The sequence below is a fragment of the Vidua macroura genome, chromosome 4 (genome assembly GCF_024509145.1).
Source record: "Vidua macroura isolate BioBank_ID:100142 chromosome 4, ASM2450914v1, whole genome shotgun sequence".
NCBI lineage: Eukaryota > Metazoa > Chordata > Aves > Passeriformes > Viduidae > Vidua > Vidua macroura.
This window is the reverse complement of record NC_071574.1, coordinates 71,526,305-71,661,328: the sequence shown is the minus strand read 5'-3', so window position 1 is coordinate 71,661,328 and position 135,024 is coordinate 71,526,305. Positions and strand designations below refer to the sequence as shown.

Genomic DNA, 135,024 nt, shown 5'->3' with positions numbered 1-135,024 from the left:
GGGTTTAAAGAAGGAGAAATTCCTTCCTGGGAGGGTGGTGAGGTCCTGGCACAGGGTGCCCAGAGCAGCTGTGGCTGCCCCTGGATCCCTGGCAGTGCCCAAGGTCAGGCTGGATGGGGCTTGGAGCAGCCTGGGACAGTGAAGGTGTCCCTGCCCATGTGTCGTGGTTTGACATGGAAGTGAATTTTTTCCAGGAAGTTGGGTCAAACCAATCAGTGGTCAGGTTTGGATATTGGCACCTGGAGTGACCACTGAAAGTATGGACACGCCTCTGAGAACACAGGGGGTTAAAAGCAAGAACTCCCAGGGGAACTGTCTTTTTGGGTTCCGGTCCTCAGAGAGTGCAGGCTCTCCCCCTGCCCAGCCTTAGGCTGGGTGGGGGAGGGGAAGCCACGCGGCCTTGTCCAGGTAGGCCGAGGGGGGCTGAGGGTCTGGAACCGAGCCAGCTCCTGTGGACGGAAGGGTGGAGAGAAGCGGAGATGCCTTTGCCCCCCCCCCCACCAAGAGGGAAAGAGACAGAGAGCCTGGCGGCACCTGGAAATCTGCCGGCAGAGGAGAAGGAGAAGGGGGGGGAATGCCCAGCGTGGGAAGTGGAACACTGGACTGAGATATCAGCCGTCCAGGGAGTCTGAACTTTTAACCCTTTCCAGGAAATGAGGGCTTTTTAAAAGTATTACCCCTCCTTGATTTGTAGTGGAAGAGAGATAGTCCGGGAACTGAGATGTTAGAAGAAGAAATATTTAGGTGGGAAGAGATGATGAAGTAGCTTTGGCTGGACTTTTCTTGTTAGCCATGGACTGAACCAAACTCTCCTGCAATAGAGACTGCATTTTAGGGGGATGCAGTGGTGACCCAAGGAGACCTGTTTCAGCTTCGAGCAGCACAAGAATGGCGAGAAACGAAGAAAGCTGAAGAGGGAATGGTGATACCCTCTGTCTTCGGGAAGAAGATGAGTCCTGTTTTTGGACCCCTCGGCCCCAGGGGAAAATGGGGGGGACTGTAGTCCCAGGATGAGAAACTGAACTGTTATATCTTTGGGTCCGTGGCAAAGCATCCTTAAAGGAGCCCTATGAGCAGTCTGTCCATGCACGGTGGTGAGAGCACTGTGACATGGAATGGAGAGTGTCACACTGGCAGATTTTTTCCGGGCGGTTGCCATGTGTGACAGGGAAACACAGGGGGGCAGCTGTGTTTCCTGGGGGTCTGTGGTACAAGAGAGACTTCTCTCTCCCTTGATAGTTTGAGTATAGATTACCTGAAGGGTGGTGATTTGATCAAGAATCCCGGGTGATGTTTCATGGCTGGGTGTTTTTGGAATTGGGAGGAGGAGGGGTGGTTTAAAAGGTCTTCATCCTGGATTTAGTTTATGTGTTTTCTGTATTAGTAGTAGTTTAATAAAGTTTTTTTTCCTTTGTTATTAAGCTTGGGCCTGCTCTGCTCTGTTCCTGATAACATCTCACAGCATTTATTTAGAAAAGGTGCATTTTCATGGGGATGCTGGCATTGCGCCAGTGTCCAACCATGACACCATGGATGGGGTGGAACTGGGTGGGATTTGAGATCTCTTCCACCCCAAACCATTCCCTGATTCTCTGACGTGTGCACACGTGTTCGTGCTTCCCTGCCCAAGTGATTTCATGATCCCTGATCTGACAGGGGGAAACTGACAGGGCTCCCCTGACAGGGGGAAACCCTCCTGGAGCAGTTCTTTGTCAGGAAAAGCAGCACAGGACTTTTTCGGTCTTTGGGTTCTTGTTTTATTGTTATCTTATCAAAACTTCAGCACACTGCCTGCACCCAGACCTTGCATGCAGGAAAACAGCACAAAAATGGCAGCGACCTCGTGTCGCAAGGTCTTTTTAAGGCTAATCAAAAACTAAACTACCCAATTAAGATGTGACACCTAAATTATTTCTCTTTCTAACCCAGTAACTGACCCCTAAAGACCCGCAATGCGGATTTTTCTGCCCAATTACAAGTTATCACCCAAACCCATGAAGAAGAAGGAAGAAGAAGAAAGAAGAAAGTAACTCAAGTCAACACCCTGTATCCTCCATCTTGTACCCATCTACAAGATGCAAAAACTCCTAAATTTCTCACCCATGTGATCTACTAAACTACTCTCTACAATCCCTACAATCTATTTCACACTTTTGTGGTCTCTAGTTTACTTGGTGACACAGTTTGTGTCACTTTTGTGTTCAGCCACAGCTAATTCACCTTTACAGCTTGATTTCCCCCTCATTTTTGTGCCTGGCTAACGCAGAACAGCTCTGATCCCATTAACTTCATGCTCCACATAGCTGGAGAAGATAATGAAATTACACCACGGGATTTAACCTGCCCAGCACTAAACACTGGGAACTGCAGCTCTTCCTGTTAGAGGAAGCAGGAAATGAACAAGAAAACAAACAGGGAAATAAAGGTATTAAGGAGGCAGCACATTCCTGATTCCGATGTAACCCATGGAACCTGGCTTAAGGGTCACCCTGTGTCACTATTGGACACGAAATGAGTACACAGAAGCTTGGTAAGTTCAAAGGAGGAAAAGACCCAATTTTATTTCTGACCTCACAATATAAAGAATTCCAAAAGTGACAGCGGACTGGAGGATGGAATTGCCACCTCTCCAACCACAATGGTCAAACCAACAGTCCATCAATTCTCCCCTCCCACAAAGAAGAATGCAAAACAATCATTATTTACATGAACAGTGCGTGAGAACTCCAGTAGAAATACGTAAACATCAGAAGGCATAGAAAACTTTTAAAAGAACTTTAAAACTTTCAAAGGAACTGTAAAAGAAAACTTAACTCTTTTAAAAATCAGGGCAACGACCCTGTGGATCAATATAGCTCCCCTATGCCAGATCAGTGTTTGTGCAAATAAAACACATATTCCCTTTTCCACTGGAATGTCAACATCCAGGCTTGTCCTGGGCTGAGCCTGGTGCCCAAGCTGTGCCTTCCAAAGGGTGACACTCATGGATGTCTTTGGAGAAACAATGACTTCTTTTCTGCCTCCCCTACACAGACTTCCAGGTGAGAGCAGAATCCCGAAAAGACCAGGATGAGTTTTGTTCAGTGCTGGGCTCCTCTGAGACGAGGACTTTGCACATCCCAGGAATTTACAATTTGCCGTGGAGAGAAGCTCTGGCTCTCCTCCCACAGGAGGAGCCCGGCAGTTCCTGGGCAGTGATTTGTACAGCCTCTGACCCTAATGAGGATGGAGATTCATGGGGTGATGTGAGGCCCCTGATTTACTGAGCAGCTGTCTGGGAGCTCCTTACAGACCCTGCTGCTCGGGGCTGGATGGATGGATGGATGATGGATGGATGGATGGATGGATGGATGGATGGATGGATGATGGATGGATGGATGGATGGATGGATGGATGGATGGATGATGGATGATGGATGGATGGATGGATGGATGGATGATGGATGGATGGATGGATGGATGGATGATGGATGGATGATGGATGGATGGATGGATGGATGATGGATGGATGATGGATGGATGGATGATGGATGGATGATGGATGGATGATGGATGGATGGATGATAGATGATGGATGGATGGATGATGGAGGATGGATGGATGATGGATGGATGATGGATGGATGGATGATGGATGGATGGAAGATGGATGGATGGATGGATGATAGATGATGGATGGATGGATGATGGAGGATGGATGGATGGATGGATGGATGGATGGATGGATGATGGATGGATGATGGATGATGGATGGATGGATGGATGGATGGATGGATGGATGATGGATGGATGATGGATGGATGGATGATGGATGGATGGATGGATGATGGATGGATGATGGATGGATGGATGATGGATGATGGATGATGGATGGATGGATGGATGGATGGATGATGGATGGATGGATGGATGGATGGATGGATGGATGGATGATGGATGGATGGATGATGGATGATGGATGGATGATGGATGATGGATGATGGATGGATGGATGATGGATGATGGATGGATGGATGGATGATGGATGATGGATGATAGATGATGGATGGATGGATGGATGGATCATGGATGGATGATGGATGGATGGATGGATGATGGATGGATGATGGATGGATGGATGGATGGATGATGGATGGATGGATGGATGGATGGATGATGGATGGATGATGGATGGATGGATGGATGGATGGATGGATGGATGATAGATGGATGGATGATGGATGGATGGATGATGGATGGATGGATGGATGATGGATGGATGGATGATAGATGATGGATGGATGGATGGATGGATGGATGATGGATGGATGGATGATGGATGGATGGATGATGGATGATGGATGGATGGATGATGGATGAAGGATGGATGGATGGATGGATGGATGGATGGATGGATGGATGGATGGATTCATGGATTCATGGATTCATGGATTCACTCACTGAATCCTCCCTTTTTTTGTGTTTATCCCATATTCATGCCTTTAAGAGCAATGCTCATAAAATAACAAATGCTGTCTCCACGTGGATGTAATTAAAATCCAAGCATGAACACACAATTATGTGAAACTCCTTTCTTCAGCTTCCAAGCCCCATGAAGCCAGCCTTCGGGTCTGAGTTTCGATGCTGATTCACTGTGTCTTGAGTGCCTGGCAGGTTGTTATTAATTTTAATGACTTCTGTTTTCCTGCAGGAGGCTGCACTGCTGTTGGCAGCGGTGAGCACGGCCTGCAGCAGTCTGGGTGTAATTGCTGTGCAGATCCTGGCAGCAGAGGAGGAGGGAAATGCATGTTCAGATGACAAAAACCAAGCAGAAAAACTGATTGAGCCTGAAGGAGGAATCAGCTCTGTGAATCCTTTCTCTGTGAGTCCAAACCTCCCTTCCCAGATCGCTCCAAGCCCCATCCAACCCAAGCCTTGAGTGCTTCCAGGGGCACCCCTGTGCACATTTCAGAGAAGGGACCTGAGCGAGGGCCTCCAGCAGGTAAAATAACCCCTCAGGTTGATTCTTTTGGGTCATCAGTGTTGGTTTTTATCCCTTCCTGTTTGTCCTGGCAGCTGGCAGTGCCTCCTTGTCACCACACACTGCACTTAAAGCTTCTCCTGCAGCTTCGTGGCTCCCCATTTTGGTCAGAAATGCCATTTCTCCTGCAGTTTTCAAGCAGCTGGGGATGACTCCCGTCACAAATGCCGTGGTCACTCCCAGAGATCCTGGGATAATACCTGGACCTGGAATTCCGGGAATTCCTGTTGCAGGCATGGAACATCCCTGTGGGGCCCTTCCAGGACAGAGAGCCTCTTTTGCTCAGGTCTCAGGGCTCCTTTCTGCCTCTGGCTGCATCTCCTGCTGCAGCTGAAAGCAAATTCCAGGTTTTGCCTGGATGTAGAGGAAAGGAACAGCGGGAGCAGCAAAGCTCAGCAGACCCAGAGGAAGAACCTGCTGCAATTAAAACCAGGAGCATTTGTTACTTTCCCAGCTCAGCAACAGCCACTGGAGGCAAAGCAACAGCCAGGATGTATTTTTAATTTTTTTTTTCTTTGGCTTTGCACCTTTTTTGTGGTTTTGTTGCCTCCTGGTGCCAGTGGAGCTTTAAATACAGGAATATCTATTTATTTTATGTATATCTATCTCATGTTTTGCTTTCATTTCGTATGGAGCTTCCAGGGATAAGAATTCACATGTGCTAATCATTGTTTATTTAAAAATTTGCTTTAACTGATTACTGATATAAGCAAGTTATTGGAAATAGCAAAATAATATTATGAGACTATGAAAGTACTTGGTAACCTGTTTGGTAATTAAAAAAAATATGATATTTAAAAAAAATTAAGAACATGACTTCTCCTGGTGCCAGTGGATCAAGGAGCTGGAGCAGCACAGTTCTGACAACAAAGGCATGAGAGATGGAAACCTCAGCTCATGACAGAACATGCATCCAGCCTCAAATATTTTCATGTTATTTGATAGCAAATTCATGACACCAATGCTTTTAGAAACTTGCCCACCTCTGCACAGACAGGTGCACCTGAAGAGAAAGGATTTTTTAAAAAATTCAGAGAGTGGGAGGTAAAAACCTTCCTGAGGCAGAGAGTTTTGTGTAGAGCAGAGTTTTCTCAGGTGTGTAAATATTTCTGAGTGTCATTTAAGTTAATAATGATGTGATATATTTAATCATGGAATATCCTGAGCTGGAAGGGGCCCACCATGATCATTTAAGGAGAAAACAGACCCAGCACAAGTGAAGGTTTTGCACATGCAGTGGGCACTCAAATCTCTCCCTGCTGACTTCTCATCTGCCTTTTCCTGTGCTTTGGCTCTTCAGATCATAACCATGGTCAAGAAGTGACTGATCACCAGCTCTAAACCTCCTGATTTAAAAGGTGCATCCCCCAATGGTGTGGGGTTTTTGCTTGATATTTTTGTCTATTTTCGGACATAATTTTTCCTGGTTGATTTTTTTTGGGAGGGGAGGGGGGAATTTTTTTTGTTTGGTTGGTTTTTTTTTTGGGGAGGGGTGTGTGGTTTTTTTTTTGTTTTGTTTTGGTTTTTTTTTTTTTTGTTTGTTTGTTTGTTTTTTAAGTCCAATGACAGTTTTCTAACTGCTTTTGAGTTCTTCCAGAGTGGCGCTCTTTGTGCCTGATTGCAGGAAGATTTACATTGCGATTACAGCTCTACCAACGTGCTCTTGGACAGTTTTGACTCATCTGCATCAACATCTTAAACAGGGCTGATGGGTCTTTCTTGCATTTTATGATGGGATAAGCAAAATGAGATGTCAGGAGTGAAACCCAAACCTCTCCACCTCACTCCTCTGCCTGAGTTCCCTGCCTGCAAGATCTTCCAACAGGGAACTAGAAAGAGCAGATCTATAGAAGAAATATTTTATGATGAGAGTGGTGAAGCCCTGGGACGGGTATTCCCAAAGAAGCTGTGGCTGCCACATCCCTGGAAGTGTCCAAGGCCAGGTTGGATGGGGCTTGGAGCAACCTGGGCTACTGGAAGTTGTCCCTACCCATGGCAAGAGGTTGAATTTTTTTTTTTTTATTATTATTTTTAAATTCTCTCCTCTTCAAACCATTCCACGATTCCATGATTCTGATTGTGAAAACACCCCTTCTGACCAAAGAAAAATAGGATGTTTCCCGTATTTCCTTTCCAAGGATTCGCATCCTTCCCTTTAGGAGCAGCTGAGCGCCGGGAGCCGGCGGGCCGCGCCTGGGGAGCGCTCGCTAATGAGATCAGTGGTTTGTTTTCATTTAATGGTGTAAAACCCCGGCCCCTTTGTTTCAGCTGTAAATTGCCATTTAACTCGACAGCTCCGCTCCTATTGTTGGCCGTGTAAAGACGGAGCAAGGTAAAGGACGAGATGAAAAGCTGGGGGTGACACAAGGGAGAAAGGCAGACGGGGTCAAAGTCAAGGTCAGAGACGGGAGATTCCCCACGCCCTTCTCTTGACAATAGGGCAATTTATTTTTGTTCCCTCACTGGAAGACGCCTTTATATCCTAATTTTAGCTTCCTTTCAGCTGGTAAACGGGGAATATTATCGCGCTGGCAAGAATAGGAATCGCATTCGCACAACCCCCGCTTGCAGATAGTTTCAATCCGATGTTCAGCCCTTCTTCCTCACGTTATTATTTTACAGTTAGCAAAAACCCAGCAGCAATCAAATCTCATTTTGTAGCCCCAGCCCTTCCCTTGTTTTATTGTGTTGCCAGCACAACACAGAGGAGCAGGAAAAAAATGAAGAGAGCATCAACACCAGGGGCTTTGTGGACGTTCCTGCAGATGCTCTCCCAGCGATTATCCCGGGCGGCTTCACCCCTCCTCCTTTTTTTAGCTCCTGTGTCGCTTTTTCACAGTGCCCTCCTCTGCACAAAGCCCTTCTCGACTCCAAACCTCTCCCAGCTGGTCGGGAGAGAAGAGTTTGTCATCATTGTCCCCAGCTCCGTCGGCGTCGCGGCCGTGCCAGGCGAGCACCGCGCTCCTCCTTCCCCTCGCCCAGCGCTCTTCAGACAACAGAGAATATTTCACAGATATTTTTCAGACAGCAATTTGGCCATTTTCCTGGCTCTGGCGCAAGACTGGATCATTTCTAATTATCCGGGATTGTGACTTAAGTGTCCATTTTTTGCGCAGGGAGACGGCAGATTCCCCTGTTTGTTTATTTATTTAGTTTAATCTTGGAAAATAGCTTTTCCTTTGTCTCCCACAGAACAAAGAAACGTGAACGCACGATTTAAACAGCGAGGGCTGTGATGGGCTGAGCCCATCCCCAGGGTGAAGGCGCTGCCTTTAATGGAGTTACACGCAGCAGAAATAAATTTGGCCGGGAGTCTGTAATCGCTGCCTGAATTAATGGAAAAAAGGGGGTTCTTTGGAGCAGGCTGAATAGCCCAGCTGCAGCAATTATCTCCTCACTCATCAGAATGACGACGAAATTAGTTCCAGATATAAAACCGGGCAGCGGAGGCGAGACACCCACCGGGGATTTATTTCCCAGTTAAGGACACTGGAATTTCCCTTTTCCATCCGTGTCTCCCACTCGGGATTTATTTCCCAGTTAAGGACACTGGAAGTTCCTTTTCCATCCGTGTCTCCCACCCGGGATTTCTTTCCCAGTTAAGGTACTGGAGGTTGCCTTTCCACCCATGCTGGTGCCACACGCTCATGGCTCGCCGGGTGTTCACGAGAGACAGGGACCTGCACATCAGTTTGTTCAATTTCATTCCTTTTTTCCCAGGGATTTGGCAAAGTTTTGTCCCAAATCATCTCCCTGTTCCCCAGTTCATGCCTTTAAAACTTTCCTGTGTGGCTGAGCCTTGTCGTGGTCGTAGCTGGGGATGCAGGGAGCAGCATCCTCACACCTACAGTGATTTACAAAGATATTTATCCATCTGTTGGATAAATTATTTTTTTTTAAATTTAAAAATAATAAAAAAAAAAAAACTAAAATTGAAGATTTTAGAGGGAACTCCCATCTCTCTTGGGGCTTCTAGGTGGGTGATTTGGTTCTTGGGAAAGCCAAATATGAGACTTTTTGGCTGGACATGCCCCAGCCATGCTGAGCTTCAGAATCCCCCCCTATGCTGAGCTGATCCCCCAGCGTGGGCAGCAGGGGAAGGGGGGATTCTGCCCCTCTGCCCTGCTCAGGTGAGACCTCACCTGCAGAGCTGCCTCTGGTCCAACATCAGGAGGACCTGGAGCTGCTGGAGCCAGGCCAGAGGAGGCCACGGAGCTGCTCCCAGGGCTGGAGCCCCTCTGCTCTGGAGCCAGGCTGGGAGAGCTGGGAATGCTCACCTGGAGAAGGGAAAAATCCAGGGAAAGCTCAGAGTCCCTAAAGGGTCTCCAGGGGAGCTGGAGAGGGACTGGGGACAAGGGATGGAGGGACAGGACACAGGGAATGGCTTCCACTGCCAGAGGGATGGGATGTTGCCCTGATTTTAAAAGTGTTAAGTTTTCTTTTATAGTTCTTTTGAAAGTCTTAAAGTTCTCATAAAACTTCTTTAGCCTTCTGATAATGTTTACACATTTGAGAGTCAGAGTTCCCACATAATTTCATGTAGAAATAGAATAGTTTACATATTTCTCTGTAGGTAGAGAAACATGATTGATCTTTGGACCAGTGTGGTTGGAGAAGCAGTAATTCCATCCTCCAATCCACGGTCACCTTTGGAATTCTATAAATACCAGATGTTCAAATAAAACTGGGTCTTTTTTTCTTTTGAGCTTACCAAAATTCTGGGTACTCATTTTGTGTCCAATAACAGCACAGGGATAGATTGATAGTAGGGAGAAATTTTTCTCTGTGGGGGTGGTGAGGCCCTGGCACACTGGAATATCTCATTCCACCCCCTGCCATGGACAGGGACACCTTCCACCATCCCAGGCTGCTCCAAGCCACATCCAGCCTGGCCTTGGCCACTTCCAGGGATCCAGGGGTAGCCACAGCTTCTCTGTTCAGCCTGACCCTCTGACACCACAAATCTCCCTGCCATGTTCACTACAAGCAAAGGCAGCTCCAAGCCTAAAGTGTGCTTTCCCAGATATCCCAGGGATATCTTTGAGGTTTGGGGTACCAGGGAGGGTCCCAGGGACCTTTCAGTGTCTCCATCCTTGGATGGTTTCAGGAGCAAACTGCAGACAGCCCAGAGCAACCTGGGCTGACCTCCTGGGTGACCCTGCTCTGAGCAGGAGGTTGGAGTAGAGACATCCCGAGGTCCCTTCCAACCTGAATTTCCCTCTGCTCCTACCCCAGTATTCCCAAACTGTTCCTTCTTTTGAAGAACCTTTCCAGAGCATCCAGGGTGTCAGGGAAGAGACACCAGCACACCCCTCCAGACAGCAATTTCCTGATTTTTTGCAGACCAAATGCCACGCTGGTAAACCTGACATGGCCAAACAAGATGGTCTTCAAGTCCCTTCCAGCCCAAGTTATTCCATGATCCTGCATCACCTGGAGATATCCCAAAACACGTTGAAATTAAGAACTTAATAAATGCTGCATTCCCTATTTTGGGGGACTTCAGCTGGTGCACACATGCTGGCAATTTGCACATCAGATACAGCTGCATTGGATGGTGGGCAAAAAGAGGCTGGCACGTTAATTTTGTGTTTTCATTTTAAATATCTGCAGGAAGGACATTTTTCTGGAAAAATTATAATAGCACCAGTTGACTCCGTGCACTCTCCCATTGAAGGAGGTTCAGAAGACGCTGGGAAGAAAAGCCTGTGATTTATTTAAAGAGGGCTTTTTTTCCCCCCCTCCTCCTGGTACTCAGAGGCACGCAGAGCTTTGACTGAAATGAAAGCCGTGCTTGCAGTTTGGCTTGTGTGCCCTGCACCCCTCTGTGAGCAGCTACCAGGCACCACTTTGTGCATTGTGCTCCGTGTAAATAACCCAGCTGCTGCCACCGGTGTCACACAGGACTTCAGCAAAGGGCTCCTCCCCGAGGAAAGCTGGCAAGTGTGAGCCTCAGCGGTGGGAAAACCTCTTGGGAAGAGTTTGCCCAGCTGGCACCAGCGCCGAGTTTCTCAGGGAACAGGAAAACCGGCTGCCTCCATCCCACACTGCCCGGCACTGTCACAGCGAGTGACAGCAGGTGACAGCCACAAGCCTGTGGCTCTGTGGGATTTCAGGAGGTGGATGCTGTCTTTGGGGTGAAATAGAAAAAGTCAGCACTTCCTGTCGAGTCTTAACTTCTTTTTTGCCGGGGTCGGGATTAAATGTGTGAGATGGTATTTCTTGTTTGGACTCAGATGTTTATCAGTTCTTATCTCTGTCACAGTCTCACAAACCCTGAGTTCTACAGCACTTCACTCTTACAAACTAAAAATGGAGCCCTGTCTCTCTGTCTACAAGGCCTTTTAAGGATAAGCTGTCCAATTAAGAAATTACATGTAAATTATTTTTTAACATGTAAATTTATTCTTTACATGTAAATTATACTTATTTTTTACATGTAAATTATACTTTTAACCCAATAACCAACCAGCCGTGGTCCACAATGTGGAGTTTTTTATCCAATTACACAAAACCACCCAAACCCATGGAGAAGAAGGTGAAGAAGAAGGACCAGCCTCTGCCCTAAAACCTCCATCTTGCTTTATATCTATTACTATATTCTACAACCTTAAACTTTAAGTTTTCCACCACGTGATATTACATACTTCTATTCAAACTCCCAGTAATCCCAATTCTATAATTCAATTTTGGAAGCCTTCTCCACGGCCTCAGGTCAAATGCAGTGTTCTCCTGGGGGTCAGTGCCTGTCAGCACAGAAAATCTAAAATCTCAGTCACCATGGTTGCAACAACTTCCCTGCAAGTCCCCTCAGCCTTTTCCCAGCTGGCAGAGCTCTGCGAAGCTCACTGTGCCTGTGCAGAGAATATTTTAATCTCCGCTGCTGTTATTAGTATTATCACTGCTAATGGTAATCGATAAATTAAGGGCAATGGGATTCCCCGCTGAGATATTGCTCTGCTGAGTTTTTAGCGCTTTGCAAACACCCGCTGGGAGAGCCATTCCTGCTGGAATCGCTCTGGAGCCGGCTGGGATAGCCCTGGGGGAGATAGAGAGTTGTAAATCACCGTCTTGTAGAGGCTGGTGTTGGTTTAGTGCGAAGGATAAAGAGCCCACAAAGGCTTTTGTGCTGCGGGTTAGAGTGCCACAATTCCTGCCCATTCCCGAGGGATGAGAAATCGGGGATGCTGTCCTTGTCAAATCAGGATTTTTTTCTTGTGAAGAGCCCAAGATCTTTGAATTTGGCCCATAGCGTGTGCCACAACATGGTGGGGTTGGCAAAGGTGAAATAATCTGAAATTTTCCAGGTGACAAGGGACAGGATAAGAGGAAACAGCCTCAGGTTGCTCCAGGGTGGGTTAGATTGGATATTAGGGAAAGTTTCTTCATGGAAAGGGTTGTCCAGCCCTGGCACAGGCTGCCCAGGGGTGGAATCACCATTCTTGGAGGGACTTAAAAGCCATAGGAATGTGGCATTTGAGGACATGATTTAGTGGTGAGCTAATTCTTGGACTTGGTGATTTTAGAGGTCTTTTCCAGCTTCAGTGATTCTATGATTTGATTCTCTGAAATCATCCCCTGCCCAGGTGCTTCCTGCTTGTCCCACAGCACAGACCAGTGCTGCTTCCTGCAGTAATTTGGGGACAAAACTGATGGGAGCCACCAAAAGGGGCTGGGATGAGGCAAGATTTGAAGTTTCTTGAGTCATGGAGAAGCAGCTCCAGCAAAGCCCGACCCCTCCAACACTCAGCACTCAGTCCCACAGCAGAGAGCAGACAAAAAGCAGATTTTAGGCTTTCATTTCCTAAGATTTGGAGCCAAAACAGAGCTCACAGGAGCCTCTGCAGTTGTCCATGCCCCTGCTGTGGCTTCCCAGGAAGCTTTTCACAGTGGGGTCTTACTGCTACATCTCCCTTAAGTTCTCTGAAGATTTTTTAGCTCATGAAACACAGCAAAGGCTGCTGGCCAATGCTGGGATGGAGTTCTCTTGGATCCTCTCTTTTTCAGTGGTGATTTCTTCAGCATGTTAAGCAACAGGTTGGAACATTTCCCTTTCCAGCTGTCCTAGACGGGGAGAAAGATTTTATTACTAACCCCAGATCTGTGGCTCGTGTGCTTTCCCAAGCTGTGCATTTCACAAGAATAATTGGGAAGGGGGAAGCTCTCCACAGCTTTCCTTCCCAAAGCTTCATTAAATGAGCTGCTCCCTTTTCCTTGCCTGCAGCTGCGAAAACGCCGCGCGCCGAGAAGCAGAGAATTGACCAAACGCGACGTTTTCCAACGTGCATTCCCTCCCAAATCTCTGTAACTGCATGTTGGATCTGCAGAGGATCCTTTTGTGGTGGCCTCCAGGCTGACCTGCTCGGAGCAAGCCATAAAATGAGCCGTGTTCCTCTAATTTGTCTTGGTAGCGGAGGGATGCGGCGGCTCGCGAGCCCGGAATGCTGCCACGCGGAGAGGCCTCGCTGAGAACATCCCAGTCTGCCTCTGGTAGAGCTGCAGGATCCATGCTGAGCATCAAATCCATGATTAAATGGCTCCGGGGGACACAATGTGCTCGTTCCCATCCATCACTGAACAAAACCTGGGAGCTGAGCCCGGCACGGTGCTCTGGCTGCTGGCTTTGTCCCAGTTTTGTCCCTGCTGGTTCCCACAGCCCCTCCATCAAGCTGTGAGCTCAGCCTTCCTCCCTCTGGAGCGAGGCAGGATGGAAGAGGAGGATGGAGTGCTGCTGGTTGTAATTATCATCACCTTTGTTTTCATGGATGAGCGAAAATGAGTTTAATTTCAGTTTCCGCACAGGGTGAAGGGAATCTCTGCTCATCGTTTCTTGACCGCACTCCTGGATTTCCACTGGGCAAGCCAAATCTGAAGAAAAAAAAAAAAAAAACATCTTTCCAAGTGATCTCATTGTTGTTTCCTTCCCCTGGAGCCAACAAACAGAGTGCACAGAGAAGTGGTCAGTGAGGTACTGCTCCATCGGATATCCGGGAAACGCTGCAGGGAACCTGCTCAGGAGCTGCATTTTGCCATGAACGAGGCTCAAAAGGAGATTGAGAGGCCGTGGTGACTCTGCAGGGTGGAAATCAGTGATGGAGCCTGAGGCCATAAATGTTCTTTGGAGAAAAAGGAGGGATTCAGAGGATTTAGGTCTCTGATCCCACTGCAGTGCTGGTGGTTCCCTCCCCTTGCAAAGGATGTGGGAAGCACTGGAATGAACATGGAGATGGGTGGGAAGCACTTGGAGATGAATCAGCAGCATGAAAATCCTACTTAAATGAAATGCTGACAAAAGGAGATGAAAAGCTTAGATGGATTTTCCCTTCCTGAGATCCCCGGCATTCTCTGCTCACATTTCTGAGACAGAAACCATTGCAAGCTGAAAACGGGGAGTCCAGGAAAGCAAAATTCCTGCTAAGGAGAAATTCTGGCTGATTTCTGGGAAAAATGTTGAGTGAAAGATGAAGAGAAATCCTCTTAGACAGAAAGAGCTTCTGTGGGCCTGTTTGGAAAAGGAAAACCAGGAGAAATTTCCATGGCTCGTTCATGACAAGGGCCTGGAGTGCCAGGACAACGGGAATGGCAGAGGGGACATTTAGATGGAATATTGGGAAAAAATTCTTTGCTGTAAGGGTGGTGAGGCCCTGGCACAGGCTGCCTGGCTCTGCCCAGAGCAGGAAGGTGGAACAAGATCATCTTTAAGGCATCTTCCAACCCAAACCATTCTGGAATTCTATGATCCATATCTTCATAGAAACCCTAACAATTTCACAGCATGATGCAACGGAGTTACAGCGAACAGAAGCATCCTGGCCAATTTACTTTCTTAATCATCTCCTGTGGATGCCTTAGGAGGAGCCCAGAGCTCTCCAGGACCACCAGCTGAGGAGCTCTGCCCAACGTGGAGAAGCTTGGAGATGCTCTTCCCTTGCACATCCAGCCTTTGAAGATGCTGCAGTGCCTGAAGTCGCAGCCTCTCCCCAGGCCAACAGGCAGAGACTTGAGAGCGAGCTGGGGAGCTGCAAAATCAGGAGGTGCTGCCTTAAATCAGGTTTTAAGCAGTGTATCCTCAGGCAGTGTTGAGAGGAGGCTCCTGGAAGGGTGAAGCACAATGAAGGGAGGGATTTGAGCTCCGGAGGAAGCGGGATGGGAGAGGTGGGAAGTTGTTCCTGGAGATAACGAGATGCAGGGGAGGCCACACAGCAAATGCTGTGGGGTTTGGCTTCCTCTGTTCATCTGAGGCTCAAAAACTGGGAAAAAAAGATGAGCTTAGGGCTGGTTGGCTCCAGGGGGTGGTGGCCACACACCTGGAATGCTGAGGGTGGCTATGGGGAGGCTGTGGGGCGAGCAGTGGGAGAGGAGCAGATCCCAGGGATATCTTTGAGGTTTGGGGTACCAGGGAGGGTCCCAGGGACGTTTCAGTGTCTCCATCCTTGGATGGTTTCAGAAGCAAACTGCAGACAGCCCAGAGCAACCTGGGCTGACCTCCTGGGTGACCCTGCTCTGAGCAGGAGGTTGGAGTAGAGACATCCCGAGGTCCCTTCCAACCTGAATTTCCCTCTGCTCCTACCCCAGTATTCCCAAACTGTTCCTTCTTTTGAAGAACCTTTCCAGAGCATCCAGGGTGTCAGGGAAGAGACACCAGCACACCCCTCCAGACAGCAATTTCCTGATTTTTTGCAGACCAAATGCCACGCTGGTAAACCTGACATGGCCAAACAAGATGGTCTTCAAGTCCCTTCCAGCCCAAGTTATTCCATGATCCTGCATCACCTGGAGATATCCCAAAACACGTTGAAATGAAGAAGCCATGACATTAAATTACTCTCAGGGACAGTGGTTTGTTCCCCCCATCTGGCATCAAACATCTTTTTGCTCCATCCACTCTTGGAAAAGCCAAAAGGAACTTCAGCAGTGACCACCACCAGCACCAAATTCCCTCCTTGCACGGAGCCATTGTGCAAACAGAACATCCAAAAAATCCTTTCCATTTCCTGGTCACCCCTCTATATCGTAGCCAAACTCTTCATTTACAAAGAGCAGTGGCTATAACAAAACAAGTCTGGGTAACTCGGGGTCAGCACTGCTATTTTTTTGAGTAGTTTCCTGTTCTTGCAGGATCTTGGTGTGTTGTGTCTCCATCACCTCCTGCATCTCCACCCTGTGTTTGATGGGTGGGTGGTGCCAGATTCAGGGTGGTATAAACAAGCAGATCTCAGCTTGTTGAAGTAACTCACCCTTTTGTTTTCTTTGACCTGGGGGCTGCTTTTTTTTTTTTTTGTGGTAAGAATAAAACAATCATTTCAGGGCAGGGGAAATTTTAATATCTCTCCTCCCAAAATAGCACTAGAGAAGAATGAGGATCTTCTAGCCTGAAGAACTTGGATAGATGGAGTAGGAGGCTTTTTATAGCCATCATTATTTATTACTTAATTTTCCCTGCCCAGGTAAAAGTGGGAAACTTTCCAAACAGTCTCGTTTTATCCCTTTCTCATGCTATTCATAAATTTTTCAGTAAGAGCTCTGTAGGCAGCAAGTCCATTCTCTGAATGAACATCCATTGCCTGGAGGGTGGAGTCCTCTGAAGCATTCATGGGATCCCATAAATACAACAGGACCCCATAAATCTGAGCAAAAAGGAAGAAAAACAGTTCTTACGAAGCACAGCAAGGGACTACCTTGTTTGTTTACCACGCAAGCACAGCACAATTCATGTTTTCTCTCCAAGAAATCCGAATTATTTCCTTAAAGGTGCTGTTACAGTAGGAAAATAGCTCCTTGATGCTACAGAGGGATAAGGAAAAAGCAAATTGAAAACCCTAAAGGATGGATCCTTGGCTCTTAGAATGCTGAAAATGGGATTTGTGAGTCATAAAGCTTTTCTGTTTGGTTTTATTTGGAGCTGCTGACTCTGGGTTTATTTCTGGGCTTGCCTTTGCCCATCAGGGATGGAGACAGGTCTTCCTGGGGTTCCACCATCCTGGGAAGTCCTGCAGGACGGCTCATGGATGGTTCCTTAGCGTGCACCAGGACACCAAAGCCATCCCACGGCCCACATTCCCAGCAGCCAATGTTTTCCGTGGGGAAGGGTTGTGCAGGTCCCGGTAGCTTGGGACGTACCAATTAATTTTTACATAAAATTCAACCTCCAGCCTCACTGTGCAATCATCAGCCCAGGGTGGGAAGTTTAGGCATTCCTCATGGGTGGAGGAATAAAGAACCTCTCCAGGTGCACATCTCAGGGTGAACAGCTAATTCTGGCCTCCCTGTGTGTACAGCATTGTTTTCTCCAGCAGGGATTTGCTAAAAATAAACAGGTATCCAGGGAAGAGGGTGTGAAGGCAGCTGTTTCCATGAGCAGAGGCCAACACTGAGGTACCCAAGCTGAAAACACAGCGAGGATCAGCCCTCGTCCGGGTCACACGAGCAGACTCAACCCAGATCTGGTGTTTACTTTTGGACAAGATCTAGGTCAGGAGGACCCACCAAGAAACACCAGCAGCAGCTTTCCCCCTCTTTGCAAACCGCTCTGCTCCCCTCTTCCTCTCTTTGGGAATTGTTGTGGATTTCATTCAGCTTTTGCAGCCCTCAAAACGTGCAACAATAGTGGGATAGCGAAGCTGAGGAAGCTGGAGAGCAGGAACAATAGCTGATGTCACGTTCTTTCCCCTTCCACCTCACCTCACTCCTTCTCCAGGAATCCTGACCTCTCTGTCAGGTGTTTTCCAGGTTGTTGACCTGATTTTTCATCCCAAGGGAAATACGAGACTGCAGGCCACAGCAGTGGTGTGAAATGCCTCCCCTTGTTGGCTGAAAGAGTCTTGGGGGCAAAATGTCCTTAAATCCCATGCTGGGAATATCCCTTTTCCCTCTCCTCTCCTCTCCCACCATAGCTTTGCTGTGTTCCTGGGGCTTTGGAGTGCCTGGGCAGGCTCATGGAGATGAAGAGGAGATGGAAGGAGCCAACACAGCAGCCAGATGTTGCAGGGAAAGGTTGCGCTGTCAGTCTCCTTCCTCTTGTGAGTGTTGGATGTAGAGGGGGCTTGGGAAAGCCTCTGGAAGCTGCTGGTTCATGGACTGGCATGGGACGACCAGCAGGAGCTCTGCAGGAGACTGTCCCACTCAGCAAAAGACAAGAGAAGCAGGAGGGATGCATTTTAGGATCCTTCCAGAGGGAAGCTAAGGGGTTTTTAGCAATCCTATCCACTTTTCCTTCAGCTCCTGTTGCTGGTGGTACCTTAGCAAGCTCAAAGTGTATCCAGGGGCTCAAAAACCAGGGAGAGCTTGGGATTGGGATGGTGCCAGCTCCTTGTCAGCACAACCTGTGCCGTGGGGACTTGTCCATACATGGAACCATCAGAACTTTATCAGGGCCAGCTAAAACGCTTCCAGGTGGCTGCAGGGCAGCTGGGCCACAGCCCAGCATATTTATTTATCTTGTCTTTGCTCTGTGGCAGCGGGCAAAGTCCGTTTTGGTTTGTGGGGAAAAAAGGAAAGAACGCTTTGGAACGTGTTCTCACCTGCACCAGGTTAAAAGCCAGGTGGGAGTGAGTGTTCCCCACTGGATTGGGGTCCTTTGGGAAGGGAAAGGGAGCTTGCTCCAGGCAGCCCCATGTTTCCATCACACCCCAAAGCTGCAGATTCTGGGCTTTACGCTGCTGCTGGCAAATGCTGGTGTAATTAAAATAAGATGCAGACGAAGGGTCTTATCCCACTCTCCGCCAGGGACGAGGAGCTGGGGTGATTAACGGGATGGACACGGTGCAGGGAGCTCCTCACAGATTAGCACTGGGGGATGGGGATTAACGTCCTGGGGGGGGGGGAATGAGAGCCTCCACAGCAAGTTCAGTCCTTCTTAATGCTTACTCAGCCTCTAGTCACGCCATGGGGCAGCTCTTCCTTCCCCCGGGGGTGGGTGGTTGTCGGAACCCAAGGTGTCCCTCAGACACTCTTGGATGTTCTGGGTCCAGATCAGGAGCCTCTGAGACCCTGGCAGGCAGCTGGAAACCCCTGTGGTTTTGAATTTGACCCATGGAACAATTTACCAACCTTGCAGGAAGAACAAGAAATCACAAAAGTTTAGATATTATAATAGAAGTAGTCACAAAGTGAAAGGATTTTTGAGTGCTGTACAGGGGGGTTTTAGGCCTTGCACAGAGGGGTCTGAGTTTTGTACATGGGGGTCAGAAGTTCTAAGATGGAGGGATTTGGGCGTGCCCTGTCCTCCTTCTTTCTCCTTCCTATCCTCCACGTTCTTGGTGATGTTGGCACTCACAGATTGGTTTAGAGTAGAAAGTCACTGTTCAATATAGGTGATAGGCATTGGGGAAAAACTATAAACATTTAATAGGTAATGTGTGATATAAAAGATGGCACCAGCCCCTTGGGCGGGGGAGACGGAGAGAGACGCAGAGGGAGAAGGAGTCAGAGAGAATGCCAGGGAGTGTGTGTGCCTTAAGATAACATGCAATAAACTGCCTTGAGACCAGACAACTGAAGACTACTGAGTCTTTCTTTGAAGGCACGGGTTGGAGGAGAGACTTTACCACCACCCGGGGTCACCCCAATCTGGGGGTGATTCCGACAGGTGGTGAAGCAGGAGGATGCAGGAGGAGCAGGATGTGCTCCCCTCAGCTGAGGGATGTGTGATTAATGGGTTTCCAGCCATGTGCCCCCCTCACGGTCCATTAAAGCCTGGCTCCAGATCCTTCCCTGTGTTGTGATGACCTCAGTCCTTTATAGATCCTTGGAGGGTTTCTGTGCAGGACCTAAAATCCCTGCTCCTGCTCCCTGGAAGCTGGGGGTGCTGCTGGCTCAGTGCTTTGGCAGTGGTGACACATCAGTAAAATAGGAGAAGACTGGGAAGATTGGGGAAAGGGTGTCAGAGGCCAGGCGAGGCTGGGATCTCTGGGCAGAGCAGGATAAGGCAGAGGAGGCAAAACTCCCTGAATTTCACGTGTGACGAGAATAAAGGGTGTCTGTAAGGATGGTTGTGCTGGCACTAGGACACAGCCAGCACAGAGGGGTGCTGGTTGTGAAGTGGGGTTATTTTTGGGGGATAACAAGAAAAGAACTATGTGGGGTGCTGGTGACAGAGGGGTGCCCAGATGGGGCTGTGGTGCTTTTGGGGCAAGTGGGGTAGGGCAGGGGTCCCATGGGGGGACACGGGCAGCCAGGGCATGTCTGTGTGCTGTAGGGTGTTTGGGGGGGCAACACTTTGGGGAGACCAGGGTACATCACTCCCTGGAGCTCCAGGACACATCATCATCCCTCGGGGCTCTGCGGGATATCTCCGTGTCCCCCTGCTCCTCGGGGCTCTGTGTCACCCCTCCCCGGAGGGTTTTGTGTCACCCATTCTCGGGGGGCACTCCGTGACACCCCTCCCTAAGGGCTTCAGGGGGTTCCAGGGGAATCCGTGTCACCCCTGCACGGAGGTCCCAGGAGTTTTCAGGGGGTCCCTTGTTCCCCCTCCTCGGGGTTTCAGGGGTCCCTTGTCCCCCTTCCCCGGGGTCTCAGGGGTCCCTTGTCCCCTCTCTCCCCGGGGTCTCAGGGGTCCCTTGTCCCCCCCATCCCCTCCAGGGGGTCTCAGGGGTCCCTTGTCCTCCCTTCCCCAGGGTCTCAGGGGGTCCCTTGTCCTCTCTCCCCGGGGTCTCAGGGGTCCCTTGTCCCCCCTCCCAGGGTCTCAGGGGTATCTTGTCCCCCTCATCCCCTCCCGGGGGGTCTCAGGGGTCCCTTGTCCCCCTCGCCCCCCCCCCCCCCCGGGTCTCCCTGGCATCGGACGAGCCCACGCCCCGTCGTGGGGGGGGACATCAGCCGTGGTGGGGGCTGGACGCGCCCAAGAGCGAGCGGGGGGGAGGGGGGCGTGTGGGGTGTGTGAGCAGGGGGCTGGACTTGGACGAGCCCATTCCTGCCGGAGGGGTGACCAACCTCATCCCCGCTATGTTTGCTCCCAGCTAGGGCCGCTATCCAAGAATTCCCAACCGCATTTCCTGCGAGAGGAGAAAAAACACTCGGGATAAATCCTGCGCGGACGGACAAGCTGGGAGAAGAGGGAGCGGTGCGGGTGTGCCGTATCCTTTCCCCCCCCGGGCCGAGTGGTGCGCGCGGCGCGGGGCGGGGCGCGGGGCCGCAGTGGCGGAGCCGCCCCGTCCCTCAGGCGCATCGCGGTCGCCATGGCGCTGTGCGGCCGCTCCGCGCTCCTCCCGCCGCCCCCGCGACACCGGCCCCGGCCCCGAGCCCCGGGGCCCTTCGTCAGGTACCGGAGGGGCAGCGGGGAAGGCGAGGAGAGGGGTGACAGCCAGCGGCAGGGCTGCGCTGAAGGGGCTGTGGCGTAGGGAAGGGGTGTGCGGGGTCTATTGGAGGGGCGCTGAAGGGGGGATGTGGAGGGTTTGGATGAACTGAGGAGGGATTTGGTGTGCGAGAAGCCGGGTTTTTCACAGCTCGTGGAGGAAATCGGGTTAAACGCCTGTTTGGGGGCGTTGGGGAGCGAGGGATGCGGGGCGCAGCGCTTTGGAGGTGCTGAAGTGCGCTGGAATAGAGGGGTTGGGGAGAGGTTTCAAGCGGTAGGATGGGGCCTTAAGGGGTTTGATGTGGGAGAAGGTGGGGTGTTCGCAGAGCTGAGGGTGCTGATTTGGGGTAAAATAGGGTTTAACACCGGATTGAAGGCGTTGGGGGTGGGAAGGATGGGGTGCACGGCTTTGGGGGTGGGACAGAAGCGATGGGGCGTTAAGGAGAGTGCCTTGGCACTGAGCTGTGCGGGGGGTGTTGCTGTCGGATTTGGGATCATTAAGGGTCTTTTGGGGGGGGCTGGAGCAGCATGTGAGAGGCTGGGAACGAGAGGGAAAGGATTGGCCACGATGGGGACAGGTAGATTTGGCAGGTGGCTACCGGGAGGGAGGTGTTGGTGGCCCTGCCAGGGTGGCAGACAGGGGCCTGACGTGACCTTGTGGATGGAGGGATTGTCAAAGGCTGAATCCTGCTGCAGGAGGGTGTGTGGGAGGCTGCGGAGGATGAGGAGCAGCAGGACATCACGGGGGGCTCGGAGCAGGGCTGGTGTGCAGAGAGTGAGTTTGGGGTTGTGTTTCTCTAGGGGATAAACCTGGCACTGATTTGGGAGGGGTTGGGCACGGGCTGTCTTGGCAATAAGGGAAAAAAAAAAAAAAAGGCTTGTGAAAGGCAGGAAAAGTGAATTAGGATAGGGACAGCTGAGGTTTGGGATTATGGAGAGAAAGAAGAGGCTGTATTTGTGTGGGCACCTGCTGGGGGGGAGGGGTTTGTGGATACAAAGGTAATAAAATTTCCTGAGTTCTGAAAATATGTTGGGTTGGGCTTGACAGGAGCTGGGGTGTGGGGACATGTGAGATGGTGGCATTGGCTCTGTGGGAGCTCAGGTGTCAGCTCAGGTATCCTTAGGTCGCCAGAGCTCTTTTTCCTTTTGGAAACACTTAAGGTGCACCCATGTGTATGAGGCTGCAGCCCATTATCTGAAGGGTTTGAATAGAGCAAACAGCCTCAAGTTGTGCCAGGAGAGGTTTAGGTTGGGTGTTAAGAAACATTTCTCTGCTGGGAGGATTGTCCAGCACTGGAACAGGCTGCCCAGGGCAGTGGTAGAGTCTCCAGGTATTTAAAAGGCAGTTAAAAAACGTTTTTGTGGTGCTTAGTGAGGAGGTTTAATGGTGGCTTTGGCAGTGCTGGGCTAACAGTTGGACTTGATGGTCTTGGAGAGCTTTTCCAACCGAAATGATTCCATGATTCTGTTTTTTGGTACCACAAAGGACAGCCCAGGAACTGAAGTGCTTGATGCTTTCAATAGTTCCAGCACAATACATGGAAGTATTCAGCAGTGGGAAGCCAGATAATCAGGGAATGGAGACCTTGCACGTGAATCGCAGACAAACACTTGGCCAAGCTACCTGGGTCTGTGCTTGCTGTAGATTTTCAATTAAAAAACAAACAAACACCAAAACCAAACAGCTCTTTATCTTAAGTACAAGGAGGGAACAAAAGCATTTTCACTTTTTGGATAATTTGCCAGTGAAATGAGGAATTCTGCAGTGAGAGAGGGAGAAATGGAGGTTGTTCTGCTGCCTTGAAATGCATGAACAAGGCTGGTTATGTTCCCTCTCTCCATTTCTGAATTCAAAATAAGACAGAATGAAAAATGACCTTTTCAAAATTTTTTTTTTTCACAGAATAAATTAATCTTAATTATTTAGAAAGAGCTTAGAATTTCTTTAAAGCTATAAAGAAATTCATGTTGGGTAATGAAATGCCAAGATGGTAAGAAAAAAAAAATGCTGAGAGAGAAAATGGTTTCCACTCAAGCCTTCCTCTTCCTGAGTGATTTTTGTAATCTGAGACCCTGTTTTAGTGTTGTCATGAGAACATTTCGACTCTCTGAACATCTGCAAGCTTTTGAGCTCCACTGGGGGATGCATCCAGCAACTGTAATTTGGTGCATTTGTAGGAGCCATGTCATCTGTTAATTTTTTTTCCTCCTTAACGTTCATTCTTGTGCAGTTCTTTTTAAAAAAATTTTTATTGTCAGGCCAGATGGAGGCCAGTGTTTGCAATAAATTTCCCAGGCAGTCAGCAGATAGCAGGCAGTTAATAAAAATAACTTAAAACAAAACAATCTGTTACCCTCCTCCCCCTGCCCCCAAGTTCCTAAACAGGAATGGAAAAATTCTTCAGACTATATAAAGACTAGAGAAAGAGCCAGAGATAATTCTTGGAGTTCTTCCACATACTTGAGAGTTTTGGTCTGCCATGTGGCACTTTGGGAGCTGGCGACCCTCGGCATTGTAACAAGTAAAGAATGGGTTTGGAAATAGAAAGAAAAAAATCCCTTAAGTAAGAGAGAAGTGCTGCCCAAAAAAGGGGAAGTCTTTTTGGGAGGTGATGTCATCTTTCATGTGCCTGTGTTTAGTGGTGAATGAGTGTTTTCCTTGTGAACACAGACGTTTCTGAACAGAATTCCTGTCAGGTTTGTTTGTTTTAAATATCTGCATCAGAAAATCAATGCAGATTTCTTCTATTTTAGAGCACTCTGTACCCACCCAATCTGAATTAACATTTATGTAAAACAGAGTAGAGCAAATCCTCATTATCCATTATCCATGGTGGTAACATAATACAGATGAGTTCTAACCATGTGTCCATGTGGGGAAATGCAAAATAAGTCCTTGGGTTAATTTTTCTGTTGTCTCTTCCTCTGTGCTTCTCCTGCTCTAAACTGTTCTGTTGTTAATCACATCCTGGTTAAATATGTAGCTTTTTTTTTTTTTTTTTTCCCATGAATGGGGTATTTGGGAGCACAGGACCAAAGAGTTGTTGTGGTTTCCCAACCAATTTTTGTAGGGGACTTTTCTGTGATGAAAGATTAACAAATTTTTCTTTGCCTGTGTTGTGTTCCTTATGTAATTATGCCGAGGTTCAGGATTTTGTAAGAGCACAGTTGCATTGGAATTTTTATTTTTTTTTTTTTAAGGAATGTGCTGTATTTTAGCAATGCAAAGAGAGAGCTGATTTAACTTGAAGTACAGGAGGGAAAAAAAAAAAGAAACAACCCCCATTCCTTGAATATGAATGGTTTTCTGCCACCTTAGGGAAATGAGAATGCTTAGGATCTTCTACAGTGAAAATTGAGGGGTGTGGAACCATTTGATTGATGGGAGTAGAGAGGTAGAAGGGAAATTTGCCACGGGGAGGAGCAGAGCTATGGTGTGGACCTTTCAGCTGGAATTCTCCCTTTGTGATCATCTCACCATCTGATTTGGAGCTTTGTGGCCACGTGGCTGCAGAGGTTCTGGCCCAGGAATGAGCCCTGAAGGTGAATTTAGTCTTGAGGCACAGAAAATGAACTTTGATTTCTGCCCAAGTGCCTGGCAGTGCCCTGTTTTTTAATCACAGAGTGAGTGATAGCAGAATAATCACCCTCCATCTGATCTTTGTCACTTTTTCAATCATTGTCATTTTCTCAGCTGATAATATTTTTGGAAGGGAATAGTTGATGCTCTCCATAATGCGCTGCAACATAAGAAAATGAAAATACAGACATGGTTTTTGTACATCAGCCTGTTAAAGAGAGAGAACATCAAGGCTGAGGGTCTGACTGGTGTGTAAGTGATGGGCAACCCATCATTTAGTAAAGATCCTCAAAAAGTTTGTGCTTGTGCAGAACGACATCAGGCAGTTCCAGATGTTTAGTAAGGAGAGATTCAGGCTTGTTCCTGTGTGCTTTGAGGTCTCTGGATTACAGAATTGAATATTCCTGTCCACTTAAAGTCAAGATTTGGCCCTGAAAATGCACATAAAGTTAAAAATTTATTTATCTGTGTCCATTTTTTTCTCGCTGTTCCTAAAAAATTACTTGCCCTCCTATTTATAGTCAACATCCCTATGCTCACTGTAGCGAAATTTACAAATCAGCTGGGAAATAGACGTATATTTTAAGGTGGGTGAATGTTGTCTTTTATGAGTGCCAAGTGAAGAAGTTATTTTGAAATCAATGGAATTCTGAGAGTCTTTAGCTCAATCTGACTTCTGGTGTCTGTTTTCACAGCTACAGTAAGGTGGGGATAATGTCAGACTGTGAGAAATCCAGGAAAATCCTGGATTCTTAACACAAGCAGGCAACATTTCTGATAGAAATCATGCAGTCGACAAAAGACCCAAGAAATATAAACTTGATTTTTCAGGGACTAAAATAAAATGGAAACAGATGTTCACAACAGCGAGTTAACAAGGAGACTTGGGGGGAAAAAGCCCTGTGATTTATCATTCTGTTTAATTTATTTATTTATGCTAAATCAGGCTGTTATTGGTAAAACCATTGATTTTGATACGCAGCATGAATCTATTCAAGGCGAGGATTTCTTCTGATGTGGGGATTCTCCTTGGTTTGCCAGGGATATCTCTGATTTTTCCCTGCCATCCATCCAACCCCGGCCACGTGCGGGTTTTTAGGGCTGCCAAGCCTTTGTGGGGGAGGAGTGAAACACCTGCCAAGATGAAACACACGGAAGGCAGCGAAATCCCAGCCTTTGTCAGCTGAATTGGGCACAATTAAACACAGCTGCCAGGCTGTTAAAGTCCACTGGGAACTGGGAATCCACTGGGAACTGGGAATCCACTGGGAATCCACTGGGAACTGGGAATCCACTGGGAATCCACTGGGAATCAGGCAGGGATCTGCTGGTTCTCACCTTCTTTTTTCTGCCTGTGTCGAGGTCGGGATTGAAGGCACTTGAGATGACATTTTGCATTCAGGCTTAGATGTTAATTATTTCTTTTTTATATTACAACTCGTGAGTTCTACAGCATTCTACTAACAAGGCACAAAATATCTTTTGTTACAAGGTCTTTTAAGGCTAAACTATCCAATTAAGAAATGACACCTAAATTATTTTCACTTCTAACCCAATAACTGATAACTTATGTCCCACAATGTGAAAAATGCCAGTCACTTTTGTCAAAATTTTAGGAGTTTAATAGTAATGGAAATAGTGATGGAAATTAGGACAATAAGAGACAATAAAAAGCGAAGAATTACGGATGTCTGGGTGCCTTGCACTCTGCCAAAAAGCACCCCTTGCTAACAAAAGATTACCCTTTAAAAGCAATAGCCTTTTGCATATTCATATATCTCATACATGATTCAAACATTTATTTTAAACCTGGGTGTTATTACTTAATTTTGGCTTCCCCCCCATCTTGTAAATCAGCTTTCTTGGTTCCTCGAAGTCTGAGCTTTCTTGATAAGGAGACAGTAATTCTTCTCTTGGAATTTTGTGTCTGTTGCTGTTATCTCGATCTAGACAGAATAATGTGAAGATTTTTTTCATTATCTTTTCTATTCCTTGAGCTAGTTACAGTTTAAAAACTAGTTATAGTTTAAAAACTATAGCTTAAAAACTATATTTACTGGACTACTTAAAAGAGATTAATACAGCATAACTTTCTAACATAACACATATAGTATTCATTTTAATATTTGTGAAAAGCCAATATTATAATATGTATTTATAACACGCAAGGTGGACTTTTCTGTCCACAAAATACCACCCAAACTCATGAAGAAGGTGAGGAAGAACAACCAGCCACTGCCCTAAAATCTCCATCTTGCCCCATATATATTGGTATATTCTAAAACCTTAAACTCTGAGTTTTCCACCCTGTGATGTTACACACTTCTAATCAAACTACACCCCCATAATTACAGTGCTATCAATAAATTTTGGAAGCTTCTCCACGGCCTCAGGTCAAATATAATATTTTCTTGTGGGTCTGTGTGCTTCAGCACAGAAAGTTTAAAATTCTCAGCATCCAGGATTCCAAGAGGGATCAGTGCTGATGTCGGTGCTGCCTCAGTTCTGGATTACCACGTCAAGAAAAGGCAGCTTGAACACAGGTTAAATCCAGCCAGCAGCCAGGGGAAAAAGCACTGTGGGAGAAGAAACAAGATGGAATGGAAATTCAAGCACCTCGTGGCTTTCTTGAGGAAATGGATTTGTTCTTTGTGATGGAGAAAGGCACAGTTGTTAATATTCCCTTTATTTGCCAACAGACGTGCCTTGCAGCGCCGTGTCTGTTACCGAGCTGTGACAGGCTGCCTGTTGTAAAGCGAGGTACTTTGCATAATTACTGTGAAGACGTGAACAGATGAGCGCTAATTCTTAGAAGTTAATGATTGTCAATTATCTCCTCTTTTTTTTTTTTTTTCTGGATCCAGTCCAAGATTAGCGGAATATCAAGTACCTCAAGGTACAGTTCCTTAATTGGCCCAAGCACACTTTATTGCCAGATGTCACCCCAAAGCGTGGCTTTGCCTTTTGACCTGCCTTCATCAGCAGTCAGGTCAGCTTGCTGCTGTTTGAAAGCGTTGTTTTCTTTTTAATTCCTGGGCTGGAGGTTGTTTGGATCCATAAGCTGATCCGACCTGACACATGGCTTGGAGATCGTTAGTGCACACAGAAAGGCAGCGAGAAGGGTGAGACCGTCCCTTGCAGCACCAGGAGATTTTATCCTGCCTTAAACCGACAGAGAAATCCCAGCTCCTGCTCAAAAGTGGTGCAAAAATTCCCACTTCACCTATTTCAACTTCTTACCTGCTCCAGAAGTTGTCTCATAGGTAGATAAATAGCTTCCAGCTCTTGTCTTGCCCAAATCTTGTTGAAATCCAGCATTTTGGAGCTTCCTTAGTTTCCAAACACACCTATTTTCTTGTTTTTTTTCAGCAGCAGGTTACTGTAGGTTTAACTGTGGTTATGTAGATGGTGGATCCAGAGCCACAACGTCCAGGGGAGCATCCCAAGGCCCACAGGTTTGTGTGGAAGTTGTTGTTTCCATATGAATTTGTGCTGCTGGAGCAAAATGAAAAGGAGTGCTTGTTTTGGAGATGGGAAAAGTCATGGATTTGTGTTCCCAGGACAGTCTTTTTGTTTTTGTCAGATGACTGTTTAATGTGAAATCCAAGAAAATGCCTTTATTTCCCCCCCCTCTGACTTTATACACAGTTTAGCCTGTATTGTTTAAAAGCATGTTGTAAGAATTCTAATTATTCTCTTTTTATTTCTGAATGGCATCTTTCTTCAGGCACACAAGTCTTGTGTGTTTAGTGTCAGCCCTTGAATGTAATGATTTATCCACACTTGAAATGACGTTGAAAATTTTTTCTGTGAAGAAGCTTTTTCAAAGAATTCTCTCATTCTCTCACTTCTTAAATAAGGCTAGGAAAAATATTCTGCAAGATGTCTGTTTAATATTAAGAATGAAATAAATACCTTTATTGGACATAACATCTTATTGTGAAATAATGAATGTATAATTTGCTCTGTGCTTTCACATTTTGTGTCAGGACACACAGCGCTGACATCAAGATTTACCTGGCAGAAATGTTTTAGCAGCTTAATCTGAGATCTTTAGATATTTTTAAGGGCTGCACCAAAGATATAATTTATTTGAAAAATAATGAAAATAATTCAAGGAGAATAAAATTTCTAACCTGAAAACATAAAAAAGGAAATAAATGCTCAACCTGTGAGGATTCTCTTCCCCCAGTTCTTCTTCCCTTTTTCTACCCAGCACTTGAACTGATCAGAAAATACTTTCCCAGAACTCAAGAAAACAAAAACCCCATTTATTTTGCTTTTCTCTGCTCTGGTCTTCTGGCACAGGCTCATAACACTACTTCTTTTAAATGATAAATGTGATTTATTGGGTCACTCTTTAGAAGCTTTTGAAATTAAAATTTAAATATCGTAGGAACCGCTTACCTTGTTTCATAGGTAATATTTTTTAATAAAATGGAAGAAGTCTTTCCCCATGAGTTTCCGTAGTTGTTCTTTGTCAAATTGAGTTCTAACCACTTTTCTGTAAGTGATCAGTACAGGGAGGGAAAAAAATGGTAGCAAAATCAAAATGTGTATTGCTGCTCTGTTTAGAATGCTTAAGAAGTTCTAAAAATGTTACAGGTCTTTAAAAACCTGTTTTTGTCTGGAGAATTAAATTTGCCTTCAGAGTTGACAACAGCAGAAGAATTATTGCATCTTGTTTTTGAGGAGCTGAAGGGAAATGTCCTTCTTGTGCCCTCAGCATTTTTCCTGTTGACTGTTTCTTTCCTCACTTTGAGCAGGAACAGGAAAATGCACCCTCTGATATGGAAAATGCTTTATTAAAAGTCACTCTGGGTGCTGCTTGCTGTGTCAGTGCAGAAGTGCTTGGACATGGTTTTTCTCCCAGTCCTTCCAATTTGTCCTTCAGATCCTCTCAGAAATCATGGAAACAATTCCTCTGCAGGCAGGTCAAGAAGCATTTTGAGAAGGATTTCACTCATGGGCAGCTTTGTACAAAAAGTTGCTTTCATATTCTTGTTTTCTTTTTTTTCTTTTTTTTTTTTTTTTCACAGAGGCTTCAGCAATCCTGCAGCTGCTCCTAAATAACTGTGGGCTTGTGCAACTTGTGTTGCTGTTTCCATACCAACAAATGAAATAAGTCCAATTTGTGCCCACAGTGAAGAGGCTGGGGATTTTTTTTCTGCTCTCTTATCTCCTGATATGGGAAGTATAAAAAGATGAGCTCTGAATAGCTTGTAGTGAATCATCTGTCAGCCAGCTGGTCTGGGCTTCTGTTGAATGATGGGATGAAAATTTTCCAGAATAAGATACAAACCTTAATTTTGTACAGCTGTGAGAGTCAGGTTGAGGTGAGGTTTGAAAGAATGAATAATTAGTAGTTGCTTAAATGTGCAGCATTAAGTTCAGTGTGGTTTTTGTGGATTTCCTGGCATCACCCATGTGAGCAAACATCTGATAGTACCTGATGAAGTCTTTGCTGTCATCAGTGGCTTTAATTTCTATTTCTGTGTCTAAGAGTGGATCAAAATATCCATCCATCCATCCATCCATCCATCCATCCATCCATCCATCCATGTAAATAATATAAATTGAAATATTCCAGGTAAAAAGCACAATTGAGGGATTCAGAACTGAAACATTTGACCTAAAAAGGGATAAAATTAATGCTGGAGACCGCAGTGACTTTGTGCTTCCCGTGAAAGTATCTCCAAATGAAGTGTTGTGTGTCCTTTATCACTGATGTTTGAATTTCACTTAGATTTGCCATAATGGAAACCTTTCATGTACATTCTTTCTTTCAGGAAAAGTAGAGCATAGTAATTGTAGTATTGCTGAAAAGACCTATTTGCTTTTTTTACTTGGCTAAAGTAATGCTGAAAATAGAAATATTTGACCTTGCTTTATTGTTTGTTTGAACTGCTCATAAATTTAGCTCTATTTGAGTGGTTCTGTGAGAGACATTTGTTTCCTGGAGCTGAGCAGCTCATAGTTCTATAAACAAGAAATCCCATTCACTAATACCAACAGTGAAATTTCTTGTCTTTTATCTTTATTTAAACAAACTCACAGAATGTTGCCTGGAAGCACAAATTGTGTTGCTCTCTGTGTGGCTGTTGTAGCTGAAAGATGCATATTGGGCAACTGAATTAAAATGTATATAATGAACTATTCACTTTGATTATAAAAAATATCTGTCTGGCTGTTGCAGATGGAATTTTTGCCTGGTTTAAAGAGAAATATTGGACAGCTGAATTAAAATTTATATAATAAACTATTCATTTTTATGGTAAAAAATCTCAGCAATATTTGGCATTGTTTCCTTTCTCTTTCATGTTTGAATTGATGATCTGGGTGGTCTTTTCCAACCTTAATGATTCTCCTGATGGTGCTGGAGGTGCCAGAACTCTTTCCCAAACTCTTGTTGGGATGTAGGTGCACCTGTGGCCCCTTCTGATGTTACTTTGCTTTTTGCTTCTCTGGTAGAAAAGGGAATTTCTGCTGGCCAGGTGAGAGCAAACTGAGCAGCAATTTTTGCCACGTTGGAGAGTAACAGAGCTCATGGGTTGAAGGATTAGTTATAAATTCCTGTCTTCTCTCAGTGCTGTGGACTTCATCTTTTAGTGGGCAAAAATAATCAGGAATGGTTTGATTTAAGGTCCATGTCTCAAGAAAAAATCCCCCAGTTGAAGTGTGTCCATTTACTTTCTGTAATAAAGAAAACAAAGCTGGGTCAGCTCTTCAGCCTCCCAGTTTGACATTTCTCAACAGTGACCTTGAGGATAAATTTTCTTTCTTTTGCAGCTGTAGCCGCCTCCGAAATATTCAGACTATCCTGACACAGAGCAGCAAATCTCAGCCTGATGGAATCCTCTGCATTTTAGGTTAGTGTTACATTTTTTGTTCTCATTATGCTGATAAAGATACCACGAGTTTCAGAAAGAAGAAAATCATCTTGCTGCTCCAAGCCCCAGCCTGGTTTCTCAGGGCATGAACAGCTGATATTACACTCTCTCCTCCCTAAATAATTCTTCAACCTATTTACTAATTTTGGACAAAGAATTATAAAGAGTGGCCTAAGAAACCTATGAAGCAGTTAGGAGTTAAATGTTGGTATGTGAAATTAATGTGGTTTCAGTGCTTTATTTCTTCTGGGACAGCAGGAAATAAAGGTGCACGTGTGCAAGCGTGCTGTAGGAAAATAACAGGGGTTTTGTATTGCTTTAATACCATTTCATTGGCTCTTGTTTTATATTATATAATCAGTGTCAAGATCTTAAAGGAAAAATGCAGACATTACCATTGAAAACTTGAGTCCTTAGAGAAAAGGACTGAGGAGTAATTGTTTAAATAATATATTGTAGTTAAAGAGAAGAAATCTGTTGTATCTATAAAGAAGCTCTGTGTAGGAAGTGATACCACAGTCTGTTTTTTTTTTTTTTTTTTTTGTTTTATTCTGTTTTTTAATGATGTAGCAAGAGAACTTAAAGCTCATTTACTGGACCACAGAAATAAAATTTATAAATATATATAACCTCATTCTCTTCCAGTCAGTGTTAACTGTACATGACCCTTCCTACCCTGCATTCTCTGGGGTAAGAGGTTAAGTCTCTGACTAAGTAGTAACTGTACAGCCAGAAGCTCTGTGAGGTCACTGTGTCAGTGAAACTTAATCATACAGGATAAACTCCTTGGGTTTTGCCTTTGCTGCTAATTTAATTCCATAAAACACGTTACACTGCAGTATTTCTTAATTATTGTGAGCTCTGAGACTGCAGAAAGTCCCAGGTAAAGAACAGCCATTGAAAACGTGGCCCAGCTTTAAGGAAAACAAAGGAATTGCTTTGTGTAATCCTCAGTGTCGTGTGGAGGATTTAATTCTATTCATAAGAACATACCTCTTCATAAATAAGCACTTGAGGTATGGAAATATAGGAGGTATGTTTTGTTGGGAGATTTGTGCTTTGCCCTGATCTCTCAGCACCCACAATGGGACTCTTGTCTGCTCTGGCCTGGCTCCTGTAGCCTGCAGAATTTCTGGCATAACTTCCATGAAACAGGCATGTCACTGTTATAAATGCATTAAATCTGTCATCAAATACAAGCTTCTGATGACAAAACCCATGTAGTTTTACATCCTCTTGACTTGTGTGGAAAGTGAATACTCACAACTATGTTTTTTTACAGTCAGTGCATGTTCTGTTTCACTTGGCTGCTTTTAATGGCCTGGAGTTAATGCAGTTCCCTCACCTCAACTTCAGTTTCATACTGGGCTGTGAGATAAAACCTGTGTGAACTTCCACAGCTTTACTTCAAGTTCATTAACATTTGTACTGAAATTAAACCCAGCACTGTGAGATCCCAGAGAGAGATGAGAACTGACCCACTGTTGATACAAGTATTTAAATGCAGTTACAGCTGATTTTTAAAAGGAATCCTCTAATCTGATTTTGAAGGGGTTGCATGGTAACATTCCTGCATTCTTTGCTGGGGAGAAAAGGCCTCACAACTGACATGAAAAAGGAATTTGGAGGTTGGCATGTCAAATGCCTTTAAAAAGCACTGATGTCTCAGCTGAGTGTGTTGCTGTTCAAAGTGATCTACTTAAATCATACTGTGAACTATTTTTTATGATAGTGGTGTTTCTTGGCCTCTTACCTTTCAGCAGAGATTTTCAGCTCGTGGTTCAGTTGCTGTGATTCCTGAGGAAGAGCATTTGCTGTGAGCAGGGTGTGTTTGTAACTCACTGGAGTTGTAGCAGCTCTGATTGTGGATTAAATTGTTTCACCATTCAGCACAGTGGAGATGAATTTTTGCAAATATTGATATTTATTTTTTATTCTCCTTGAAGAGTGTGGGGATACTATCAAGGCTGTTCCAGTAAATATTTATTTTACTTTGGTTCTGTTCACATATTGCTTTTTTAGATGATAAATAATCTAGATTATTTATTTAGATGATGCATTTTAGATACTATATAACTATATATAATATATATGATATGATATTATAATTTTATATATGATAGATTATATAATTAGATTAATATAATAATATATAATAGAATAAAATGAAGTAATAGATTTCATACATAAATATATAATAAATATTATTATAATTATATACTTAGATTAATATAATAATATATAATAGAATAAAATGAAGTAATATATTTCATATATAAATGTATAATAAATACTATTATAATTTTATATATTATAGACTGTATATTGAGATGTATCATATATATCATAACTATATATAAAATAATATATATTAATATATAATAAAATATATAATCTAAATAAATAATCTAGATTATTTATCATCTAGAAAGCAATATGTGAACAGAACCAAGATAATGTTCACATAATCTTTTTTCAATTATTTTTTCTCCATTATATCCATCCCACCCGGAGCTCTCCCTGCTGGGGTTTCTCCCACATTCTGAGAACCTTTAGTCCATTGCTCTGATTGTTCATCCCATTCCCTTTCCAAACAGAGAGTGTTTTAAGGATTATTTAGGGATTATTCTGCCAGCAGTTCCAGAGCTGTGTGTGGGTTTTGGGCCAGTATCTAAAGGTGATGTGTCCATTCCCTCCTGCTCCTCCTGCTGTCCCCACGTGCATTTCACATCCCTGCCGGTGCCCTTGGGTATCCTGCACCCACTTGCAGACAGATTTCCCCCCCGGATTTGGCCAGAATGTTTTCTGCCAATTTAACAAACGGAATGGGCTCGCTGAGGGGCGGCTGAGCAGGAACCTGGGGGCTCAGGCTGACTCACTGCGTGCCCACACCCGGCCATGGCTTGGGAGCAGGCGGGGGAGTTCCAAACTCCCAGCCCAGCTGGAGACAGGCGTCGGGGTTTCCTAATTAATGGCCTTGCCCATTGTTCTGGGGAGGACTCCTGATATGCTCTCGGGTGTATCTTATCTTGGTCATTGTTTCATTTCCTGTTTGTTTTCTGCTAACTATATCTGTTCCTTTCACTCCATATGTTTCTGTAGAATAGCACTAAAGCCTCAGTGTGAAGGCTCCTGTCTGGACAGGATACTTGAGAGACCCAAGTAAACCACAAATGGCAAATATTCTGCAGAATTCATGGGTTTATGTTAAACAAATGCCTTCCCTGCATGGCTGTCAGTGCTCTGTAAGCAATAAATTCACCCATGTCCTCTATTATATGAGTTAAATTTGTCAGCTGTCCCCCTTTAAGATCTTTTGTTTTCTCTTCCCCTCCTTCTGTCATTAACTGAAAAAGCAGGGGTTTGGGGTTTGGCTTGGAAGATCTTCCCTGCTCTAAGCTGCTGCACCCAGATAAAATCTCAAACTCTTTGCTTTTGCCTTTGCTGCTAATTTCATTCCATAAAACATGTTAACTGATGACACTGCAGTATTTCTTAATTATTGTGAACTCTGAGACTGCAGAAAGTCCCAGGTAAAGAACAGTCACTGAAAACATGGCCCAGCTTTAAGGAAAACAGAAATTCCAGAAATTAGAATTACAGGATCATAGAATGGTTTAGGTTGGAGAGACCTTAAATATTCCATAATTCCAACTCAGTGCCGTGGGCAGGGACACTTTCCACTGTCCCAGGTTACTCCAAGCCCTGTCCTGGTCTTGGACACTTCCAGGGATCCAGGGGCAGCCACAGCTTCTCTGGGCACCCTGTGCCAGAGCCTCAGCACCCTCCCAGGGAACAATTCCTTCCCAATATCCCATCCAACCCTGCCCTCTGATACTGGGGAACCATTCTCCCTTGTCCTGTCCCTCCATCCCGTGTCCCCAGTCCCTCTCCAGCTCTCCTGGAGCCCCTTTAGCACTGGGAGGGGTCTTTCCGGAGCCTTCTCTTTTCTGGGCTGGACATTCCCAGCTCTTTCAGTCTGTCTGTGCCAGATTATTGCTCCTCTGAGCCTTCAGAAGGTGCCTCAGTTAGGCAGGTAATCAGTGGAACAGATTATCCTCAGGAGATCCTGTGTGCTCACTTGCCAAGGCTGCAGATGATTCCAAGGAGATTGATTACATTTAAATGGGGTTCCCTAAAACAATGGGACAGTTTCTTCCTGAAAGGAGTCTCCACTTGTTTGTAACTAAAATCCCACCTAGACACGAGGGCTTTGGCAGCAATATTTGTATGTTGAGTCCCATTGAATTCCAGATTACATTGGTGTGCCTGCTTTCATGGGGCTGAAAATGTAAATAAAATAGAGGGATGCCTATGAATGAAAGGTCAGAAGCAGCAGGAGAATGAGGAGATTATGGCTGGAAAAAAAAACTTTGAGGGCTGAGAAAGCTGGGACAGATGTGAAGCAGCTTTCCACCAAATATCAGATACCTTGGATTATATGTGAGCTACCCAAAGTTACTGAACAAAGAGTTTATTAAGATGTGGGATTCATTAGCTGGATGCAGACACATCATCTGGTTAGCTCTCTAAAGCTGAAGCATAACATGAACAAGGAGCATAAACAGGAGACCCTAAGGTTTGTTCCAAGTTTTGACTCTTGACTGGTTTGGTTTCCAATTCAAATGCTGACACTCAGATGTTCAGGCCATGTTATTACATTATCCATGTCCTGATCTCTCCTTTAGCAGTGGTAACAAATCCTAATTTGTTGGCAGCCATTCCACTGTATCCTAATGTAACAAATCCGAATTTGTTGGCAAGCATTCCACTGAATTCTAATATAACTTGGTAGGAAAACTTGCCATTAGAGGAATTTTTGGCAGTCAAGTCTGGTGACCTCTGTGAAATGTGGATAGTAAGGATGCTGCTTTATGTGCAGTTTTACTTGTTTGAAAAAACTGGGTTTATTACAGTAGAATTATGACTGTGACTGTCGTCCTGAGAGATGAAGATGGATGAAAATAATTTCTAAATCTGTGGTTTCATTCCTTTCCTCTTGTATTCATCTTCTGTCTCTTCATGCTGCAGATCTTCAGCTGTTTTCATTTAATTTTCCCAAGGACCAGGAAAGGTTCCCTTGAAAGCTCTTTGTGCCCCATATTTTTTGTCAGAACATCTTTTCACAATTTGTCAGAAGTCTGCAGTGGCTCTCTGGTGACTCAGGGGTTGCTCTATAACACTGATAAGATAATGTTTAATCATGTATTCTAAAGCAGGAGATTTGGGTCACGGGATTAGTTTGTTAGGAAGCTTCAATCAAGAACATATTAATTAGAATGCATCCTGCATCCAGACAGATGTTTGAATTACTAGAAAAAAACCAGAATTTTGGATGCAAAGCACTGCAGAAAACAAGACATTTAAAATTTTTAAGGAATGCTTGTGGATTTAGGTTGAAAGGGGGATGTCAGTGTGTGGCAGTGATCTTGCAAAAACTCATTTTTCCCTACTGTTCTCTCAGTGGGTTTAGTTGAGAACACTGAAGTTGAGTTCATACTCCTGCTTTAAAATGTAACAAATTGGGGAAGACAATAAATTTTTTAAGTGCAGTGTTAGGACACACAACAATTCTCCTGTGGTTTTGCTTTTGCAGGGATAGACAGTCGATACAATGAAGGGTGCAGGGAGCTGGCAAATTATCTGCTCTTTGGTTTGTACAACCAGAACAACAACGACTTTGAAAGGACAGGTTTTCCTGAGGAAGTTCTGGATGGTGAGTAATGTTCTCAACATTTTTACCTGTTCTGGACAGATGATGAGCAGAAAAAGGGACATAGGAAAAAAAAAAAAAAGGTCATTAAGTCTCAAGTTGTCTGTATATGCCTGAAAATATCTTCTTATAAACACTGCTGAAGGACTCATTTTTAAACATAAAAAGATATATTTCATATGTTTTATGCTCCACAATTTATCTCAAATGTTGTAAACTTACACAATTACAGTCCATTAGTTCATGTTGTTAATATTGTGTGATCACACCTCTGCATTTCTAAAGTACTTGAGCTCTTTTTTACTTCACCACATTAACTCACCTTTGTCATACTTGGAATGTGGCCAATCCCTGTCATCACAGTTTATTATTCTCTTATTTGTATGAAACTTCTGGATGTCTCCCCCATAGGCTGTGGTGTTGATGGTTTTTAGCTGAAGCAGCTCTGTTGTAACATCAGGCAAGAGCAGCTGGAGTTCAGAGTTCTGGAAGTGCTCTGGGAAGACTCATCCTGACCCTCTTGGCTGCACAAAGGACAGGCTGATGCAAGTTCTGTGCAAGACTTGGGAATTACCCCCCAGTTGTCTGGAACAGTAACAAGTGCTCTTGTACTTGGAACTGTCTGTGGCTGCCAACTGCTCCTTCTGCTTGTTTAAAAGAAATCAGGAATTGCACTGCATTCAGATAGCTGAACAATTTTCTTTCTTTAATGAGGTGGCATAATAGAAAAAAATGTTTTCTGTTCAGTTTCTCTTGTGTGTGGAGTTCTAATGCTGGAATATTTGCTCTGCTTGTTGCAGATATAATCATATTAATAAAACCTGACAGTGTTCATCTGTACTGCAACCCTGTGAATTACAATCATCTTTTACCCTATGTGGCACACTGGAGAAACTTGCATTTCCACTGTCTGACTGAAAATGAGGTAAGTGAAAAAGGAATGCAGACAAGATTTGCTAATGAACTTGATAATGAACTGATCCTTAAAGTGAAACTTTAAAAAACATTCTTTCCAGAAGCTTTTTTTCTCTTTTCCTTCTCAGCAGAGGTGTGATATGTGTGTATATCTGGGTATTAATAATTTGCTAAAGTGTGCAAGAAGAATATGTTGTCAATACTTTTATTTGTTGGAGTGTGAGGACAAATTGCTCCTCTCTCCCACTAATTGCTGTTGTTTGGATCTAAGTCAGTGATAATTTTAATGAGGAAAAAAGAAGTGGGTTGTGAAAAATGCAAAATGTGAATCAAGTATCACAGTCAATGCTGAGATTTCCCACATCAGCCTTGTTTGCTGCCAAAGCAATGTTTGCATTGGCTGCCAGTAGTTTGAGAATATTAGAAAAGATGGGTTTAGTAAGTCCTTTAAAATCAAGAGATTTCATTATGTATTTTCATTTTAACTTTAAATCTTTCTGTCAAGAACTGTTAACCTCACTTCCACTACATCCCATGACTGATGTGAGTTTCATCTTGAACTTAAAAGTCAAAGTATTCTAGAAAAAGTCCATTTATTGTTGTGAAGTATTTTTAGAGGAGTAAAAAATGAAAATACTCTTTGTCTGGGTGTAGAATAAGGACCTTTTCATTCCAGTGGAGACTGGAAATGCTTCTTCCTACATGAAGTTCTGTGTAGTTCCTCTTCTAAGTTAGAATTGTACTGAATTCTGCAGGGAGTGGGTTTGGAGCCTGTGATGGTGAGTGAAGCCAGTGGAAAAAGGAATGGGAAAGTCAGGGAGAGAAACCTTTTGTTCCCTTGAGTTTCCAGCTTGGAAGTGATGGGACTTACAATAGACTGATTGTGTTTTTATGTGTCTGGTTGATAGCTTAGATCACAGAATTAGGAAATAATTCAGATTGCAAGGGGCCTCTGGAGATCATCTTGTCCAACCTCCTGCTTCAGTGGTGAGATCAGATCAGGTTACTCAAGGTTTTTTTGCAGCTGGGTGTTGAAAGCATCCAAGGATGACTGCAGAACCTCTGCTGGCTCTGTGCTGCATTTTCCCACTGTCCTCCTAATGAAAAAGTGTTTCCTTTTGTCAAACCCAAACCTGGCTTGTTTTAAATCTCATGACCACTGTGGAGAGAGCCTGACTTCACCATCTCAGTAATATTTTGGTGGGTTTGAGGTGCAGATATTGAGCAAGCCTGGATCTCTCCTTCTGGGACAAGTGCTGCAGCCCACTGATTGTGGTGGCCCTCCACTGATCTTGCTCCAGTTTATAAATACCTTGTCCATGGATCCCAAAACTTGTGGATACAATTCCAGGAGTGCAGCAGAGAGGGATAATTCTTGTTAGGATAGAAACAGCTGAGCTCCAGGTTCAAACATGCCACAGCAAAACCTAAAGCCTGGCTTCACAAGGCTTTTTTGTTGCCAAAATCCTTGCTGAAAGGGCAAATCTGATGGTGGGAGAACACGTGCACTTTGGAATCAGGAACAGAGAAGTTCTTACCACACAGTTGCCAGTGCAGCTGCAATCTCAGCGATTGAATTTTAAGCTTCATCTGCTTATAGGCTTTGATATGATTTATCATGGTAAGCAGGAGCCTTAATCACACAGTGTTGGCTTGAAAAAAATGATGTAACTGGCAAGGTGAACCATGTGCCTTGTTCTTTGTGGAAATGAGGGGAAAGGTTTGGTTTTGGGAGCTGAAAATACAGTTCTACTTCACTGCTGTTTGGTGTGAGTGAACTGAGCACTTGCAGTCACATTTCCAATGTATAAGAATTGCCAGTTTCCTAGAGTACTGCTGAAAGACAAACAAAACCTTGCTGTGTCAGGCTTTAAGTGCATCCTGTTTACAGGAGAATTGCCTGCAGTGGCTTTTAAGTACTTACTTCAGTGATAGAAATAACTTCATAAAAATGAAACTGAAAAAGCACAGGAATTTTAGGAATAAATAAAGCAATGCTGTACCTGGCTCTGGCAAAACACAGAGCTTCTGCTTCCTTTTTTTCCTTCCTACTTGCTTTAACTAGCCCACAGGAATTTAAGAGAATATCCTAGTTATTGGGGAAAAAAAAAATCCCATGTTACTAAAAAAAATGCCCATGTTCAAAGTGGCCAAATAGGATAAAATGCAGAAATTTGCTCTAGTAAATTTTGGGATGTCACAGTTGAACAGCAGATTGTGAGCAAGCCGTTAGCACCCTGCCAAAACCCAAGTTCTTACTCCAATGACATTTTTAAGTCTTGAGAAACTGGCAGTTGTTTGGGGCTTGGCTTTGAACTGCAACTTTGATCTGGCTTCCTGGGATTGAAGAAGGAACACACCACGGAGGAGCTGAGGCTGCACCTTAAATTCAGGCTTGGCTTAAAAGAACTTGTTCTCAAAATAAATGTGTTGGGTGTACCCTGAAGCTCACAAAAAGTTCATAATCATGTCATTTGCCTTGATAAGAAGCTCAGAGCACTGCACATAAAAATAAAATAAAACAACATAGGCAAAACACCTCTGCCTTCTGATCTTGCTCCAGAAAACAAGTGGCTCTTGAAAAAGCCAGCAGGGCTAAACCTGTTGGTTCCAGACTTGCTGCTAAACTGCTTTTCAGGTCAAAGTCAGTGTGTTTTCAGGTTTGTGTTCTGTTATAAAAATGACTTCAGTGTGATTTGTCTCTTCAGTCTGGTTTTTATGCTTTTCTGAGTTAGGATATTTGCTCTTGTCTGCTGAAGTCTTCAGTTCAGACAGTGTTGCATGGGGGTTTCTCCTCTTCTTGCCTCCTCCTTTTCCTGCAGTTCACCTCTCTCTCAGACCAAAACTGGTTCTCATTGTCCAGTCTGTGACCTGGGGCTATTCTGTCATTGATTTTCCTTGCTCAGTGTTGTTTAGCTGGTAACACAGCATCTTATTTTAATTTTTTTTCCCTCAGTGGCACGTTTTTCATGGCACATCAGCTGGTAGCCTCAAAATGACTTCTATCTTTCAAATCTAGATGTTGAAAGACTTCACTGAAAGCTGAAAACAAAGTCTATAATTATGCCTTCATATGTCATGATTAAAAACCTTACTTTGAAGTTTGATTTTTTGTTCAATTCCCATTGGCTTGACACCCCTGCCATGATGGGATTTCCAAAATCCCAAAGCACCTCCCAGAAAGGGGTGCTTGAACTCCTGGAGACTCTAGGTGATATTTTAGTGCTTTACATGCTGCATCTTCTCTTTCCTACCAATCAAATTAGGGCATGCCTAATCCAAATTGATTTTAAATGGCTTCTTTCAGTACGAAGATGAAGAAGCTGCAGAGGAATTCAAGATTTCCAGCTTTGTGGACATGGTCCGGGATTGCAGCCGCATTGGGATCCCCTACAGCTGCCAAGGTAGGGTGGGTTTTGGTTTTTTTTTTATTTATTTGTTTTTGTTAAAGTTGAGATTGAAGGTACTTGAGCTGGTATTTCAAGTTCAGACTTAGATTTTTTAAAAAAAATTATTTTACAGTTTCATAAGTAGTGAGTTTAAGGTATAAAATGGCTAACTACCTTTCTTTACAAGGTATTTTCAGGTTAAACTATCTAATTAAGAAATGATATTTAAATTATTTTTATTTTTAACTCAATAACTGATCTTTTGTGGCCTGCAATGTGGACTTTTTTTATCTAATTACAAAATATGACTTAAACTCATGAAGAAGAAGGTGAGGAAGAACAACTAACCATTACTTTAAAACTTCTATCTTAACCTTTATATATATAAATATGTATATATATGTAATTATATATACATATAATATATACTGTAATATATAATATGTAACATATAACATATAGCATACAATATACAATATACAGGATACAATATATAATATATAATAGAGAACTTTAAACTCCAAGTTTCCTACTTTGTGATATTCCTTACTTTGTGATATTCAAATTACACACTTGTAATCTTAGTGCTGTCAATCAATTTTGGAAGCCTTCTCAGCAGCCTTAGGTTAAATATAATATTCTCCTGTGGGTCTGTGCTTTTCAGCACAGAAAGTTTAAAATTCTCAGCATTTAGAGTTCAACACAGAGTGGAAGTATTTTTGCACCCTGCAGCTGCAGGGAATGAAGATTCCCTTGCTTTGGGAGAGAAATAAGGATTAGTAAGTTATTAGTTTCCTTTTAGCATCTTTTCCCTTAAGAGTTGAATTTCTTTCTGAGAGCTGGAAGCCTTCAGAGTTCATTTGGGGAGCGAATGCCCCCAGCGTGAGGCAGAGAAATAATTTGCATTCAGGGCAGTGTCTTGAGCTGCTACAGAAGTTCTCTGTTCCCATGGGAGCTCCAGATAAATCCTTCTTTATGGAAGGGGAGAATAAACATTTCTTTATGCAAGTTGCCTTTTTTAGCACTGAAAAAAACTGCCCTGCACGGCTTCCTGTTGGGATCTGGAGCCAGCCTTGAGCCTCAGCAGTGTAATCTTGCATTCTTTTTTTGTTCCTAATTCTTTATTGCTTCCCTTAGGGAAGGCTGATATGCTCTGACTGCCTGAAAAGTCATTAGTGGAAGTGCCAGGAGGAAGTTTTAATCTCCCTCGACTTAAAATTCTGCTTAAATGGGGATGATGGAAGAAATTCCTCCCTGTGAGGGTAGGGAGGGCCTGGCACAGGCTGTCCAGAGAAGCTGTGGCTACCCCTGGATCACTGGAATTATCCCAGGCCAGGTTGGACAGGTCTGGGATAGTGGAAGGTGTCCCTGCCCATGGCAGGGGAGGAAGGGGGTGAACTTTAAGGTCCTTTCCCATCCAAACCATTCTGGGATTCTGTAGGGTTGACAGTATTTACTTATGGCCAAGTATTTGAGGAACTGGAGTGAGCAAAGCTCCCTGTTTATTGTCTTGAATTTTAATGGTTAATCAGCATGTAATGAAGTTTGCAAGGAGATGTAGAATATCCTGAGAAAAAGGGACAAAATTTAGGGCATAGAGGAGCTTCTAAAATTGCCATCGGCGTGGAAAATACTTTTCGCTTCAAGATTTTCAGTTGTGCAAAAATGGGATTTTTGTACAACTGAATCTGTGAATCCCAAGGGCTGAAATGCCAGGATTTGTGAGGATTTGTTGCTGTGCTTGCTTTGCAGGCCACCTGCAGATATTTGACATGTTCATCGTGGAGAAGTGGCCAATTGTCCAGGCCTTCGCGCTCGAGGGGATCGGGGGCGACGGCTTCTTCACCATGAAATACGAAGTGAGTGCTTCCCTTGGTCATTTCCTTTCTGCAGCAGAACTTACTCATGGAGTTACTTTGTTTGGAAAGCACTTTTTGAGATGATCTAGTCCTGACTCACTGCTCAAGTGAGCTGCTAAATTGGATGAAGTTTTTTTTGGGATCTTGTAAAACTGTGGCAGGATGGAAACCCTGTGGTGTTGCTGAGATTCTGTTCTGGGCAACACAGCACTTTTTCCTGGATAAACCATTATTTGAACATTCTCCCCAGGCCTCTGCTGTGATTTAGAACTTTTTTCCTTTCCTTTTTTCCTTTCCTTTTTTCCTTTCCTTTTTTCCTTTCCTTTTTTCCTTTCCTTTTTTCCTTTCCTTTCTTCCTTTCCTTTCTTCCTTTCCTTTCTTCCTTTCCTTTCTTCCTTTCCTTTCTTCCTTTCCTTTCTTCCTTTCCTTTCTTCCTTTCCTTTCTTCCTTTCCTTTCTTCCTTTCCCTTTCTTCCTTTCCCTTTCTTCCTTTCCCTTTCTTCCTTTCCCTTTCTTCCTTTCCTTTCTTCCTTTCCCTTTTTTCCATTCCTTTCTTCCTTTCCCTTTTTTCCATTCCTTTCTTCCTTGCCTTTTTTCCTTGCCTTTTTCCTTTCTGTTCCATTCCTTCTAAAGCCATCTCTACCAATAACCAGGTTTTTTACCCCTAATTTTTTAGATGGGTTCTAGATCTTCAAGAGCAGAGCAGGAGGAGCTGGTTAGTGATGGACACCTTGAGATGAGTTCAGAAAATGAGAAAAGACTATTCTTGGGTCACTGGTTTTGACTGAAGAGATGCATCTCCTCTCACTGACATTGTATATTCATGGGTCATACCCTGCTGAATAGGGCAACAGTCAGGATTTAATTGCTCCTATATTTAATAATGATTTGCTGTTCCACTCTGAGCAAATTATGTCATTGATTTGCCCATTTATTAATTATGCTCTGAACAGCAGTTTCAGATGACAGCTTTGCATTTTTGTGCTTGTTTAAAGCTTCTTTGATTTCATTTTTTGAATCTCTGCCACAGCAATGCAGATGTTCCATTTTTCTTATCACTTCTCCATTTTTACAGCCACAATGGGCTTTTCTCTGACTCCTGATAGCTGGAAAACCTCCAGAGAATGAATAGTGCCATTTTTAAAGTCTCATCATATCTATAATTGTACATGCTTGCTCAGGAATATGCTCTGTAAGTTCCTGTGCCTTTCTGAGCACTGGAAAAAAATTTTAAGCTTTCTTCAGAGTTTTTGTTTTTTTTTTTTTTTTCCAGGGTTTTTGTCATTCCATCAGTGGTACTGTAACACCTTGTGGTGTGAACCTGCCCAATCCATTAAACCCAGAGTGCAAACAGATGAGCATCTTTGGAGAGGGCAGTCAATGGCCCTTCTCCATGTCTGAAATAAATAAATGAAAATTTCACTGGCAATTTTTAGCTCAGACTTTCCCTCTGAGATTTTTCCCTGTGCTGTTTGGGCCTTTAATTGCCCTTTAATTACCCCAGTTCATTTCACAATCCTCTAGAGGCTCTGAAAAAAATGTTCAGACACAGTGGCACAGAGAGAACCTCTCCTGTGTGATCCAGGGAGCTGATGCTGTCCCCAAGCACTCCTGGAATGCTTCAAAAGGAGCAGGGGAAGTTCTTGCATTCCTTTTTTAAGAGCAATCATGTTGGCTCTGGCAGTCCAGCCAGCTCCAGCTGGAGTTCTTGCTTGCTTCCTCCTTGAAATCATGAGGGGATTTCAAATGGGAAGTGACATTCTTAACTTTTTATGTGTTTGTGTGGTTCTGTGTTGCTAATGGGGGAGGAAACCAGGATGGAAGTGCATTTGGGATCACTGTAAATCATCTATGAATTAATTCTTCTGCCATTATTAAAAGGGGAGGTTTTTTGGTGCATTTTTAGCTCAGATTTTCCCCTGTGCTGTGTGTTCTTTTAGATTTGAATGTAATTAAAGGATGATAATTCAGCATTTTTCCCAGTCTTTTAAAGGCAGTTGCTCTTTTACTGGATAAATCAGAGCTGCTCAAGATGCTTTAATTTAGAAAATTTACTGTATTTATAGGAATGGAATGGAGGTGAGGTCTGGGAAATCATTATTACATGAGTACCTGGAATAAATGTAAAGCAGTGGGTTAAGATAATTCCAGCCAATGTTGCATTTTTAACTAAATGGGTGATGGGGAACCCTGTAAATGCAGAATCATTCAGATACAAGTGTCCCTTAAGAATATATTTTTAAATATTATTCTCCATATGCATCATCCTGCTACTTGGAAGAAAGTATTGCAAAGTTGAACTGTCTTAGCCTAAATTTACATCAGCTTGGGGCAAATATTGGCTGATGCTGAGGATGACTAACCCTGGAATTGGCTCTTGGCTGTCTTAACTCAGAAAACTCATCTTGCCCTTTTGCCTGCACCAGCTCATGCAGTTCTTTGCTATTAAATTGAAAAATTACTGTGAAATGATTTGTTTGGAGGATGCAGAGAAAGCTTTGCACAGAGTTCAGACCCTCACTGGTCAGGTCTTTTGTAACAGAGTAAAAATATTTGTGAGATCAGAGTGGAACTATTTGTGAAATCAGAGTTAAGGAGCAGTGTTCCTGTCTCAGCTTGAGCCTGCATCTGTGGCTTTCTTCGTGGTGTTTTTCACAGAAATGTGTTTAAAATCTCTTTCAGTTAATGGATGTCAGTGCTGACTTGTGGAAGACCTACAGCAAAATGGATCCCGTGTCCTTGGAGGATTTGCTTTTTGAGGTAATGCAGGTGAAATGTTCTGCCTCAGCTCCTGCTCGGTGTAACCACAGAGTAAAAATGTTGTCATTTTGTTTGGTTTTAATTAAGTTCATGGCCTTAATCCACAGACTCTGCCTGCTATTGCTTGCAGGGTCTCCTCCCATTCCTTCCATCTACCACAAACCCTGCAAAACGCTAAAAGAACTTGTCTTGGTTTCCATGAATTTATTACTTTGTCTGAAAATCTCCTAAAAATTTTCCTTCATGACATTAAACCATGTACAAAATACATGAAGTTGCTGTGGTTTAATCCTCCTTTTGCAGCAAGGAGGGCTAAAAAAACCCCCTTGAGCACACAGCCATTCTTTCAGGAGAAATAAAGCATTTTTCAGATGTTTTGTAGCTCTTTTAAGTGGGGAACAGTGACACTCAGTGGCTGCCCTGATGCTTTGGGAAATACAAACACTGGGAAGGGATTCTCACATTATTGCCATGCCCTGATCTCAGTTCTAGAGGAGAAAGCATTGTAGAAATATTAGTATTTATAATTAAAATTTATATTTATAATTTATTAGCATTTATATTTTAATAGTATATATATTTCTATAATTATTGGTACATAATTACTTTTATATATTATGATTATGTATAATAATATATTATGTATAATAATTCTAACAATCATTTGTCTATTATAATATTTTATTAATATTTATATTTAATAGTACATCTATTTTATAATTATCGACATATAATAAAATTAATTAAAACATATTAATTTTTAATCTGTTTCTAGCTTGATAGCAATTTAATATGTACAAAATTCAGCAGTAATTGTCTTTTATTAATAAAATACTGGTAGTTCACACCAATTTGGTTGTTTAATCAACTGCTATAATGAAAATTAAATTACCATAGAGTTTTTACAAGATTCTCAGTCTAAACAATCACTCCCTGATATTTCACTTCCCCTCTCTGTCTGGAAGGGAGATTCATGTTTGGGACTTGTCCTATGCTCTGAGCAGACCTATTTATTATAATTTGAAGCTTTCAATCTGGAAGTTGTTGTTAAATTGACTTAAATTTTCTGAAAACAATAAGCATAAAACCACACACCCATAAAAAATAAAATCCAGCAGAATATCCTTATCTTCTAAAATATATTTATATTATTTTCTTATATATAATATTATTATATATTGCATATTATATATTTATTTTCCTGAGCTTTTTGTTTCATTGGGCAGTCTGTATTCCAGTGAAATGTCACCTTTGCCTTCATTTCTCTTGCCTTGGGATGTAATGTCAAATATTTTCCTTCTAGGATTTAATGATATTTGAACACCAGTGGACCAACTTTTTTGCTAATTTTGACACTGAAATCCCCTTCATTCTGGAACTCTCAGAATCTCAGGCTGGGGAGGTAGGCCTGCTTCAGCAATCCTCGAGTATCCATGCAGAAGGAATAATTATTCAGCATTAATTTGGGTTTTTTTTTCCCCCTATCCCATCTCACTTTTCATGTTTGAGGGGTAAAAACACAAGCTTTAGATTTTTTAAAGTCACCACCCTCCTTAAAAAATCCATGGTATGATGGCTGAGGACTGCAGGGGTAATTCAGTCGAGTGTTTGCTCACTGATAATTCAATTTATACCTGCACAGGAGGTATTTGTAGGTAGATTAACTTGCATTTGGATGGAATCTGGTATGTGCAGGGCTTGACAAGTTGAATTTGCACATCACAAACCTCAAACATAACTTGGGGGGGTAGCACAGAGCATGGGAGAAAACAGCACAGCATTTCTGGGGGTTTTCAAGCATTTTGTTGCTTTTTTTGATGCATTTTGTTGGTTTTTTGGATGCATTTTGAAGCCTTTTGATGCTTTTTTGAAGCATTTTGTTGCTTCCTCTGGGATGGTGGAAGGTGGAAGGGCTTTGGAACTAAATGGGCTTTAAGGTCCCTCTCAACCTAAATCATTTAATGATTTAATGATATGAGAGACTTAGTGGTGTTTGGGTTTGTTTGTGGAGGTTGGAAGTATTTTCTGAGGGTTCAGGAGTTTTCTCTGAGAAGGATAATTCAGGTTTAATTAATGAGAGGATATTTCACACTTCTGTTCATGTGCTTCTTAATAATTTTTGTTTTCAATTCTTCACAGCCCTTCAGAAGTTATTTCAGCCATGGCATGATCTCAAGCCATATAACAGATAACAGGTAATTATTACTCATCATTATTATTACTCATTATTCCTTCTGGTGTCATTACTACCTCAATATTTTATTTCCATATCCCTGATGCCATAATGTTTAACATTTTTTTTTTTTTTGTATCACCTCAGTATATCAAATCTCCTACTGAAAAACAAACCTGTGCAAAATTCTTTCCCATCCTGGAAGGACAAGCTGAATTTTCCCAGGGTTTAATGCTGTAGTTCTTACATATACCATGAAATTTTGTGCATTATGATCTGTTCCTTCCTTGTTCCATCCCTGGAAAAGGTTGGATGGGGATTGGAACAACCTGGGGTAGTGGAAGGTGTTCCCTGCCCATGGCAGGGGTTGGAATGAGATGATCTTTAAGGTTCCCTCCAACCCAAACCATCCTGTGACTCTGTGGGAAAGTTTTAACCAAAAGTTGTTGTTTAGCTGAAGGTTCTGTTGCAAAATCCACGTTCTGCTGTTGTGAGCTAATCAAGGTTTGTTTGGCTAAATCAATCTCTCTGCACATTCTCCTGTATTTGGAGTAAACCAGTGGAGTTCAATGCTCTTTATTGCTGGCAGCATCCTCTGCTGTTTGCATTGCATTAAAGAAAAGAAAATCCTCGACCTCTCCAGCTGAGTCTTGGGCCCAAAGCCAGAACTAAACCCAAAATAGTTTTGTTTGTTTCCAACACGGTCATTTCAGGGCTTTTCAAGGTGGTGAATTTTAAACTAAGCAGCTTTTCAAGACAGTTTAAGATAAAAGAATCTTCTAAGAGCATTTGGGAGCAACCTTGAGATAAGTTCATTGTATTTGAAAGAAATTATCATTTTATAAATGCAAGAAGATTTTTTTCTTTAGAACTTGCTCGTTTCACTGTGAAGCTTTGTGCAGCTTTAGTAATTTTTTTTTTTTTCTTAGTGTGAGAAATTCAGCAGTTGGTCTATCACACTTGAAAGCTTTATTTTCATTTGTTGGTTGTAAACTTCCTGCAAGTATTTTGGTGGTGATTCCCTCTCTCCTCCTCAGCCCGAGCCGTCAGCCCTTTGTCCTCTTTGGCAGCCACTCCACAAAGGAAAACTTGAACACTGGGAACTTTAATTTTCCATCTGAAGGACATCTGGTCCGAAACACTGGCCTTGGTGGAAGCACTGCCAAGCATATGGTAAGGCTTTAGAGAAGTTATCTGAGATTTTGAAGTATATTCTCTTTCTCTTTGTATATTTTTTGTGCTTGTCTTCCATGAGTTAAAAATTGAATTCTTCTTAACATAAAGCACCATAGCAAGCCATCAGTTTAAGGAACAAATGTGATTTTTCTTGCTCTTTCCAAGTGAAACTGTAGTGGATTCTTAATCAGGGACTGCTGAATGAGTTAAAATAATTTATTCTCTGGAAAAAGACAACTTTTGCTGTAAGTGGGTGGGAGAGAGGGAAATGCTGTTTGTGTCCTGGCCACAAAGTGAAAACCTTCTGTGATACACTTACCGGTGACACACAGATTCCATTTTAATCACATTTATTTAGTAATTTCTTAAGAAAAAAAAACCAAAAAGCCACTTTTTTTTTTTTTTTGATAACACCTTTGTGAATAGACCTAGGATATACCACCATATACCCAAATTCCAGTGTTTGCTTCAACAACTATTGACCAAACTCTGAAAAACCTTTCATAAAGTTCCAGGACTGTTCTGATGAAGTTGCAAAGATTAACTTGCTTCCATTTCCAAGTAAAAAAGCTGGGTTGTTAAACATGATTAACTTGTTTCCATATCCAAGTTAAAACTGTGTTGTTAAACATGATTAACTTGTTTCCATTTCCAAGTAAAAAAGCTGGGTTGTTAAACATGATTAACTCGTTTCCATATCCAAGTTAAAGCTGGGTTGTTAAACATGATTAACTTGTTTCCATATCCAAGTTAAAGCTGGGTTGTTAAACATGATTAACTTATTTTTATATCCAAGTTAAAACTGGGTTGTTAAACATGATTAACTTGTTTCCATTTCCAAGTAAAAGCTGGGTTGTTAAACATGATTAACTTATTTCCATTTCCAAGTAAAAGCTGGGTTGTCGTGCCTGGGCAGGCGACCCCAGGGAATTGGGATCCTCTGGCTGGAGGGCCTGGGTGGCTCCAGAAGGCAACTTGGCAGCGAAGGAGGAGAGAGGTAGAGTGTGGAGAGAGCTCCCTGCTGCCTCCTGGGGCTCTGGGAGTGGTGTGAGCCCTGAGCAGGTGGATGTGGCTGAGCACAGGCCATGCTGGAGTGAGAGCATGAGTGAGGCCATGAGTTGATGAGCTTGTCAGCATTTCATGTGCAGCTGCCTCAGGGATGGATGGACGTGGGGTTTCTGGGCACGAATCGCGTGTGCAGAGCCTGAGGAAAGAGTGGTTTTGCATCTTGGTGAAATCTCATCCTCCATTTGCTGCTCTTAACACTATTTCTGTAAAAACACTTGCAAGTCTGTCTTTCCTTCCCTTGTTAACGATAAGATGCCATTTGATACCTTTGAAAATGCAAGTACTGTGTTATTCTGATGTACTTGCTCCCTCTGTTGTCCTCAGATTCTGATGCTGTTCTTAAAAAGGTGGTTTATTTACAGGTACAGGTGATACTGTTTTAATAGGGTGTCATGAAAATAGTAAATAAGACCAAGTGCCAGCGTAGTTATGGGAACCTGACACACTTTCCTCTTCATGAAAAGAGCAGTTGACATAGGAAATTGAAAACACAAGTCAGAGCTCATCTCCTTTCCAAAGTCTTTCAACCATTCAGGTCAAGTCAAAAGTGAAATAGACCTTTGAAAACGTAAGTTGCTTTTTCACAATCCAGTTCCGTCTGTGTTGTAAACTTCTGTAGTCTGTCAGTGCTTAGAAGACTTAAGGGGAACGTAGTTAATTGTTAATTATTGCACCAATTTGTTTTACTGATGTCTTTTGTATCTCATTAATACTGACTGCTAGGTAGTGCAGTGTGTATCTCCAAAGGGACCTCTGGCTTGTTCAAGGACCTATTTTTTTGGAGCCACTCACATTCCTTTCCTGGGTAAGTGCATTAAATACACCAAGGCAGTTATTACCTCTGATTCCATTAAAAATTTGTAGCAATTAAAGGCTTTGCTTCCTTTATAACTGATAGATTCTGTAGCCAGTGCATGAAATCATAGCAGATTTTGTGGGTAAAATCTGTCAGATCTGAGTGTTAAACAGAAAATCTGTCAGATCTCAGTGTTCAGATGCTTTTTAAAGTATTAAACAAATATTTAAGTCCATGTTCCATATGGATTTATAAAAAACCAGTCTCCAAAATATAGTAATTCAAACTGAGAGTTGTCAAGTAACTGAGGATTTTATTTATTTTATCTGTCTTTTATCCTCAGTATAATGAGTTACAGTAGCTGTATTTCCAAATAAAAACAAGCCATGTAAAAATTTTAAAAACCATTTTCTTATGTATTTTAAATGGCTGGAAGAGTTCATGGATGAAGGGTTGTCTTGAAAATAATGATGATAATAATGATAATAATAATGATGATAATAATAATAATAATAATCCCCACATTATATATATATATATATATATATATATATATATATATATATAAATAATATAGATACTGGTCTCAGAACAGCTGAAGAGAGGGTGGTTGGAGGATTGGAATTACAGCCTGTATTTGCCCTAGTAGTATAAAATCCTGGATAAATTCCATGTAAAATGTGCAGCAAAAATGTTCTCAGAGTGCTTAAACCAAACATTTTTTAATTATTATTTTTGTTTTAATGCAGGAAATGACAATGAGATGCCCAAGCAAGCTGAGCAAGTGTAAGCTGACAATTTTTTTTATTATTCCTTAACTCTTCTTTCTTTCTTTCTACCTCGTGGCAGTAGGTGAAACTTGCTTTTAGTGGCTGTTGGCATTTGCAGAGACATTTTTTAATTCAGAATAATGTGCATAGGACGGGGTTGCAAAGGCAAAATGCTTGTGGAGAGTTTCAGTGCCTGCATGAGGAACTGTTAGGAAAGGAAATATTAGTAAATTTTGCTCAAATTGTAGTAAAAAAATAATCTTAACAGTCACTTGAATAATTTTTAAAGACACTTCATGTAAACCAAAGGAGAAAAGTCTCTCACACTGTAGCATCTTGCACAGATGAAATAAATAATTTTTTGACCAGTTTAATTAACAATGTGTAAGATTTCTGACGCTTAGTGAAAATGCCACCAGGGAACACTCAAACTTGGGAAGAAATTCACTGTGTTCAAGTTAGATCTAAGTTAATTTTCCCCAAAAGTTGGGAAGCTGCAAAGCTTCTGCACATTTTAACCTTCTCAAAAATCACACTTTGTTTATCCGTGTTGATGTCCACTTCCTCTGCATGTTGTAGATCCTTGTCCAGCTTGGAGAACACAATAGATAATCTGCTTTGCTCCTGCTCTCTCTCTTGATAAACCAGACTTTTCCTTAGAGATTTTGTCCTCCTTATTAATTGGGATCATTTTAGGAGCTTGTTTTTGCTTCTGCAAAGCTGCGTGACCTGTAGCAAGATATTAAAGATGTGTCAGTGCTGTTACATGAAATACTATTGACTCCTGGTAAATAAAAATGGAATTATTGCACTGAGCAGCAGATTTTCCTTTTTTTTAGAGAAAACTGAACTCCAACAGATATTTTTTCTTGCATTGCTCAAACATTTTTTGTCCTCCTTCAAAAATCCTTTGTACTAAATACATTTCAATCAAGAGAAGCTCTAAACAAAGCAGGAGTTGATAAAGGCAGTAATTTAAAAATAATGTGTTTTTCTTGGGAGCATCTCTGTATTGGTTCAAATAACCTAATTTCAACAACAGTAATATAATTGGCTTTTTTTTTGACAAACCTGAACTCCTGATTTTCAGCGTAGTTTGCAGTTGTGTCCTACTTCTTACAGTCGTCAAAAAGTGAAATAAAAAGTATTTTATGAACACTAGTCATTCCAAATTTAGCTGTACTGATTGCCTGGAATGCATAAATTAACTTTGAAAATTGAAGAGTAAACTAGGATAAATTTTTTGGTTTTATTTTTATTTTAAGAAAATGCTTCAAAAGCAACACAAAAGAAATCCTGTGCTGGTTTTTTTGATTTTTTTTTTTTTTTTTCTCACTGCTAGCTTTAAAATGTTAAAATGGGATCTCACTGAGGTGTTTTCTTGCAAATATATATGTGAATTTGAGGGAAAATAGGAATGGTTACAAAGTCTGGAAGAATTACAATATAAAGGAATTACATTGCTTTCCCGGGTGCAGTGAAAACATGCTAAGTGCATATGAAAGCACAGGAAATTACAATCCAGAAACATGAAAAAACAGTGAGAAAGCTCAATTTAAAAATCACTTGCTGCTGTTGGGGATGATGAAAGACAAGCTTTGGTGCATTTTGAGGTTCCTCCATGTTTGGGGTCTTCAGATGCTTTTTTTTTCCCATCCTTCAGGAATGCTTTGCATTTGGCTTAAATGCTGTATCCTTCTCTTTCCTCCCCCCTCTTCCCTCCCTCAGTATTGGCAGTGGAGTAATGAGAAAACTTAAAAATTTGGGGACTGATTCTCTTGGTCTGCTCATCTTTTTTTTTTTATATAATTTAGCAGGAAAACAGAGGCTGATTTTCCTTGGCTGGGCACATGTGGGTTTTTTTTTTTTCCCCCAGTGGTTCTGGAGCTGTAAATGTGTCAATAGCTAAAAGTCACTCCTGACTTTGGTTTATTTCTGTACAATTCTTTCAGTCCCCTTTTAAGAAGGGAATTGGACTAAGCTGGGATGGAGATTTCATGGAATTGTGGAATGGTTTGGGTTGGAAGAGATCTTTAAAGATCATCTCATTCCAATATTCTGCCAGGAGAGGGGAGGATAGCAGGGACATCTTCCACTATCCCAGGTGGCTCCAAGACTTGTCCAGCCTGGCCTTGGACACTTCCAGGGATCCAGGAGCATCCACAGCTTCTCTGGGAATTCCATTCCAGGGCCTCCCCACCCTCACAGGGAACAATTCCCTCCCAGAATCCCATCTATCCCTCCCCTCTGTCACCCCAGGCCCTACATTTAGGATGTGATTCTTAAACCCAACTGCAGCAAAAGGCAACAGTAAAACAGATTTTTTTATTCCTGACTACCAAAAGCACCAGATACATTTATATCAAGAGTTATTTCCCTAAAATATCCTGTAATTTGAGCAATTTCCTCGCTCTAAATTAATTTTCTTAAACAGAAAATTAAAAGCTTAAAGCTTAACTATAAAACTACTTCTCCACTTATTCCAGCAAAGACCCCTTCCTTATTATTAAGGGAGTTGTGCAATGAGAGGAAAAACTGCTCCTTTAAAGAGAGGAGGAAGAAAACTCTGCCTGTCCAGTAAATGTTGTGTTTGTATTTCTCTTCAGTACGCTGTTGTCGCAAATATATTCTGCTGTTGTAGAGGCTGTGCTTGCTGGCATTGAGTGCTATGCTAAAACTTCCACTGAATCCAAGGTAAATGAAGTTGATAAATGAAATTTAATTGTTCCTCTCTCTGTGATTGTTGGTTTGGATTGCTTGCAGTATGAGATTTACGTGCAAACCAAAAAGAAAACCGAAAGAATTCCCGTGTTCCGCTCAATGGAATAACACAAAGGTCACACCCTGGCCTCCAACCAGGCTCTGAATTCTGTTTAAAAATAAAAAAATAAAAGAGAGATTTCAGAGTGTGTCTCATTTTACCCATCTCCAGCTGGTTTTCCATCTTCTCATGGATTTTCCTGACCTCATAGTAAGGAAAATGAGCAATGTGAATTTTAGCCTGGTGCATCAGTGTGTTACTGTTTAGTGTCTCCTGTTGGTCTTAGGGGTGCTCCTGCAGCTGCTGGGATTTGGAAGGATGGGAAAGGATGTTTTAATCTTTTATTTCCTTTTTTCAGGCAAAGGAGGTGGCAGAGCAGGTGCTGCTGTCTGTGTTAGACACCCTTGGCTTAGCACAGCTGAAATCTGCTTTACGGTGTGTATTTCCAGAGTTACTCCTTGCTCATTTGGCTTCTTTGGGGGGAAAATATCAGTTATAAAACTGAAAAATACTAGTTTTAAACTGAGCTTGTCTGACTGCCAAATTTCAAGACTTCATAATGCATTCAATCTTTAAAAATCATTATAATTATTCAATTTTCCAGTTTTCTTAATCATTCCTTCGCTTTAAGTCTATTCCTGCTTATTTTTTTTTCCATTTAAAAAAGATAAACCACACATTTCACCTGTACAATTTCTATTCTACAGCTCCAAAATTGCTTTTCAAATTCAGGCTGTGAACAACCATGGCAGGTTTGTATCATTGTCTTACAACTTCTTGTTATTAATTAGTGCTTTTCATACACTAATAAATAAATTTTTCTCCTCGTGGAACTCCTGCAAAAGCCCTTGTGTTTGATTATTTCATACAAGATGTGCTAAATGCTTTTGTGTATGAGGTAGTTCAGTGATTTCATATCTGTAATCCTGTGGAATCTTAAAAACATTCAAAGGAATAAAAAGCAGTTGGGAAGACTAATTTTTATTAACTGTTAATGAGTAGAAGCAGCATGAGCTCATTAAGAATTTCCTTTTAAAAATGCTTTTAACTTAGTTGATATCACAAACTTGTGCTTATTTAATCTCCACACTAATTGACTGAAATGACCTGCACAAATAAATGTTTATTTTAAAATAAAACAGCTTTTTTGGCTGCTGTGGAGTCACAGAAAGATGATCTAATTTTAAATAATTAATTGTCATTGTTGTTCTAGAATTACTCCATTAGATAACGAGGACAGCCTGAGTTTGATCAAAACGGTAAGAAATAATAATATTTATTTATTTAATTAGAAAATAAAGCTCAAGTGTCTGTTTTTGTGGGGCATACTGAGATTTTTATGTGAATATAAGTGTAAGAGGAGAGATGAGAGAGATTTCAGATGCTGGTCCAGGTTTAACAAGAAGTCAGAATTCAGAATAAAACATTAACACAGAATTATGACCTCAGGCCTTAACCACAATATAGAAATAGGGGTTTAGGATGTTTGAAAAATACAAATTTTGTTTTTTTCAATTGAAATATTTTAATTTCTGCTTTCTCTTCCCTCCAACTGCAGGCATCCATGATGGTGTTTGACATTCCAGACCTGCTTACAGGAAGGGGATGCTTGGGATCTGTTGTGTTTTCAGAGTCCTTCCTGACATCACAAATACAGGTCAAAGAAAAAGGTGAGTGCTTTAAATTCGAAAAATCAACACCACTCTTGTCCTTCTGTTGGCTTTGCTGTGATGGGAAAGCCAAAGGAATTCCATTGGATGTTTTTGCTGTTACTCTGATGGGTTTGGAACACTAAGAGCAAAGGAAAAAGCCATGGAAAGATCAGAATAAATCAGGATTTCTTTGGAATTCTGTAGCAGCTCTGTGTATGAGAGGACTGAGAGTTACTCTGCTGTGAAAGCTTTGTTTAAACACCCAGAAATCCTTAAAATAATAAGATTTTAATATTTACTAAAGAAATTTCAAGTCTTAAAAGTAACGTACTGGGCATTCTGAAGTATATGGGTGATTTTAGTTTAGTGGCCATGGTGATATTAGGTCAAAGGATGAATTTGGTGATCTTGGAGGATTTTCCGACCTTAATAATTCCCTGATTCCACTGCTTTGCTTCCCGTGGCTTCCCTGCAGATGGCAGCATCCATCCAGACTCCAGGCACGTTATCCTGACCGCAGCTATCCCGAGATTCGCATCCTGGCTGGTGAGTGAGAGCACACAGCCTCAGCTCAGCTCATCCACAAGGCAAAACTTGTGAATCCCAGACCTAAACTTGGTCTGGGAGTGGGCATGTCTGAGTGAAAATCTGGAACTGGAGCATTGAAACAGAATGTTGTGATATTAACATACCCTGATTTTTTAGATTTGGGTGATAAGTGGAAACAAGCTGATGGTTCCATGCATAGCAGGAGGTTTAAATTATTTCATTTTCATCTTGTCAGGTTTTTATCTTTTTAAAGGTCTGGTTGTGTTTGAAGTGCACATTTAAAACTCCTGTGACTTTTGAAAATTCTCTTTGTTGTGGGGTATTTTAGATCAGCCCAAAAGAAAGCAAAGTCTGATTCAAGACTTCTGATGCACTGCACTGTGTGAGAGGTAGAATTCCAAAGAATATGACAGTGCTGGGCATTGCCCTTTGGCAGTGCATGCTTGAAGAGTAATAAAAAATAAAACTGCATGCTTTCTATCTATATAATATTTTAGTCTATAAAACAATTTAATGGGGAGAATGTAGTGCAATAAATTATTTTGGTCCCATGGTAATACAGTATTAACAGCACAAAATTGTTTTTGAAACACTCTGGGCTCAGGGTTTCTTCTGTCTGTGGTACCTGAGGTTCTTGTTGGCCTCAAAACTTCTTTAATGCTTTTTATTTAGTGTTAGACTTGCTTTATTTATATAAATCACAATTCAAATGGAAGCTGTTTCTGGCTGCAGGTTGAAGACAGTGATGTGAAACTCTCTGAAAAGGCACAGCAAGTATTGAAGGTAAAATTAAATATTTTTATTAAACTAAAGAAGTTACACTTTGATGAACCAGTATTTGCAAAACCTGAGCTACTACCAGACTCTCTTTTTATTATGTGTGTTACTTCTCTTCTACAAGACTTGCCTGTTCTGCCCTGTCTTTTTCAAACTTTGACATGCAAAATAATATATTGTGTGTAAAAGTTTGAGGGTTTCTTTATTTCAAAGAATCATAAAACCCAAGAGCAAAAAGAGTCCTAATAAAACTATGATTTCATGGAAGTCTCACTGAACATTACTCATGGAGCTCATGTGTTTCCAAAAGCCCCTAAAACCTGATGCAACTTTCTTTTAACTTAATTAGCATGCTAATGTCTAAAGGAAAACACTCTAAGCACTAGGAAAAAAAAAAAAAAGAGTTTGGAATCTGGAAACATCTTAAATCACATGAGTTTCACATTTGTGGTGCAATTTGTGGTTCCCAGGAATGTTCATTATAAATAGATTTATTTTCATGTAATATACTTTTAGCTCACTAGATTGACAAACTAAAAACAAAAAGCTCAGCCTTGTGGTTGTGACAATAACTTGTAACTTCATAGCTGCTGGCAAAACCAAAATGGGGAGAAGGCTTTTAAAAATTATCCTCTTGCCTTGCTCTCTTTCCCTGGTCCTTCTGCATCCATGCAGGAGAAAACTCTTTTAAAGAAGTTCTTGACTGATGCTGTTTGAAAAGAAAAGATTTTCTCTTGGAGCAAAAGCAGGAGAAAATGTTCCTGCCTGGATTGGTCCTTGATCCAGTCTGTGATGTTGCTGTTTGTTTTTTCCTCTTTAGGAAGACAAATCTTTCCTGGGCACTTTACTCACTGGGGGTGATGGAGTTTATATCTGTTCCAGCAATCCACAGGCCATGCCTGCAGAAGGTGAGATGTGGTTGGGGTTTTTTTGGCTTCTTTTTTTTTTTCTTGTTTTGGTGCTTTTTGTTTTGTTTTTAAACATGAGAGAGAGGTTTTGGGATTCACACTCTGGTGAGCCAAGCTGTGCCATCACCTTAAACTTTCAATTTGCCTTTCCAAGTCTCTTGTGTTTAATTTCATGTCTGGTTTTTTTGTCCCCACCCTCTGCCTGGAAGTCCTGGAAGGAGAATTCCTGCTGAGCTTTGGGCAGACCTGGCAGGTGGGAGGTGGCTTTTCCCCATAGCTCACCTTCACAACATGCAAATCTGGCTCCTCCTGTCCTTGAGAGATGAGCTGCCAGATGTTTTCTGCCTTTTCTGCCTCTTATAAACACGAGGTTGGAAAGACTGGTCATTGCAGAAGTGCTGTGGGCTCCCAGCTCAGGAGGAGAAGGCAAATATTCCTCTCAAAGCCTCCTCCTGGAGCTGACGTGTTCCAGGTTTCTGCCACTGTCATTTTCTCTCAGGAATTCAGAGTTTGTCAGCTCTGCTGCTCACTGTGGTACAGAAAAATGCCTGATTTTGGTCCTTCTCAGATCCAATCCAGTTACAGCTTTCTGACACAAGATCCCTGGCAGCAGCCTTGGATTATTCCTCTTTTTTTTGGTGCCTTTTCCTTCAAGAACTTACACGGCATGAATATCCCAGGAACAAGACTGAAAACAATTTGATAGGACTGTTAGATTTCCCTCCCTGCCTTGAACTAATAGATACTTTTAAAAGCACAATACTTTTATATTCTATATATATATATATTTTATACAGAGAAGGTGTGGCTGTCACGGTGCTGATGTGCAGCAGGAGGTGGTGAATTTCTGACATTAAGTGCTTGGTGCTGACAGTGTTTAGAGGAGAACCTTCAGCTTTATTGTCTTTGCCCTGGAGTGTGGAGGATAAATAATGATGTGCAAGGCAATTAAACAGCAACCCTCACATGAGGGCAGCTGCTTTTGCTCTAATTGATCAGATTTCAAAGAGAAGAGGTTAATGCAGAGTGTGATGTTCAGCTATTTTGCAATGCAGTGCTGTGGGCACTTGTTCACTCAGTAAATAACTGGAGAGCACTGGATTTTATTTGATTTTATTTTGGCATTGTTAAAACTGGCTCTGTGCGCCCCCAAAGAAACAATTTACTTTTTTTTTTCTTTTTTTTTTGAGATTTTTGCAGTTAAGTGTTTTACTAAATCTTGAGTTACAAGTAGGTGCTGTAAGGACCATTATGAAACACTGCAAGGAGTGTGAGATTTTTTTTTTTTAGGCGTCACGTGGCAGTGAAGCTGATTTTGTTCCCCAGTTTGTTCTCAAATTTGGGCTCTGCTGAGGTTGCAGCCCTGTAAAGTGCAAAAGGTGCATAAAATTCATGGAACAGTTTGGGTTGGAAAGGACCTTAAGGAACACTTAGATCCAACCCCTTGCCATGGGCAGTGACACATTCCACTAACCCAGCTTGCTCCAAAAAATGTAATTAATAAGTTAAATTTTAATTTAAAAGGTTAATTTTAAGTTATTTCTTTTAAGTTTAATTTAAATTTAATGTTTTAATTTTCCACTTAAACATTTTTACACTTCAGTTTGTTACAATTGAATTTTCAATTGTTTTGGATGCAATCTTTACTTAAGTTCTTGTATTGTCAATTTTGTATTTCTGGAAATTTGAAATTTGACAGGATGGAACTTTTTTTTTGTTTTTAATTTAAAAAAAAAAGGCCTCAGAATATTTATGGTAAGTGGTTCTGTGGGGTCAGATGAACTCAAGATGAAGTTGTAGTCATGATTCCTGCCCTTGGTAATGAGATCCAGTAAAGGCTGAATGGTTGGAAATATTATCCCAAATAAAATAAATGCTCTTATTTAATAAAAATAAAAAAAAAATTCACTAAATATTATCCCAAATCAAATTTACTGCTTGTTAAATACAACAAAATCCTGCAGGAACGTAGATTTCTTCCTCAGGAAGAAGAGACAGTCATGAGAAGCTGAAATGTTGATTTATACTCATACAATCCTTTTTCCTGCAAATTCTAGGCAAACTGTATTTCTTTTCGGATGGAATTCTGTTCTGTGATCCCCACCACGGCAGCATTTCCATTCCCAAGAACCACATGAGTTCCATTTCTCTCTATGATGGGGTGAGTGTTTTGTCTTTTCTTTCTGTCACAAAGTTTACATCCATTTTTAACAATGATTCTGTTGGGTCCTGGTACAAAGTTGAGATTTCGGCTTCAGTTTGACGTGTCTGTACAGCTGTAATAACTGATGCAAATCACTGCAGTTCTGGTGCTGATTAACTGAAATTAGTGAGTAAGGAGGAGAGAATTTTGTATTGGAGTTAGCAATGTGCTGTTAATAGTGTGAAAACTGCTTTTTGTTAAAAGGAAAATTACATTCATCAAACATCTCACAGTGTGAAGGGATAACTAGAGAAGAGTTCAAGGTGTGGTGAAGTCATAGGGTGTTTTGGAGGGTGAAATGCTGATTTTTATTAAAAATAAATTTGAATCTCTCACTTGGCCACCAGAGCAGCGTTCAGGCTCAGTGGGAATTGAGAGGTTAATGATGGCAACTCAGCTCTGTCCACCTCGAGGCAGAAACACTGGGTTAACCATCACATCTTCAGGCTGGAAAAGAGATTATTTGTGTTGGTTACTGTCTCCTAAACACTGGGGAAAAAAAAAATCAGTTTCCTTTAGTTTCCTTTTTGTTCAGGTACAGTATTCCTTATTTATTCAGTGGCCTCCTGCAGCATTGTGCTGGATGATTTCATCCCACAATACAGGAAAGCAGTAAAATACAGTAAAAATGTGATTCAATTGAGATGAAAACACAGCAGCTCAGAGAGTCTTACCTTAGCTGCCTTTTCTTGGACATCATATTGATTGCCTCTCGTTTAAGAAGCTATTTTAACACTGACCTTCCTTTGATTGTTTGAGTCAAGACACTCACTTTCATAAAAGTTGCTATTTCTGGGACCTGGCCATCATTCTTGAAATGATGCCAGATTTTTGTGTGAAGCTAAGCTTTGACAGGGAGTGTATTATTGTTCTACTGACTTGGCAGAATATGAGGGTGGAGGGTTTTGAAACTGTTAAGGAGTGACAGGAGAAGCAGGGGAATCGTTGGTTGCTCTTTCCAAAAGCTCTTTGCAGCAACGTGGATGGAAAAGAAAAAGGAGAACTTATTGTTCTGATTAAAATAAAAGCAAACTTTGCAGTGATGCAAAATGCAGGTTTTTTTAGAGGGTTTAGCATGATGCCTGTGAGATATTCTTCTTTTTAACTTGAAAATATCTGTACTCCTGCACGTGCTGCAGATTCCTGTGCTGTGAGGAGCTGAGCACTGAACTCCTGAAATCCCAGGGACTCAAGCATGGAGGGCAGGGGAGATTCTGGCTGTTCATCAAGTGAACAAATATTACCAAGCAATATTTAGATTTCACAACGACATTAACATCTTGTAAAACTTGGAGCTGGCTCCTTTCAACCTCATGTCTGTGGGGATTATTGCTGCTGCTGCTGCTTTTCAGATTTTTTCAATTTGTGGAGCCCAAAATGTTTTCCAGGAGCAGATTTTGTTGGACACTTCTCGTGCTGACAGCAGCGTGGATGAGTTGGCCCTGGAGTCACTTCTCAGGAAATCTCTAAGCCATCCTGCAGAATCCAGTATCTGTGGATTCCCTTCCAAAAGCCATTTTCTCTTAAAAGAAATTGTTCTCTTTGAGGAGAATATTTTTGTGTGTTCTTCAGTAACCTCAGTGACTTGGAGAGGATTATTTTTATGATTAATCCCTCAATCAGCAAAGCAGAGAGATTCTGTTTGCAAATGTCTGAGTTGATACCAATTCTTATGTAACAGTTCCCCAACTTGAGCTTTTTCTTCTCAACAATGAGTACAGTGAATTCTTTGCCCATTTCTATTGAAAGTGAAGGGGATGCCACTAAAATTCTGATTTGAGCCTTACATAATTGAATTCCCATTTCCCAGAAATGTTTCATGCTTCTAAATTGTTCTGATTTTCTAAAACTTTGATGTGAAAAGGGTTATAAGTGAGAAGGGCTTGAAACACTTCAGCATCCTGCAGATTTGAATATAAAATCCTGTCCTGGATTCCACAGTCATGGAATGGTTTGGGTTGGAAGGGACCTTAAAAACCAATTTGTCCCACCCCCTGCCTTGGGCAGGGACACCTTCCACTTTCCCAGGTTGCTCCAAGCTCCATCCAGCCTGGCCTTGGACACTTCTAGGGATGGGACATCTCCTACCACTCTGGGGAAAAAAAAAAAAAAAAGCCCCAAAACAAACTAAAAAATAACCCAAGAAAAACAAGTCAGTGTTTTTTTCAGAACAAAAATGGAATTTGAGTTTAGTGCTTCTGAGGGAAACACAACCTGAGGGCTTCAGCCTCTCTTGTCACCTTTTTAGGTGGCATTTAAATAATTTTTCATCTGCTGTCTGTGTTGGACATGTGGATGTAGACAAAGAGTTTGTTGTTTGAAGCAGTAGCAGAGGAAGGGTCTAGATTTTGGTGTAGACAAGAGAAGATATTAAAATGTAAGCTTTGTTTTCAGGACAAAAGTTCAGTGCTTCGCTCAAACTCAGATCCTTTGTTTTAAACTTGTGATACCTCCAGTAGCTGCAGAGTGGAATCTGAGGGGTGCTCCACCCCTCCTGATCCATCCCTGTGCCATGCAAAGTAGAAAATGTTAATTTTAACTTGTCCTGTTTCTTTCTTTTCCAGGATTCCAACAGCATCGTTGCTGCTCTCTTTATAGACTTCAAAAGTTCCCTGCTTCCTCATCTCCCCATTGAATTCCACACCCAGAACAACTTTCTGATGATTGCACTTTTCCCTAAAAGAAAGATTTATAAAGCTTTTTATTCACAGGTAAAGTGAAAAAAAAGTTTGGTTGGGGTGGGGGAGAAGCCATATAATTGCTCTGTGTGTTTAAGATGTGTGAGAAACTCAAATTTCTGCATGAATTTCCAGTGATGGTGCTGCTCGTTGTGTTTAATGCTCCCATGTGCTTTCACTTTGCCTTCTGAAGGCAGCCAGGGCTTTAAAATCTCCTTTTCTGAGCTGCATTTCAGTGTAGCTCTGGTGTCTAATTTGCTGCAGGGATTGTATGGAGTGGCAGAGGTTCCATTGTGTGTTTTTGTGGTCAGACACATTTGGATCGTGATCCATGGGGAAGTGGAGTTAAAAAGTTTTTAAGTCTCCCATATGGCATTGTATTATTCCCTGAGTAGATTGGCTTCGTGCATTGTGCTGCAGAGGCTTTTAATAAACCCAGCTTTATAACAATAGTGCTTTTGAGGAAATGAGCCTGGAGATTTTAGGATGTCACAAGGGTTTTAGGATGTGCTCGTCACACTGGGTTGGAAAAGACCACCTAGCTCAGTGAGTAGTCCCCACTGGTCGTATTAATGGTCCCATAAAATGTCTCCTCCTTTTATCTTAAGTGTTTAAATTCTTCCCACTGTTCCACTCTGTGAATGGTTGGCAATCTGTTGTTTGTTTGTATTTGAATTTTCAGCCTATTTTATTAATTCTACTTCTATATCTGTTTTATTTTTCTTTTCTCTACCAGAACACATCCTCGAGATACTCACAAATCTCAGACCTATTCTTTCTGCTTTATTTGGCCTAATAAAACAAAACCAGATTCTTTTCAATCTATGGCTATAAAAAGTTCTTTTTTCTTCTGATAGTTGTAATGCTTTTCTATTGATCTGGTTTTTGGCTGTAGATATCCAAACTGTTTGTAATATCTGAGATGAGGGTATTTGTTTCTCTGTTGCTTTTTCTCAGGGCTATTTATCCCTGTCCTCCTTTGAATTAATTTTTTTTTTGCTGAGCAGTTCCACACTGAGGTTCGGTTTGGGCAGTTTAAGTTTCTCATTTGGCACCACACCAGTTGCTTTGCTCAAGCAGATAAAACAAATCTTTTGTCTTCAGGATGTTCTCTCATGAACAAAACTCTTCATCAAATTGACTGTACCTGATTGTGTAAACCATGGAAATATATTATTATGTTTTGTCAGTATTTCCCTTCAGGTGTTTATTGATTTCCTCCAAAATTCTTTCTAAAAGTCTGTGTGTGCCTCACAGGTTACAAAGATTCACTAAAATTTAGATGCTGCTTCTATTCTTCTCAATTATCTGCCTTGATGCCTCACTCACTGGAGCTATACTTTGATTATTCCAAGCCTCCTGGAAATAGGGGATTGCAACTGCCCTGTTACCCAAATCTGGGTTGGTTAAAAATGAGATGTTGAGCCCACAGAGGCGAAATCTGCTGTGCAGGATGAGGTGATGCCTTTCCCATCCTCACTCTGAAGGGTACAGGAGGAAAATTTGTTGAGGTTTTGGGATGTGTTGATTTCTCTCATGTTTTTCTTTGATGCCATAGCAGCTCTTTTTTTACTTAAGTTATACAAAAGGACCTGATCTATTTCTTCTGGGCCTTATATATTTCTATATTTCTAACACTTGTTAGCCTGACCTATGTTCTCACTTTATCCCCAACCCTTTGACTCTTTCAGAACACAAATTTCCCTTGACCATTCCTTTTTTCCATCCCTCCCAGGCATTTCTTTGAGTCCCTTCTGTGTGTTTTGAAGTGGTTGTTTCTTTAGTTGTCTGGATCCTTCTGCATGAGCAATATTGCCTTTGTTAATATCAAAAGTATATTTTAGTTTGATGGTTTTTATCTCCTACCCTTTTGTATGGGATGCTGAGTTTTTAATGGAAAGCAGTCGTGTCCCCCCCAGTTGTTTTGTCTTGCAGGCAGTTATTGTGAAAAATGACAATGGCTGTTGCCTTTAGTTCAGAAAAGAAGGGAAATTCCAGACACTGACAGGACTTTGTGATTCATCTGAATCTGATTTCTAGGTTCCCAGTGCCATTCAGATTAATGTGTCTTGGCTGGAGCAATTGGATGTGAGCCAAAACATTCCCTAGAGAAACGAAGGGTTTCCTTTTCTTTGGGGAGGGAACAGAGTTTTTCTTCAATTTCAAGTAATGATTGCTGCAATCTCACCTCATGAAAATTACAGCAGTGCTTCCAAGAGACTCGAATTAATTCAGTTCCTGCTGTAGAGCACTTGGGTTATAAACACCTACATTTTTATCAGGGAAAACAATTCAGTACATTCCTAAAGCACTTCCAGCCTAGCCAAAGAAAAGATTGCAAAATCTGATCTGTGGATTTGAATTCTAAAATTGGAAGGGACCTCAAGGCACATCTCATTCCATGGCAGGGAATCTTCCACTCTCCCAGGTTTCTCCAAGCCCCATCCAACACTTGGGCACTTCCAGGGATGGGGCAGCCACAGCTTCTCTTGTAGCAAAACGTTTATTGTGCAATATTTAATGGCTTGTGAAAATGTGTCTGCTTTTTTTTTAGGTGAGCAAAACCAATTCCTAAACAAATTCACAGCAAATTTGGGAAAATAATGGCACTCATGCATAGATCTGGTTTATTCCAGGTTTTCTCTCCATGGCAAAACCAGACAAACTCAGGATTATCTTTAAGGGTTGTCCCAGAAGAATTCCTGTCTGAGGAACAAAAGAGGCTGTAAGTTCCTGCCAGTGCAGTGCAGTTACACAGAAGCTGCAATCAGAAAAATGTTGCTATTTAATGTTTTTGATAATAATTAATTGTTTAAAATTTAAAAAACGGTGCATTCTTAGTGCAACACTCACATTATTTTTTTATTGTACCACTTAATATGAGCCCATGTGGTTTAAAGAAGAGAATTTTTTAGGTTTCTCCTTTAAGTAATTAATCCATTTCCTTCTTTTAGGCATTCCAGTGTCCAGAAGCTCTTCAATGCCTTGTCTTTTGCTTCTGGGGAAAGATGCAGGGAGCTGAAACTGTCTGCTGCCATTCCAGGGTTGGAGAGGTGAGAAATTACTTTTGTGTTCAAGGGATTCATTCTGTCAGAAATGAGTCAAAAATGTTTTGGTAGATGTGATAGCCATCTAAAAATGTTTCTGAAATAATTCTATCTTTACACTAGATTGTTTTTATTCTGAGATGAATTATTTTCTCTCTAACTTGCCTTTTTCATGCTCTTGTTTTAGTAATTTCCCAGCTATTTATATGGATGAAATCTTTTGCTGTCAATTGTAAGGAAGTAAACCTATTATTTTATTTTATTTTATTTTATTTTTGGAAGGTTTGTGCAACACTTCACAGTCAGCAGCGTCAGTACCAAGCCAGTGATGAGAGCACATCTTCCTGTCCTTCTCCAACAGTCAGAAACCATTTCTGACAGCAAAGCAGAAGGTGATAAGGTAAGGAAACAACTCCACAATAATTTCTAACTCTCATATAGAATATCTGGAATATTCTGTCAGTAGTTCTCTTGTAGTGTAATAAAATACTAATCATGTTCAGCCATGCTCTGCCTCCTCCTCCACTACCACCAGTTTTTTGTCTTTTTTTTTCTGCTTATATACTTAATTATTTTCCATTTAAACAATCTTTTGGAAGTGCAAATGGCCTTTCAACCTGATGAAATAGAGGCAGAAAATGAGGTGTAGATCTTTAAGTGAAGTGTTTTCTCTAATGTCCAGAGAGACTTTGCCCTAAAGCAGCAGCTTGTTTTTATGAATTGCTGAATAATTTAACTGAATTGTTCTCTGGAACATAAAAGTCCTTTAAATAGCATAGGGGTAGCACATGATATTTAACATTTGCTGATATTATCTGTACAACACTCCTTTCTCTATAGGGGCAATAACAATTGTCCAGTTTAAGGTGTGCTTTAAATAGCATTTTCAGAGAAAAGATTTCCTTGGAGCTTCCCAGCTTTTGAAATCTGCTGAAAACAAAGCCAAAACAGCAGGAATATAATCTTTCCTTGCAATATTGCTGGGGTCTGATTCAGAGACTATTCTGAAAATTAATAAACCCTTGGGAACGTTTCAAAATCTGATTTTAAGGTTGGTTTAACTGTGGCTTTTTAAAAAAAGAAAGAAAAATCTCTATGAATCATAGAAAGCAGCCTTTTTGGTGTCTGCACCAGTTTGTTTCTGTGATTATTTTGTGTTTAGACTTTCCTTTGTCCCCTGTTCCTGTGTTGCAGGTGATCATCACCATCATCACTGGGCTGCCAGGCTGCCGTTCCAGCGACCTGTGTTCTTTCCTTGTCACTTTTACCAAGGAGCGTGGGAGGTTGGTGCAGCTCTGCTTACACTGATCACCAAAAAAAAAAACCAGCTTGGCATGAAGGCAAAACAAAAAATTATCACTGTTTTATTTGGTGGTTTTTTAAGCCTCATTTCAGACTGCCAGGTAGATTTGCCCATAAGTGTATACATTTAGGCAGAAAAACAGCACAGGAGATTTCTTTGTTGCCCATTCCATGTGGTGAAGAGCTTCCATTTATTGATTTGTAGTGATTCTAATGTGCTTTTTTTTGTTTTTTTTTGTTTGTTTGTTTGTTTGAGAAAAGACTCTACTAACAGTCCTTGCCACAGCATTGTTTTTAATTTAGCCTGATTTGAGGTACATTCTGGACATCTGTTGTATGGCAATGAGATAAATCTGCTATAGGAATTTGCCACTCTGTGTGTTGATAGAACTACTGGAAAATAAAAAAAAAAATCTTATCCTTTTAATTCTTACAGCCAAACACCTTAGCATTTAGACTTAGCCATGTTCTGCACTATTCTTTTACTTTTAACTCAATGTCTTGATTTTATCAAGTTAATTCAGAACAGTTTTGTGGTTCTGTTATAGGGCAAACACGTCAGGTGACTTTTGGAGGCTTTGTAATAACACATCTCCTCATGTTTTCCTGCAAATGTCATTGTTACTTTCCATTTTTGCAGTGAAATATTTTCATGCCCAGAGTCTTGAATTAGATTTGTCTAATTTTTGTTTACTGCATCACTGCCAGTGATCAGAATTACTCATATGATGTACAGCTTTGAAAAAAAAAGCTGGTGAACATTGTTTTATTGAAAAAAAAAAAACAAAAAACCCCAACAAAAACGACCCACAAATGCCTTGGGCAGCCACATAAAAAAACGTGCATATGCTGGAAATGATAGAAAGCCAAATAAATTCCCCTTCCCCACGTGGCGACGTGGAACGAGACCACCACGAGATGACGAGAGATGTGAAATCTTTGGGCTTGTCAAACTTCATTTTGCTCTGTTGCTTGAAAGCAGGAAGAAACCAGAGCTGTTCTGTGCCAGCACATGAACTGCTTTGCTCGTTGTCTGTGCTTCAGGTGGATTGTTTATCGGCAGACCATGGACAGCCCGGAGTGTTTCAGTGCTTCCCACTTCCAGCGCTTCCTGGCCGGGCTCCTGGAAGCCCAGCAGAACCTCGGGGTCCACGCTGGGAAGAGAAGCAGGCTCCTGGTGGTGCTGCAAGGGTAAGGAATCCAAACTCTTGGAATTGTTGTGTAGAATAAGGCACTTCTGGTTTGCACATGGACCAAACTCAGCTTTTCTGTCCCTCTTGGTTTTGTTGCTCCTGTAAAAAAAGGTGTCCTTAGCCTTCCTTCCATGTTCTGGGTGCACTCACAGCCCAGAACCCCCCTGTGCTGGGCTGGTCCCTCAGTGTGGGCAGCAGGGGAGGGGGAGATTCTGCCCCTGTGCCCTGCAGCTCTTAGGTCCCAACAGCAGAAGGACTTGGAGCTGCTGGAGAGAATCCAGAGGAGGCCACGGAAATGCTCTGAGTGTTGGAGCCCCTCTGCTCTGGAGCCAGGCTTGGAGAGCTGGGAATGCTCACAAAGCTCCAGGGAAAGCTCAGAGCCCCTTTCAGGGCCTAAATGAGCTCCAGGAGAGCTGGAGAGGGACTGGGGACAAGGGATGGAGGGACAGGACACAGGGAATGGCTTCAGATTGAAAAAGGGGAGATTTGGGTGGGATTTGGAAGGAATCCCTGATGGTGAGGGTGGTGAGGCCCTGGCACAGGGTGCCCAGAGCAGCTGTGGCTGCCCCTGGATCCCTGAAGTGCCCAAGGCCAGGTTGGAGCAACCTGGGGTAGTGGAAGATGTCCCTGGTTGTTGCAGGAGGTTGGACTAAGATGACCTTTAGAGATCCCTTCCAGCCCAGTCTGTGATTCTGACTCCAGAACTGCCAGCAGAGATAAAACTGTCAAAAATCTCCTGTTGCCTGATAGAGCAGGTGATAGCAGAGGAGGACTTAGTAATGTGTGTTGGCTAAATGCCATTTTCCTTGTGGGATAAAGGTGAAGACTGAGCCACCTACCTGTGTTTGACATTTCCATCTCCAATGTAGCATTTGAGAACCAGGATCATCTTCTGAGTCATTAGAAGGTGACATAAACCAGTGTGAGGGAGGCACTACCCTGACCTGGCTGCAGTGACTTCCAGTTCATCCTTCTCACTGAGGATGTACAAATGGAGCTCAGCATTTCCATTCTGATCATGCTAAAAACCATCATTTTTTCCATGTTGGAGCCAGACTGATTTATTTTTTTGTGTAATTAGTAGGGATGGTGTTAAGTCCATTGATGGGCAAAATAACTGATACTCTGGTAGCAGCACTGGCTTCAGGAACAGATAATTGGAAGTTTTCCATTCTTTATGGATAGTTGGATGTTAGTATAGACAGCTTTAGAGAAGCTGGAGTTCTCTAAATATCCCATTCAGTTGATAACTGACAGCAGAGAAAAGTTTGTAACTGGCTGAGAAATAAATAACTGAAATTAAAACTCAGGTTCACCTAAGCCTTGATGTCACACAGAGATAAAATACAACAGTGGTTGAAGTCCTGATAAAAAATTGATGCATTAATAGTAGAAACATATTTAAATTGGGGTGCTGATAAGTGAGAGAGGCTGTTATTTTATTCATTTTTTTAACTCAATTTGTGCTTAATTTGCTTGGCATTAGGCATAAAATGTTTGTGTTACATTGTGCTTTTTGCAAGCTGGACCTTCTAGTTGTTCAGTACAAAGTTCATGCTGTTTTTCTCTGGATTGTTAATAATTTAATTTTAATGTAACTTCCAGTCAGCTTGATTTGTCTTGGATTTGCTTAATTTGTCTGGATTTGCCAAGTTCTGAGCTGCTTTCCATCTCTTTTGGTAGCTCTTTTGGAAATCCAGTTTTCCTCCAAGCCATGGATTTCTTCCTGGACAGGGAACTGTTCTGGTTCTCTGAACCCATTTTTCATTTTGGTTTCTTGCAGGTACACTGATGTTATTGATGTTGTGCAAGCTCTGCAGACTCACCCTGACCCAGATGTGAAATCTTCTTTCGTCATTGGAGCAGTCAACACCTGTGTGGAGCCTCTGAGCTGCTACATGGAACACAGGTGTGCTTGGAAAGATTTCTACAAGTTTAAGAACAGATATGTTGATTTTATGGTATCACTTTTATAATAATTAGTGATTTGTGATGGTTAAAAGCCACTGAACTGACTTAAATCCCATAAAACTGTTTAATAATCCATCTTGGAGGAACTTGGAAGTGCTGTTTGGTTTATCAGGATGGCACTTGGTTTCCACTGGATATATAATTATATAGAATTTCAATAGAAGTTCAGCTCCTAGAAGAATAAACAAAGATTGTTTAAACACAAATATCTGGTTTAGGGCTTTGTAACATTTGCACAGTCATTTTTCCTCTGAATAATTCTCTTTTTTGCGATCTTGTAGTAAGACTAAAAATGGAGATGTGCATCCCAGTTTGGGTTATGGATTCTGCCACTCCTTTTGGATATTTAAAAAGACTTTACAGGTTTAAAATATGGCATTTAAGGGAAACAATCCCTGAAATGGGGAAGAGAATGACAAAGCACGGAAGCCAAAGCATTGCAAGTGTTAAAATCTGATATCCTGGGTTACTGCAGAGCCAGGGTGGGGAGGAAATGGTCGCAGAGCCAAGTCGCTGACCTTTTGAAATAGTTTGGTTTCATAGTAAATGTGTGTGCTCCAGACTTCAACAAACATGGAAATCATTTCTCAGACCTACCTGTAAAATTGTAACACTCCAATTTTTTAATTATGCCTTGCAGCTGATTTGATAAAAGTAAGTTCCAGCAGTTAGAGTTTTCGGAGTTGGTAGCACTGCTTCTGTTTGTGATCAAACTGTGCATCACAGCTTAGAGGAGAACTGCCCAAGCAGTTTCTAAAAGTGCATTCCTGACATTTCCTGGCTGTTCTTAAACACTAACCAACGTGCTGCTTGTGCTTTGCAGTAGTCAATAAATAGACCTTACCTTGCTGCTTCTTCTTGTCTCCGTGACAAAGATACCAAACAAATATTAAAGACTACATGAAAAATTGGTGAATTGTTGCTGGAGTGCTGTTTAAACTTGTTCTTTCCATAATTCTAGGAAAGACAAGTTCCATTTCTGTTTTATTTTTAACTTATTAACATGTCACTAGTCGTGGTACTGTGTAGTGTTACAGCAGCAGCAGCCTGCAGTCCTTCAATACTGTTTGTCTCCTGAAGTGCAGAAGCAATGGAAGGAAGAGGCTCAGCCTGTGCTGTAGATTATTTACATTTTGCTTTGGAGTTTGTTCTGATAAGAATTTACCAAGCAGCCACACAGTGCCAATGGCAAACCTCGCAGTTGGGAAGCTTTGGTGATTTCACTGTGAGAATGGAACAGAGTGGATTTCATGTCTGGCTTGAAACTTGCACTCAAGAAAATCAAACCCATTTCCTGCCTCGGAGTTCATCACTGTAGAGATCCAGCTCTTCCTTGAGCATGGGATCAAGCTTTTCCCCATTCTGAATTTGCAGACCAGGCCAGGGGAGAGGGAGTTGAAGGGAACAGGTAAAAATCTCTTCTTGAGGTTTTGTGTCCGTGATAAACATCCTGAAAATAATTGTCACTTGTCACAGCAGCAGAAATTGGCATTCTGTACATCCAGTCTTTCTATGGAAAGTTCCCACTCTTTGTAAGGCACAATTCTTTAGGGCAAACTTTAAATTCCTATTGTTTAAATAAGAATTAAAATAACATCGAAGCGTTTCTGACTCCTTAGAGTACAGAAGAAATTGCATGGTGGGAATTGGCTCTTAAATCTGATGGAGAATTAAAACCATCTACAAAAGTGATTTTTGGGGGAAAAGTCCTGAAAGACATAAGTTGTGAGGATATTGCAGTTACATGGATTGAGGAAAAGAAGCATGAAAATGGTTTGGTTTGTGAGACTCTGTCAGCGTCCAAGTGAATGTAAATGTTTTACTTAAATAATAATATCCATTCTTGATATGTGAACTTTTTGGTTTTTTAGGCTTCTTTTTCCCAAGTTCTTGGACCAGTGTTCACAAGGTATGTGTCACTTTTCCTGACTTTGAGCTCTACAGGACAATAACTGAGCCATGTGGCCAAATAAATACCTGTATTTATTATTTTGTGCTATTAATACACGTAGCCAAAGGGTCATGATAAACTCTTGGAGGTAAGAACAGACAATCTCTGTCAAACCTCATGGGCAGAAAATGAAAAAATTCTGGAGCATGATCCATTTTGAAGTCCTCATCTGCAGGATGGGTTTCCTAAGACCATGAATTAAACTGCTCACATTGAGCTGTTGTAACTGGGAGTGAAATGGATTGGAGTTCCACCCTCCTTTGGGGATGTGTGAGGAAATGGAGCTTTCTTTTCATTTCTGCTCTATTAAAAAGGGAAAAATGAGGGGTGACCTTGTTCCCCAAATGCTCCCCTTGGTGTGGCCTGGAGGGTCCTTGCAGGGCTCATTGCTCACTGCAGCAAAGCAGCTCAGCTGCAGGGCTGCTCCTTACCTGTGTGTTCAGTTTTATATCCTGAAATCAATCACTGCCTGCATTGTCAGGCTTGGGAATTAGAGCAGGAATTGGCATAAATGGGATATGATCCTTCCTCACCTCAAATCCCTGCCCCAAGTGTTCAAGGCCAGGTTGGGTTTATTTTATCTTCATATTTAAATGCAGTTGTTGGAAAATCAGAGTAGGATGTTGTGCTCTTCTTGTGGCTGCTAAAACTCTGATTGCTCTGCTTGGCTGCCAGAGTGGTGCCACCTCTTTTTCATGTGTGAAGAGAACCTTAAAGAATGAAGTTGTGAACAAGCTGGACAGAAAGTAGTAGGTGCTGTTATATAAATCAGTATTTTATTTGGAGAAAAGCATTGGTGTTCCAGATTGGAAAATTATCATGTGTACAGCCACTGGTAAAATTGAAGAGAGCAGGAGAATGTTAAGAATATGAAGAATTATTAATTACTACAGAGAAGTTAAAGGTCCAAATTGTTTTATGAACAAATACCCAAAGCTTTGTTTTTCTTAAAGTGAATTTGTACAGACTGGATTGGGTGAGAATTGGTCATTGTTGAAGGAGAAACTGCAAAATGTCCAGGCCAAGAGTAGCTGATTTTCTTGCAGTCAAAATGCTGTAAGAATTACAAATACTGAAGGTTAGAGGAATGTTCTTGGGGCAGGGAATAATTTCTGCACGTTGCAAAGTGTTGTCATCCAGTTCTGTGATACAGAATGTGACATCAGAGAGGTCCCTTTGCATAAAGAAATTGTTTCACAAAAATAGGGGTAATTTTTGTGTAAAAGGTTCAAGAGGAAAAGTATGCTTTGAAGTGAGATGTGGCACACTTAAACTTTCCAGACAGATGCAGAATTGTGCCACGTGTGCAGTGGAGAATTTACATCTGCACAATTCATAGGAGCACAGACTGGTTTGGGTTTGAAGGGACCTTAAAGAGCATTTAGTGCCACCCCTGCCACTGTCCCAGGCTGCTCCGAGCCCCATCCAGGCTGCCCTTGGACACTGCCAGGGATCCAGGGGCAGCCACAGCTCCTCTGGGCAATTCAGAGACAATTCATTGTGGTTTCACACACCTGAGAATTCATTTTTGGTGCCACAACAGCCTGATTTGATGAGGCATTCACACAGAGAGATTAATTCCTATTTTTGGGATGTCATGCACGCCAATATTGTTTGTTTTGCTGTGTCACCAATTGGCCAAGACTTTGTTGTATTGGTTTTTGGATTTTTTTTTCCCCTTAAAGTTTGGATTGAAGGTACTTGAGATGATACTTTGTGTTTAGATTTAAATGTTTATTTTTTAAATTTGTGTTACAGTTTTATAGGTAGTGAGTTTTGTATTTAGTATCTTACTAATAAGGTGCAAAATTGTTATCTATTTTTTGTTATAAGGTTTTTTAAGGTTAAACTATCTAATTAAGAAATGATACTTAAATTGTTTTTACTTTTAACTTAATAATTAATTACTTGAAGTCCACAATGTGGACTTTTTTGTCTAATTACAAATTACTACTCAAACTTATGAAGAAGGACTAACTTCTGTTTTAAAACTTTTATTTTTTTATATATATATTACTATATTTTAAAACCCTAAACGCAAAGTTTTTTACTTTGTGATATTATATGCTTTTAACTAAACTATACACTTGTAATTTTAGTGTTATTAATTAATTTTGGAAGCTTTCTTTATGGCTTCAGGCCAAATGTAGTGGTTTTTTTGGGAGTTAGAGTCTGTTAATACAGAAAGTCTAAAATTCTCAGTATCTAGAACTCTAACAGTGTTGTACTGGGCTTTGTACAGATCTGAAAACAGAACTTTGTGGGTGTAAGAAAAGCCAAGTGCAGCCATAGGCAAGTAGGAATTAATTAGAATTTGGATCTGTACTTTTTCCTTCTATCTTCCAAATGTGGGGAGTGAGTTGGGTTTGCCTTTTGCTGCCTTTCTCTGTATCACAGAGGTTCCTGGGCATGTTAGCAGTGTGACATTTTCCAAAATTTCAGTTTGGAGAGCCCCAAGACTGGCAGAGGCAGATGGGGATTGGGGAGAACTGACAAAGCCTCGAGCAGAATGACCAACAGGAGTATCCCTTGCATACTTCCTTAAACTTCTCCAAAAATTCCTGCCACTATCTGTGTGCTGTAATTCCCTTTTGTCTCTCTGTGCTTTTTTTTTTTTTTTTTTTTTTCTGGTCTTTCTGTCCTTTCTTTCTTGCACAGAAGCTGTAAGATGATACCTTCCTAGTCTAAGGGCACCCTGGCATCCCTTGTGAAACAATTTCATATAGAACACCAATTAAGACATCACCATTGTTAAATATTCCCATTGTAAGTTTGGGAGCAAAGAGGAGCCATTATTTTCATACAGCATATGTATTTTTAATCCATCCCTCCTGTTCCTTTCCTGCTTCCATTGAACACACTATTCCCCAGGCTGCAAGGGTTCTTTTCTTTAGAGGAGTGTATAAATAAAGATTTAAACAAAACTGGGTGGTCTTCAAAATGCATCTCTTAGAAACAGAGATGGCAGTTTCAATAGAAAAGGTTAAATTTGTTCCTTACTGAAGCTGTGGAGGCACCTTCCAGTTCTCAGGAAGTTGTTTTTCTTTGGATTACACTCCCTGTGCATCAGTCCAGGGTCATGAACTGGTGCCTGTGATCCCAACACCTCCAGGATTTATGGCTGGGTGTGAGCAGAGCCAGAGCTCTGAGCAGGCTTCTCCTGCTTCCAGAATTGTGTGGGAGTTTCCAGTCAGGAGTGACAGGGAGTGCCCTGGGCCAGGCACACACGGAGCAGAGATTGCTGGAGAAGGAGCAGGGGTGCTGAGGAGCAGATGAGCTGATTTGCTAGATTTGATTTCCCCTGAATCTTTTTTTTTTTTTTAATTTAGAGCTTTTCCAGCTTAATCCTTGACAGTTATGGATCCTCTCTCTCCAAGGCACGGTGCTGCCAATTGTCCCATGGACTCAGTGGCAGCTCTGTAGCACAGCCACAGGGTGGTGGTGGGTGATTCAGGAGTCTCAGAATAGTTTGGCTTGGAAGGGATCTCAAAGCTCATCTCATTCCAACCCCCTTCCACCATCCCAGGCGGCTCCAAGCCCCATCCAACCTGGCCTGGAATATTCCAGGGGTAGAATTATTATCTTATTCATATTTTTATCCTAATTTCATGATTAATATCCCCAAGCTTGATATAATTTCAAGCCTGCACTTGGCTTAAATTTCAAAGGGTGCTTGCTGTCTTCCTTTCCTCTTCCCCCTCCTCTAAGAGCAAGTGTGTATTGGAGAAGGCATGGATGTTCCTGAAATTGGAGTGGAAACTTCTGTGCAAGGTTCAAAGAAAAGAGAAATGCAGTGATGGAGATTTGTGCTGTTAATGAAGTTCTGGCTTGGAAGGGTCAGTGATGCAAAGAGTCTGGGAGTCTGTGCTGCAATGCAACTGCCCCAGAAATACTTGGTGCAGGAATTTGTGTGTAAAGCAGCCTTTGCATGGATTAATGTGATTTAAGGCTTGTGTAAAGACCAGGAATTACTGCTGGCAGCAGATCAGGTGTGATCAGTTGTTACATCTTTGCTTTACATAGTTGGAGGCAGAGGAAATGCATCCTGACTCAGTTGTTCGTGGATATTGGAGATTTTCTTTTATTCTTTCCACTCCACTTGTAGTCACAGGAAAGTGTCAGAGCAGGGCTGCACATCTTGAGCAAAGAAATAATAAATATTGTAAAATTACAGAATTGTTTAGGTAGGAGGAGACCTCTAAGATCATCAAATCCAGTCATCAAGCCAGCACCACTGCCCAGTTCCCCATTACCCCTTCAAGAGCCACATCCAGGTGTTCTTTGAACACTTCCAGGGATGGGGACTCCACCACTGCCCTGGGCAGCTCTGCCAGGGCTTCACAACCCTTTCCATGAAGAAATATTTCCAAATATCTCATCTAAATCTCCCCTGGCACAACTTGAGGCCGTTTTTCCTTTCCATTTCCTCTCCATCCCTCACGCACCAAGTGTTGACACTGCAGTTTCTTTGAGGAACTGGCCTGAAAGTCAAATCATGTGTAATTGGTAAGCAGGGATCCTATAACTGAAATTAACTGGATGGTTTTCTCTTATCTTTTTGATGCCTCATGGGTTCAGTCTTGCTGTCTGAATAACTTTTTGGAGTCTTCAAAGACAAAAAATAACCCCAAACCCTTCTCTTGTTTTTGGGAGTGGCAACTGAGTGTCCAAAATACTGATTTTTTGCTGTTTAGTCTCTTACTGCATGTTGAATTTACCAAGAGACTTTACCCCTTAGTGTTCTTTTTTTTTTTTTTTTAAACTAGTCCTGCTCAAATTGATTCTTTTATGGATTTGTTATTTTAATTAATAGATTCTATGGATTGAGTCTAAATTGATTCTGTTAGATGAAAAATTCTCTGCTTGTTTTTTTTTTTTGTTGTAGTGGATTTTTTTGTCTTTAATGAAAGAATGCAGTGAGAGGGAAGGAAAATAAGAGAAGAATGGTTGGAATATCACTGAATGGTTTATTAGTCACTGTTTACGTGCCTGAGCTGTGTAAATTATCCCCATTTCCTTCCACAGGACTGGTGAGTAACGTGGTTTTCACAAGTCATGCCACAGAGCAGAGGCACCCACTCCTCGTGCAGCTGCAGAGCCTGATCCGAGCAGCAAATCCTGGAGTTTCCTTCATCCTGGCAGAAAATGGGATTGTAACGAGGTAACTTTCATCAGGATTTATCACTTCTGGCACATGGGCCACGAGCACTCAGAAACTTCTGTTCTCATGGTTGTACTCTGGTGATTTATAGGAAGGAAATGCAGATTTTTCTTAATTGCTTCTCGTGCAAAAGGGATTTTCCCTTTACGTTTATGGGCATATAAATACAGGGATTAGGAAATGTGTGTTTTGTTTGCAGAGTGTGATTTATGTTGCTGTTACTGCCATACTCAAGGAGAAGTGCTCTTAATTTTACTGTCACTATCACATAATGTTTTATGTAAGTAGATAGTGGCCATTTTATTTAACTCAGAAAATTAAAAATCTTCATTTTTATCTCTTTACAGGAACGAGGATATTGAACTAATTCTCTCAGAAAGCAGTTTTTCAAATCCTCAGATGATGAGAGCTCGATATTTAATGTACCCTGGCTGGCAAGTATCTAGACTGAGAAGTATTAAAACTATTTTTCTAATTAAGTTGAAGATTAAAACGTTTCACTAGCTTCATTTATATTTTTTTTCCCTAAGACTACTCATTTGGAAATGGCAACAGCTTTGTAAATCATCTTTAAGAGAGCTGATGATTATTCTTAGTGGATACAAGATTGCTGCCCTTTTATGGGGGAAAAAGCTCCTTTCTGGGCACCATTTAAATCAATGGCAAGATTACTGTTGCTTTCCAGAAGAATAGGCAAGAACCCTGTGGGAATAAACTGGGAAGGATTGGGATGGGTGAGGTCAATAATGAGTGGAGTAATTTCATCCTGACAGCTACTCAGCATTACTGGAATGAACTTGCTCTGTCAGCCTGGCCATTAGCAGAGCAATTATTCACAAAACCCAGGAACCTCAGTGACAGCCTTGGCACAGCTGAGGCACAAACCCACGTGGCACCAAACTTTCCACTGTGAGCACCGAGGGAGATTTCTCCTGGCTCAGGGCTCTTCACACATCTTGTTGCAATTCTCTCTGCTGCACCTTTTTGGCAGAAATCTGCAGCTGTCAGCCATCATAACTCCTGGCTGACCAGGCTCTGTGCTGGAAACATCATTTATTTATCATACCTTGCAGTCCTCTGTATCTCTTTATTAATAAATGTGGTTCTGAATTGGATGCAAGTAGCCAAGTAAAGCTACTGGAGTGAAGCACAAGGCTTGGGATGAGGATATTGAATTAATATCATCAGAGCTGCTTGTGGATTGCATGGAGCCAAAGAGAGAGAGCAGGAAAAGAAAATATTTCAAACTTTTGGGCAGCTGTTAATCTGTTTCATGACAGTATGCAAGAATTGGATCTGGGTAGTTTGGAAGAAAAAGAAAGAGCAGCAGGAAGAGCATCAAAAGCATCCAGGGAGATCTTACTGCAGCCTTGCAGTACCTAAAGAGGGCTTATAAAAAAGGAGTAGAATGAGTTTTTAGATGGGTAGATGGTGACAGGGCAAGGGAGAAGGGTTTTAAGCTAAAAGAAGAGAGATTTAGATTAGATGTTAGGGAAAATTCTTCCCTGTGAGGGTGCTGAGCCCTGGCACAGGGTGCCCAGAGAAGCTGTGGCTGCCCCTGGATCCCTGGAAGTGCCCAAGGCCAGGTTGGAGCAACAGGGCTTGGAGGAACCTGGACTAGTGGGAGGTGTCCCTGGCCATGGCAGGGGTGGGAATGAGATGATTTTTAAGGTCCATTCTGACTCAAACCATTCCATGACTCCATGAAAAGAACTCCTGAGTGCTTTGACCAACCTAATGCTGTTGGCAGCACATTTTCATGGAGAAGAAATCTCTGTATTTTCCTTCCTCTGAGCAAGGCTCACCCGTGGTGGAAGAACAGATGTTGTCTGCTGGATGAGAAGCAGAAACTCCTGGGATTTCTGTCTGTTGAAGGTGTTTGTTTTTGTCTCCAGGTACGAGGGTAAATACGGGGCTGGGCCCGTGTTCCCTCCCATGGTTCAGATCTGCGTGTGGTTCAGTCGCCCTCTGGAGAAAACACGATTTGTGACCAAATGCAAAGGTACCAATGAACTTTGCCTGACTTGATTGAAATCCAAGTTTGGGATGCTGGGGGATAGAGGGGAAGGAAGGCACTGACGTAACACAGTTATTTAATCACTGCTGAAGTTAACTTTTAATTGAAAACTCAGCTTTCCTTCCTAAAAGTACAGTAAATTCTGTTCCTTAGTGTCTGCTCTGGAAAATTGTCCCATGATTTTTGTTCAGATGAAAATCTAATTGAATTTTTGGTTTCTAGGACGGAGACAACTTCCTGTGTTTGCTTTTTATTTTATGTCTGATTGTATTTGGTAGTGTTGAAATACAATTTTATAAGTGACCATCAGCTTCTACTTTTTATGCCAAATAATTCTTTGTAGCTACTAGAAAAGAGGCTCTGCTCTAGAGTAGATACATTATTAAACTGCTTCTTCTCTCCTTAGCCAAGTAGTGTTAAAGAGGAGGATTTTACCTCCCACACACACTGTGTTCTGCCAAACACACCTTATTTCCCAAACTCCAGGGCAAAAATGAGAAAATAAATGTTACATAGTGGGACTCCAAGGGGACATGGCAGCTTTTCCTTTGGAAGCACTGGGATGTGGATTAGAGATCAGCTGCAGAGGTTTTACCAGAAGCCTCCACCAAGGAAAAGAAAAATAAGTTGAGATAATCTGTTTGTCTTCTGTTTCAAACAGCAATCAAGTCGTTGCTCAAGCCAAGTCCTTTTTCTGGAAACATTTATCACATCATGGGCAAAGTGAAGTTTTCAGGTAAGGGCAAATGACTGCTGAGGTGTTGTGATCACACTACGTGTTATGGGTGTTTAAAAAAGTATTTCTGTCCTGGATTCTGTCTGCACCAGTGTTGATGTTAGATTAGATTAGCAATTATCAGGCTCTTCCTTCTGTCTTCTCCTTGTTAGATGCTGATAAAGTCATTGAAGTCTGTCACAACACAGCAGCAAATTCCCTAAGCCTGGTGCCTGTTCCGGAGGGGTCAACTCCTCCTGATTCCAGAAATGATCCCAGAGACTGCAGCAGCCAACAGGAATATTTCCTTGTGTTCATTGGCTGCTCCCTGAAGGAAGAGGATATCAAAGATTGGCTCAGAGAAACTGCAAAACAGGTTTGTGGGCAGGTTTCCTTTTGTTCAGTGCTTGGCATTTCTTAACAAGCAAAGAAAAAATCCGAGTGTCTCAGTGAAATGTTTGGGTTTCTTAATTAATCTCTTTTTTTTTTTTTTTTTCTTCTACCAAGCTATTGACATTCTAGGGTGCAAATGGATTTCAGGAAGGGGACTAAGAGTTTACAAATGTGTGTTGTAATCTCTGTATTGTTTTAGTGCTTGCTACAGCTTATTCATGGATTGATTTGCTCTTGAATGCTTGAGCAAATGGATTATGTCCAGGATAAACACAAGATGATTTAGCTGAGCTGTGATTGCCAAGGGCTGAAGTGTGCTATGAAATAAATCTTCTTCCAGTACCTGAATGCTGGCAAAGCTGAAAATTTGTTTTGATACACTAAATTAAACCTCCTTGGAAGTAATCCACTGAAATGGAGGGTAGAGTCCTGTTCATTTTGTCATCTTTAATTAGTGTATTTCTGCATGGCTGATGTAGCCGTGCAATAAGGAGTAGGGAGCAGGGAATGTGGCTGTTTGTAGGAAGCTCAGAAGGCAGAGTTTGCACAGAGGCACTGATTGACAGAATCACAGATCCATAAAATCCTGCAATGGTTTGGGTTGGAAGGGACCTTAAATCCCATCCAGTTCCACCTCCCTGCCACGGGCAGGGACACCTTCCACTATCCCAAATTATTCCAAACCCTGCCCAGCCTGGCCTTGGACACTTCCAGGGATCCAGGGGCAGCCACAGCTTCTCTGGGCAACTTTTTGGAACGTTTCTAAATTAAAAAATACTCTATGTTACTTCTATATGGATTAGGATTTGCGCAATGTCTCCCTCCAAAAATTTGTGTAGGAAGGGAAAAGTGTTTCCTGCAGACTGTGGCTGGAGCAGTTGCTAAGGTTCTAAGATTTCTGAGGTTTTTGAGTTTCTGAGATGCTCAGGTTCTCATCTTCTGTTCCCCTGTGTTAATTCAGGGAATTAATCCATTTTCTGTGCTGATTATCTCATGCTCTGTACTTACCACTGGGGTAAAACATGGAGACAAATGCTTTGCCATGTAAGAAAGCTCTTTGTGGAATACTACTTAAATTTTATGAAAACTTGGAACTTAAATGCTTATCTCAAGTGTGAAGTGTTTCCTCTTTGAGCAATTCAAGACTATAAACACTTTTTGTACAGTCATGGCTAATTGAGGGTTTCAGATAGCTCTAAGAGTTACCACATGCTGCAGGAAAGAAAGGGATTACAGAATTTCTCAGCCTCAAAATGAAGTTGTTTTTCTGTTCCTGTGCCAGCTTTCTTACAGGAAAGCTGTATTTAAATTGTCTTGTTTAAAATACTTACAGAATTTTTAATTTCTGCGTGTTTTCTGTAAGATGAGTGAATTTTTACTTTTGTTTTCAGAACTCTTTAGGGCTCTTCACAGTTGTGAATGCCTTCATGGAACTGAATAATTTTAAAAATGAATTTTTTGAAATACATGCTTCTATTTGGTGGTTTGGTTTTGCTTTTTTTTTTTTTTTTTAAATTGATTTTTTTAACCAACTAAGCTGTGATATCACATTGTCATTCTGTAATCACATAACTGGAATCTCCTTCTTCATACAGAAACCTCAGAGGAAAGCCCTGAAAACCAGAGGAATGTTAACCCTTCAGGAAATCAAAAACATCCATGTGAGTAAAAGCAATAATTTACAAACCCTTCTTTTGGCTGATTTCCCTTAAATATCCATCTGGATGACAAAGCACCTGCCACAACAAGTGTGCTGAGCACTAAATTATTGCAGCACTTTTGGAGCTGTCCAGGAGGGATTTGAGATAGAAATCTGACCTCAGAGCTCCAAATTCACTCTGGAAAGCAGGAGGAGGTGTAAAATTGGCCATCTCTGGTTGCTATAATGACCCTTCCATTTTCTTTTTATCTATTTGAGTTTGTAAGGACTGTCCCTACAGGTGTTTAATTTCAGTTCTTTCCTGCTGCAGGTGAAACGCCACTTGGATCCGCTTCCAGCTGGTTATTTTTACAATGGGACTCAATTTGTGAATTTTTTTGGTGACAAAATGGATTATCATCCATGTATCCTTTAAAATTGAGGGTATTGGGGAAGGTTTTAGGATAGGCAATGAACTGTGCAGCTCTGAAATGTTAAGTGCCAAAGCAGATATGGTAAAGAACCAGTTCCTTGCCAGCTAAAGCTTAGTTTTAAAGCCTTTTTTGAAAGATAAGATCTCAGAAACAGAATAGAACCAACAAAACAAATCCCAAACTGCCCATGAGCTCATGCAGGGAATAATTTATGGACCACAGCTTGTCAAAGTAATATTTTTCAAACCAAATAGTGCTGTAATTGCACTGAATGCCTGGGCACGACTGATAAAACTTCCAAATGAATGTAATTTCATGTGTGCACACACTCAAGTGAAAACAATCATATTTTTGTCCTTAGTATTACCCTGGAATTCCTTGCCAAGGTTCCAGTGTATTCCTCTTGTCCTTGGTCACCACCTGGGTCATGGGTCAGTGGTGGCCATGGCAGTGCTGGGTTAACAGCTGCACTTGATGATCTCAGAGGGCTTTTCCAGCCTTAATGGTTCTGTGGTTCTCTCATTTTCATAACTTCTTTTGCTTCTGTCTTTGATCACCAACTTCCAAATCGGTTTTATATTCCCAGTTTACTTTGCACCTTAACTTTTCCAAACTTGGTAAAAATCCAGGGGATGCTGCTTTGGAATAAGAGCAGAGCTATTTTCTGGGGACAACTTTAAAATTTTAAACAAGCAGCTTTCTGTCAGCAGGGCACAAAACCCAACAGCAAACTTGAATTTCAATATTCACTGGGAAATTATTGATGCCCCTGAATCCCTGGAAGTGTTCAAGGCCAGTTTGGATGGGGCTTGGAGCACCCTGGGCCTGTGGGAGGTGTCCCTGCCCATGGCAGGGGTGGAATGAGATGGACTTTAAGCTCCTTCCAGCCCAAACCATTCTGGGGTTCTTCCCCCTTGGTGTTTGGCAGAGAAAGCTGCAGGCCCGGTTAACCCTTTCTGGGGGATTTGAATTTTGGGCAGAGTTTTAGACTTGTGTTTCAGCAGAACAGCTGGAAATGTGTTCAGAGAGTCCCAGAATGGTTTGGGTTGGAAGGGACCTTGAAGCTGATCTTGTTCCAGCCCCTTCCAGAGATGAGTCCAAAACCTCTTTGGGCAACCTGTGCCAGGGCCTCACCACCATCCCAGGGAAGAATTTTTCTCCTACCATCCCATCTAACCCTGCTATGGTTTTACTGCCCTTAGATCCTCCTCCTGTCTGGGAAATATCCCTTGTGCAGCTCCTTTGTTCCCTGGGAACGCTGAGTTGGGGTAGCTCTGACTGTAGAACTTCTAGAAAGTAATATATTGAATTTCTGCTTTCACTGAGTGTCCCAGAACTTCCTTCAAACCTGGATGTTCTTTTCTACTAAATTCCATTTGCACAAATGTTCTTCCTTCACCTTTCCCAACCAGTAATGGACCAGTTCATGAACGATTACTTGGAAGAAGCCAACAGGGAAATCGAGAAGTACAACAGGGAGCTGGAGGAGCAGGAGTACCACGACCTCTTTGAGCAGAAGATTTAAGCACGTGGATCCTGAGTGTTCCTGTCCTTGTGTCAGGAACCAAAAAATGCTGTTTTGTCCTTCTGGCTCATGAGAAATTGAGTGAAATGTCTGTTTTCAGCACTCCTTCCCAAACTAAGGGATTGTTCCCCTGAGGTTGGCATTTAACATGGTAACTGCTTAGCTGTTTGTACTGTCAGGATTGCTTCCACTTCACCTTAATTCCAGACTGTACAAAGCATCACCTGGAATCTCTGGCTTATGGTGGAAACGTGGGAAAAAGAAGAAGAAGGAGGAGAAAAGAAGCAAAACTGGATTTATTTCCTAAAAAGGTCAGAATGTAGTTGTGGAATTGGGCCATGGTGCAGATATCAAACAATGCCTGGGCGTCCCTTGGAAATCGTCGCACAGGAGTGGGGGAATTCAGGATGTGGGATTGGGGTGTTCCCAAAGCGAGAAATGGGGGAACAGACTCAAAGAGTCCCCAATCCCAGAACTGTTTGGGTGTTCCTGAAGCAAAAAATGGGGGAATGATTTAAAAAATTGAGAGAGTCCCTAATCCCACATCTGGGATGTTCCCAAAGCAGGAACAATTGGAAAAACTCAGAACTGAGTCCCTGATCAACAGCTGTTGGGATGTTCCCAAAGCTAGAAATGGGGGAACACTTTCTCAGAGTCTCTAATCCCACAGCTCTTGGTGTGTTCCCAAAGCGAGAAATGGGGGAACAGTGGGGAAAACTTGGAAGAGCTCCTGATCCCAGAGCTGTTGCTGTGTTCCTAAAGCAAGAAATGGGAGAACAATGAGAAAAACTCAGAACTGAGTCCCTAATCCCAGAACTGTCAGATGTTCCCAAAGCAAGAAATGGGGGAACAATGGGAAAAACTCAGAAGAGTCCCTAATTAACAGTTGTTGGGATGTTCCCGAAGCGAGAAATGGGGGAACAGTGGGGAAAACTCAGAACTGGGTCCCTAATCCCACAGCTGCTGGGGCATTCCCAAAGAGAAAGATGTGGAAACAGTGGGGAAAAATCAGAAGAGTCCCTAATCCCAGAGCTGTTAGATGTTCCCAAAGTGAGAAATAGGGGAACACTTCCTCAGAGTCCCTAATCCCACAGTTGTTGATGTATTGCCAAAGTGAGAAATGGGGGAACCGAGGGAAAAGCTCTAATCTAATCCCACAGCTCCTGGGATGTTCCTAAAGCGAGAAACGGGGGAACAGTGGGGAAAACTGAAGAACCCCTAATCCCAGAGCTGTCAGGATGTCCCCAAAGCAAGAAATGGGGGAACAATGGGAAAAACTCAGAACTGAGTCCCTAATCCCACAGCTGTTGGTGTGTTCCCAAAGCGAGAAATGGGGGAACAATGGGAAAAACTCAGAACTGAGTCCCTGATCAACAGCTGTTGGGATGTTCCCAAAGCAAGAAATGAGGGAACACTTTCTCAGAGTCTCTAATCCCACAGCTCTTGGTGTGTTCCCAAAGCGAGAAATGGGGGAACAGTGGGGAAAACTCGGAAGAGCCCCTGATCCCAGAGCTGTTGCTGTGTTCCCAAAGCAAGAAATGGGAGAACAATGAGAAAAATTCAGAACTGAGTCCCTAATCCCAGAACTGTCAGATGTTCCCAAAGCAAGAAATGGGGGAACAATGGGAAAAACTCAGAAGAGTCCCTAATTAACAGTTGTTGGGATGTTCCCAAAGCGAGAAATGGGGGAACAGTGGGGAAAACTCAGAACTGAGTCCCTGATCCCACAGCTGCTGGGGCATTCCCAAAGAGAAAATTGTAGAAACAGAGGGAACAACTCAGAAGAGTCCCTGATCCCAGAGCTGTCAGATGTTCCCAAAGCGAGAAATGGGGGAACAATGGGGAAAACTCAGAACTGAGTCCCTGATCCCACAGCTGTTGTTGTGCTCCCAAAGCGAGAAATGGGGGAACACTTTCCAGAGTCCTTAATCCCAGAGCTGTTAGGGCAATCCCAAAGTGGAAATAGTGGAAACAGTGGGAACAACTCAAAAAAGTCCCTGGTCCCAGAGCTGTTGGTGTGTTTCCAAAGAGAGGGATGAGGGAACACTCCCACCCCCACCTTTGCCAGGGCACAGCCCATCTCAAAACCTCAGCACAGTTTGAGTCTGCACTTGAAATTCTGACTTTAAAGAAAAGCTATTTATACATTTCAGGGTGAAATCAGTGGAGAAATCTTAATTTCTTCCCAGTGCTCTCATTGGGATTCTGGAAAATATTTCCTGGCTGGCTGCAATGTGCACCTTGCTTAGATTATCCCTGGTGGATTCCTATTGCAGTCCTAAAAACTAGGCAAGGCAAGGGGGAGATTATTCAACTAAAGAATTCCTTTTCATGAAGATGAGTGGTTTCCAAAGGTAAAAAATAGCAAAGGATGTTACTTGAAAGCTGCAGGAACTTGTTTGTGGAGCTTCCAGAAGAGTTTGCACACCGTAACATTTCACTGTGCTGGTGAGAAATCAGCTTTTTAAGTACTTGCAACAGAATTTTTATAGTTCCTAAATGATAGAACAGGAATGCTGGCAGCCTGTCCTAACTTAATTCAACATCATTTTAAAGGAGGCTTTATAAATCCCTGCCTGAAGGATTATAAAGTACCTTAGCAGCTACTTACAGGTAATTATTGGAGTTTATTTGAATAAGCAGATCATTGTAGCATGCATGTGTTCAGAATTTAGGTGAGAGCAGCCCAGCAGGAATTTTTTATTTTCATACTCCTTTGCCTTAGGGACAGCTCAATCTTTTACTGCAACTGCAGCTTTTCTTTCTGACCAGATGTTTGTGATACAGCAAGAAATGGAATGAAAAATCTCTTGCAGGACACTTAAAATACTTCAAATGTATCTGCACAGCCTCATCTCGAGGCAGGAGAGTGAGATTTAACCCCTGCCATCAAAGCTGAGGCTAAATTAGAGTTTCTGCTTTGCTAAAGAGATGTATTTTTTACCTTTGGAATATGAAATAAGTGACATTGCAGTAACCTGAAGCACATTTTAGGTGGTTTTGGTCTTCATTGCTGGGTGCCTGTCCTGTGAGTGTTCCACAGTGCAGAGGTGGAATTCCAGGTGCTGCAGGCTGGGATAGAAATATTGATAAGGTTTCATTCCTCGCTTTCCTCCTAGATTTAAAAAGCTGTCTGAATTGAAGACTTTAATATTTTCTTTTCTTTTTTTTTTTTTTTTTGCACACCACGAGACTTTATATAAAAACTACTTGTATCCTGTTAGAGGCCAGTAAAAGCCAGCAATTAGTTTGTGTTTTTAGGCTTTCCTGGGGTATTCCCTGGATCACAAGTGTGGAGCATCCTGATAAAGCTCGTGAGTTTTATCTATGCATGGCTAAATTTTAGTCTTAATATCCTGTAGTGCCTGTAGAGCAAAGGTAGCTAGCAGTGGGTTTGGGGGGCTGCCAGGGGTTTACAACTCAGTCCAGTTGGTTGCATGAAATTATTTCAGAGCCCAGAATTTTTAGGAATCCCAAAATTCTGGTGGCAGCGCTGCAATAAAAAGGGGCATTAGGAAATGGAACTCCAATTGGAATTGCTTTGCCAATTAACTCAGTGTAAACCCAGCTGTTCCAGTCCCAGTTCTCTCACCTGCAAAGCCATATTTTTAGAGTAGTGGGATGTGATGTGGGAAGAAATTCCAGTGGTTGGGACAGCAGGCACGTGGTGGAGGCTTTGTCTCAACTCGTGAGTGGATCAGAGTAGATTTAAGTGCAATTGACTGAAAATAGATGAAGATGCTGTAGCTGATTTTTGCTCTGCTGAACTCTTTTTAAGAACTCCAATTTGTGCAGCTCTCAAATCAATATGGATGGGGCTTGATCCAGCTGCAATTCCAAGCCCTGTGAACAAAAAAAAAAAAAAAAAAGGACAGAATTGGGGTGTGAGTGTGCAAATTGAGCTGTTCCTTAAAAACTGGAGCAGAAGAGCTCGGAACAAAGGCCTAGAACCCTCCTGTGCTGTGCTGCATGTGCTCTGTGGTCATAGCTGTGTATTACAAAGACCTTTCACCAGACTGGTACTGGCTCAATTCATGTATTTTGGTATTGAAAGAAATTGATTACCTCAATTTTTAGCGTTTATTTTTGAACTGTGACTTTCAACCAGAACGGAAGAAAGAAAAAAAAAAAGAAGAAAAACATAAAAATACCGAAATAGTGAAACTGTGACAATGGTATCCTTTAAATGTAGTAGTGCCTTGCAGATGACACCATTTATTCCCCAAATAAATGGATGTCAGGGGTTGCACCCCCCCTTTTTTTTTTAAAGGAAAATAACGGTTTTGGTGAAAGGACTTAAAAATTTAACCTAGTGACAAATATTAGCACAAATGGTTAAACTGTTTAAAAGAAAACTCTTTGAGGACTGAAATGCCTGATGATGCTGCTGCTGTTGAAGAGCAGTTGCTGATTTTTTGGGAGTCGATTCTAACGATCAGCAGCGCTTTTTGAATTTTTTTTTTCTTTTTTTTTTTAAAAAGAGTGTAACTTTTGTACTCTGGTCAGAGCTATTTGTACTGTATGGAATCCCCAGCCCAGGGGGTTTGGTGTCCTCACTCTTTGGAAGTCGAGGTGAGGATGGAGCTACTCCGAAGGATTGAGGTTTGAACATTTTTTTGCTACTGTATAATTAAAAAAAAAACCAACAAACCAACAAAAAAAGAAAAAAGCACCATTTCTAACCCACTGATGTTTGGATACAGCAAAAGTGCCATTACACTGTTCCTTTTCTCTTTTATTGTACTTGGAAAAATTTGTGTCCAGGCATTCCTGAGCTTGGGAAGTGCTGAAGAGTCCTCAAGGGGTTTCCACGCTTTGCTGACCTTTGTTAGCAGCTTGTGGTGGTGTTTTTTTTTCTTTCTCCTCACCGAGAATGAGTGTGATCAGAAGTTACTGAAGTTATAGGATTCAAATGTGACAAACTTAGCAGGGGAACCTTTGCAATTTGAGCTGCTCTGCAATCTGGGAGTATTTGAATTTTAAGCTGTGCAATTTGGGATTAATCCAGTTTTACACTTTGCAATTAACACACCGGATTGCAGGGAGGAGTTAAGTTGCATGTGAGAGTTCCCTAATAAGTTGGAGTTTTTTTTTTTAATTATTGTTATTTTTTAATTGAAACTTGTCTGAATTTGCACAGATTTAAGCTCTGGAATACTTTTGGTATTCTTGAAAAGGGAAAAAAAAAAAAAATTGTGACTAGTATAGTGAATTGTGAACTGTGAGTTGGTAGAACCACAAGGTTGATCTAATCTTAGGTTGTTAAAAATGTACCTCAGCTCGTGAGAAATTGCTTCATTTTTACACAACAGCCGGATCCTGACCTAACACTTCTCACTTTACAATGTGCCAAAATTCACTTTTATACTAGTTCTCAATGCTTTAATATTTGCAAGTCTAAGTTAAAAACGTGTTATTTACAAACACTACTGTAACTTCAGTTCAGCTGAATGGTGTGATTGAAGCTTTTTGCCTCTCGTATTTATTACACAACTTGATTCAGTAAATATAAAATTACCTTTCCATTTATTTTTGTATTGTTTTACATGTTTATACCTGCAGTTTGTGTGACTTTTACACCTGTAACTCAGATGTGATGGAAAGAACCAATAAACAGTATCCATCCACTGCCTGGCTTTGGGCTCCTTTAATAAACTCACAGGTTCCTAAACTGGAATTTTTCAACTTCGAGTGGTTTTCATTTAAAATTTTTAAACTGGCAGAAAGGTGAGTTGTTTGTATTCAAATTAAAATTTAAAAAAATTAAGGTTTTATGGGGTATTTTTTAGCTGCTATTTTAAGTTTAGGCCTTCTTGCTTGGGCTTTTAAGTGGGTAAAATTCAAACTCAAAGAAGAGTCACCTGCTTTGTGCTGCTGTCTCTGTTTTTCAGCAGCTGTGTGTGAGCATAAATTTGTATTTACATATTTACAAATATAGGGAGGTGCTAAACCTTCCTCCTTGTGCTCACAGAAACAGCTTCAAGCTGTGAGGATGCAGCTCCAAGATCCATGGATCTCAAATCTGGCTGCCATGGAGAGGGCAATCCCAACTTACCCTTCTTTCCCTGAGGGGCTGAGCATGAATCAGATTTTTGCTGGTTAAGCTGAGCCTGCAGCTGATTTTGTGCCTCTGTTTTACATCACTTTTGCATTCGCTGGGGGAGGTTTTGTGCTTGATTTGGTTTTTAGGAATGATTTATGTAAATCCAGCCCGCTTTGTATATTCCAGGTGTGCACATAAACCAGCAGCTTCTGGGGCACGGATTTTGGACTGAAATCCAGTTTTTCCCTTGCTGTGCAGCTGGGTTTGGAAAGCAGCTCCCAGCTGTAAATTCTCGGGGTCCGGGTGTCGAGGTGACCCCAAGATTGTAAAAGTCCTCATTTCCCAGCCCGTGCAGCCAAAGGAGTCTGAATGCGTAGGGTCGGCTTCTCAAGGTTGTTTATTTTCCCTTATCTAGAACATTCTTTCTCTGCCCTGCTGAGCTCTGTCCAGCAGCTCGGCCATGGCATTCTGTCTGCCCTCAGGGTGGTGTTCACATTTTATACCAAAAACTCCGTGTGCCATGTTTACAATAACGTGCCAATATCTATCATTTATGTTAGACAGTGAGTCTCTACCTTAAACCAATAGAAAAGTGTCACCATCACACCAAGACATGGAGGGCAAGGAGGAGAAGAAAGTCAGGGCACACCCAAATCCCTCCATCTTGTCCCCTTGAACCCCATTCTAAAAAGCCCCAAAATTCTACTTTTCTACCCTGTGTTAATTCACCTACCACACTACTCAAACCCCTGTGGCTTGTAATTCCTCACGCAGAGTTGGCAGCTTTTCCCACGGGCTAAAATGGAAGCCACAGGTGTTTTTAACTTTGTGCCAAGGCCTCCAAGCCCCCTGCCAGGGTCTGGGGGCAGCCAGAGGGATGTCCTGGGTTCCCACAGTAAATTGGGAATTTGGGTGGCAGCAGGACCAGGGCAGTGCCCGTCCCCTGTGCTGGCACTGCTGAGACACCTCCAGTCCTGGGGGTGGTTTTGGGGTCTCCAGGTACAGGACGGACATTGAGGGGCTGGGGAAGGGGCTGGAGCCCCAGGAGCAGCTGATGGAGCTGGAAGGGGGCTCAGCCTAGAGAAAAGGAGGCTCAGGGGGGACCTTGTGGCTCTGCACAGCTCCTGACAGGAGGGGACAGCCAGGGAACAGGGACAGGAGGAGAGGGAACAGCCTCAGGCTGGGCCAGGGGAGCTTTAGATTGGATATCTGGGAAATTTTCTTCATGGAAAGGATTATTACACATTGCTCAAAAGCTCTCCAAGATTACCAAGTCCAACCATTCCCCCAGCACTGCCAAGGCCAGCACTGCCAAGGCCACCACTGACCATGTCCCCAAGTGCCACATCCACAGGGCTTTTCAACCCCTCCAGGGATGGGGGCTCCACCACTGCCCTGGGCAGCTGTGCTAGGGCTGGACATCCCTTTCCATGAAAAAATGGGGTGTTAAAAATGCTTTGAGAGGCTTTAGATGATGAGGAACTGTCTGAGTTTCATTTCCTAAGAGAGATGAGGTAGATTTTCCTCTGCATACCCCAAATCAGGGTTGTTAGTCCTGTTTCTTGCTCTTGATTACCTCATTTTGGTCAATCTGGTTGTATCTGGAGAGGTTTCCAGCTCTCCTTGGCTTTTCATGAGCTCCTCTTCCTTCCATGTGAACTCATCTGGAATTTCTTTGCCTACGTGTCTGCCAACAAATGGTGCCTCTTTAGCTTCGTAAATTACCAGCCTAATTAAAGTAATGAACTCCCAACAGGAATTGCATGGAAATGGGAGCACTTGTTAATTGAATAGCCCAGGGTTCGGCTCCCATTGTACACGTCCCACAAGGTGCTTGTGTGATTCCCTCCTATTGAATTGGCTTAAAATAAACCTTCAGGGCAGTTTGATGTCTTGGTAGGAAAGAAAACACCCAATGGGCAAGGCCTGGAGGATTTCAATAGCTTTGCTGCTCCAGGACAGACAGAAAAACAACAAAAAGAGCATTGGAAAGTAAAATGTGGGTGACCCATTCATGGCTAGGAATTCAGCAGGCACACAATGCATTGTATAGATCACTGCAAAACCGCCCCACACGAGTGAAACAGGAAATTTCTAATGGTTCAAATTGAGCCTTCGCTCAACCCCACCAAAAATCTTCCATTTTTCTGTGTTATCAAAGTTAGTTCAATATTTGCTTTATATACATCCTGTTCCGGACTTTGATTCCTCTATACAGCACCTTCCTGCCTTCTAATATCTGATTTATTGCAGAGCCCTTTTTCTTCCAAAGGTTTGGCTTTGCCTGCTTTAACTCTTTATCTTGTCAGCCTTTCCTTGGGCCTCTCCTTGCTTTGGGAAGCTCTGGAGAAAGGCTAACAGAGGAGCTGGAAAAGAAGGAGAGGCTACAGGGGCTGTAGGGATGGGTCACAGGATTTTTGGGACAGAGATCTGGAATATCCAAGGTGCTTGAGTGCATCAAACCAGAAGTTGGGACCTTAAATATGGTCCAGTTCCAACACCCCTTCCTGGGCAGACACCTTCCATCATCCCAGGTGGATCCAGCCTGGCCTTGGGCACTTCCAGGGATCCAGGGGCAGCCACAGCTTCTCTGTGCCAGGGCCTGCCCACCCTCCAAGGGAACAATTCCTAATTCCCAATATCCCATCCATCCCTGCCCTCTGGCAGTGGGAAGCCATTCCCTGTGTCCTGTCCCTCCATCCCTTGTCCCAGGTCCCTTTCCAGCTCTCCTGGAGCCCCTTTAGGCCCTGGAAGGTGTTTGAAGGTGTCCCCAGACCCTTCTCTTCTCCAGGATGCGGAGCCTTCCCACTCCCTCCCAGCTGTGGTGCTGGATTGGGATCGCTGCCCTCCCCATGCTCTGGGCTTCTTTGCAGCCCTCGCCCATCGCAGGGAAATGAGGAGGAAGTTCTCTGCTCCAGGTCAGGATGGACATCACCAGCCCTCAGGGAAGGTCCCAGAAGCAGGCTGGATGCTGAAGACTCCTGAAAGATGTGTTTCCTGTGCAACAACAGAGAATTTTGTTGTGTTTCCCTGTGGAAGCCTCTTGGGGTAAGTGCTGAAGTTCCGCCTGTACCAGCAGACACATCCCTTCTCCCTTTGCCGGCACAAAGGAGAGCACAAGGACAGAATTGCAAATTGTGGTGCCTCCTGAATGCCTTGAGCTGTCAGAGCTGACCTGCCCCATTCACTGAATTCCATCCTGAATGGACCATCGGGATTATAGGACACAGGGAATGGCTTCCCACTGCCAGAGGGCAGGGATGGATGGGAGATTGGGAATTAGGAATTGTTCCCTGTGAGGGTGGGCAGGCCCTGGCACAGGTTGCCCAGAGGAGCTGTGGCTGCCCCTGGATCCCTGGAAGTGCCCAAGGCCAGGTTGGACAGGGCTTGGGACAACCTGGGACAGTGGAAAGTGTCCCTGAACATGGCGGGGCGTGGAATGAGACAATCTTTAATGTCCCTTCCAACCCAACCCATTCCATAATTCCCTGCATTCCTTGCAACTTTCTTTCTTCTGAAGATGGAGTAAAAAAAATCTCCTCGAATGACACAATTTTCCCCCTAAAATCTCAAGGCCCTGCTGTCCCCTGCCCTATCCCCAGCAGTGGGATGTGGTCATGACAGAGCAGGGCTGGTAAGAGATTTCTCTTCTCAAAGGCAAGGCCTGGGCTCGCTTGGTGTGCGCTGCAGATTAAAATCACTGCTGCAAAGCAAATGAAACACAAATGTTTTGGGCTTGGCTGGCTTTGGGAAGGGTGTCCCTTCCGCTGGCCGCTGTTTGTTCGCTTAGGTGAGGTGGGTGCAGGTTCTAACAATAAACTTTCCTGGGAACGTGATGGGAGAGGTCAGGGAAAAAGGAGAAAGCGGCGGCAGGCGTGGGGTGGGGTCCTGGGGGCATGTGGGAGGATGGAGTGGGCACAGAAGGGGTTGGGATGTGCTCCTTGCTGTGTGTGTCTCATCCTCCTCACAGGGAGAGAGGGGCATCGCTCTGGGCCGTGGGTCCTTTCAGCCCCTCCTGCCAAGGCCAGTCATTAAAGGGGCTAAATCGGCGTGGAGTGAGAGAAGAAGGGATGCAGGGTGGTTATGGATGTCCCTGGATCCCTGGAAGTGCCCCAAGGCCAGGCTGGACAGGGCTTGGAGCAACCTGGGACAGTGGAAGGTGTCCCTGCCCATGGCAGTGGTGGGACTGGATGAGCTTTAAGGTCCTTTCCCACCCAAAGCATTCCATCATTATAATTTAAGGAAGGAAACTTGCAGTTTGAGCCTGGTTGAAACAGGGAGAGAAAAATCCCATGGGCAGGTCAGACCAGGTGGCTCCAAGCCCTGTCCAGCCTGGCCTTGGACACTTCCAGGGATCCAGGGCAGCCACCCTGTGCCAGGGTCTCACCACCTTTATAGCAAAGAGTTTCCTCCTAACACCACTTCTAGAAGCCAGCCCCTCCACCTGGTGCTGAGGGACAGCTCAGCATCATCCAGGATCTGCTGAACTCCATCCTGCCCTCGCTGGTCCCCCTGGGATGCAGAATTCAGTTCCTGGGAAGCTCCTGCTGCCTCTGGCTCCCAGACAGTGCTGAGCTCACCCATCTGCTCTGTCTTGGCAGCAGGGGAGGGGAGGAACAACAATCCTTTTCAATCCAAGCCTGATGTGTGCACAAAGAGCCCTGAGGATCCCTCTGGCACAGCCCACGGCGGGGGAATTCGGCTGCTGGAGTGGGCCAGGGAGGAGTTTTCCCCCTGCCCTGGCTCAACCTTTAGTTGGAAGTGAACGTTTCTGACTGTCTGCAGCCAGCCTGCCGTGGCCGAGCGTCTCCTGCTCTCCTTGGAGGTGTTCTCATCCCTTTTGTGCCTTTGGGAGTCCATCCAACATCTCCAGCACAATCCCTGCGCTGTTGCAGAGAGCCTTCAAAGGCTGAGCCATGAAGACACTGGTTTGGGACTCATGGGCTTCTCCCAGCAGGTTTCCCATTGCTGCCCAGGCCAGCAATCCACATTCCCATCCTACTAACAGGACAGCGAGGAGCAAACCAACATTTTCTTTGTGACCTGCACATTGGAGAGGTTTTGTGATAATTTAAATCCCTGTTTTTCTGCTCTGGGTGTGCAGTTGTCTGTGCAACCTCATCCAGACCTGTTTTCCTTCCTGTTCCTCCCCCAAGTGTGGGCACAGAGAAGCTGTGGCTGCCCCTGGATCCCTGGAAGTGCCCAAGGCCAGGCTGGATGGGGCTTGGAGCAATCTGGGCTGGTGGGACCCTGTGGGACCTCATCCTGCCCATGGATGGGGTGGGATGAGATGATCCTTAAGGTCCCTCCCAGCCCCAACCCATTCTGGAATTCTAAAGTGAAAGGTGAAGGATGCTCTTAGCTTTTCCTGAGGAAAACACATTGCTTAATGGGTTGGAAACATCCTCAAGGCTGTCAGTCAGCCCTTGATGAGTTCACTGACACCTGCACAAGGCTAAAATTTAGGGAAAACCTGCCTCAACCAGGGCATCACACCAGATAAATTATTGTGACTTAATTGAATTGCCTTTTTTTTTCCCCCTCTATTTTTCCCCCCTTTCTTTTGTCTCTGAGTCAGAGGCTTTCAGTTATTTACGTATCATGTGAAGCCAGATTTCCTCTCATTTCCAGTGGAAGAAAAGGGAGCTGGTGAACCCTGTCCAGAAAGAAAAGCTGCTGGGGTTTGGGGGAAATGGTGGTTTCTGGTTCAAAGCTGAGTTGTTTGTGCCTTTGCTTCACCAGCAGCTTTTTGCTCGTGTATCACTCCTGGTGTGCATGGAGAGAACACTCTGGATTCCTCCTTCCATGGAGCCTCATCCTTTTTTTTCCTTGAAGGAGTCACTTGATCCACAGAGGGGGCTTTGAACTTTTCTGTTGTGTTAAAAATCCATTCTCGGCCTCAGTGCTGTTGTGGAGCTGCCTCTTGTGGGAGAAAAGTGAGGAAAAAAAGCAAAATAATGGGAAAAAGATGCAGAGTGAATCCCCTCTCAGGCCTGGGAGGAAAAGCTCAGCTAAAGAAGACTCTGAACAACAAAATCCACCCATCTGCTCCTGCTTCTTAGTTGACCCTACAGATGATGTAAAGGAAGGGGACAGCCTTGATTCAGCTGCTTAAATACAGGTCAAAGTGCTTAAAAACCCCAGTGTGAAGTTCCAGACCCCTGCATGGAGCCCCTGCCCCAAATCAGCAGAGCAAGGAGCAGAAATTCCTCTGTTTTTTTCTCCCAAGTGGAGATAAAAAGAGGGTAGGAGAAAGAAAACCAAGAGCAGAGCTCTTTCCCTGCTCCTGTCTTGCCTCTGCTGACGGTTATTTTGGGATCTGAGCTGTGTTTTGTTCCCTTTTTTGAGATATCTGAAATGTTCAGTTCAGAATGTCTCAGGGGAAGGCTTAGGGAAAAAAAAAAACAAACCAAAAAAACACCCGAGATTCAGCACATTTTTAGTGAAGTTACTGAAGTAAAACCTGAATTTAAATGTTAATAACATGACCTGGAAACGGACCCCCAGCCTGGCTGTCCCATCTTGTGATGCCACCTCAACCACAGGCGACCAAATTCTCCAAGGAAAGGAGAATTTCTGGAGACAAAACCCCTAAAACAGGTAAAAAAAAAAATCCATTCTGTTGTGTTTATAAAGCACAGGTGAACAAAATTCTGGGTACAGCAGCTGGATGTTCCCTCAAGTCCTCTCTCAGCTCTTGGAAAGGGGAAACCAGACACATCGTTGGAGTCTGAGGCTAGAAAGTGTAAAATGAGGAATTTTGTTGATCTCTGGTTCCCTTGATCCTCACCTGGCTTGGTGAGGGGGTCATTCCCAGAAACAGGAGTACACCATCCTCTCCTCCAGCTGGATAATCAGGAATGCCCTCAATCCAAATGTGAGGACTGGGTCAGCTCCCACCCATTCCTTGCAACAGGAACTGCCCTGAGATAAAAAAAAAAAACAAAAAAACTACCTCAATATTTCCCAGCAGGGCTGGATTGGGTTACCAGGGTCCCTTGGGGCTCTCCTGGGAGCAACCTGCAGGAATTCCAGCCCAGGAATTCCTGCTGTGCTGCAAAAAAAAAAAAAAAAAAGGAGAAGAACTTCTCCTTCAGGAGGCAGTAAGGAAAATGGAAAGGTAAATTTGGCATGTGCCAGGGTGGGGATGCAGGATGCTGGAAACTGGAAGGGTGAGGAGAGGTGAAGCTCTGGTGGTGGAGAGCAGGATTTGGGGAGAATTTCTAGGGGGCTTGCAGGAAGGCTGGAGAGGGACTTTGGGCAAAGGATGGAATTATAGGACAAGGGAGAATGGCTTCAAGCTGAGGGAGGGCAGGATTAGGTGGGATTTTGGGAAGAAATTCTTGGCTGTGTGTGGGGTGAGGCCCTGGCACAGGGTGCCCAGAGGAGCTGTGGCTGCCCCTGGATCCCTGGAAGTGTCCAAGGCCAGGCTGGACAGGGCTTGGGGCAACTTGGGCTAGTGGAAGGTGTCCCTGGACATGGCAGGGAGTTGGAAGATGGTCTTGAAACCCCTTCCAAGCCAAACCATTCCACGATTCTGTGATTTATTGACTGCTCTGTTTGGGGTGTGGGATCTGTTTCCCCCTGCTCAGGGTTTGCTACAGCAGAGCCCTGTTCCATCCCATCAGTGCACCACCAAGAAGAGGGAGGGGGAATTCTGCTTTCTCTGGGAACAAAACTCCCAGGAGCAGAACCCCAGTAACCTTGGTTACCACATGTCATGTGTGGTGAGCAGAAAGGCTGAGAGGAGAAGTCCTTTCCTCACGGATGCACCGAGCACTCCGTGTACCCACGGAGGGGAAGCAGCACAGCAAGGAGGCAAGGAAGACTTTGGTGAGGCAAGAAAAGTGTTGTCAGTGTGGTGTCACGGGGTTCTCATCACTCCAGTGCTCTTGGCAAGTCCCTTCCTGAGCAATTCCACTCTTTGATACAAGGAGAAGTTGTTCCTCTTCCCCTTTGTTCTTGCCCAACTTACGTCCCGTGGAGATTTGTTTTTGTAGCTCCTGGAGGTGAAACAACCTCTGAGTGAAAATGCTAACGAGGTGCCCACGGTCGGATGGCTTTGTAAAAAGGGGGTTGTGGTTTAAATCCTTAATCAGGTTGGATTTGGGAAATATTTTTAGCCCAATCTTCAGCCTACCCAGGACAATACTTGGGTTCTGTTATAGAAATGCCCCTTTGTGGCTTTCCTTTGGCTCTGGAAGGTCTCTCCTGCCCCGTGCAGAAATTCCTGCTCATAATTTCCTCTCTTTTCCTGCTGGAAGTGGGACTTCCACAGCCAGGGCTGTGACTTGTGCTGTTTCCTCATTCTCCTCCTCAGGGAATTTCCAGACTCCTCTTTCCCTGTGTTCCCAATGTTGTGTCTCCAGTCTGGTGAGGAGGATGGCACCTCCAGATGTCTGTTTATCTCCAGCCCCTCCTGTGCTCCAGGCCCTCTGGAGACACATCCCGCAGCCAAGATTTCTCTGAAAAAATATTTTTAACCCTTCCTCCCTCCCACCCGTCTTCCCAAGCCAGATCCCCCGGGAGCTCTCTGAACAAGATCGTTCTCACTTACACGGTCTCTGGTGGCTGCACAAAAGAGCTGAGCTCTGCTTTCAGAAATAAACTTCTTACACGTATTTTTCCTTGTCTATACCCAGTTTTTTTCCCTTGCGTTTTCACGCGAAATCCCAGTTGTCAGGCCAACAAGGGAAAGTTTGAAGCCTATTTGAATTTTAACTTGAAGTGGATGATTTTATTTTTAAATTTGTTTTTTTTTTTCATCTTGCTGTATTTTGAAGTCCTTTGGGCGATGTTAGGCCTGTTTTTCCCGGCGCGTTCTCTGACCTGATTGACCAAAGTTTTTGTGCTGCTCTCATCCAAATTTTGGAACTTTTTTGATGACGTGCAGGCTTTTATTTAGTGTGGTACTTTAAAGCTGTGGGTCCTACCCCTGTGCAGATATTTTTGCTGCCGTATCCCACACTTGATGATCGGACTGGATGACCTCAGAGGTCTTTTCTAACCTTAAGGATTCTGTGATTCCATCACCCCCAAGCTGTGGGAGCAGCACAGGGGAGTCCCTCATCCAAGATGGACCACGGAGTGGGATGAAACCTCCTTGTATTTGTGTGGCCAGGTTTCGCTAGCCAGGGGCTGCAGGCCTGGCTTCTGGGAAGCTGCTGGAACAAATGAAATTAATTCCCCCAGCTGAGCCTGTTTTACCCATGGCAGTAACTGGCGAGTGATTCCTGTTCAGTTTTTGGCCAGGCACAGCTCGGTGCCTGCCTGGAGGCCTCCTCCTGACTTTTTGAACCGCGTGTGCTCAGAACAAGGTGTGTTTTATAGCTGCAGGTATGCGCTGTAATCTCTTTCTCCCTGATTTAATCCTGCTGGGCAGAGGGAGCGAGAGGAGCAGAGATGTGTGGGTTTGTTCTCATTGTTGTTTCACCAGTGACGCTCAGCCCAGGGCTGTTATTTTTGGAGAGTTTGGTGCTCGTGTTTATTGCGGAGGCTCCTCGAGCTCTGGGGCTTTTGAGGTGCGTAAATCTAAATAAGGATGACATTTAAAATAGGTTACATGCTCTCCCCGAGTGTGCAGAGAGGAAATATGAGTAGACTGACTTCAGATACTTCAAGTAAAAAATCCCCCAAGGGAGTGTCATTAAAGTTCTCAGCACCTCCAGGTAATTATATTCTGACATGAGTTGTTTGGACCACAATTCAAGGTAGCTCTAATCTGGACCTCATTATGATGGATAAAGAGGAATTAATCACTGAGCTGGAAGCGGGATTGTTCCCTGGAGGCGTGTGGTCATGACCTGCCTGCTGAAATCTGGGTAAAGATGGGAGAGTTTTAGCTAAAATCGGGTGTGTAAACACAGATAGCAGGGAGAGGCTCGAGGGCTGGGCAGCACAGCTGACAAAAAATAACAGGAAAGGAAGGATTGGGAAGGAAAAGGACTTGGAGAGGGAGGTGGAAGTGGGAACTGAGAGTCATGGAATTGGGTTGGAAGAGACCTCAAACACCACTCAGTTCCACCCTCTGCCATGGCAGGGACACTTTCCACTGTCCCAGGCTGCTCCAAGCCCCATCCAGCCTGGCCTTGGGTGCTTCCAGGGATCCAGGGGCAGCCACAGCTTCTCTGGACAGCCTGTGCCAGTCATTTTTCTTCTCACAGATAAAATTCTTCCACAAAAACCAAGAGAAATCACAGTTTTTGGGAGCCTGCTGGGTCTTGCAGGTACAATTTCCCTTCCAGAGCTTCCACAGCTGGGAAGTGCCCAGGAGCTCTGGACAGTGGAGGAGCAGCATTCCATTTCTCCTTGGAAAGGAAGGCTCATGCTGATGGAGGGAGTTTGGAGGACAACAGCCACTTCCAGCAGTTTTCCAGGCTCTGACTTTTAGGGCTGCGCTCTGGGTTGTCTGCTCAGCTTGGTGGAGAGCAGATTTTTTTTTGTCTAGGATTATTCCCAGCCCTGGCACAGCTGCCCAGGGCAGTGGTGGAGTCCCCATCCCTGGAGGGATTTAAAACCTTGTGGACGTGGCACTTGGGGACATGGTCAGTGGTGGCCTTGGCAGTGCTGGGGGAATGGTTGGATTGGATGATCTGAGTGGAATGATGGAATGAATGATTCTGTGAGTCTGATTCTGAAAGACACACACGGGGCCTGAAGTCCCACTGTGCTTCTGTTTCCCTTATCCCTTATCCCAATATGGAACACTGAGAACATGGTTGAGAAGACAAAGACCTGGGGAAATTTCTCCTTCAGCTGTTCTCCAGCAGCACAGGCAGGAGTTCAGCTGATCCTGACTGGTACAAGCTCTTCCCCTGGGTGAAGGTGGTCCTTGTCCTTGGCTTCAGGGGAATCTTGAACACACCAGTGTGGCCCCAGCAGGTTCCATGTCCAGTGTGGATCCTGGTATTTTACCTGCAGTAATTACCTCCAGAAAAGGTTCAAACCTACTTGAGCTTTCGCTGCAACTCAGATTTAAATTGCCACACCTGAGGAAAGCAAACCATTTTCCCCCACTACCTTTGGTGCAGCGTCCAAAAAATAGCCCAGTGTTTTTTCCTTCATTATTGCAACCAGAATCCCCCTTTGAAGCATCAGTCCAGGGCAGGTATGGAGCAGTACTCCCTCTGTGCATCTTTTAACCCACCTAAGCAGGAACACGGGGTTATCTTTCAGGAATTTGGGAGTTGTCAGAGTTTAAGGGCAGAGTTGCCCCTGCTTTCTGACCAGTGATGAGATGTTTTCCTTCCTTGCCTCTTCCCTCTCTTTCTTTCAATCCTTTTTATATGAATCCTCAAGATTTACACACCATCCTTGATAACGAAGGCCTGGAAGGTGTTTTAAAGATATGGATGATAAAATACTGCATCTCTACTTTTTTTCCCCTTTCCTCTGCCCAAGCAAGGAAGCTTTACTTGTTTTACTATATACTTACATTTTAAAAATCTCGCTGGCATCTGAAGCTGCTGGCTCCAGTTTGGGCTTTCTTGAGTGTTTTTTTTTTTTTTAATTTTTTTTTTTTTGGTTGTTGTTATCCTCTCGAGAGAAAGAAACCGCGCGGGTTTCCAAGTTCCTTGAATAAATGTCAAATAAAACATTCCAAACAATTATTCAAGCTGGTAATAAGCAGTGAGACATCCTTCCTGTAGAGAAGCTGAACAATGGTTTCCTCTGACAGAAGCACAATATTAGGAGCCTTCCATGTGCTGGTGCTGATTTAAACGGCGGCAGCATCTCCGAGAGGGATGGGAGGCCCCAGTGAGTATCTGCATATCCTGTGGGAAGAAAAGCTCTGTGGGTAACACCCTGACAAAATTCTGGGAGTTTTGTCCCTGTCTCCTCGACATCCTCCAGTTTTGGGAGCATTTGCTTCCTTCCCTGGGATTTTTAATCCTTCCCAGCACGTCCAGGCTTGCTCTGAACGCCTCAGGGAGGCAGGTGAGCCATCCCCTCACCTCCAGCTCCAGGATGGCCTCCAGGGAGGAGCAGCACTTCACAGCTCCCAGTTTGACCAGTTTGACCAGTTTGATGTGTGTGAACACATCCCCTTCCCATTTTTGCTCCAGCAACACCCCATCTCCATGAGCTGTATTCCCAAGGGAAGGGATCCCACCTGGGATGGGAGAAGAAGATAACAATCACAGATATCGACAAACTCCTTATTTTCCTTGCTTCTCCCAATTTTTAGGTGCCCAAATGCGGGAGCACAATGCTCACGCTGACTTTACTCCTCAGGTGGTGACCTGGATGGGCCTCTCCAGGTGAAGCTGGCACTGGTGGTGCTGTCCTTGCTCGAGTTGGTGGCCACCTCGACGTTGGGGACATGCAGAAGGTGACAAGAGGGGGCAGAGTGGCCGGGGTTGGAAAGGCTGTGGCTCCTGGAGCTGATCCCACTCCTGCAGTCCAAGCTCAGCCCCCAAGGGAAGAGCCCGTTCTGGTTGATGGGTCCCAAACAAGGAATGAGGAAATTGGCCACGCTCCTGGATGTGGTGCCTCCTAAATCCTGCACAAACACGGAGAGCCGGGAGTGACCCTGGAGAGGCCAGAGCTCCTCGCGTAGTTCTTGCTCAGAGCAGCATCTAAATCTTTATTAACCAGCTCAGACATGGCCAGAAGAGGTTGGGATGTCAGGAGCAAAGTTCCCCTTTGGGCTGCTCTCCTTGATGCCAAAATCTCTCAAATTTCGGTGAAAACCCCAGAAATTAAAAGGGGTTTTGGGCAATTTGTCCCTCTTGTGCGGCCCCAGGCATTGGATCTGGTAGAAACACACCCAGCTGTTGTCCTGGGAGTCAGTGAGGTCAAACAGGCCCTTGGCTGGGGAAGTCACCTCGATGGTCACTTGTTCTTGGACACCACCACCATCCCATGAACATTTGTGGTGCTCTGGATTTTGGAGGTGAATCCTGTTCCTTGCTTGTAGGAGGTCCCAAATCACTACCATGTTTTAGGAATTAATGTAATTTTCCTGTTATTATCATTAGTAGTGTTATAAAAACAATTTTTTTTCTAAATTTTGTCCTCCCCAAATCACAGGAACCCACAAGCTTCTGGCTCGGGGTGTGTGTGCTGACCAGGGAGGAGCTGAGAGCAGGAGGTCCAAAGGAGAGGTGCTGGTGCTACAGCAGTGCTGGGGCTCGTTCCCAAAGATTTTTTTGCTCCTAGGGTGGACATAATCAACCTCCTGCTTAGGGTCACCAGCAGCAGCTCAGTCTGCTCCTCCAGGCTTTAAATCCACCCTGGACCCACCTTCCCAGCAGAAACAAAGAACCTCTGGGGAGGTCACTGTGGAGGAGAAGTGTTGTGGTGGCCTTGGTTTCACCCCAACCCTCTGTGTGCCGTGTCCTGCTCCTCACAAACCCACTCTGCAGTACAAGGGACCAGTTTTTGGTGCAGAGAGCTGTCTCAAGGGATTTCCCTCTGCTCCTGGGCTGATTTTGCACGGGGGACAGGGAGTTTTCACAAGCCCTGAAGAAGCTGGGGCCGTCACGAGCTCCACATCCCACACGAAGCCACAGGTACGGGGCAGCCTGGCTAACAAACCCTTGTTAATTGACATTTCCCACCTTTTTCTCTCCAGGTGTAACCAAAACCATGGGGAAAACAGCCACAGAGAGCAAGACTTGGGAGTCCTTTCAGCTTTGCAGAGCCTGGCACTGGCGCAGAGCTGAGCTGCATGCCTCGCCCCAGCGCCCTCGAGGGCCGTGCAGATGAAGCCTGTCCTGCATTGCCCAGGCTCCCCGAGTGCCCAGGGATGGATTGTCTCACGTCCAGCGTGTGGCTGCTCTGCATCCTCCCATCCTCACCACGGTTTTGCTGGAGAGAGGGGAGGAGGGAGCCCCGGCACAGCGGGAGCCCTCGGCCGGGCTCGGCACCCGCGCTCTGCACAATGTCCATTTGTTCTGGGTGCTAACACGAAATGACAAAAGACTCCAGATTCATGCTGAACAAAATTGTCCCCTTGCTAATTATTAGATTATGAAATGTGTTTCATAATGTAATGAATAATGGAGGGGGGACGTTGGCTTTTTTATTATTTTTTTTTTTTTCCCCCTGCTTGAATCTGGATTTTTTCATTGTTTGCCCCGGAGTTTTTGTTGGTAGGTTGAAACAGAGATGCGAAAAGAATGGGAAAGGCTGGGTTTTATTTGTGCTTTGCCTGTTAAAGCTGTGACTTGGCTCACACAGTAAGTGCAAACAATTCTCTCCTGGCAAGTGTTCAGTGGAGACATTACTGATGACAGACTTTATTAAGTGCAGGTTTGCTTGTTATTAAATTCGCTCTGTGCTTGTTTCCGAAGCTGCTGGCCTGGCTGGCTGCATCCTATTAGGATCTTTAGGAAGAAAGAAAGGAACAGAACATTGTATGCAGCACAGCCAGCGATGAGGTGATAGGGAATCCAGCACTGGGGAAGGAGACCCAAGGAGATAATTAATTGCTACGTTTAAAACAAACATTTGTTTGGTTTATTGAGTTAATTCAAGCCATCCCTTGGAGATTCCTGGTTTCCAGGTGAAGCTGGGCATGTCTTCCCGTGCCAGCACGCTCAGGGCTGTGGGAGGTCAATGTATGTTGCATTAATTGTTTGGGGGTGGGGGGGAAAAAAAAAAAACACCATTAAAGTAGAGGCATGTTTCCAATTTCTCAGAGCCTTGTTTAAACTCTTCCCTTTTCCCATCCCAGCTATTGTATGGAGAGCACGCCACCGATGACAGCCTTTCTATACAAAATAAATATCTTATAAACTCTTAAACTCATGACTGAATGCCTTCATTGCTGCAGTTCCCAACCCTAATTGCCCAGGCCACGTTAAAAATTAAAAATTTTGAGTGTCCAGCAGGTGGGTGCCAAGGATTTCTTGACAATCAGGTCCCTTTTCAAGGTGTCCCAGCTCCAGATCCCATCAGAGGGTGATTTGTGTGAGAAATCTCAGCTGATAGTTTGGAAGCACTGGAAGCAAATGGGAGCTGCTCAAATTTAATAGAGCAGGAACTGATCCACAGTAAGCAAAGAGGAAAAATAGGCTGATTTTGCACTGAAGATCTCAAGAGTTTTTAGACTGAGATTTTTTCAGGTGTGTCCTGTGAGGTGATATCTTGCTCCCATCAGCCTAGATCAATATAACTGTAATTTTGGATCAACAGCTGGTTTGGTGTAGACATTTGGGTTTTTTTTTTTTCTCGGTCTGAGTTTTCAATTTGTTCTTTAAAGCACATTTCTGATATGGGGCTGGCTGTTGAGGCTGCTTGCAGGGGTGCAACAGCTCAGGTTACGTCCAGGAGTTACGGTTCTTTCCCTCCACAAGGTAAGAGATTCACAACGAAAAAGAGAAAAAAGTTGGATTTATCTTTTTTCCTGCTTCTAATGGAACAATCTCTTTCCACCTCAGTTTTTTGGGGAAAAAGGAAACTGTGCCTGCCACCCAGTGAATTTTGTAGTTGAGGGACAAGAACCCCAAAGGGGCTCCAAGGAATGATGAGGTTGGGATGTGCCAGGCAGGTTTGCTCCCCTGGCATCTCTTGCTGCCAGCAGGGACCCAAAGCCCTGAGCTGCCTCTGGGCTCCAACCCTGTGTCCTTTGACTATCAAAAAACCACGGGAGGGAGGGGACAGAATAACAAAATACTTCTCTTCCCTTGGTGCCAAAAGCCTTTGGGCTTTGAGGCACCACTAATGACAGTGGGTGAGAGTCTGTGTTTTGCAATTTATCACTTTGGCACCCGGATGAGGGGGCTGGCTGCACTCCTGATCTCCTCTTTTCCCTCTGAGGTCGCAGACATTGTGTTGTTTGGGTTTTTTTTTTTTTTTTTGCCTGGGATCCTTTCTGGAGACCTGGGGCTGGAAGAAGTTTCTCCAGGTCTCCTGCTTTTGCCACAGAGGTGACCTTGGGTGAGAGGTGAAGTCCCCTCCCTGGGATGCTCTGTGGTGGAGAAGCACCACGAGAGCTTTACACAAAAGGCAGAATTGACTTCTCAACTATTCCAAATTTAGTTTGATTTGCCACTCAGGCCACTCTCTGCTCCAAAGCTCTGTCACAGCCCATCTTGGCATCCTGGAAATACTGGAGCAGTTTGATTTCTGGCTAAGTAATAACCTCCCTCAGTCCAAAGCTTTCCAGGGTGTCTGCTGTCCATTTATTTTCTAAAAGGCAGATGACTCCCCTCAACCTGAGATTGCTTTATCTCCCACTTTGCTCTCTCACTGAAATAAATTGCAGGAAAAAATCCATATACTCCTAGGAGAATCCAGGGGAATGGATGTACAAAGGGTGCCCAGGTAAAATGAATATTGTGCTGATTCCATCTGAAAAATCATTATAAAGCTGCAGTCACAGAAAACCAACTCCACCCCCCTCCTTTCATTTTGAAAAACTGGAGCATGAATGCTTCAGGCCACGTTTTATCTGGGAGTCTCCCTTCCCAGCTTGGGAACACAATGAGGATTGTGTCCCAGGTATGTCGGAGCTATTTTGCTACTGTGGGTGAATTTAGATGGGAAAAGTCAGGCACAAAAGGGTTTAAGTGATTTGGTTCAATTAACTATAATTCATGAAACCCTAATTCCCAGTTTACTAATCAGAGTATCACACAATGGCCCTGATTTCAGAAATTGCTTAAATATGTGCCTCTGCTCTGCTCGATGTTAAACATGTGCATAAAAATAGGCAGACGGGCCATTTTGGAAGGAGAAATGTTTTCCAAATGAGATTTTGTATCAGTCAAATGTAGCCCTTTTGTTTCATTTACCTGCTTTTGGAGAAAGGAGGGAGAGCTGAAGTCTGAAGGGCTCTGATGCTTTAAAAACTCTCTGCTCAAAGTTTTCTATGACATGAAGGGCTGGAGGAGCTGCCAGTGAGGGCTCTCAGGGACCTCAGGGTCAGAAAGGGAGAAAAAAAAAAAAGAATCATCATTCCTGCAGGGTGAGAGGAGAAGACACCATGGAAGGATCAGGAAAACCCTCAGCATCCTGCGTGGTCCTGATGGGATGGATGGAAAGAGAAGGGAGCTTCCTCCACACCATCAAAGCTTCACCAGCTTCAGCACAGGAGGACTGAGCTCTCATTTGGCCTTTCATTCTCTCCTGCTCTTATTTTTCTCTCTGTTTTTCTTTTGGAGATGCCCAGAGACTGAAGTTCCTGGCTCTCTCCAGCAGCCTGTTGGGATGACCTGCCGAGGAGATAATTTTATGGAGTGATTCCCCTACCCAGGCCTGTTATTGAGGACACGTTCCAATATTCCATCTGATCCCAGTTTAAAGCTCTTCTGAGAATTTATGTGTGATTCAATAGTCAAAAGCCCTCTTGGTTCCAATTTTCCTGACTTTTCAAACCTTCTGGTTCTGCACAGCTCCCTGACAGGAGGGGGTCGGGCTCTGCTCCCAGAGAACAGGGACAGGAGGAGAGGGAATGGCCTCAGGCTGTGCCAGGGGAGGGTCAGGTTGGATATCAGGAAGAATTTCCCCATGGAAAGCACGGTCAGACATTGGCAGGGGCTGTCCAGGGAGGTTTGGAGTCCCCATCCCTGGAGGTGTCCAAGGAACCCCTGGACGTGGCACTCAGTGCTCTGGGCTGGTGACAAGGTGGGGATTGCTCACAGGCTGGACTCGGTGATCTTGGAGGTCTTCTCCAACCCCAGTGATTTTGGGATTCATCCTCTGCAGTCCTGTTGACCTGAAGTTTTGAGGACACTGTTGGATCCACGAAAAGTTGTTATCTCTGCCTCTTGCTCCAGGTGATGTTTCATTCTCCTTCTCTTTTCCCCATGCTCAGCTAAAAACAACCCACACTCACTGGTGTTTTAAACTGTTCTCAGCAAGATAATTACCTATTTAGAAATTCCACAGTTATTTCATTATGTACTATTACAGAGAAAAAAAAAAATTAAAAATGCAATCCCATAATGCAGTTAATGGAAATTATTAAGTTCTGCAAATAACTTCCATGAGAGTCATTATTTGCTGAACATGGGCTGAGGAATCCCAGGCAATTACATACGGAGCCACATCAGAGCAGAGCTGCTGTGAAAATGAGGATTTGTCACTTAGTAAGTGACACTCACCACAGATTAAAAACAAGCTACAGGAGGAAGGTCGTCATCTGGAACGTTCCTGCCCCAGGAATGGTGATATTTCCATGGAGATGATCCATGTTTCCATGATTTGCCTGAGTCTCCACCATAGCTGAGGATGAGCAGAATAACTCCACGGATCTTCTGCAAGGAGCTTTTGGGGGTGTCCCTGAAAACAGGGGCTCCAGGTGAGTCCAGAGCGTGTTGGAAGGGTTGGGATGGCCACTCTGGGATATGTCCAAAGTCAGGATGAGCCTTGTCCCTGCTTGCTGGGGACCCTGCAGGGGTCTCACCAGGAGGCTCCGCCGTCCGTCCGTCCGTCCCCGCGGCGTTCCAGATGTGGCTGGAACCACCAGCAGCACTCCATGGGAGCCTGGGCTCCAGCCAGGCCCTGGGGTCTCCACGCAGCTCCATCGGAGACAGCAGGGGAGATAAATGCAGACCAAACCCTTTCTTGGAGAGCAATCCAACCTTCCTGGTGAGTACAGCTCCTCCCTCTTACAGCCACGACCCCGCTCGGGCTCTTGGACAAGTTCAGCTGTGACCCAGCTCCCTTCTGTCCCCACAGCGACTCCCAGCCCTCATCCCTCATACTCCTGGTTCTGGTTAATCTGTCAAAGCCAGATGTGCTCCTCCATCCATGAGGAGGAGGAGAAGGAGGAGGGAGGCAGCTGCTTTGCCCAAGGAAATGGTGGGTCCATGAAATCACAGAAAGGTTTGGGTGGGAAGGGACCTTAAAGACCACCCAGTCCCACCCCTGCCACATGCAGGGACACCTTCCACTATCCCAGGTGGCTCCACGCCCTGTCCAACCTGGCTTTGGACACTTCCATGGATCCTGGGGCAGCCACAGCTTCTCTGGGCACCCTGTGCCAGGGCCTGCCCACCCTCACAGGGAGCAATTCCTTCCCAATATCTAACCCCAAACCTGCCCTCTGGCAGCTGGAATGATTCTGGTTGTGTGGCAAATGCCACACTGAATGTCAGATGTGTGTCCCCTTCTCAGACCGTCAGGGGCCTGGAGGAGAAAGCCCAAGGTGAGTTTTACCTGCACATCTCGTGGCAAAAATGGACACAGAGGTTTGTAGAGCCCGTTGTGGTGCGTGAATCTTCTGAGAGAGAGACCCAAGACTCCAAACACATCATATTCTAGGAAAGGGAAAACACTGCTCAATTTTAGGCCAACATAAAGGCCTATTATTCCCAAAACGATCCCATTCCCTCTGCCCAACCCTGTTTCTGTGCCTACCCACCCTGGAAGCCATGAGAGCTCTTTTATCCATCATAACTCAAGGAGCAAAGAGCTGCCAAGGCCCCGGGGCTGCTGAGTTCCCATGTAAACAAGCCCTGCCCCATTCAGGGGAGCACAGGACACTCGCATTGTCTGCCACACATGGATGTCATAGGGTGAAGGACACAAAGCCACGCATTGTGCTGGCGTGCCCGTGTCCCCAGATGACTGCTGCCAGCCCTGCTGCCTTCCCATTATCAGGGAAACAACCCCCAGTGCACTGAGGGGGCAGCTGTCTCTGGGGGTCTGGGCTCACCTGAGTGCTGGAATCATGTTCCATGGTGGGAATCGATCCCTGCTCCAGGCATTTCCCTGAATTTGAGAGGGGGATGTTGCAATTCACATCTGCAGCATGAATACTGCGGGGTCTGTTCTGCTCTCCCTGTTTGGGTTTGATCCTAAAAGTCTGTTCCAACCTTAATGGTTCCATGCAGGACACGAAGAGCCTGAATCCAGGAGGTGGGTTATGCTAAAAGGGACCTTTCCTGTCTAAAAAACCGTGGAACCAGACTTAGAACCATACTGCCCACACCATCTCTCTCTGGGATTTGGGATCAGTGGGATGATGGACAACCTGGAACACCCAGACTTCACCTGAAGTGGGTGGGTGATTGTTCCCTGCATTGGATTTGCTGGAAAAACAATGCACACCAAAAAACCCCAAATCTGTGGTTTTTTTCCCCCCACCCACACTTCGAATTTAAAACGCAAAAATACAATTTGTGGCAGAATGGGGGGGGGGGGTTCCCCCCATTTTTCTAGGCCTGGTTTTATAAAAGCCTGAGAGCTGGGGTAGCAGGCTGGAGGGAATGTAGGTGGCATTTCCCATTCCCTTGGATCAGCTGGTTGGGATGGGCAGTGTCGTTGCTCTGGTGCCCTCTCTGTCACTTCAGCACGTCCTCTGGCCCAGAATATCTTGTCCTAGAGATGGATCTCTCCAGTGTAACTGCTTTGCAACACTCAAGCAGTGCCAGAAGGCTTCCAGCCCTTCCCCAATTATTCCCTCCCTGTATTTATGCAGAAGAGAACCAGGCTGGTGGCTCAGTTGCTTTTTTTTTTTTTTTTTTTTTTTTGAGGCTGTGAAACCTCACTCAAACCCATGCACCAAAATGAGTGGAAAGGGATTTTTTTTTGCCCTACCACTAAAATTTCACTTTTTAAATCCCCCACCTGACCCCAAAGAAAGCCTTCCTGCCCCTTCCTCCCATTCAAACATTCCCATTTCTGGGCTCTTCCCTCCTTTGTGATAGCACAAGCATTTTTAGCAGCAGGCTTTTCTTTCCCTGGGTTAAATTTAGCCCAGCTCATTCCTCCAACGTCCTGCCTCTGCTATTTCATTCCTCAAAGACTTTCCTGTCTCAACCATCTGTAAGATAGTTTCACACAGATGGAAATTCCTTTCTTTTTAGCTTCTGGGAAATGTTGGTGTTGTAATGGCTGGAGATCTTCCTTGGGATGTGGGTTTTGAAAGGAATTAATGCAGCCAGGAGAGCACCTATGTCTAAATGATGGTGCTCCTGCTGCTCATCCACGTTCCTGTCAGGAGGCTCTTGTGGGACAGTCTGCAGCTGCGAGGCAAACAAATAGTAATAGTTATTCCCAAGGGGAAAAACTATTACTCAGCCATCCAATATCTACCTCCTTGCCTGTCTGAACATCTCAAATTGATCCCAAGTCTGGGCTATTCTTTATTTCAGACGCTGATGGTAAGGAGTAGGCTCGAGGTGAGAGCTGCAATGTTCCCAAGTAATCCCAGCCTTGATTATCATGGAATCATAGAAGGGTTTAGGTTGGGAGGGACCTTAAAGGTCATCCAGATCCACCTCCTTGCCATGGGCAGGGACATCTTCCACTATAAGCTGGACTTGGAAGATCCTGAAGAAATGGGGTAGAGCATTCTGTGCTGCAGTAGCTGCTGGTCCAGTGTTTGGGGTCAAAGGATGGAGCAGTTTCCTCTAAAACCAGGAAATGATCCTGCCAAGACCCCTCCCCATGGCCAGGATGGATGGATGGCTGTAAGCAGTCTGGAAACTACTCCTAAATGGCCAAGAAACAGGTTCAGCTCTCACAGAATTCACAGAATGAACAGGTTGGAAGAGACCTCCAAGATCATCGAGTCCAACCCAACACCTCACCTAAACCCTGGCACCCAGTGCCACATCCAGGCTTTGTTAAACACACCCAGGGATGGTGACTGCACCACCTCCCTGGGCAGAGAATTCCAGAACTTTATCACCCTTTCCATAAAAAACTTTTTCCAAATATCCAACCTGTATTTCCCTCGGTGCAGCTTGAGGCTGTGTGCTCTGGTTCTGTCAGTGCTGCCTGGAGAAAGAGCCCTTTTGCACCTGCACTGCCTGGGGCTGTCCCTCAAGCACCCTGGGGACTGGCAGCAGGGCTTGGTGGGGACAGGGGACAATCCAGAGCACCATAGGCAGGCAGCAGAGGTGCAATATCCCACTCGTGGGTGGTCAGTAAACTCCTCCACTGCTGCTCTTGGCTCCAAAAACTCCTGGCTCGGGGGAAGAGACAAAGTGCACCAGGTTTTAGTGCAGCTGGAGCTTTGAATAAACAGGGAAACAATTTGTTCCCATGGCTCCCCACTGCCTTGGAGGTATTTTTGGTTGTTTATTACCCTCTTGTTCCTATCTTCCAAATCCCTCCTCCTCTCTCTTCTCTTTTTAATAGACTAGGTAGACTCTGAAATCCTCAAGCATCCTTCTTCCCGAGGGATATTTGGCCTGGGGCGAGGTACAAATTACAGGTTTAACAAAAAGGGAGGGCACAATTATCCCTTTTGTGCCTCTCGGCTGTCGCTAATGAGCTGGCACGGGAGCTGCAAAGGTTCAGCATTTGCTGCTCAGGAGATTGTGCTGACCCTGTGGCAGAGATTACACGGAAAATGCCTGGGTCAGGGAATGGGGAGGAATTATTACAGGATTCTGCTCCCTCCCTCCCTCCGGGCTCCCGAGCATCCAGAAAGTGGGAGCATCACGTGAGGACAGAGAGCCTGAAAGGACACAACCAATGCTTCCTCCTCGGGGAAAAGCAGGATTTGGGCTGCAAAAGATATGAAGGGGTTGGTGGACACGGCCAGGCTGTGTGGTTGTTGCTGGATCCATGGGGTTTTATGGAGGAAAAACACAGCCTGTGCTGCCTCGGGGCATCCTGTGCTTTGTGTCCCTTCCTTTCCTCTCCTTGCATCTGTTCTAGAAGGTTTTCCAGGATCCTTCCAGCCCCAGCAATCCTGTCTGGGACCCTGAAAAGCTCCTGTGTATGAGGAAACCAGCGCTCCAACTGAACTGGGGGGGCTCAGCCTGGAGAAAAGGAGGCTCAGGAGGGGACCTTGTGGCTCTGCACAACTCCTGACAGGAGGGGACAGCCGGGGGGGTCGGGCTCTGCTGCCAGGGAACAGGGACAGGAGGAGAGGGAACGGCCTCAGGCTGGGCCAGGGGAGCTTTAGATTGGATATTTGGGAAAAATTTCTTCATGGAAAAGGTGGTCATGTGTTGGAGTCCTGATCCCTGGAGGGATTTAAAAGCTATGTGGACGTGGCACTTGGGGACATGTCAATGGTGCTGTGCTGGGGGAATGGTTGGGCTGGATGATCTTTGGGGATTTTTCCACCTTTAATGATTCAATGACTGTATCTGCTGATGGCACCATCTCTGCCCCTGCTGAGTGACACCAGCACCTCCCTGCTGGCCCACGTGGAGGACAGGGATGTCTACATAGCAAAAAAAAATCCAGTCAGAGCAGAAATCCCTCCTGCTCTTCCTCTGGGAATTTTTAGCCTGTTTCTCTTCTTCCAAGCTGTCAAGCCCTTCTTCATCATGGAGGGCTGGAGACCAACTTCCCACAGTGACAGGCAACTTCTGCCCAGGGAGGTGGTGGAGTCCCCATCCCTGGAGATGTCCAAGGAATGGCTGGATGTGGCACTCGGTGCTCTGGGCTGGTGACAAGGTGGGGGATCAGTCCCAGGTTGGATTTGGTGATCTTGGAGGCCTTTTCCAACCTCAGGGATTCTGGGATTCTGTGCAAATCTTTCCCTCAGGAGAAAGCCCACCTCCCTGCCCTGTATATTTCTGTTTTGCTCTGATCCACTTCTGCCACTCAGGCAGAAAAAACCCATCATTTTTGGCATTACTTCTTTGCCCTTGAAATATGGGTGTGCTGGGTGAGAAGCTTGCAGGAGAAAACGTGAAAAAGTGGAAGGGAAGGTTCCATCCAGCATCAGTGAGGGGTTAAAGCTGTGGGTAGAGCCAGCCCTTGCACCCCCTCATCCTCTGCATGGCGCTCGCCAGTTTTATCTCGGTTTCGCTTCTATTTGCTGTTGTTGTTTTTAATCATAAAATGACTATTTGTGCAATGCAAATAGCAGAGCCTGCTGTGAGCCACTTAGCAGAGCCCAGAAATGTCACTCTCCACATTCATCCAGCATCTCCCATGCTGGGTTTTCAACAGCTGCACTGGGGCGCCGGCCACGCTCTTCCAGGAAAGCGCGATGTCACTCATCCCTCTCTCCACCACCCTGATTGTCCCCTCCTTGCTTGGCATTGAGGCTTCCACAGCCTTGTCCACGAGGGATAAGAGGTTGTGGCTGCTCCAGGCTGGCCCAAATTTTTTTTATTTATTTTATTATTTTTTTTTTTTTTTATGATGCCTCAGGTTTGAGCTTTTCTATTTTTCAGAATCTGTGCTGCTTTAATGTGTAGGTCTGAGATTCATATGAGGGGATGGTGAGCTCTCTCTGCAAACAAAACAATTCCTTTTCTAGCTGGGGACCAAGGACAAATGATCCAAATTTCAGGCCCAAGAGCACAAACAACGTGGGCTGGAGAGAGAAAAACAAGCACCATGGGACTGCATGGGCTAAAGCTGGAATGGGACAATGAACTGCAAGGTGCAAATGGAGCAGAACTGATCACAGTGAGAGACCCTGTGAGCAGTTGTGCATTTTGGGACCATTTTGGTTCATCCTGGGGCAGCCCTGGCTGGGCTCTGGTGCTGCCCAAGGTGGATCCATGGAGGAGATCCTTTTAATAAATCCCTGCTTTATTCTTTAACTCTGTCCGGCCTCTGTTCTAGGTCAGCCCTCACAAGGCATCAGTTATTAACACACACTCAAACATTCAAACACTGAGAGGGTTCCAACAGCTCCAAAGGGTTAATCCATGCTGGATGCTCAGGTTCACTTCCTGACGTGGTGGTGTCCGGTCAAAGGTTGGACTTGATGCTCTTGGAGGTCTTTCCAAGCTTTGTGATTCCATGATTCTACACCCAGAGGGTGGCAGGATGTGCCCTGGATCCACCCTGAGTGCATGGGATGGTTTTGTTTGCAGGACAATCGCAGAGTTTTACTCTTTGTTTGAGGAACTGGGGGGGTTTCAAACCAAATTTTTTTCACAGCCGTGCTTTATGAGCACAAGATTCTGTCCTGCCTTTGCTCATGGCATTTGGGATAAGTAGTTTGGGACCAGGGTGGAAGATGCCCCCACAGCACTTAGCCCATCTCAGAAATACTGGAAAACCTGTGTTCTCTCTGCTGCCTGAAAATGTGAAAATCCTCACTTTTTTGCCCGGTTTTATTCTTTAATCTGAGCACTTTTCCTTGGGTTTGAACTAATATTTTAATTCAGTTCCACATTGCTTCTGCATCTGTGGCTCCAAAAGGAATTTAGGCAAAAGCACCACTTTGATATCAGCCTAAAGACTTTCCCCTCATGCCTCAAACACGATGCTTCACACACAGCCACTGACTGAGAAATCCCTAAATCACTGCTTGCCAACAGTCAGAGCAGAGGATGACAGGGGACTGCTGCTTCCTTACTTTCCCCACAAATTTAATCTGTGGCTGGAGAGGACGGGTGCCATCCCAGGGACACTTGTGCTATCAGCAGGCTCTTGACTCGCAGTCCTGGACAGGCATTCCAGTCTGCTCAGAGCAGATAAATGTAATTTTAAAGCACCCTGGGCAGCACTCATTCTGGCAGCACGGTGTGGTGGCAGTGTCAGGAGCACAGGAATTGCTTTGCCTTTGGGGGCTGCAATGGCAGCAGCTCGGTGGATCAAGTGGAAAACCCCCACAGGATGAGAGGAAGAGGCCATGTGACATCCCTGCAGCATCCCTGCTGTGGTAAGCAGCCTGGAAAGAGGTGGAGAGGGAAAGGGGGAAACCTTGGGAAAGGCTGAGCTGGCAAAAAAAACCCCAAAAAACTGTTGGGGTGCAGAGGATTTGGGACAGGGAAGGTGGAGGAGGTCAGGAGTCAGGGGGTGGGAAGGAGAGGATCTTTAAGGTCCCTTCAAACACAGATCATCGTGGGTTGGGCTCTTTCTCCAGGCAGCACTGACAGAACCAGAGCTCACAGCCTCAAGCTGCACCAAGGGAAATACAGGTTGGATATTAGGAAAAAGTTTTTACTAAAAGGGTGATAAAGTTCTGGAATTCTCTGCCCAGGGAGGCGGTGGAGTCACCATCCCTGGATGTGTTTAACAAAGCCTGGATGTGGCACTGGGTGCCAGGGTTTAGTTGAGGGGTTGGACTCGATGATCTTGGAGGTCTCTTCCAACCTGGTCAATCTGTGAATTCTGTGAATTCTGTGAATTCTGTGATTCTGTGAATTCTGTGATTCTGTGATAAAGAGGGCACCAAAGCAGAGCCAGGCTGGATCCCCCTCCACACGGGGATGTGACATTTTTCCTGCTGCGGTACAGGGAACGAAGAGGACGGAGCCAAGGGAATAACTGCAGAGGGGTGACAAACACCTGGGAGATGATCCCCAGCAGGTCTGTGAGGTGGCAGGAAGCCCTGGAGAGATCCAGAGTGGCAGAGCCAGCAAAGCCTTTGGAAAAGGGGGATGTTCCTACTCACCCTGCTCCTGACACAGCTGTGGCTCCCTGGCTGTAGCAGAAGGCAGGAGACTCCTGCCAGCCCCTGTCCCTTTTATACAGGTGCCAAACCAAGCCTGTCTTCCTTTTTTTTGTGCCTTGCTTATGTCAGGAGGGCTGAAAATGCTGTAAAGCATCGAGGAATGTGCCAGCAGAGCTGCTGCCAAGCAGAGCCTCTGCAGCCCTGGCACTTCTGCTGAGCACAGGGTTGTATTTGCAGGGGGTTTGGGGGGAGATAAGAGGCTTTCCCTTATCAGTGGCCACATTTTGGCAGGACAGCCTGGCTGGCTCATGCACATGCCCCCTGCCTGGGGAGGGCAGCTGCCTAAGCAGCCAGTTTGGGTATTTCTGCAGGATTCCTCCTGCCTTGGTTTAATTTCTGAGCATCTTTCGCTGTGATTTGAGTTCTTACAGTGATTTGAGTTTCATCATCCTGGCTTTGCCCTGGTAGGGATTTGGGGAAAGCCACGAGCTGGTGTGATTGTCCTTTCTCCCTCTCGTTAGAACTGCTTGGAAAGATCTGGATGTCTTGTGGGATGCTCATGGAGCAACTCATCATTGCAATCCCTGAACTTATTGCATCCCTGATTTTCCCACTCATCTGCAAAATTCCCAGTGCCCTCAGGCTGCACCTGCAGGATTGCAAGGGAGACTCTTTTTTCTGCTTTTTGACAGCTCAGGCTGCTTTGAAAGCCCTGGACTCTGGGAAGTCCCCACTGCTCATCAGGATTAAGAGCACAGTCCCATAGAGGTGACCAAAAATTTGCACCATGGATGCTGGAATATTGTTCTTTATTATTATTCATGTTCCACTAAGTGGCATCATATCCCTTGTTTCTATTCCCTCATCTTAACTCCGTATCCAAATATTGAGAATTCTCTTTATCAAGCAGACAGGAAATAATAAGGGAGCAAAAATGTTTGCCAGCTGAAGGGAAATGTGTTTTTGGAAGAATTTTTTTCCCAGTTTCTGGCTGAAAAAAGGAGAAAAAAAATTGGAAAAAAAGAGAAATGTTTCATTTAAACTCCCCCCCTGGCTCGCTCCCTTTGCCTGGGGTTTGGAATTCAGAGACTCCTGATCCTTCTGGTTCTCCCCAGCCCCCCCAGTGCAGGGTTGGCTCTGCTCTGGGCTCAGCAGCCACTGTGTCATTCAGGTCCCTGCACTGAGACCTTCCTAATTTGCAGAAAATGTTTTCAAAATGAAATTTTCACAGCGAGTGGGTTTTGGCAGCGGGAGGCTGCCAAAGGGAGAGCCCGGGCCTTTGGGGAGAGGGAATGAGATTCCATAGCTCCAAGATGTTTCCAGTCATGTGTGGCCAGTGGTGGGTCTGGTCTGAAATGAGTGACCCTGTGCTGGTCTCTGCCCAGTCCAGAGAGCCAAGGAAACACTGCAGAGGTTCTGACAGGCATCACCCCCATGGCTCATGTGGCTCTGGAGCAAAGGGTGAGAGGAAAAGAAAAGAGGAAACAGCTTCAAATTGCACCAGGGGAGGGTTAGGTTGGATATTAGGGATAATTTCTACATGGAAAGGGGTGTCCAGACCTGGCACAGCTGCCCAGGGCAGTGGTGGTGATGCCTTAAGGAGCTGCAGCAGAGGCTAGAGGGAGTTAAGAGGAATAAAGAGGATATTTATTGATATTTATTGCAGGGCCTTCAAGGGCCACACCCTGGCAGTACCAGAGTCATGGCTCTGCCCAGATGGCTCCAAGGTGGAAGCAAAAGAGGGCTTGGTCACGAGATCTCACATTTTTATAAGTTTCAGCCCATTTGCGTAAGGAGTTAACTGTCCAATTAATAGCTTCAAATGATGAAGTTTCATCCTCCTTGCTTGCTCACCCTCCTCTTCTCACCTGGTTTATGCTTTGGGCCTGAAGTTTGAAGAGCTTGTCCCTGAGTCTCCAGCTAGAACAGGATTGTTTTGTCTTCACCACCCTGTGAAAAGATCCTGGTGACACTCAATATAAAGCTAAAAGCTGCACACTAAAGAAGAACAGAAAAACTCAAAACCCAAGGTGTCAGTGGAGTCCCCATCCCTGGAGGGATTTAAAAGCCGTGTGGATGTGGCACTTGGGGACATGGGGCAGTGGTGGCCTTGGCAGTGCTGGGGGAATGCTTGGCCTCAATGATTTTAGAGGTTTTTCCAGCTTAGACAACTCTGTGATTCCATGATTTGCCTTATCCATGCTCGCCAAAGAACCAAGTGAGGATGAACTCGGACACACAGGAATTTGTCTCTGTCCTTGCTGAGCAGCTCTTTTACCAGATGAGTGAAAGAGATTTAGATTAGAAATTAGGAATGTCGCAGCGACGGTGGGTGGGACGGAGACGAGAGATCTCTGAAGCCAGGTCGTGGAACTTGTGGTTCACAGAATGACAGAATCACAGAAACACAGAATCACAGAATTACAGAATCACAGAATCACAGAATTACAGAATCACAGAATGAGAGAATCACAGAAACACAGAATCACAGAAACACAGAACCACAGAATTACAGAATCACAGAATCACAGAATCACAGAAACACAGAATTGCAGAATCACAGAATCACAGAATAATGAGGTTGGAAGAGACCTCTAAGATCATCAAGTCCAAGCCTTAACACCTCAACTAGACTACAGCACCAAGTGCCACGTCCAGTCTTTTTTTAAACACATCCAGAGATGGTGATTCCACCACCTCCCTGGGAAGACAATTCCAGTACTTTATTATTCTTTTGGTGAAAATCTTTTTCCTAATATCCAATATTCATTGCAAAGGGCGTGGGTGCAGGGGCCCTGCTTGGAGCTGCCAGCCACAGCTTGGAGCAGGCCCGAAAGAGAAACCCGAAAGAGAGACCTGAAAGAGCAAGAGGGCAAGAAAGAGAAGTTCCCATTACAATACAATAAATCTTCTTCTCTGCTGAATATTCTAATTTTCTCTAACCAGTCTAGTACAAGATACAAATCCAATAGCATTTACAAACAGCCTGTAAGAATCATTACATGAATCATTACATTACAACTCCTCTTTGGGTAGTTTTTAGGGTTTAAAATGTAAACCTTCTGCCAAGCTGCCAGGGTCTGCTCTGACCCTTGGAGCTGTGTGCAAGCAGAGGGTGTTGTTTCATCAAAAGGGGATTACCTTCAGCTGGCCATGATTGTTTTCCAGTTGTTCAGTAACCAAGGCTTGGTATCTCAAAGCTTGCTTTCATTTCAATCTCACAGTTTCCATATTCTCAAAATCTTTTGCCAAGCAATCATATTTATAAGGCTTTCCTGTTTCATCTTCCCCAACATAGGAAGAATTTCCTCCCTGAGAGGTTGGTCAGGCCCTGGCACAGGGTGCCCAGAGAAGCTGTGGCTGCCCCTGGATCCCTGGAAGTGCCCAAGGCCGGGGTGGACAGGGCTTGGAGTGATTTGGGCTAGTGGAAAGTGTCCCTGCCCATGACAGGGGGTGGAATGGGATGATCATTAAGGTTCTTTCCAACCCAAACCATTCCATGATTCCATGGTGTTTGAAGGGTGAATTAAAGCTTTTGCCATCGAAATTGAAGGAAAAAAAACCCACCAGACTGACCAAGGGCTTCACCAAAAAGTGATGAGCCAACACGGGCTGGGCAGCTCTACTGACCACCCCAGAGAGGCAAAGGGGGTTTGCAGGAAAAGGTGAATTCTCAAGGAGGGTTCAAAGCAGAGGGAGAAGTGGTTGCTGCTGGGGTTGTATCTGGGGCCTTTCCTCAGCATGAAGCCAGACAGGAAAGTAGCACAAAATTCCTTGCTTGGAGACCCAGCAGCTTGCAGAGGATCCATCAGGAGCCTGAGGATGGATGTGGGACCTGAGGTGAGGCAGGAGGGGGCACAGAGGCTTTAGGGAACAGAGGCCAGTCCCTCCTTCCCTGCTCTCACAGGGGGAAGCAGTGCAGAGGGTCAGGATACACAAAGCTTGACCTGACCACTACAAACCCCCTCGCAGAGAGGTGTTCTGCAGCTGCAGTGGAGGCAAATTTGCATCAGAGGAGCCCAGGGGAGAGGCTGTGGCAGCGACCCCGTGCAGAACAAGAGCCCTGATGAGCTGCTGGGAGGGCAGAGCCTTGAAATTCCAGGGGCAAGGATGAAGGCTCCAGGGATGGAAGAAAACCTGCCCACACCAGCTGAGGCTGCTGTGGATTTGATCCTCGTGATCCACAGGAAAGGGAATTTCTCCATTCAGGTAGAGCTGTAGGTGAGTGTTTGAAGATCAGCCTGGGGTAAACAGAGCAGTGCTGAGCCCACCTTGGTTCCAGGACATGGAACAAGATAAAAATGCCCCGTTGGGTTGGACATCCCCATCCCTGAGTCAGGGCTTTGCTCATCCTGCAGAGCAAGGAGGAATTTCAGACAGACAAACTCTGCAGAGCCACGAGAAACTTGGGATTCCAGTTTGTGACCAGCTCTGGGCTCCCAAGCCAGGCTGTGGATCGTGGTCTTGCAGCTCCCACGTGCACAGTAATTTTCACTGTAATCTTTTTTACTCTTGTGTCCTTCCAGATTCAGGGAATCTCTTGGCTTAATTGCTGGGAGCTGGTTTTTTTGGTGTTTTTTTATATAAAGAGCTCAGCAGGAATCCAGAATTTAAGAGACAAGAGAATTGCTCACCCTTCAGATATTGGCAGCAAGCCACTCTTCCAGTGTATTTCCCTGGAAAGAGGGGAGGAATTCATGGAAATAAATCAAAACCAGTGGTTTAAAACCCTCCAGATAAGCACCTTCACACCTAAAGTAGCTGTGGGATGGCTTTTCAAGCCAGCAGCTTTCCTCACCTGGCAGATCCAAGCAGGGAAATCCAGAGCTGGAAAACCAGCACTGGGCTGTGCTTGAATGACTGATTCTGTGAAAATGTTCTATGAAAAAGTGCCCTTTTTGTGGGTCAGGGTCTTGTGCTGTTTGTACCACACCTGCTGGGCTGGGGTCAGTGTCTGTGGGATGCTGCTCACGTCTGTGTTTCCAGAAATCCCACCTGGGGAAGGATTTGTGTCCTGGGGCTGTATCTGAAAGCAGGAAATATAAAAAAATAAGCAAAAACCAAACAAACAAACAAAAAAGAAATGAGTAAGTGATGCTTCACAATGTGTTAATTTGAAAGTCTGTGTAACACTGTATTTTGAAGGGGTTTTTTATGGTGTACATGAAAAAGAGATTTGAAAGCTGGGATTTCTGCTTTTCCACCTGAAGCTGTATCATATTGGATCACAGACTCATGGAATGGTTTGGGTTGGAAGGGACCTTAAAAACATCTTATTCCAGCCCCTGCCATGGGCAGGGACACCTCCCACCAGCCCAGGTGGACCAAGCCCTGCCCAGCCTGGCCTTGGGCACTTCCAGGGATCCAGGGGGCAGCCACAGCTTCTCTGGGCACCCTGTGCCGGGGTCTCACCACCCTTCCAGCCAGAAATTCCTTCCCAAATCTCCCCTTTCCCAGTGGGAAGCCATTCCCTGTGTCCTGTCCCTCCATGCCTTGTCCCCAGTCCCTCTCCAGCTCTCCTTTAGGAGCTCTGGAAGGCCACAGCAAAATCTCCCCAGAGACAAATCACAGAGGTTTGTGGTGGGTCCAGCTCACCCCTCTTCACCAGGAGCTGCTGTGGTGCCAAGGAACTTAAAGAACCACAGAGGAAATAACACCTCAGACACCTCTGTCACCAGGTTGCCTCATCTTATGCATCGCTGTCTTTGATGACCTTTCTCAGGAGCTTTCTCTTAATGAACAGTTATTTTTTGCCCAGCGAGGAGGGACGCAGCGCTTGTGACGCTTCCCTTCACTCATTGTTTGTCTTTGCTCTGCTTTGTCATTTCTTTCAGGTGAATTCTTGAACCAGAAATGAATAGACTTTTTCTTCTTCTTCTTTTTTTTTTTTTTTTTTTTTTTTTTTTTTTTTTTTTTTTTTTTTTGATCAAAAGCACGAAATGTCCCGCGGAGACTGGGCACATTCTGCTTTCTGAGCTCAGTGCTGGCGCCCGCACGGTGATGAGGAGGATGTGTCTGACGAGCTCCTAATGACACTGCAAAGAGCTGTCCCCTGCTCCTGGCTCCAGTGTGACACTGCAGGCTTTGAAGCCTGGACAAGTATTTAATTGACATCACTGAGCTGGCCCGGTGTCACCGCGCTGGAGCTGTCAGAACAAAGTGAAGGAACAATGGAAGTGACCTTTTTGTTTAGAGGATGTTGGAGTAGTGGGAAGGACAGCCAAGAATTAGAGAAAATGGGATTCCTGAGGCTTTTCCATGATTTTCTACCCCGTGGCATGAGGTATAGAAAGGACTCTAAAGATCATCTTGAGGGCAGGGACACTTTCCATTATCCCAGGTTGCTCTAAACCCTGTCCAAACTGGCTTTGGACATTTTCAGGAATGTGGCAGCCACAGCTTCTCTGGGAAACCTCTGCCAGGGCCTCCCCACCCTCACAGGGAAGAATTCCTTCCTAATTTCTAATCTAAACAGCAAATATCTAATTTAATTTAAAGCCATTAATGCCTTTACATGCTGTATCCCAGAAGAAATGAGATGTGCTGGATATCCAGCAAGGCTCTTAGCGCTGGGAAAATTTCCAAGCGCAATTTTTTTGGGGTGGAAAAATTGTTGACCAAACCTTCAGTTTTCCTTGAGGGCTGTTTGCCAAAGGCAGAGATCCATGTGGATCCCACATCAGGCTCCCAGAGCTGGGACCAAGATGTGACCACCACCAGCAGAAGAGGCCACCAGGAGTGTGATGACAAAGGTCCCTCCCAGCTTGCACTGGCCGTGTCACCGTGTGGTATCTGCTGGTTTTAGGCTGGTTCCTGTCTCCTTTTCATCCTGCCGGGCTCAGAGCAGCCAGGGCAGGCTGCCTGCACAGAAATGTGCTGCTGTTTTGTTTTTACACCGTCCCTGCTTCGCGAGGATGGAGCGTGTGGGAAGAGCAAACGATCTGTCCTTGCAGATTGGAAGGGAGGGAAGAAGCAAACAGGATTTGAAGGCAAGAACGGGCTTGAAAAACCAGCAAGCCTGGATTTTAAAGCATGACTGGGCTCAGAGGTGAGTTTGTAAGGAAAATGGGTGTTTTTCATCCCTGGCACAACCAGGAGAAGAGAAAGCCAGGCAGGAAAAAGCTCTGAGGGAAGTAGCCAGGCCTTCTGCCAGGACCAGGAGGAAGGATCCTCTTCCACAGGAGCCTGGCCACCAGCACAGCAGGCACTGGCTGTGCTTGGACTGCAAGCATGGAATCACCATGGAATCATGGAATGGTTTGGGTTGGAAGGGACCTGAAAGCTGCCATGGGCAGGGACACCTTCCACCATCCCAGCTTGTTCCAAGCCCCGTCCAGCCTGGCCTTGGACACTTCCAGGGATCCTGGGGCATCCACAGCTTCTCTGGGAAATCCATTCCAGGGCTTCCCCACCCTCACAGGGATCAATTCCTTCACAAAATCCAATCTATCCCTGCCCTCTGGCAGTGGGAAGCCATTCCCTTGTCCTGTCACTCCAGGCCCTTGCCCAAAGAAGGATTTCTTCCTAATATCTAATATTGTGTCATGCAGGATTTGTGTAGGCACCCATGGATGCTCTTTTCCAAGGGTTTTGCCCCCTTTAGAAGGGCTGGGTGAGTCCTGGATGCTTCAAAGGAAAGGTCTGATCCTGGCTGGCATCAGCTGTGGATCCAGTGTTCTCAGCCCAGGACTGTTTTATTGGATTGATTATCCTTGCTGGTGTAACCAGCAGCTCTGTAATCATAACTCTTATTCTTCATGGGTCTCCACAGACCCATTAAACCCCATTGTAATCTGTAGGATCCCTGGAGGAAAAGAAAATTAATAGCAGTGCCTGTGCATCACAGTTACCACCAGGCAAAACTCAGACATCCCTTTTTTACTGGAAAGTTCAATTCTCTGGAAAACAGTGATTCAGAATTACCAAATCTTAAGAAATCTGGAATACTGAAATAAAACACCAGAGCTCCTTTTCTCAGCTATTTCAAAACCTGCACCTTGAGCTGCTCTAAGGGAGACCAGACTATTTTTCTTTTAATTTACTCTTAGTGCAGTGTTAAAAAAAACCCCACCACAACCAGCTGCTACTCTAATTAACATCGAGTGAAACAGCTTCTTTAACCATCTAATTCAAAATGTCAAACAACTCCCAGCAGCCAGACACACCTCAAACAAGCAGATAAGATGTTTCATTAGAGCAGGAGCTGCTTGCAATATTGTGGAAAATTGATAGCAGGCAGAAAGAAAAGCAGAAAAATGAGGAGCTGGAGTGGGAGGCGGGCAGGAGAAATCCTAGGTGAAGTTGGCACCCAGCTGTTGTCCCAGGCAGATTGTTAGGTGCAATTTTTTTTTTCCCCTCTCTTTTTATAAATTTTTTTTTTCCTGGAAAATTGATTGATTTCCAAGAGAAATTTTCAGTCTTGCCAAAACTTATTTTTTTCTGAGAAACTGCAGTTGTGATAAACCTGCAGCACCCATGGAACCTGTCCTGTGAGGGTCATACATGCCCCCAAGAGATCAGACAATCCATTTTCTGCAAATTTTACAGCCAAAGAAACAACCCAGGAGTTCTTCAGGGGGTTGGAGCTACAGGTTGGTCTTTAAGGTCCCTTCTAAGCCAAACCATTCCATGATTCTGTGATTAATCCATGTTTAATCACTGGCTGCAGCTCCTCCTATGGAGCAGGAGCTTTGAAAATATTCAGAGGACACTCTCTACTTTGGAAAAAAAAAATCTCAGCTTAAGTTCCTGTAATCATAGTCAGGGATGAAAAGAAGAATAATTAATGTAGGGAAATGGAAGAAAGAGGAATGAATTCCTGACTGTGAGGCTGGTGAGGCACAGGGTGCCCAGAGAAGCTGTGGCTGCCCCTGTGGATCCCTTGGAGGTGCCCAAGGCCAGGTTGGAGGGGACTTGGAGCACCCTGGGCTAGTGGAAGGTGTCCCTGCCCACGGCAGGGGTGGAATGAGATGAACCCAAGCCATTCCAGAATTCTGTGAATGTGTAAAGCAGCGTTACTCCCCATGGAAAAGAAAAGGAGTGAATTTGGCACAGGACTGCATCTCCAAGCCTTGCAGGCAGCACCTGAGGTGAGAACAAGGACCTCACCCTAATAATGACACAGCTGTGGAAAATGCCTGGAAATAGGGAATTACAGATTTGTTTAGGCTGGAAAAACCCACTGAGATCATCCACTCCAACCACTCCCCCAGCACTGCCAAGGCCACCATTGCCCCATGTCCCCAGGTGCCACATCCACGTGGCTTTTAAAGCCCTCCAGGGATGTTTTGCTAAGCTGGGCTTGAACTTCAGCTCTGCTTTTGACCTTCGGTGCTCCAGCCACCAGATGTGGCCGTGGGTTGGGTTGAGGGAGTGACTGTGGACTTTTGGTAGGGCTCAGAAGCTCTCCCACAGCCTGACCCCCTTTCTACTATTTTCTTTTTTTTCCTGGAGGCTTTCTGACAGAGAATTTTTTAGAGGGATTCCTGCTCTACTCCAGCCTGTGACCGTTTGTAGCTGCCTGTGCAGGGCAGCAAGGGTCAGAGAGGGGTTGGCACCAGAGATGGGGTGAAAAAAAAAAGGCAGGAAGAATCTGCACAGAGGCGTTTGACTTGGCTGGAAGTCGTGGGAGAAGCTGGGAAGGCAGCTGGAGAGCTCTCTCTGTGGGAGGGGAGGAGTTTTCCTCCCTCAGGTGGTGTTTTTAGAGCTCCCCAGGCCTGACACAGACAGGTTTAATGGGATCACAGATTATCCTGAGCGGGATGGGACCCACAGGGATCATCAAATCCAGCTCCTGGCCCTGCACAGACACCCCAAAATCCCAGCCCGTCCCTGGGAGCATCCAAACTCTCCTGGAGCTCTGGCAGATTTGGGGCCGTGCCCATTCCCTGGGGAGCCTGGGCAGTGCTCTGGGGGAAGAACCTTTCCCTGATCCCCAACATAAATTCCCCTGACCCAGCTCCAGCCGTTCCCTGGGTGCTGTCCCCGTCCCAGAGAGCAGGGATTGGAGTTTGTGTGGGGTCACCTCTGTGTCCCTCTGCTGAGCCAGCAGTCACAAGCCACCCTGAAGCCCCTGTGGTCCATCTCCATCCTCACCTCTGCTCCCTGCCGTGCCGTGGGACAGTCAGGGACACGAGGACGGCGGGGAGCACGCTGCACATAAAGAGAGGGCAGTGGTGCTGCTGCTCCCGGTGAAACCGAGTCTCCTCACATTGTTTGAGTAACAAACAGAGGAAATATCTGTAATCTCTCTTCCCTGCCACTCCTAGGGAGCTATCTCGTGGCCTTTCCTGTGGAGTCCTCTGCCTGTGGGAACTGCTTCCCAAATGGATTATTCGAGCCTGGAGCAGTTCTTCTCAGTTTCTTTTTCCTTTTTTTTTTTTTTTTAATTTCCACGGAGTTCCCCTTTTTGCACATCTGTCTTTCCTGGCAGAAGGAGAAGAAACAGAGGGATCTCCAGCTTCTGTCTGAGTTGGGATGCTCTGGCAGCTCCTCTCCTGCCAAAGCTCACTTCTCAATGCTCTGATTATTGCTGACCCTTCTGAGCCAGAAGTTTCCCCCTGATCCCCCTTTTCTCCAGGCTCAGCCCCTTTCCAGCTCCCTCAGCTGCTCCTGGTGCTCCAGCCCCGTCCCAGCTCTGTTCCTAAAAGCACCTCAGGCTGTGCCACGGCCACTGAGCTTTGGAGGGCAGCTGAGGATCCTCACCCCTCTCAATGCAAGCTCCTAATTAAATCCCTGCTAATTAAATCCCTGGCTATATTCTCCCCTTGAGCAGATTCCCATCCTGCTGTGTCTGTGCTCCCTCCTGCTCCCTGGTGAACAGGCCCTCACCCCAGCTGGCACAGAGCTGCTTCTCTCCATGGTTTTGGGGGGGAAAAAAGGTCTTTCTAAGCTTTGGAGGTTTGGGATGACCCCTGGATGCCTCACAGCCTTTCCCAGCCGGTGAACTTCTCTCCCAGCAGCACATACCTGGATGTCAAACACCCTGGGAGAGAGGCAGGACTTGTTTCAGCTCCCCCAAGTCCCCCAGTTTGGCTGAAAACTTCGATTTTTCTATTCCTGCTCACCCTTGCACCACTCCAGCATCTCTTGCCTCCAAGCATGACAGTTTGGGTTCAGCCTCCCAGCAAAATAAATCTCATCAGAACCACCCAGGACGCTCCAGTTGTGGTCTCACAGTGTCATCAAAGCTTCCTGACCAGCCCTGGAGCATCCCACGTGCCAGGATGACAATTTTTGCCTCAGTTTCTCAAAGATAAATATCCCCCATCCCTGTATTTCCTCCCCTTCCACCATTCCCAAACTGTAATTTCCTCTTTTAAATCCAAATTTTTGTTTGATCCCCTCTTCACACGCTCTCATAACTTATTAAATTCCACCTTTTTTAGCTCTCAGGCTTTTTGTCTATTATGATAATTCCCAATTCTTCCCTCTGCTGAGTCTTTATCTCTCTACCCACAGCAATCATCAGCTTCCTGCTCTTTCTTCAGTCCTATTAGAGAAAATACATTTATTTTTAGGAAAGGTGCCCAAAGTCTCACATTTCAACTCCATCAGGAACTTAATTCCCATCCATTGCTTCCTCTCCCATCAAAACCTGGTGTTGTCCACCTCCTGGTGCTCCCTCATCTTCAGAGATCCCAAACAAATCCTCTTTTGTTGGGATAAATAAGATGCCAGGCGTGATGTCAGCGAGGCTGTCGGACAGGAGACCTCTCAAAATTCACTTTTCTAGGAAAACTTTGGTTTGTGGCAGCAAACCAGGGGTGGAGGCACGGGAGAAAAGGCACAGAGGCAGCTCCTGCTGTCAGGAGCAATTGTCCTGAGCTGCAGCTGATTTCCTACCACGACAACTGGGGTTCATCCCACCTGGATTTTTGATGTCTGAATCCCTCGTGCTCAGGAGGAGGAGCAGGCCCAGGTCTGTCCCTCGCTGATTTTATGGATGTGATGCCACAGGTTTGTCTATTCCCTGCAGTGCAAACAAACAAAAAAAAAAAGCTGCAGCTGCTGGAAGAACTGCTCCAGGCTGAGCTCTGGATGGTCCCTTGGTGTGGGGATGTTTTAAATGTGGCTCAGTAGTGGGGAAAGAAAGTGGGTGTTGGCAGGACATGGAAGTGGGAGATGGGCAGCCCAGGAATGAGGTGGGGATGAACCCACAGGGCTGAACCCCACAGGAGCCCCTCTGCTCTGGAGCCAGGCTGGGAGAGCTGGGAATGCTCACCTGGAGAAGAGAAAAATCCAGGGAAAGCTCAGAGTCCCTAAAGGGGCTCCAGGAGAGCTGGAGAGGGACTGGGGACAAGGGATGGAGGGACAGGACACAGGGAATGGCTTCCCACTGCCAGAGGGATGGGATATTGGGCAGGAATTCTAAATAGCATGATAAAATCATGGAATGGTCTGGGTGGGAAGGGGCTGTTGTTATTTGACACGAAATGAGTACACAGAAGCTTGGTAAGTTCAAAAGAAAAAAAGACCCAGTTTTATTTGAACATCTGGTATTTATAGAATTCCAAAGGTGACCGTGGATTGGAGGATGGAATTACTGCTTCTCCAACCACACTGGTCCAAAGATCAATCATGTTTCTCTACCTACAGAGAAATATGTAAACTATTCTATTTCTACATGAAATTGTGTGGGAACTCTGACTCTCAAATGTGTAAACATTATCAGAAGGCTAAAGAAGTTTTATGAGAACTTTAAAACTTTTAAAAGAACTATGAAAGAAAGCTTAACACTTTTAAAAATTAGGGTAACAGGGGACCTTAAAGATCATCCAGTTCCACCTTCCTCTAGCCCCAATCACTCCAAGCCCCATCCAGGCTGGCCTTGGACACTTCCAGGGATCCAGGGACAGCCACAGCTTCTCTGGGCACCCTGTGCCAGGGCCTGCCCACCCTCACAGGGAACAATTCCTTCCCAAAATCTCAACTAAATCTCTTCTCTTTTATCTACATCTTAGTGCTACAAAGCCAAATGTTGCTCCTGTCTTTCTAGACCAACTCCAGACTTACACTAAGTACTCCCCTAAATGATAAATTTTCCCATGAGGCACCCAAAAAGGAGAAGAAAATATAAAATGTGCATGTGTCAGGTGCAAGTAAAATATTCAGTGGGGAATGAATCTGTTTATAGGGTCAGAAACTCCTTGTTATAGATGAGATGAGAAGCAGGAAAGACTTGCTGAATTTTTCAGAGCACTGAATTTTCTTTAATTGGCATTTTCTTCACGTGGACCTGTTGCTGGCAGTCCCCAGGACAGAAGAACTTTGCTCCATCTCTGTTTTTTTTTTTTGTACTATAAAATCTTTCAGGCACAGGCTGAGGTTTATTTTGTCACCCCAGGTGGAAATGATGGAGACATGACCATGAATTTATATTTTCTATTTCCGTGGATACTTTCCTTCCAGAACTGGGCATTAACGAAGCCCACTCCCAGGCAGCATTGTCTCGCCAGCCTCATTTGTGTGCTGGGAGATAAGGGAATGAATTTGGCCGGCTGTCAGTTCATTAACAGGCCACTGATGAATTTGTGCCACTCTCTGCAGGGTGTTCTCACCCTCCTGGGCACCTGCTGAACCCTGGGGGTGGAGGACAGAGAGTTCTGTGACATCTCTGATGCAGAGCCTGGGGCCCCTGGGGTCTGTGCCCCCCTCCAAAGCTGAGCACTGTTGCTACTCCCAGATACCCCCAAGCCATGGATTTCTCTAAATTAAAATCAGAAAATCCAGGGCAGGGTGCCCCCATGGCCTCCATGTTGTGCACACCCTCAAATTTTAATTATTCAGGCTGAGCACTTGCAAGAAAATCACACTTTTTATTAATTTTTTTTTCACTGAACAAATGATAAAAAATCCCAGGGTTTGGCAGTGCAAGGCTGCTGTCAGCAGGAGATGCAGGGCAGAGGTGGCTTTGGGGAAAATCCCTTTCTGCTGCATGTTCTGGGGACTGAAAACCCTTTTCTGAGCAGGAGTGCATCTTCTGAGGCATGAGTGAAGAGAAAACACATAGCAGGGGGAAGGAAATGTGAGCACATTCTCTGGATGTGCAGAGAATCATCTGAGCTCAGGTATGAAAATAAGCAAATAATAATTTATGGGTTTTTAAACCAACTTTAATTCTTCAGTTTTTTCCACCCTGTCTTGTTCTCCTTTCTTTGCTTCTAGTCTAGAAGGAAAGAACCAGAAAAAATCCATACAATAATCATGAGACATTTTGGATTTTGGCAACATTCAGTTGCTCAAAGAGGTTGTGGGCTCCTCTTTAAGCTCATTCCAGCCCAAACCATTCCATGATTCTCTGACTCCCATAACATCTGTAGAGTGCTCCAACTATTCATGAGAAGTTCCAGTGGCAGCCTGAGAAGGTTCCTGAGGAGGTTTTACAAAGAGAATTGGACAAATTTCTTCAATTTTGGCGCACTACAGAGCACCCCAAGATGTTGTGCAGAAGATTGGCTTCAGGGATCTCAGAAAAGCCCCTGAAACACAAACTCATGGCCTAAATGTGTTTATTTCCACACCATCAATCCAGAAGAACATCAGGTAAGCCATGCTGGGATGGTGGGGAATGCTGCCTGGGATGGAGGGGCTGGAAGGATTTGGGGACTGGCCTGTTGAGTCCTGGTTCCCAGCTTGATGCTGTGACCAAAAAAGCTCTCAGGGCTCTTTGTGTGCGCCGTGGGGCAGCTCAGGCAGGGAGGTGACCTCAAGACACATGCACATTTTATATTTTCTCCTCTTTCTTGGGTGCCTCATGGGAAAATTTATCATTTAGGGGGGTCTTAGTGTAAGTCTGGAGTTGGTCTAGAAATACAGGAGCAACATTTGGCTTTGTAGCTCTAAGATGTAAATAAAAGAGAAGAGATTTAGATGGGATATTGGGAAGGAATTGTTCCCTGTGAGGGTGGGCAGGCCCTGGCACAGGGTGCCCAGAGAAGCTGTGCCTGCCCCTGGATCCTTGGAAGTGTCCAAGGCCAGGTTGGACAGGGCTTGGAGTGATTTGGGCTAGAGGAAGGTGTCCCTGCCCGTGGCAGGGTGTGGAACTGGATGATCTTTAAGGTCCCTTCCAACTCAACCTTGCTTCAAGAAATGGAGTCTGAAAAGAAAATTTTTGGGTACATCATCATTTGTTTTCAAAAAAAGGTTCCTCCTGATTCATCACAGAAATGGCCTCCAAAGCCATTTTTTTCTCCCTTTGCAGATCCAGCCCAGATCTCCCTGGAGCTGTGAGTTGTGTTGTATTAACTGGGAATTACAAATGCCAAGGAAATGCAGGGTCTATACTTTCATTGTTGGTGCAACATTCACGTTGTGTTGCTAAACAGGACTTTAAAGGAGCCCCAAGGGGACTGAGACAACCAAACCCTTGGGATTTCAGCAAGGGGCGAGTGTGGGCCTTATTTTCATGGGAAAGAGGTGGCTCCTCTTTAATCTGTTTTGCCTTCAAAGCCAGTGAAAACAAAACATCTCATCTCGTGGTGAAGGGAAACATTTGTGCAGGTCTCCCTCTTCTTAGATAATAATCCTCAGCCATTTCTGGTTTGTTGTTTACTTTTCTTTCTTCTTTAATTGAAGCCCCGCCGTAAAGGATTAAAAGCAAACTATTTTGTAAAAGGGCTGCACATGGTCCCAAGTAAATCTGTGTGAGCTTTCCCCACTGCTCAGAGCTCTGGGATTTGCTGATCTGTGCCTTTCTGCACTCTTTGGCTTTAATTAAAATTTGGCCTTTGCCTGCATCTGGGTCCCTCCGCTTCCCTGCGCTCCCTGCCAGGTTTGGAAATGCACCAGCTCTGATGGAGAACCTGCAGAAGGAGCAGGACGTGGACAGCAGCATCCCTTGAGGTGCACCACGCTGGTGGCCTCCCATCAGCTGAACATCTCCCTGTCAGCAGCCTTCGCCTCTCTGCTCCCATTCCACGGCTGTCAGCACCTCCTGAAGCACAGGGCCAAGAGGAAATCAGGGAATGAAGCAGAAAGACCGGCAGGGAAGGAGAGGTGAGGGGCAGGGAGGATGTTTCCACACTTGGGTGGGAAGATCTGGGGTTTAAAGATGGAATAAGCCAACAAAATGGGGGTTAACACGATTCAGAGCTGGTCAGCAACTCCCTGTATTTCAGGGTCATCCTCAGCTGTGGCACATAGAGGTGAATCCTCGTTGTGGGATCTCCTCCTGCCCTGTCACCCTCCTGGACAGACTGAGGAGCCTTGGGAAGCCCACCTGTCCTGTACAGCCAAGGGCAAGGATAAATAAGGCTGCAGTGCTGGATTTCAGTTAGGAGACCCCTGGAAGTGCTTGCAAGGCGTGCATTTGCCTCCAAATCTACTGTGGAGGGGCTCATCCCACTCTGACGTGGGACAAATCTCCCTGATGGACATCAGGTGCTTTCTCTCGGTTCAGACTCACTCTACGTCTAATAAGAGCTCACAATGAGTTTTTAACTGCTCTGGGGAGGCCAACCCAGGCACCAGAGAGAGCAGAAAAAGGCAATTTCTGCCGACGGCACGGAAGGGAAGAGCGGCCTTTACCAGACGAGGATGTGCAGGGACAGCCATGGAGCAGAGCAATTTGCCAGTGACTCCCCCCTGGATCTGATGATTGGGGTATCAATAACAGGGCTAATGGCCCTCTGGTTCCAGATACAATGTGCAAGGCTGTTTACAGCCTCTGCTGAGAGCCTCTTACTTTTACTCTCGCTGGCAAATCATTGTTTACGTCTCGTGTTTCGAAATGCAGCTGGGTTCCAGCCTTTCCTCACCCACCGGCGGAGCCGAGCGGATCCGTGCCCCATGTGCTGCTCTTTAGCAACACAAACAGCACAGCCAGATCCCACTTAGCGGGGTTTGCTCACTCCCCAAACACGCAGGGCTTGGCTCCGAGCACGCCGGCTCCTTCCCGCCGGCTCCTTCCTGAGCGCCGCGGGAGAGGCACGGGAGGGATAAAGGGTGGCCGAGCACTTCTGGGATGTCCTGGAACAAGGGTGGGCTCGATTCTCGTGTCAGGGTCAGGAGTGTGCTGTGGTTCATCTTCTTGGCGTGGCCAGGTCCCTTTTCTTCCCGACTTGGTTGACAGCTGGGCTTGATGAGCTTGGAGGTCTTTTCCGACCGAAACGATTCTACAGAATCGAGTGACTGAGGTTGGAAAAGACCTCTGAGCTCATCAAATCCAACCTTTGACCGACCAACTTGCCCTTGCCAGCCTCGTCAGCCAGCCCAGAGCACTGAGTGCCACGTGCAGTCACTCCTTGGACGCCTCCGGGGTGGGGACGCCACCACCTCCTTGGGCAGCTCCAATGCCTGACCACGCTTTCCATGAAGAAATTCCTCCTGCTGTCCAACCTGAGCGTCCTCTGGCACAGCTTGAGGCCGTCCCCTCTTGTCCTGTGCAAGTACTCTCATCCCTCTTTGTGGGTTTGTTGCCAGCCATGAGGAGAAGGGACACAGCATCCAAAAAACTGAAAAATTGTAGCAGAAGCATTTGAGTGATGG

General features: G+C 44.4%; 1 protein-coding gene across 1 annotated transcript; it reads left to right on the top strand.

Annotated features, from left to right (window-relative positions):
* Nucleotides 1-21,159: 21,159 nt before the first annotated feature.
* Nucleotides 21,160-90,898, top strand: DNAAF9 (dynein axonemal assembly factor 9). The gene is made up of 37 exons (XM_053975638.1): nucleotides 21,160-21,273; nucleotides 31,676-31,755; nucleotides 37,373-37,492; nucleotides 38,290-38,414; nucleotides 41,712-41,808; nucleotides 43,546-43,652; nucleotides 46,334-46,411; nucleotides 47,715-47,813; nucleotides 48,551-48,606; nucleotides 49,622-49,757; nucleotides 51,552-51,633; nucleotides 52,374-52,410; nucleotides 55,001-55,088; nucleotides 55,514-55,590; nucleotides 55,863-55,907; nucleotides 56,369-56,414; nucleotides 56,714-56,825; nucleotides 57,283-57,353; nucleotides 58,089-58,139; nucleotides 58,954-59,041; nucleotides 61,099-61,202; nucleotides 63,809-63,955; nucleotides 66,559-66,647; nucleotides 66,877-66,975; nucleotides 67,252-67,369; nucleotides 68,164-68,252; nucleotides 69,316-69,462; nucleotides 71,248-71,373; nucleotides 73,307-73,344; nucleotides 78,412-78,547; nucleotides 78,895-78,981; nucleotides 80,443-80,549; nucleotides 81,226-81,300; nucleotides 81,453-81,655; nucleotides 83,268-83,333; nucleotides 83,643-83,736; nucleotides 85,158-90,898. Exons 1-37 carry the CDS (start codon nucleotides 21,191-21,193, stop codon nucleotides 85,268-85,270), a joined length of 3,516 nt encoding a protein of 1,171 aa, XP_053831613.1. The 5' UTR covers nucleotides 21,160-21,190; the 3' UTR covers nucleotides 85,271-90,898.
* Nucleotides 90,899-135,024: the final 44,126 nt, after the last annotated feature.

Bases quoted from the DNA above. Each gene is read 5' to 3' on its own strand.
- DNAAF9 (XM_053975638.1), top strand. From the start codon at position 21,191: ATGGCGCTGTGCGGCCGCTCCGCGCTCCTCCCGCCGCCCCCGCGACAC. The intron at 66,976-67,251 runs GTGAGAAATTAC...TATTTTTGGAAG, and splicing joins GCCATTCCAGGGTTGGAGAG to GTTTGTGCAACACTTCACAG. The intron at 83,737-85,157 runs GTATCCTTTAAA...TTTCCCAACCAG, and splicing joins CAAAATGGATTATCATCCAT to TAATGGACCAGTTCATGAAC.